At 36.8% G+C, this 108,426-nt stretch overlaps 6 protein-coding genes across 7 annotated transcripts; 4 read left to right on the forward strand and 2 right to left on the reverse strand.

The window, feature by feature from the left end:
* The first annotated feature begins 1,849 nt into the window (after window positions 1–1,849).
* On the forward strand, window positions 1,850–7,285 carry LOC117337805. Its single transcript, XM_033898923.1, has 3 exons — window positions 1,850–2,077; window positions 6,126–6,201; window positions 6,810–7,285. Exons 1-3 carry the CDS (start codon window positions 1,850–1,852, stop codon window positions 7,283–7,285), a joined length of 780 nt encoding a protein of 259 aa, XP_033754814.1.
* A 2,663-nt stretch (window positions 7,286–9,948) lies between these two features.
* Window positions 9,949–45,904, reverse strand: LOC117338340. 2 transcript variants are annotated; one of them, XM_033899650.1, is made up of 12 exons: window positions 45,766–45,904; window positions 28,172–28,278; window positions 27,253–27,346; window positions 26,375–26,463; window positions 24,900–24,953; window positions 19,903–20,240; window positions 19,259–19,369; window positions 18,784–18,936; window positions 16,866–16,906; window positions 15,064–16,085; window positions 14,011–14,219; window positions 9,949–11,469 (listed from the first exon to the last, which is right to left on the reverse strand). In XM_033899650.1, exons 1-10 carry the CDS (start codon window positions 45,868–45,870, stop codon window positions 15,609–15,611), a joined length of 1,569 nt encoding a protein of 522 aa, XP_033755541.1. In that variant the 5' UTR covers window positions 45,871–45,904; the 3' UTR covers window positions 9,949–11,469; window positions 14,011–14,219; window positions 15,064–15,608. The 2 variants fall into 2 exon arrangements, with proteins under 2 accessions (XP_033755541.1, XP_033755540.1); XM_033899649.1 differs by lacking the exon at window positions 45,766–45,904 and adding an exon at window positions 29,580–29,744.
* Window positions 29,914–41,034, forward strand: LOC117338341 (partitioning defective protein 6-like). The gene is made up of 3 exons (XM_033899651.1): window positions 29,914–30,079; window positions 32,712–32,934; window positions 33,723–41,034. The coding sequence occupies exons 1-3, from the start codon at window positions 30,017–30,019 to the stop codon at window positions 34,460–34,462; spliced, it is 1,026 nt and encodes a 341-aa protein (XP_033755542.1). The 5' UTR covers window positions 29,914–30,016; the 3' UTR covers window positions 34,463–41,034.
* A 79-nt stretch (window positions 45,905–45,983) lies between the features above and the next one.
* LOC117338339 lies at window positions 45,984–59,779 on the forward strand. The gene is made up of 12 exons (XM_033899648.1): window positions 45,984–46,325; window positions 47,177–47,394; window positions 48,803–48,932; window positions 49,488–49,630; window positions 51,279–51,383; window positions 52,402–52,537; window positions 53,498–54,159; window positions 55,135–55,278; window positions 56,099–56,273; window positions 56,841–56,952; window positions 57,604–57,752; window positions 59,344–59,779. Exons 1-12 carry the CDS (start codon window positions 46,091–46,093, stop codon window positions 59,475–59,477), a joined length of 2,343 nt encoding a protein of 780 aa, XP_033755539.1. The 5' UTR covers window positions 45,984–46,090; the 3' UTR covers window positions 59,478–59,779.
* Window positions 59,780–68,709: 8,930 nt separating this feature from the next.
* Window positions 68,710–80,377, forward strand: LOC117337956 (testis, prostate and placenta-expressed protein-like). The gene is made up of 8 exons (XM_033899112.1): window positions 68,710–68,840; window positions 69,011–69,237; window positions 76,032–76,093; window positions 77,114–77,172; window positions 77,671–77,756; window positions 78,358–78,419; window positions 79,009–79,073; window positions 79,591–80,377. The coding sequence occupies exons 2-8, from the start codon at window positions 69,015–69,017 to the stop codon at window positions 79,652–79,654; spliced, it is 621 nt and encodes a 206-aa protein (XP_033755003.1). The 5' UTR covers window positions 68,710–68,840; window positions 69,011–69,014; the 3' UTR covers window positions 79,655–80,377.
* An 864-nt stretch (window positions 80,378–81,241) lies between these two features.
* Window positions 81,242–91,074, reverse strand: LOC117337957 (protein disulfide isomerase-like 2-1). The gene is made up of 11 exons (XM_033899113.1): window positions 90,831–91,074; window positions 89,742–89,787; window positions 89,178–89,346; window positions 87,766–87,935; window positions 87,545–87,603; window positions 87,115–87,164; window positions 86,549–86,708; window positions 85,979–86,050; window positions 85,474–85,526; window positions 83,700–83,809; window positions 81,242–81,950 (listed from the first exon to the last, which is right to left on the reverse strand). Exons 1-11 carry the CDS (start codon window positions 90,930–90,932, stop codon window positions 81,697–81,699), a joined length of 1,245 nt encoding a protein of 414 aa, XP_033755004.1. The 5' UTR covers window positions 90,933–91,074; the 3' UTR covers window positions 81,242–81,696.
* Window positions 91,075–108,426: the final 17,352 nt, after the last annotated feature.

The following is a 108,426-nucleotide window of genomic DNA, read 5'->3' on the forward strand; positions in this document are numbered from 1 at the left end:
GTCAGTACCTGGCAACTGCCCCACGTAGGTTTCGAACTCGCAACCCAAAGGTGGAGGGCTAGTGATAAAGTGTCGGGACACCTTAACCACTCGGTCACCGCGGCCCCCTGTTTTTTTCCATAGATGAAAGGATTCAATATTGCTTATAAAGATAAACAGCGAAAATATCTTTTCTAATATTACTATATTTGGAACAATGTAAAAGATAATGTTCAACCGTTTCATTTAACAGCCTGCAACTTCACAATAGAGATAAGTTTTCTTCTCTGGGTAAATGGGCATTTAAGGAGCTATATTCCATATGTAATTGTCCTATCCTGTCTCTAGAAGAAGAATTGGTTGGCACTGAATTAGAGTGAACCTTTAAATGCTGTTTCAGTGAAGAAAAATACATTTTAACAGCAATTGGAAGGTTGTTCTAAAGATGAATAAGTAGGAAAGACGGTAAGTAATGGTTTAACAGAATAATGGAAGGAAGATGTTAGCTGCTCTAGTATTATGGCCATGTATATTAGAATCTCACAGCTGCACGAGAGGATAGTTTGTAAAGAAGGCGGTATTTTAACTTTTTTATGAAATTGGATAATTTCATGATGGTTTCTTCTAGTTCTAAGTGGTTCCTATCCTGTCTCTTTATTAAGTTGTAGAAAACTATTAACCTTAGTAGCACCAGTCACAACACGTGCTACTTGTATTTGAATATTTTCAATGATCATGCCCCGGGATCATGAAACAAACTCAAGTCTAAGACTAAACTTCGACTTAAGACTGTTACATGATCTCGGGGCCTGCACTCTAGCACTTGTCATATTGTCTTAAATGATGTCTTCGTATTCCACGATTGGATCATCTTCGCTAGCCAAGGCTTCTGATTACGTTACACTCCACGAACCCTTGGCGGATATAGTCGTCAGTTCTGGCCCTCTAGCGGAGATTCGAAATTACCACCCTTTATTCATGAAATTTTCGACCAATCAAAATGAGCGTTACCAATGTACTTCATCGGTGATGTTTACAGACACACATGAAGGCTTGTGTCAATTTCGATGAGATGTGTGATCAATGACTTATATAAATTGATCAAACACTGTGAATGTTTCCCCAATGATTGTACGTCTCTGTATTTAGGTAAAATGCCATGACATAGTCGACAATGTAGTTCTGTACTGGGTGCCGCAGTTTTTGTTTAATGCGAAACCAAGCCTGAATGTAAAACGCGATTTGATTGGTTTCCCTGGGATTCCAGGGCGCGACGGTTTGATCACGACTATATCCGCCAAGGGTTCGTGGAGTGTAACGTAATCAGAAGCCTTGGCTAGCGAAGATGCGATTGGATGGATGAAGGACAATATATTATTTAGAAAGATAAGCGATTAAATTTGAATTTAGATGTACGTAATAAATCTTCTTTTATTTTTGGAATACTTACTGATAAGATTTTCTATGTGGACAGCCCAGTCAATACACGGAAGTGCTTATGAATGGCCACTCGATCCAAAACTGTGCTGTCCATAGCCAAGGGCAGGTGTGGGGGTAATTGTTTCTATTCCATCGGAGATAAAATTAACCAACCAATTGCTTGACCATTTAGGCCATTTGCTCAAGATCATTATTTAGGACGCCAGTCACATATACAGGGAGATCGAATTTGAGTGGAAAGCATCCATAAATGATATTTGTAATATCATTTAATTAGAATATTCAGAATTCAATTAGACATTAGCATTTCTGCAAACTATGTGCCAGTTCACCCTATTAAACCATGAACACATGTTTACTCTTCGTATATAGATAGCAGACTTTATATAGCTATTGAACACAGATAAGAACTCATGCGGATGTGAACATCATGGCGGGACAACTTGTCATCATGGGATTTTTTTGTCTTTATGTCACAATTCTGGCCTCCGAAAAACGTATTTTGATGACTGACCCGGCGTTTGTGTCGCAGGAACTTACTCATATGCAGTCGGAATTTCAGGAGCTCCGGGAAAAGGTTGGAAACCAAGAACAGACCATATCCGCTCTCCAACAAACTGTGTCACTCCTCCAACAAAAGGTCACCATCCAGCAATCTGTTATTACGAAAATGACACAGGGAAGTAAGTGATAGCTCTTGTTTTTTTGCTATTGCGATAACCCAGGTAAAAAGGTTTCAGTTTCAGTATATTTTGTTTATAAATAAATGCTGTAATAATGATTAATCAATTATTTCGATATCTAATTATCGACCTTCTTTTTATTTTGCTTGCACATTGCAGCAATCTTCAGGAACCAAACATGTATTCCATATAAACACATATGAATACATTTTGTATATCTTAAAGAAATCGTTTAAAAATAGTTTAATAATGTAAAGTCAGACCTATTTATAACGGAAATCCAATTGACAAAAATAAATAAATAAATAAAAAAATGAAAAAATAAAATAAAAATAAAAACAAAATGAATAAATAAAAAATTCTTGTTTTGATATTTGACATATTTTTTCAATAGGTTAGGTTTTACGAGACAGCATTAGTTGGCTGTAGCAGTTTCAAAATAATTTCTCACACTAACAAACTATAGCAGGACAAAAAAAAAATTAAACAAATTACTACAGAATAATACTAAACAGATGTAGATTTTCAAAGAACGCGAAATACACGTGTATATATTCTAACAAATCATAACCGTAGTGATCAAGGTCAAGGTCAATGTGTCAAATCAAACCTTCAATGATTCTTCCAAAATAACCATTAAACGAGGAGAAGCCAACATTATTCGTCAGCTATGTACGAGCCTTTAGTAAACCAATTCACAGGGACTTGAGAATTAGTTACAGTTTACATGTATTTGGACCTCCCCTAGTGTGTATCACAGGGACTTGAGAATTAGTTACAGTCTACATGTATTTGGACCTCCCTATAGTGTGTATCACAGGGACTTGAGAATTAGTTACAGTCTACATGTATTTGGATCTCCCCTAGTGTGTATCACAGGGACTTCAGAATTAGTTACAGTCTACATGTATTTGGACCTCCCCTAGTGTGTATCACAGGGACCTGATAATTGGTTACAGTCTACATGTATTTGGACCTCCCCTAGTGTATCACAGGGACCTGATAATTAGTTACAGTCTACATGTATTTGGACCTCCCTATAGTGTGTATCACAGGGACTTGAGAATTAGTTACAGTCTACATGTATTTGGATCTCCCCTAGTGTGTATCACGGGGACCTGAGAAATGGTTATAGTCTACATGTATTTAGACCTCCCCTAGTGTGTATCACAGGGACCTGAGAATTGGTTACAGTCTACATGTATTTGGACCTCGCCTAGTGTGTATCACAGGGACTTGAGAATTAGTTACAGTTTACATGTATTTGGACCTCCCCTAGTGTGTATCACAGGGACCTGAGAATTGGTTACAGTCTACATGTATTTGGACCTCCCGTAGTGTGTATCACAGGGACCCGAGAATTAGTTACAGTCTACATGTATTTGGACCTCCCCTAGTGTGTATCACAGGGACTTGAGAATTAGTTACAGTCTACATGTATTTGGATCTCCCCTAGTGTGTATCACGGGGACCTGATAATTGGTTACAGTCTACATGTATTTGGACCTCCCCTAGTGTGTATCACAGGGACCTGATAATTGGTTACAGTCTACATGTATTTGGACCTCCCCTAGTGTGTATCACAGGGACCTGATAATTGGTTACAGTCTACATGTATTTGGACCTCCCCTAGTGTGTATCACAGGGACCTGATAATTGGTTACAGTCTACATGTATTTGGACCTCCCCTAGTGTGTATCACAGGGACCTGATAATTGGTTATAGTCTACATGTATTTAGACCTCCCCTAGTGTATCACAGGGACCTGATAATTGGTTACAGTCTACATGTATTTGGACCTCCCGTAGTGTGTATCACAGGGACCCGAGAATTAGTTACAGTCTACATGTATTTGGATCTCCCCTAGTGTGTATCACAGTTACCTGAGAATTGGTTACAGTCTACATGTATTTGGACCTCGCCTAGTGTGTATCACAGGGACCTGAGAATTGGTTACAGTCTACATGTATTTGGACCTCGCCTAGTGTGTATCACAGGGACCTGAGAATTGGTTATAGTCTACATGTATTTAGACCTCCCCTAGTGTATCACAGGGACCTGAGAATTAGTTACAGTCTACATGTATTTGGACCTCCCCTAGTGTGTATCACAGGGACCTGAGAATTAGTTACAGTCTACATGTATTTGGACCTCCCCTAATGTGTATGCTAGCATTTTGAGACGTTTTAGGGGGCCAGATTAAAATCTGGTAAAAATGATATCCTTGGCGGTCGTATTTAGACTGTAACTAATTCTCAAGTCCTTATATTTACCATTGTATGGCACTGCCACTATATAACCCTACCAATTCAGTTGCGAGTTCACCAGCTTATGAACTGCCAACTGAAATTTGAATTTGAAAATTTCAAAAAAAAAAATCGCACGACAAATAAAAAATCGCAGATGGTAAATATAAGCATTGAACGGCTTTCAGTTGGCATTCATAGTCAATATGAATGCCAACTGAATGCCGTTCAATGCTTAAGTGAACCAATTGACAGTACAAAACTACAAGGTTGCAGTCGAAGACACTGCTGGTGGATTTGCGCCCCGACGTTTGCTGTAACCTGCATGCCACGTGTATATCTGATTTGAATAGCGACACGGTCTAGCTAAACACGTACGTCCTGTTCTTTAATTATGCGGGAATGTTGGTAACCCCCCCTTCCAGATTTTGATATGTCCTTCCCTACTCGCCTTCTATGTATCACAACTTTAGGCCTTTAACATCACTGACGGGTCATAGAGGGACGAAACAGCTGTATGATGTCCCTAACATCACTGACGAGCCCTAGAGGGACGAAACAGCTGTATGACGTCCCTAGCATCACTGACGAGACCTAGATGGTCGAAATAGCTGTATGACGTCCCTAGCATCACTGACGAGACATAGAGGGACGAAACAGCTGTATGACGTCCCTAGCATCACTGACGAGACCTAGAGTAACGAAACAGCTGTATGATGTCTCTAGCATCACTGACGAGTCCTAGAGGGACGAAACAGCTGTATGATGTCTCTAGCATCACTGACGAGTCCTAGAGGGACGAAACAGCTGTGTGATGTCCCTAGCATCACTGACGAGACCTAGATAGACGAAACAGCTGTATGACGTCCCTAACATCACTGACGAGTCCTAGAGGGACGAAACAGCTGTATGACGTCCCTAGCATCACTGACGAGACCTAGAGGGACGAAACAGCTGTATGACGTCCCTAACATCACTGACGAGTCCTAGAGGGACGAAACAGCTGTATGACGTCCCTAGCATCACTGACGAGACCTAGAGTAACGAAACAGCTGTATGATGTCTCTAGCATCACTGACGAGTCCTAGAGGGACGAAACGGCTGTGTGATGTCCCTAGCATCACTGACGAGACCTAGATAGACGAAACAGCTGTATGACGTCCCTAGCATCACTGACGAGTCCTAGAGTAACGAAACAGCTGTATGACGTCCCTAACATCACTGACGAGTCCTAGAAGGTCTAAAAAGCTTCATGATGTAGTTAACCAATTTCTTACTCTACTGTATCGAAGTTTTCTAATATCTTTGGACCATCCTCCGCACCACAACGTTTTAAAAGCTCTTTGTGAATAAAATATATATTGAACAGCGAGTTAGATGTATATTAACGTTAACGCCTTCACTAGTTTCCATAACTCATCCTCGAAATTCAAGGGGTTGCTTTCACGCGCGATCGCCAGTCTGAAGGGGAGATAACCAAGAATTGAATAATGAAGATACCTTTATATTACGGCATTACTATATATATGGCAACAGCAAACAATCTGTATTCCTTCGTGTTGGATATGTGGCTCATTATCAGACTGAATATTTGTCAGAAATAGCAATTATATATTTTTCTGCTTACTTTTCTACTTAATTCGATTTTCCATACTTATTTTTCCCCATTGTATCCCTCTTAATTCATTAGCATGCATATATATATGTGATATATGCGTATCATATGTATATTGGTAGGAGCATAAGTGTGTATCATTTATGGTTTCTTTACATACAGGTGGAAAAGGCGTGGTGTACACGAGATGGGGAAGAAAGGAGTCCCACGGGGAACGATACACAGCTCGTCTACTCAGGTAAAGCATCTTTTTTTATGTTTCAAACCGATAAGAATACCTAAATGGTGTGAGTGACATTTCATTCCGGATTTAAACATATGTCTAGTTTTATGTTATATTTATGTTTTATTTATGTATACACTGAACAGTTTGTCCGCATCTAAATTTGTCTTCTTTCCAGATGAGCTTGTGCATCATCTGCTGATGAATTCGTGTCTTATTTTAGATGACTCGTGCCTTCACTTCCAGATCATACAAGGCATGTCTTTGTTTGAGACGAGTGCATGCCTCGTTTCCTGGCGAGCACGTGCATTGGTTCCAGATTAGTCAGTGCCTAATCATGGCTCAGATGAGTAAGCACCTTTTTGCTCAGCCTCAGGTTTGGTTGTACCAACTGTTATCATTAGTCTGTTCCCTGACCCTTATTTCCATTTCAGTTGGACTACAGTATAGAAATATTGTCGTCCGACGGAAACGGAAATAAAGAGTCAGGAAACCAGACTAGTGTATCGTACGAAACGGTAAAATGTTAAATATAAAAAATATGCCTCTGATGAATTATCTATAATGTCATGATGTAATCAGTATACTAGTAATGCTGCCATGTGCTTAATAATTGTTTAAAGGGTTTGCTGGCGGTTCTCACTATACATCTCCTGGTGGTGCAGCTAACACTCTGTGTATGCCCCCTGAACCTGTGTGGGGAACTCGTAAAGACCAGACTGCGCGCCTAGCAGGACATGTCTACGGTGCGGAGTACGAGGATGTGGGTGTGTTTGGAATGCCAGATCTTAAGCAGGACGTGCCATGTGCCGTGTGTAAGAATACGGCCCATTCCATCGTTACCATGGTACCAGGGAGGGCTACATGTTATCCGGGATGGACGACAGCCTTCCACGGTCTCCTGACTTCGGGATATCCAACAGAAAAAGCCGCATCTGAGTTCCTGTGTGTCGACGATCATCCACAGGCAGTACTAGGAGGCGGGAACACAGATGACAATGGCAGAGTGTTCTTCGCAGTGTACTCCAAATGTGGGTCTTTGCCTTGTCCCCCGTACGAGGACGGAAAGATATTATCATGTTCTGTGTGTATGATGTAGGCGTCTAAATAAAGTTATTCTTAATATAAGTTAAAAGTGGGTTATACTCTTCCATATTCGATATTGACTGGGAAGCAACATACAGTAGTTGTTTTTATATCGATTGGCACCATTTTGATAGGGAAACGCAACTGACTTCCCATAGATCTATAGTAATTGCTTATAAATTGCCTGCCCTTTTAGATAGCCTGTACAAGCAAATGTTATTGTTTTATGACATAAATCTGCAGATAACATGCTCTGTACATTGTCTTGGAGTTATCGTTAACATAATGAATTTCGAAAACAAGTACATTTCTGGGTCTATGGGGGAGTTGTTTGTATTTTGTGTGTCCACAAAAAGGTAAATGTTCCGTTCATATTTCTGATGTAAAGCAAAGTCGGAACCTGGTACTACCCCCGGTACAACACAATGTACTCCATAGGAGATGAAGAAGGCACTATGGAGTCTTCATATTTCCTTCCTTCGATGTCAGATTTTTCTTTTCGTGTTTTATTTCCTTCTCTCGGGTGCCCATGTCTCCCGACCTCAGATGACCCTGGCTGTTGTGTGGCCAATAAATACAAATACTAATATAATGAACAGTATACACAGAAGTTTTACCAATTCTAAAGTATTACTAGATGGTTTTGTCATTAATTTTGACATGTAAAATAATCATCACTAGTACGTCATTGCGACAATGTAGACGATAAAGAGTAAGCATGAACTCGAGCATAAGAAAAACTAGACTAGAAAATGCCCGAAAGACATAAATTCCCCTCTGTCACTTGACACCCCGAAACACAGTCTGGGGAAGATCGCATCAGCAGTTCCTGAGATTAGCTTTTTACACTGCATCGGGAGGGACATGGGTAACACTATATGCCCCTAACCCAGTTAAATATCAAAATATGTTTAACAATTGTACAAGCTTAGAAAATGGTTGGCAGTTACGTGAAGCTTCAGTAGCATAGAGTTGCACAGCCTGGGAACATAGCTGCAACTTCCTCTGACGTTATTGTCGGAAGAATTCAAGGACACAAAAGTCATGCTGAGGGACAGTGTAGATGATAAGATAAAAGATGCACAGTTGAACATTAGATCTGGGCACAAATGGTCAGCAGAGAAGACAGTGCAACAGGAGGGACGTCTGAGACATGGGAACAGTGTAGGCAGTGTAGCAAGCAAGGACGTGATGCAACATCTACATCAAGATGGGAGAAGACATCTGGTGCAGAAGTAACTCCGCGTGATGGAAGAGCACACGCCAATGGTCAGGGCAACCAGCATGAATAGTTGATGTAAGAGCATACATGAATGATCAGGGCAACCAGCATAAAGAGTTGATGGAAGAGCATACATGACTGACTAGAGCAACCAGCACAAAGATTTGGCTGAACTCGGAAGGACCTCGCCATAATAAACTTATATGGAATGACACCTGGTCCATATAGCCCCACAGATTTCAATTCCTGCTAAAATCTGTCTCCGATGCGTAATGAACTTGGCAACACGAGGAATGATAGATGAACCAAACTAAACTCTGTGGCAGACCAGCCAATTTAGGTCATAGTATGTCTTTATTCTCGGTGGCTTTGACGGATGGGCGGTACACGTGGCTATATGACAAAGTTTCATCTGTCTTTGAAGATACCCTGGAGAAGAAAAAGAAAGCTCCGGAGGAACAAAGCAGGCTTGAAATTCTGCCAGGACCAAGGAGCGGAGATACCAAAGGAATTTACAGTTACCAACCAAAAGCCGGACATTGTCATTTGGTCTTTGTCTTCCAAACAGGCTTTTTTGGTGGAATTAACAGTGCTCCTGGAGAGTAGATTGATAGCGTCTAACAGCGGAAGCGGACAAAGTACCAAGATCTTTTGGCGAATTGCCAGCAGTGAGGATGGAAGGTGGAGTTAGGTCATCAAGGATTCGTTGGGCAGTCAATGTGGAGAGCTCTGCGGGTCATTTATATTGGTGCTGCAAAGAGGCGGAAGGTGAAAGGATGTCTACGCAGAGAAAGCATTAATGTGTTCGTTTAGGGAGAGTCGAAGGTTTATGATTTATTTTGTTTAACGTCCTATTAACAACCAGGGTCATTTCAGGACGTGCCAGGTTTTGGAGGTGAAGGAAAGCCGGAGTACCCGGAGAAAAACCACAGCCCTACGGTCAGTACTAGGCAACTGCTCAACGTGGGTTTTGAACTTGCAACCCAGAGGTGAAGGGCTAGTGATAAAGTGTCGGGACACCTTAACCACTTGGCCACCGCGGCCCTGGAAGAGTGGAACGTTTAACTCTAGTAACATCTTAAACTCTATGGAGACAAACGAAATGTATTGCTGTTATAACGGAGTGATTCCGGGCTGGGACATGATCACCTCAGTCGGCGCACCCCCAAGAGGACGTAGTCACCATCAAGTTGTATATAGGTAACTCGATTTTCTTCAGAATATGACAAACAATTGTCTGACACTTATATAACAGAAGTCTGGAAATGTAACGGTTTTATAAAAACCTAAGAAATGCAGGAAACCAAAATGTACCAAACAAAGACATCAGCCATTTATCAGCACATTTTAGAATACCTTCATTTCTGTATTAGATATGCATTACCTTACGGCATACTTCAAAATGAAGAAAACAGCTGATAATGATACGTTAAATAACACTTTAACAAACTTCCAATCATTAACAGTAGTTTATTATATTTGAAAATAATTGTTTAACTATAGCAAACAACTGCATAACAAACATTTCAAGAAATCCATAAAAAATATTCTGGGGTTGGCACTGAATGTTTTATTAAGTTTTTTCTTTTAATTCCCTCTGGAGTCAGACAAGGTTCTCCAATTTTGGACCTTCTGTTTTTGTAAAAAAAAATTTAATTGTAATAAAATAATATACTGACAATAACCCAATATTTCCAATGGGCTCGAATTTTTGCTATTTCAAACATGCTTTGAAATTTGTTTGATGTCAGTAATTTTATAGGTAATACATGCATATATATATATATATGGCAAAACATAGTGAAATCAATCATATTCCCAAAAACTAAAAAAAAGTTGGCATTTTTAAACTAGATGTCCAAAATTGGTTAATAATACGTATACACTCCAGTGGTATTCATGTGTTTTTCTAACTTTGACATTATGGCCATGGGATATCTGAAATGTGGAACTACTCTTCATTTCCATAATAATTTATATTATTTTCAATTTCTGATGGAACCTTTGAATTTTGTCAAGGTAACTCATTTAAATAGAAAACAATACTATCACAAAAATGCTACCAACCCTTCAACTTAAAATACTGTTAACATACTTCATTTGGCGTACTCAAGTTTTAGTGTATTTCTGAATTTTAACAGTTTAGCGCATTTGTAAATTGCTGCAATAAGATCAATGTATACAGAAACAGTATAAAGAAAGTGCATTAAGGGCAATCATAATTTAGCATTATGATTCCAGTGTAAAATGCGCTGAAATAAAATAACAACTAAAATATGTCCGTTTTCAGTATATCACTAATGCCAATGAGAAGTGACCTTGTGTTCTGCATTCATTGATGGAAAACTCTCAATAAATATGCCATTTTTCTTGTTCTCATAATATATACATGTATAGCTGAAGTAAGTAATATTTTTGTATATTTCATTGTGTTTGTTAAAATGATGTAAAAGCCATAAGTCGGTGTCACATGAATATTTATGCACAAGGATACTATTTCTTCAAATTAATATTTTAGTATTATGACAGTCAGTCTATCAGTATATCATAATGTAGGTATTTCATTCATCTCACAAATTTGATATCTTTATGATTCACACATACTTCAATAAAAAAAAATAAAAAAAAAAAATAAATAAATGAATACAATCTTAACAACCAATATCTAAACATTGTCTCAATATGTTGCATTGAAATTAAATCACATCTATTTAGTGCCTGGTGTGCGGTGTGTTTAAGCTGAAGAAATTGACCTTTTAAGTTTAAGTCCAAACTTTGTCTCCAATTCTGTGACGATCTGTAGGTTATCCCTGGCCTCGACACAGGCCACCAGAGCCTGTTAATTAAAGACGAGATGTCTACTTGTGTGTGTAGAAATCGACAATCTGATTTAACAGTCTGTCACAAAATTTCAAGTCCAGCAGCTTTTGTCCCGGGTCTGTCAGTGCAGTCATGTCTGTAAGTGAACCAAGTAGCTGAAAAACAGAAAAGACATTGTATACTGTATCTAGAGTACAGGACAATTCAGGGAATTACAGTCCCCAACCAAATGTAAAATTATATGGCAAGAATGCAGAGGATGAATGTGTGGAGGAACTAATTCTAGAAACTGATATTATGACAGACCTGCCTTATTTTAGAATTAGATTATTGCATTTGGTGGTATATCTGTGAATGAATTCAGTAATGTCACACATTTTAGTATGTGGTGTCTGTCGAGGTTCAATTCAAATGAACCTGAAACTATGATAAGATGAACACATGACCCAAGTGCAAAGATCCAGTGAAGGATACAGACCTTCGAAAAACTTTTCCCTTGTTGTAGGTGATAAACTGCCATCCCCTAGTTGAACCCTTGACCCTATTATGAAGTTCTAGTGACAAGTAGTGACAGTAGGAGATAGAGAATGGATGAAGTGCAGAAGGAAGAAGGACAAAGGGAAGTGTAGAAGGATGGCCACAATGAAAACAATAGTCCCCTAGGCAAATGGTGAGGGATTATTCATGGCTCTGAAAATAACATCCATTTATCAAAATTAAAACTTGTTCTCAAAAATTTTAATACATCTTTTATTTCCTATTTTTAGCACCGCAAAATAACTGATTTTGTCTGATTTTAAAATAAGTTGTCAATTTTTTGAGTGTTCTGCGATCACTATTTTCCATTACGTTAAATAATAGAATCGTGATGGATACAGAAACTATCCTCAAAATGATGATGAGACCCATTCACCATTTGTAAATAATTTCAACTCCATTGCACTTTCACCCAAGGGATTATTGAATTTATTGAACGATCTTTTTATTTGTAATCTGAGATCTAGTGCATCTTGAAAGGAACTAAATGCATCCTCTCCACATAAGCAACATCTGTACAAAATGAATAATGAAAACGCAAAGCTTAAAGTGCAACAGACAGCACAAATTGTATTATCCTTTTATCAGCTAACTTTCCTGAAAACAACATTTCAGCTGTCTGACTAGAAATCCAATACAGTCAAACCTGTCTATAAAGGCCACTTAAGGGATACGGTCAAAGTGGCCTTTATAGATAGGTGGCCTTTATATACAGGTTTAGTTTTTCGACAGTGGATGTAAACAAAAAATACATTTGTATACTGTATGTACATGTATCATTTAAATGAACAGTACATTGTATGTGCTTTTGAAATTTCAATAAAATTAAAATGGATTTCAATTGAATTTATATTTTTTATTCAATGTTAATAAATAAATACCGTAAATATTCGGGTACAGTGCTCACTCGCGTATAGTGCGCAGGTACGTTTTTGAGGTTCGTTTTCAAAAAAAAAAAAAATTTTTTTTTTTTTTTTTTTTTCAATATTCAACTGAGCGGTAGATGAATTCTAAAGCATAAGATGATAGGAATTTGTAACTTATGAAAGCTTATTTACCACATTTAATTGGAATCACCGGTCAGATTTGACACATTGGATTGACATGTTGTTTATATTATACCGCGACAGGCCTAGTCAGCTTGCAAATTGTAGCGGTCCCATCTACGCTGTTGTTCAAACAAAATAATTAATCCTACCCTCAATTACCTTGTGATTTTCACGCAGGTATGATCTCTTGTGATATCTGTCCACTAACAAAGAAAGCTAATTAAGCTCAATTATAACACGATTGACTAGTAAGCTGACTGCTACGTAATGTAACACAGGCCGCCATTTTGTATACAGTACGGAAACAAGTCTGCTGTTGTCGTGGTGGAAACAACTTTTATATCAATGAATTAACATGTGTAAAGGATAAATCTACAGTGCAGACGATAAATAAGAGTACCCCGGTAGTTTTCACAGTCAGATCGTATTTTATATGGCCAGTTGGTCAGTGACTGCCGCACGAGATCAAGGCATTAGTGTTACCCTTGCCTAATTGCGCATGCGTGCTGTTACAGCTTCCGTAAATAAACAAGTTGACCGTTATCAGTTTCTGGCAGTACTCTAGATTTATAAGGTGATTAATTTAGAAGTATGAAATAACTAAGTACTGCTATACCATTTCAAGTTTTGTTTGATGTTAATTGAGATGTTATACATCGTTTTGGACCTGAATACGGGAACATGCTCACGTGAGATCGTATGTGTACGGAACGTGTGGCTCACGATCGACTTCAATAAATCCACGTAATTGCTGATAAATACACAATTTCAAGGAATTAAACATCAAAATAACTATTCATTTCTTTGATTATTTGTTAACTAATACTTTCTAAATGCTTTATATATGTTATATATATATAAGTATTAAATTTAATGTTCGCCGGAGTCGAAGATTTTTTTATGATCCAGTGGCCGTTATTCAGCAGTTTTTCTGGCATTTCCAGCCATTTTTAGTGACCGCTGGCCGCGTTAGACAGGTGACCGTTATATGGAGGCATGTTGTATAGTAAAATGCATTGGGAGGACCATGATATGGCCGTTATAGACAGGTGGCCGCTATATAGAGGTGGCCGTTAAACCAGGTTTGACTGTATATCAATAGTAGCTTACCTTGGCCTTGTCTGTATGGGAGGTGTCCATCAGTGGGAGAGACGAGTTCTGTGATTGGCTAGAGTGTGTCTGCAGAGACAGGTTCTGTGATTGGCTAGCAGATGGGAGAGATCTGTCTTGTGATTTGCTATTTTGTGGTTGATATGATGGTAGGGAAGACGCCAAATCACTCTGATTTTCATCCTTCCTTCTATGTGTACATGTTAAGACTGTAAATGAAACAGGTAACTAGTTCTATACATCCAGCAACATTTATGTGACATCTATAAAGGGCTTTTCAAATAAAATATCTACCCAAAGAGAGAACTCCCAGTTTTCCAGACAAGAACCTACGAAAAAGTCCCCCTCATTTATGACATTGCAGCTTCTCTCCCTTTACAAATTAAAGCCTCTCATAGGTTTAAGACAATTATTGTTCATTATGCAGCCTCTCCGAGGTTATTTGAACAAAAACATCAACAAATATGGCAGATTAGCAGAGAAAGCAGATGATGATTTCCTCTGGCTGCCTCTGACATTATAATTATTGGTGAATAAGTGATCAGAAAATTTCAATTGTTGATCATGATTGAAGTGTAATTTGCAAGTTTCATTGTTGCTGAGTCAAGCGCAAGGTAAAAGTTACTATTTTTAGAAGATCTTTTTTCAGGGCTCTAGCAGCATTATTCCTTGACGGATTTCCATAAAAATTCACACACTTACATAGGACCATAAAGTCTAGACAGGGGTAGTTGGGTCAAGGTCACAATTACAGTTTTTATAAATCATTGATCAGCACTCCAGCGGAAGTGATCAAATTATCACTGTTAAATGTTAGATTATTTTTTTCATCCTGTTATCAAATGAATTAACTGTTGTCAAGAGTAAATGTGTTGATTCTGTATTTCCATAAAATAAACAATTTATTGCCCTATATAGCTAGTTGAAGGGAGATTTTTTTAAAAGATAGAGCTAGTTTCTCTAGAATGAATATTACCTGAGGTCTACCATCTCTATCTAGAATGTCCAATAACATTCCTTGTGTGCAGTCTTTAAAATATCTAGAAACTTTACCTGAGGGGCTATTCCCAGACGATGTACTGTCTTGGCTACTGTTAATAAGGATGGCCTCGCTGACAGAGCTGTTAGCGGATGCTGCTTCAGCAGCTGAAATGTGCTGCAGGTTGACATCCGTCCCCTTAGAGATGCTGCTATTGGTGACTTGGTCCACTCCCGGTGACTCAGGGGAACTCTGAATTGTCACTAATGCCTCTTCATTTAGATTCGGCTGGCTTGAAATATCATTACCTATCAAAGTTCTGTTTTTGTTGCTGCCTGGCGACGAAAAATTACCACCTTTTTGTTTCACCACAGAGAATGCAAGACGCGGCCTCTTTTTTACTTGAGAGTCAGGTTCACTGTCTGTTTGTGATGAAGAGTACGGTGTTTCTTCTCTTGTTTTTTTTTTGCCCACAGATTTTTGTTTTAATGAACCAGTTTCATCCTCAGACGGGAATGCATAACTTTTTGTGCGGTGGGTATCTCCTTCTGAATTTGACTGTTGTTGGTCATTTACAATTCTTACTGCCGTTTCTACCTTGTACCCACAGAAACCTTTACTAGGCGTGGCCAGCTTTCTCTAATCTCCTCTCTTCTTCCATTTCTAAAGCTTCCAAAGACTTATTGGATTCTGGGCTTGACACTACATTAGCAATGTTGGTGACACCTTCTCTGCTTGTATCAGAGGTACTGTTGGGTCCTTTCTCTTCGGATAGACATGGTATAAATCCCTGTGATTCAAGGAAATCACATACCTGAAATGGTCCTGAATTATTCGAGCTGTCATTTGAACTCTGTGTTTTGGTAGGGGTATTTTCTAGTTGAGAATTTGTAACACCTGTACATAAGTTCACTGTTTTACCTAATGCAGTGTCATTTTCAGTCAAAGGTAAATTTGGTGCCTTGGAGATGTTTTGTTTCGTAGAAAATTCACGCCCTTTTTTAGGTGAGGTAGACTTTCCAGCTTGCTGAGGACTGCCAGAACCTGACCCTTCTTCTGGAGATGTCTGTGGTACACAGGAAACCTCAGATTTTTCCTACAAAAATGAGAACACAATTAACTTTTTCAAACCAAACTTCAACTCGTCATCTGATGCAAATCTATATTTTGGTGAGGACGGCTCGTAAAAAAAAATACAAATGAATTAAATTAAAATACAAATCTCATCAATTTCGTCACACAGGAAAAAACTAGTGGACAGCAATTTATCTTTTTTGGTGTCGATACTATTTGATTAAATTATGATTACCCTACCTGTGTCTTTCTGTTCATTGCAAATTTTAGGATGCCAATTCATCCAAAGTGCATAAGGGGCATTTCACAATTTGCATTGAAGTAACCCCCCTATATTGTGCTAGATTTTCTGGTTCAAATATGATTAATGTGACATTAACAGGTATGTGATATTAAGCAGAGTGACATTACCAGGAATATAATATCAAAGCAGTGTGACATTACATTAACAGAAATGTTTAATTTAGCAGTGTGACATTAACAGGATTTTGATATCAAAGCAGTGTGACATTAACCGGATTTTGTTATTAAAGCAGTGTGACATTAACAGGATTTTGATATTGAAGCAGTGTGACATTAACAGGATTTTGATATTGAAGCAGAGTGACATTAACAGGATTTTGATATTAAAGCAGAGTGACATTAACAGGATTTGATATTAAAGCAGAGTGACATTACATCACAGGTGTATGCTTCTGGTTAGTATTTATGAAAAAAAATATGAGCTCCAACACCTACTATATCAACAAGGTGTGACATGTAGTGTATTATCAAACATGACAATACTTGTAATCCACTGTACCTGATTATCTGCCCTTTCCTTTGGTTCAAATTCACTTCTTCCTGTAAAAGTCAACCATCATCTTTGTACAATCACCCCTACATATTTTTGCAAATTTCCAGCTTTTATACAGTGGAACTTCGTTAACTCGAACTCGGAAAACTCGAATACCCCGCTTAACTCGAAGTACTTTCGTCAGTCCCCGGCCGAATTCTCTCTTTATCCTAGTAAAAAAAACTCGGAAAACTCGAATTCGGAAAACTCGAAAAACTCGGATAATACGAAGTGAAAATTTGGTCCCAACAATAAAAATCCTACCTGAAATGATCGAATAACTCGAAGTATCATGTTTGTGTCCAACAACGATCGGTGGTAAACGCCGACATTTTTTCAACATCGAAATTCCGTTTGTATCGGCACTACAAACCTACCGATTATTATACACTATTATAAGTGTTTCATAAATTCATTAAAGAAATTGTCGGTGGAAACTTATAACAATAACTGTCGGTGATAAAAAGTACTGTTTTACTTACATCAGGTAATTTCCTAAGGCGGTCGCCGATAATAGTACACACGATTGTCAACAACTCATCTACCCGCTCGCTCAAGCGGAACTAATCTCTGACACACCGGTAGATCTACTCGGCTGATGTTTTTACAGGTGTAGAAATGAAACAGTCACCGGAGCCTATTACATCTTTAAACTACTGAAACAATAGCGTAATTAGTGGCGAGGTGTTCAGAGTACGACTGTAACGGTCAGCACCGTCTGCTAAATCGGATAACACGCCAAATCAGTAACAGTAACATTTTATATGCACATGCGCAGTACCAACTTCCTGTGCTAATACACATGGAAATGGCGTGGTAAAACGTAAGTTGGACTATCAAACAGTATTTTATATGTCCAATATAAAGTAATGGTTCTGTTACGTTTTACATTTAATCGTGTTAAATTTAAAAGACCATTCATCGTTATTCCTTTTGCAAACATGACATGAACATCAGATCGTTAATGAAGTGACTAAGCGAAAGAAACTTTATCGATACTGCATATCGGCAAAACTACTCCAAACTATGAGTGACAGAACGAAATATTACATATACATTTACATGTATTGACCAGTCTTTACACTTAACTGATTAGTGACAGAGCGGAGTTGTAAATGATTATATAATGTTGACAAATATTGACCAAACTTTGCACCAAAAATGACAACTCGCTTAATTCGAACACTCGGATAACTCGAAGTTTTCTCATGGTCCCGTCGAGTTCGAGTTAACGAAGTTCCACTGTAGATAATTGACAACATATCAAACCATCAAATATGATTATTTTGTTCCCTTTTCTTCCTCTATTTTAGAAAACTTTTGTGAAATTCTTGCTTCTATTTTAAAACAAGTGAAAAATGGTTTGAAAGCAATTTAACATAAAAGTACAACCGAGAAAATGAATTCAATGCGATGACTCAATCAATTTAGAGATATTCTGATTTTAGCACTTCTTGTGTTGAATATGAAGGAGGCTTGTTAGTGGGCATGGACTTATTGATAGGCATGGATTTATTTGTGGGCATGGATTTATTTGTGGCATGGACTTATCCGTGGGCATGGATTTATTTGTGGCATGGATTTATTTGTGGGCATGGACTTATCCGTGGGCATGGATTTATTTGTGGCATGGACTTATCCGTGGGCATGGAGTAATTTATGAACTTATTGATAGGCATGGATGTTTTTGTGGGCATGGACCTGTTAGTGGGCATGGACTTTTTTGTGGGCATGGACATAGTATATGATACATGGAGAGGAAAAATGTTGCTGTCATTATTCAAATTTGTAATAAATAAATTTCGTGCAGAGTTTCTGAAATTGCCACCTAACACGGCTAATGTATACAGGTTGACTTGGAGTTTTAGCTCTGTTATGCAAATACCTGTTTTTGGTGGTGAAGGCTGACCAGCTGTCTCAATGCTAGAAATATCATCGACCATTGTGTGTGGCACATAGCTTTCAACTCTTTCACCGGAACCAGCCTCCTCGGAACTGGTAGTTACACTTCTTTCCGGCATGTAGCCTTCCTTCCATTCTACAACCACATTAATAAAATGTTGTTATACTGAGCTGTCTTGGTGAAATGACAAAACAATTAATCGTCACAAATTAGTATAATGGCAAAATCAATGGAACAAGTTTTTTCTAGGATAAAATTAAGTTTCTGCAATGTTGATGTTCTGAAAAATAATGACATCGGCCAAAAAAAACTGAAAAATAACACCTTACAAGACATCTTACAAGTAATATTAAATATATTTCAGAATGATCACTCCACTACTGAGAAATAGCTATTACAATCTGAACATGTCAAAGTCTAAGAATTGTATATACAGTTAGCAAATTAAATCTCAAACCTGCAATTTCCTCTAAAATAAGTTTTTCTTCTTCCGGTATTAAAAGCTCAGAAATAACAAAGGGCCTTCTGAGATCCTGGGTATCAGAGCCTTCACAAACTGCATCTGTACCTGCAATTGCACATAATAACAGTTTTATATTTTAATGAAATCATGGCAAATTATATATATCATTCATTACTTAACATTCAACAGCTTCAAAACATAAGCTTATAAACTCTTATTTCGGTCGTCAAGAAATAAAATGTTGAGAAACACTCCTTCCTGATGTCTTCGTTATTGTAACTACAGTACTGAGTGACTCCCGGCATACCTTGCGGTATTTCAGCGAACCCACAACTATTGGATCTTATTTACCTTGAGGACCTTGGCTCTACCCCCCCCCCCCCCCCTTTCCTTTTTGAGTTATCATTCATTACTTGTTCCAAAATACTTTTGGCATTAATTCACAAAATGATTACCGGGAAATTTTAAGCAATCTTAAGGAATTTTTTCCTGTGAAAAATGAGTATGACATTCTAAAAAAAAAAAAAAAAAAAATTCAAAGAAATTTGTTCTTGATACTGAAGCTATGTTTCTAACTGTCAATAAATATATAAGGATTCCATTAAAATTTGTCCTAGTCAGTCGGATGAAAGACGTACCTCTCTGTGTTGCTTGCTTCGTAGTTTCGTCCTGTTTCCTGTGGACTGTCTTGTCCTCCTCTTTCCCCGCCAATTCTTTCTCATTGTCTTGTTTAACTGTTTTGTGTTGAGTATAATGCTGGACTGTTACATCTTCCGAATTCTGTCTGGTCATCATAATTTGTGTCCCCTGCTTGTCAGCTGCTGAATCCTGTGGCGTTGGTGCATTGTCAGCATCTTTAGCCATTTCCTGCAGTAGTTGAGTAAGGGACACACTAACAGTGGATTCATTCTGTTGTGATGGACAAGATTCTGTTGGTTTGGAATTTTTCTTTTCTTCTTCTATCTGCCATTCAATTCTGAAAGATATATGGTAAATACCACTTTTATTTGTAAAGACACAAAGTAAGAAAACAAGATAATTCAGCAATTCATCGTCCCCCACCATATGTGAAACAAGAGGCCCAGAGGGCCTGTATCGCTCACCTGGTTTCATGAGATATGAAACAAGAATGATGCTTAAGTATATTTGTCGCTGGTATTGCTATGTCAATATATATCATAAGCATTTTATATGGGTATATGTACATTGGTTTTATTTTAATACTAAAAATGCCAAAAGGTACATTAATCCTTGAAATGAAATTGACTTTTGGCGCGACCCCATAGGGATGCTACCACACAAATGTGAGTGATATCCATTGCTTAGTTTCAGAGAAGATCTTGTTTAGACCAATTGGCCCCTTTTGACCCTGCCTTCTGCCCCCTGGAAGTCAGCTCCTTCCTTTATACAATTTTGAATCCCTACCCCAATAGGATATGACTAATAGTCAAATATGAGCTGTTTCAGAGAAGTTGTTCATATCAATTTAGCCAAATTGACCACTTTTGGCCAAGCCCCTCAGCCTCCAGGGGGTCAGCCCCATCATTTGTACAATTTTGAATCCTTAACCAAAGTGAATGCTACCAGTCACATATTAAAGATATCCATTGCTTATTTTCCGAGAAAAAGTTGTTTATATCAATTTTGCCAAAATAACCCCTTTTGGCCCCGCCTCTTAGGTCCCCTGGGGTCAGCCCTGTCATTTGTACAATTTTGAATCCCTACCCTAGGGGGTTGCTACCAGGCAAATATGAGTGATATCCATTGCTTCGTTTCAGAGAAGAAGTCGTTAATATCAATATAGCTATATTGACCCATTTTTGCCCCGCCTCTCAGGCCCCTAGGGGGTCAGCACCACCATTTGTACAATTTTGAATCCCCACCCCATAGTGATTGCTTCCAGGCAAATAGGAGCAATATCCTTTGCTCGGTTTCAGAGAAGAAGTTGTTTATATCAATACAGCCAAATTTACCCCTTTTGGCGCCGCCCCTCAGGCCCCTTGGGGGTCACAGCGTTCGAATTTAACGCTCGCACACTCGCTAAATGCGAGCTGATTTTTCATTTTGCGAGTAGAAAATTGTGGTACTCGCATTTTTCTGCGAGTGCATATAAATCCTGGTAAAACAGACACACATAGTAAAACATCGACGAAAACTTTAAACAAAAACCGACACACAGACAATGCACTATTGGTGACGCTTGTACACACCACTCGTTAGTTTCAAGCGTCTCAAAGACTACGATATACATGAATATATTGTAATGGAAAAGTGACGAGAGTTTCCGAGAAACAAAGCGTGACGTCTCGCTAGCATGGCTGACATAATCATTTTTTTTAAGTCAGCCGCTGCCGGAACATCAAATGAAAAGATCGTCGAAAATAATGAGAGCAAGGACACATGTAGAGAAAGTAGCCCAACTCCTAAGAAAAAAGTGACATGCATCCCAAGGCCAACAAAACAAACTGTCGAGAAATGGGAACTGCATATTGACATGGGAAAAAACCTTGACGATGATCATGTGCACGTTATTGAAATTTATTGCAAAACTTGCAAAGAATATAGTCCCGACAAGTCATCATCAGTAAATATTTTGTTCTTACTTGAAATTCTATCAGTACTTACTGTATTGTCCATTTTCTAATTTAACAAGTCAACTTCAGATATGACAAAAACAAAATGAAATTTTTAAACGAAAAAATTCGGGTTTTTTTTCCAAATCACGAATATGTTGTAAAATCATGATGGACAGGGAATAGCATATTAATTAGATAGAATTAATACTTACTTCATTATTAGTCAAAGATTTTATGAGAAATCATACGTGATTAAATCAAATGAAATGACTGATTTTTTTTTATGTTTTGTTCTAGATCTCTTGAAAATAAATTATAACATGTTAGTAATATATAGGATCAAAATTCTTCAATATTCATTGATCTTGAAGTTGATGATATTTGAAGGGAGAATACCCTGGCTTATATGAACAGTGAGTTAAATAAAACAAAAAACAAAACAAAAAATAATTGTATTTTGGCTCAAATAAAAACTTTATTTGAAGCAACTAACTGTTCTTTTGTTTGTGGTTCTGAAAAGTAAAGATAATTTATCAAAAACCATCTGTTATATTTAATGTTAACACATAATTTCAAAATTGCGAGTAAGTTTGTAATTTTGCGAGTTAAAATTTTATCCACTCGCAACAACGTGCGAGTTATTAAAAAAAGTTAAATTCTACCCCTGGGGTCAGTCCTGTCATTTGTACAATTTTGAATCCCTACTCTTGGGGGTTGCTACCAGGCAAATATGAGTGATATCCATTGCTTAGTTTCAGAGAAGAAGTTGTTTATATCAATTTAGCCGAATTGACCCCTTTTGGTCCCGCCCCACAGCCCCCAGGGAGGTAGACCCCACCATTTGTACAATTTTGAATCCCTACCCCAAAGGGATTCTCACAGTCAAAATTGAGCAATATATATTGCTTAGTTTCAGATGAGAAGTTGTTCATATCAATTTAGCCAAATTGACCCCTCTTGGCCCCACCCCTCAGGCCCCCGGGGGTCAGCCACACCATTTGTACAATTTTGAATCCCCACCCCAAAGTTATGCTACCAGGCAAATATGAGCGATATCCATTGCTCGGTTTCAGAGAAGAAGTCGGTATCATCAATATAGCTATATTGACCCATTTTGGCCCCGCCCCTCAGGCCCCTAGGGGGTCAGTCCCATCATTTGTACAATTTTGAATCCCCACCCCAAAGTGATGCTACCAGGCAAATATGAGTGATATCCATTGCTTGGTTTCAGAGAAGAAGTCGTTAATATCAATATAGCTATATTGACCCATTTTTGCCTCGCCCCTCAGGCCCCTAGGGGGTCAGCACCACCATTTGTACAATTTTGAATCCCCACCCCATAGTGATGCTTCCAGACAAATAGTAGCAATATCCTTTGCTCGGTTTCAGAGAAGAAGTTGTTTATATCAATATAGCCAAATTGACCCCTTTTGGCCCCGCCCCTCAGGCCCCTGGGGGTCAGCACCACCATTTGTACAATTTTGAATCCCCACCCCATAGTGATACTTCCAGACAAATAGGAGCAATATCCTTTGCTCGGTTTCAGAAAAGAAGTCGTTTATATCAATATAGCCAAATTGACCCCTTTTGGCCCCGCCCCTCAGGCCCCTGGGGGGTCAGCCCCATCATTTGTACAATTTTTAGTCCCCTACCCATAGGGATGCTTCTGACCAAATTTGGTCAAATTCTGATCAGTGGTTATGAAGAAGAAGTCAATTGTTGACGGACGGACGGACGACAGACGACGGACGACAGACGACGGACGGACGGACGGACGGACGGACGGACGGACGGACGGACGGACGACGGACGACGGACGCCACGGTATGGCATAAGCTCACCTTGGTCCTTCGGACCAGGTGAGCTAACTAGAACTGTCGTCAAGAGGGCCAACTCATACCCCCTGGCTCCCGCCCCTCTGGTGAAGATTTTCCAACAAAAACCTGTTTTTTGTGAACGGGTTACAACGGCAATCTAAATTTGCGGGGGAAAAAACCTGCATGCATATGTATTTGAGTCCCTAACATTCTTGTGTATTTCAAATGAAATCGGTTGATAGCTATATAGGAGTTGTCCGAGTTGTCTTGACAAAGTTTTCCACAACAATATGGGTAATGAAACTTGGTAACCACGGAAACCAAAAATTCTGTAGAGAAATATCATGCATGCACATTTACACATGGTCCCGATCACTCCTGTGTAGTTTGACCTGAAGCAGTTCACAGGTTTATGAGGAGTTGACTGGACAAAATCCCCCCTCACCCAAAAAACGAAGTATAGTGATCATGACCTGGTTACCATGGTAACCACAAAATTACAATGCGATATAGATTAAGCACATCTACAATGTATAAGGATTATTGCCATAAAGTTTCGTTGAAATTCCCTCAGAAGTTTAGGAGGAGCAGCCGGTACATTGTTGTGTCTACACTCGCCCAAAAAATGAAGTATAGTGACCTGGTTACCATGGTAACCACAAAATTACAACATGATATAGATTACCCACACCTACAATGTATAAGTGTTATTGCCATAAAGTTTCGTTGAAATTCCCTCAGTAGTTTAGGAGGAGTAGCCGGTACATCGTTGTGTCTATAGACGGACAGACAACCTGATTCCAGTATACCCCCCCCCCCGCCCCCCCCTAACTTTGTTGCGGGGGGTATAATAATACGCCAAGAATAGACATTTTTTTTTTCTTTTATGAAGGTCAAAGGTCAAAATATGTCAGAATGATCTACTTTTGATACACTACCTGACCTAGGTGAACCCATCAAAAGTCGCAGTTAAGGTCTGCAGGTCTACAAATGTGGTACCAAAGGAAAGGTGTTGTCACAAGTAATACAAGTCAAATACTTACGCTATTGTCCTCATTAGTACTGACACGACACTGTTTTATAAATACTTTAACCGAGCTGTCTACGAATGAAGCCATTGCCAATATTGTATGCTGACAATGGGACTATGTCTCTGTAAGCTGGAAGGTCACTGCTAGCTGGACCTGTATGTCTGTCTACCGATATATTTACTGATAATCTAGTGCTACACAGGTAACTCACTGTTTTTCTTCCCATAATTCTTTCGTTTTCTTTTGTATTCTTGCATCTTCATCACTGTAAATATAAATATGAACAAGAGGCCCATGGGCCTTAACGGTCACCTGAGATTTGAAGTATTTCAGTTAATCTAATTGACCCTTTTGAGCCCATCCATCAGCCCCTAGGGGTCAGTCAGGGCCAACAGGTGTATACCATTAAGCTGTCATCCAATGCTGATAATGTTAACAAAGTTAGAATGAATTCCAATAGAAATCAAACAAATAATAGTCCAAAATGTGATTTCCCCATATAAACTATAGTAAAATTTACCCCCTCCCCAGGGGCAAACTTGTGACCCCAGGGTCATGAAATTCATAACATTAGTAAAGCACCATAACACCCTTCCACCTATGAAGAGTATTTGATCTTAATTGGGTCTTGAAAAGAAGATTTTTAAATTTCAGTCAATTTGACCCTTTTTAGCCCCGCCCATCAGCCCCTGGGGGTCAGTCAGGGCCAACATGTATATACCATCAATCTGTTTACCCATGCTGATAATGTTAACCAAGTTTGAATGAATTCCAATAGAAATCCAACAAATTATAGTCAAAAATGTGATTTCCCTATATAAACTATAGTAAAGTTTACCCCCTCCCCAGGGGCAAATGTGAAACCCTTGGGTCATGAAATTCACAATTTTGGTAAAGCACCTTAAGACCCTTCCACCTATGAAGAATGTTTGATTCCACCATATCTGAGAGTAGAGAAGAAGATCTTTGAAGTTTTAGTCAATTTGACCATTTTTAGCCCCACCCCTCAGGCCCCTTTGGGGTGGGGACCATATAATTCACAATTTTGGTTGACCTTTAGCCATAAAAGCTTCCTGCCAAATTTCATTGAATTTGGTTTAGGGGTTTTGGAGAAGAAGTCGAAAATGTAAATTGTTTACGGACGCACGACGCACGACGACGGACAAAAGGCAATTAGAATAGGTCACTTGAGACTTTGTCTCAGGTGACCTAAAAACATCAGCCTCACATTTAGACAGTTGAAATTCAAATAGAGTAAAGATGGTAAAATCCCTAGTGTAAGTATAGTATTGAAGTGCGGGGTGGGCTTATTTGTGAATTACTTTTCGTTCAAATTAAGTATTGTTATGTTCTGTTGAAAGGTAAACAATCAAAAGCAAACCAGAGCAAAGCTTTGATATACCTAATCCTGAAATATTGAGTGGTTGGGTAACACAGTGGTAACACACTTGTCTTTCACCTAGGCGTCCGGGGTTCGATTCCCCGAATGGATGTGAAAAGGTATGGGGTCACCTGCCAGACCACAGAGTTTTCTCTGGGTACTCTGGTTTCCTCCCAAGTGAGACCCCTCGCGCATTTCCATCCGGGCCAACAAGTGTGATTTATGTAAGTTAATGTTACTTAATTCACAATTGTTGTAAAAGAAATAAAGATCTGACACTAAGACATCGATATGTTTTACAGTACCTGTAGACCAGACGTCGTTTCCTGAAGAAGCCTTCCTTGAGATCCCAGAGTCTGAAGAGGTCAATATGGAGTACAAACTCACACTGGGCCTGTGAAATCAAACAAGTAACCATAGATATACTGACATCATAAATTGTTAGTGATAATGCTACAAAATACAGCTAACCAATCCATAAAACTTGACTGAAAATACCCAGTTACAAAAGATCCTGGAGGAAACTTGGTGTCCACCACTGAATATTCATTTTTGGTTCTTTGTAAGGCTGACCGTTTCTCTGACCTTCACATAAAATCTAAGAACGATCTAAAAAAAACTTTCTGAGAAATAGCAATAACAAACTTAAACTGACAACATCCAAGATGGCCACCTGTCAACCATTTTGTTTTCCTGATTAGACCCAAAATTGAATGGGCTGAAATATGGACCAAGGGGACCTACATTTATAGTTTGAGAAATATCCATCCAGTAATCTTCAAAAAATAGCAATTACAATCCTCTACTTTCAAAATATATGATGTCAGCTTTTATGTCAGCTTGTAGGCCATTTTGTTTCTTGATCATACTCAAAAATTAAATGGGTATAACTTGGAACAAGAGGGCTATATATTCCTTCTGTATTTTTGAAGAAATATCAATGACAAACTTCAATTGTCAAATTCCAAGATGGCTGACTGTCAATCATTTTGTTTTTCTAATTTGACTCAAAATTGACTGGGCACAACTAGGAACCAAATATAACCTACATGTGAGGTTTGATAAATATCTGTCCAGTTTTTCTCAAGAAATAGCAATAACAATGACTTTTTAAGGATGCACCTGGGAATATATGGCCACCCCCCCATTTTATTTAATGGCGGTCGCAGGGGCATAAACATACCAGGTTCCTGTGTGGTCTGAATTCTGCACGATACTTGATAACCAAAAGCAGGGCCTGGTTCCATTCCACTGGACAACTGTCAGAATCTTCCAGTCTGGAATACATTATATATACATGTAATCATGCACAGTTAACATCCATCATCATAAACTACAGATCACCTGATTCTGTACTTAAATTGAACACATGATACACATTAATTTATGGACCTTTGTGGTTGATCATGGACTTTTAGCAATTAAGAACTTGCATTGAGACAGTACTGTGGAATCACAATTTCCCAAGGATTAAAACAAAAGGACTTTCTCTCCAAGGCCAATCCCAAGAGATTAAATAGACTTCAAAGAGAAGTAAAAAACATTGCTTGTTACATCTAACATTGATAAAGTGTCAGGATAAAAACAATAAGTCCCTAGACTTTGTTTGGGTGACTTATATTAACTACCTGTAATACTAAACCTTAATTTTACTAACTAGCATTTCCCTTTAATAATTTGTCCGTTCAACAATGGCAAATGACATCTGCGCATGCTAAGGCATAATTTTGTAATTACTGTTCTTGCATCAATCGTTTGGCTTAGTTTGGTTATTTTGTTCAATGTCCTATTAACAGCCAGGGTCATTTAAGGTGAAGGAAAGCTGGAGTATCCTGAGAAAACCATCAGCCTACAGTCAGTACCCCGGGGGTACCACGCAACTGCCCCACATTGGTTTTGAACTCACTACTCAGAGGTGGAGGGTTAGTGTTAATGTTGGGACACCTTAACCAATCGTTGCCCCTTTTAAATCAATTGACATCTTTGAACTATTATATAGTGTATACATGTATGACCTATAGTAGAAGCTTAGTTTTGTACTGTATAAATGTCCTATAACAACATTTCCCAGAAATAAAGAATAGTTCATAAAGTGGACTCACTCTGCTCTAAAATTCTGCACGGCCTCTGTTGAGAATACTGCCCGTATGATGACCTGTCCATCTGTCACCTCCCGAACCAAACTGCCATCAGCCCGAGTCTCTACATGCTGCAGGAATTCAATCGTAATCATATCAGTTCCAATATGTCCATCTTAAGTCAATATTTACCATTTTTAGATTACAATCCCATACTAATCACATTATGGTGATTGATCATGACATTTGATGCAATTCCCAACACTTAATTAATATTTATACTATTTTGAATATCTTTTATTTTGCACTGATTTAATGTCTATATTTTTTTTACAGATCAGACAGACCAGCTAGACATATAGATGTTTGTTGTTTAATTTGTTGGTCAATTCTGTCAAACAATGTTATACATGTAATTACATACTTTTGACAGCTGTCAAAAATCGGATATTCATAAAGTCCAATGATTTCGACCGAAACCCCAAATTGTTGATGAATCCAAGATCTGACATAAACAGCAGGTGGCCAATGCTATATCAATACTAGTAATAGGAGAGGCAGGGGTTTTGTTTTTGTTTAACATCCTATTAACAGCCAGGGTCATTTAAGAACGTGCCAGGTTTTGGAGGTGGAGGAAAGCCGGAGTACCCGAAGAAAAACACCGGCCTACGGTCAGTACCTGGCAACTGCCCCAAGTAGGTTTCGAACTCACAACCCAGAGGTGGAGGGCTAGTGATAAAGTGTTGGGGCACCTAATTATATAACCACTCGGCCACCACGGCCTCAGGAGAGGAAGGGGACTTAACCTCAGTATATCAACATGCCCAGTCCATTTACTACTACATTCCTCAACAATATCTAAGACCTGAAGACACACATCATTCTGCTACATCAATAATACAATATGTGGATTAATAATATATAAAGGGGTCATTATAATTATGTTCGACGTGACACAGGAACCAGAGACCTATATATATATAGGTCTCTGCAGGAACAGAGAGAAAATTCCTCACTCACAGGCCATAATGCCATATACAGGATCCATGCTTATTATCACGATAAACATACATTACTGTGACGTAATTAAAATGGTGCAGAATATTGAAAGGTCGCCATTTATTTATATGTGACCATGACCAGAACCTTTTATTTTTATGTGAATGAATACTAGCCATGGCGTAGAACATCAATCACTGAAATAGACGCCAAGAAATAAAATGCTCGCAAAATTTGCGCCATTTTAAGTCAATATGTTCGTCACAATAATAGGCAGGGGCCGTGTATATATTAATGTAATATTTGTGGACTGTTGGTTATAAATTTGTTCCTTGGATGTCCCTGTGATTCATGGCAGTATAGCTATATAGCCTATACATATTGATGCTGTACTGTGTACACCAACTCGGGATGAACATCACACTTGACTTACTCTAATTACATCAACGGTTTGACCTTTGTGTTGTCGTGTTGGGCTACAAATACAATTAACGATCCACGGATGTTGCTTCAGAGAGCGGTTGCGTGGGCCGAAATTGGACAGAGACATCTTGCAGTCATGATCATAGTTTGTTTTGGAACTTTCGCGCCATCTTGGTATTTTGTGTATATAGTCTCAAACCAAAGTATCAACTAGAATGCATATTATCAAAATGAGTGTTTTGTTGACTTAATATTTAAAATCATTAAAATAAAGGCTTCATATGAATGTTCATTAATCAGCGTCAGGTAATTTCCTTAAAACGTAACCTTTAAGGATATTTCACAAATTTGCGCTGTGACGTCACCGGAAAGCGCTTACTCAAACATAAAAGTATTGTTGTTGGAATTTGTTATAGGAAATCGCCCGTTTGGGGCCTTAACTTCACTATGTCGAGGTCTGCACGGATGCCACACCGGCAGCAGAACGGTATGGTGGAAGTAAAAAGCAAGGTATGGTCGAACAAAGAATATGAACTTAATTGAAAATACAGGTAACGCGATGATACCTATAAGGTGTGTCACTGAAGTCGGTCTCGCTTCCTGAGATCTATTTTTAGCGTGCACCCATTTGTTTACATTGACTAATATAAATCTTAAATATACAATTTAAGTCATTTAAAGGTTCTAAATATTTGTAGAGAGAGGGTACTACGATATTAATTAGAGAGTATTACTCTGCAATGCGTATATGTGATACCTACGTGACCCTCCCCACCTCCACTTGTAAATAAATCTGCTGTAAAATAGACTGCAATATATAATATAAGCCATTGGTCGGTTAAGATCTCTCAGGTGTTTTTGGTATCAAAATGTCTAATAATCCATCTTTAGAATGGAATAAATTACTTTCGTCATATCAATAAATCTGCATTTTTAAAGGTTTCATGGTAGGGCAATTGTTTCAGTTCTGTTTCGCATGAGTGCACTCAAACTGCAATGTACTATATGGATCACACCTGTTACATTCTCTGTCAGTCACAACAAAAGACTGGCAGGTTGACCAGTTGAGTTGTCACACACACCATTAAATGTCAATAACATGAGTCATACATTAGCAGAATTCTATTTATTATTAAATTTTTGATTTTCCTTGCTGGTTCTGATCTATGTAGACTTGCTAATAACCTGAGTTTTAATTTAATCCCTTGGACTCAAATACCATTTTTGATTTTGATTCTTCTAAATTGCCCTATATATATACATGTAAGTATTTTTACAAGTAAGATGTACGATAAAGGTCCAATATATAATTGCTTTCTAATTACTGGAAACATGCAATGCTTTTTACAATGATTGCAGTCAACACATATGGTCTGTCATTCTAAATGAAAATTCATGCTAGAAACTCTGATAGCTCAGTTGATAGAGTTTTGGAGTGCATCCAGTTGACTATTTAGAAATAAAAGAAGTCATCACCATTTCCCTAAAATATGATGTGTGTCAAAACTAGAGCTGTGTGACTGTATCGCATGGTGGGCACGATATATGTGTAACAGAGCGCAGGAATTAGATAAATTTAAACCACTGCCTCCGCTAGGGACCGAACCCGGGACCTCTGGCTTACTAGTCTTGCGCTCAACCGATCGAGCTAAAGAGAAGATCTCTCTAGCCGAGCGGTATATTGCGGCTAGTATTTACCAGGGTTACATACTCCCCCTCCAGGAAAGAACTCGTCCTCGAGTTTCCAGGGGTTACAGCGATGCTTTCGCAAGCAGCGATGAGTATCATTCCCGAGTCCCTACGTGGGCGCCAATGTAACACTTCGGAAATACCACAAATAAACTGAGAAGCTGATGACCTATCAGATTCCTAGTATTCCATCGTACAGTAGTCAATGATTTGTTTGTGGTATTTCCGAAGTGTAAGAGTCTTTGTATACATTTTTTTACAAAAAGCATATGTTTTTTCCATTTCCCACAAAGTGTTCTTGAATTTAGATATTTTTAATTTGAAAGAACTCCAACAGGCAGCTTTATAGGCCACTGGAATGGCCTTGTCAGCTGTGTTTACTATAAAACGGAAGCTAACTTTGGGTCAAGGGAGATAACTACAAATGTTCAAGTATCACGATACAAATCAAAGATAGACGATGCATCAATGCACCATTCTGCGATCCGATGCAGCAGTGAATCGTAACACCACTAGTCATAACATATATAATTATATATACATTATCGTCAATCTCGACTCGAGATTGACGATAATGTATATATAATTATGTATGTCGAGAGTCAAATCTCATTTTGAGGAGTCTAGATCTGCAAAATAGACTCTGGTCTCAAGAGTCTACGTATATATACTGCTGGAAGCACTGAGAGTATCAAACTGTAAATGGACCTCATGAGGTAAAGATCTGATTGATGTGCCGCTGCATGTGATTTATCTAGACCATCATTTAATTTGCTGTTGCGGCACATGTTGTGTCCTTGGGCAATTTTGCTTCAAAATGACCAAAAATCTAAAGTGTTCTGTTGATAACAGTATCCTGATAGTGCTTGTTATTAGTGTTATTAATTATAGCTTTCAGAATTTATTGATGCTGAGAAAAAAGTATTTCTTTAAATATTTTCACTAATAATCAGAGCTAAAATATAAATATTTTATATTATTTAAATAAATTATGTGTGAGTAAAAATAGCTCTTTCACTAATTCTAGTATTCAGATACATTTCAAGATTTTGAACCATGAGATCTTACAAAATCTTTTGATATATTATTAGCCCTGACTGAGGTTAACCAAATCTTCAGCTTGTCAATTTTCATGATTTTGATATGGATAGAGAGGAAAACCGGAACTATAGGTTTTCTCTCCGTCTTTCTTGTACAAAAATTGCCATAGATTGTCAGCAATCTAGCGGCTTCATTCCTTGAGAGATTTTGATCAAACTTAACACAATGATAAAGGAATCTGGATCATATATCTTGAAACAAGTTTGAATTTCAGGGTTTTTTGGGTCAATGGCATAGTTTCTGTTTTTTTAGTGGGGCCAGTATATTTGTAGTGTACATGTATCAATTGCTTTAGTAATATCTGATATGCTTGTTTCTAATTAATACCATGCTGTTACTTTGATCTCTCCAGTTTGATGCAGAGTTCCGAAGATTTGCTATTGACAACAGTAAAAGGTGTGAGTTTACCCAGTTTGAGGCAACTCTTGGGAAAATCCACAGTCTTGAGGACATTCCTTTTATCGTAACATACACAGACAGCAATGGAGATCTACTGCCAATCAACAATGATGACAACTTTTACAGAGCTGTCACCATGGCCAAACCTCTATTGCGGGTCATGATTCAGCGCAAAGGTAAAATGCTATTCTGCTTTGTTCCTTCACCATATAAAGAAACTTTTAGTGTTTGGTTCAGCATACGGTAAAAATTGTATATGTATTGTAATTAAAAATATTAGCTGTTATTTGCCAGTTGCAACAACTTATGTTGATCATGCTTAATAATGGCCCGTAAGCAGTCTGTGAAGGTCTTACTCAGGGACCAATCTGGGCGTTTTTCACTACCATTTATAGGTAGTTTCCCCTCAGGATTTTGTTCAATTTAAATTTTCCCCCTAATACTTGTGTTAGATTCACTGAACAATTATATTTTCCCTCATTTGTATATATGTCTTAATTCCCCAATGTAAAATTCCTATTATCAAGATAGATATAATGCAATTGCACCATTTTGCAAACAGGTTTCTTATATAATTATCTGATATGAGAATTAAGGACCTTTGATTTCGTCCATACGGTTTTATACCAACCTATAGGTGAATCGATAATATTGGTCTCCGGGAAATGATCGTGGTATATTATTCATCTGAATGATGTTAAACAAAGAGATCAATGCTCCTATTAATTTTCCATTACTCCTTTTTGATGCTGAGCAATGAGTTTATGTACTTTGTAGGATTGTACAAAGGTAAAACATATATGATACTTTCTTAATGAAACAGAAGGAGAACTATTTCAATCCAGCTATCAGAGATTGACATTAATTTTTATGCATAGATGATCCAGAAAATCAATCTTTATAAAATTATCTTATGTTAATTCTACATTTTGACAATTTTTCTCAATGTAATTTGATGTTCCAGGAGAGAGTTACGGTGAAGCCAATGGTTATGGTACACTGGGCGTGAAGCGGCGTAACCCAATTAGCAAGCTAATGAATGCCGAGGCCCCTCCTAAGCCTCGAATCAACATAAGCATGCCGGAAGACTTCCGAAGGGTGTCAGCCATCATTGATGTTGATGTTGTTCCCGAAACTCACCGGCGCGTGAAGCTCATGAAGAACGGCTCTGACAAGCCTTTAGGATTTTATATCCGTGATGGCACCAGTGTGCGTGTCACACCCCATGGACTAGAGAAAGTGCCTGGCATTTTTATTTCAAGACTTGTGCCTGGTGGCCTGGCCGAGAGCACAGGTCTTTTGGCTGTGAATGATGAGGTATTGGAAGTAAATGGTATTGAGGTCGCAGGTAAGACCCTCGACCAAGTCACAGACATGATGGTAGCTAACAGCTCCAATCTCATCATAACGGTTAAGCCAGTCAACCAGCGAATGACCCTTGCACCGATGCGTGGTTCATCAGCACGCACCTCACAAATGTCCACTGGTTCGCAAAAGTCACAGGGCTCGTACCATTCCTCCAAGTCATTCGACAGTGACATTCCCTTGATTCACGAGCAGGAGGACGAAGATGATGAAGTTGAGGATCACCTGACCAAACAAAGTGATGACCATTTCGGACGAGGAAGTGACCACGATCTTAGTCAACACAGCGACACCAGTATCGACACAGAAAGCAAAGACAGTGCTGTTGTAACCTTATAGGACTTCGCCTGCTAACGCATGTCATAATTGATCATAAACATAACATGTTTTATATGTAAAGTTAAATACTAGCTCCATACCCGGCAATGTAACTGTTAAGCTGCAGTGGCTGGGCTAAAATATGATGTAGCTGTTTTTTTTAGTGCCCTCAGACTCTTTTTAAAGTGAAATCATGTGATATTTGGCACTGTTAGACCTACAGAGGTATTTTTAGTCCCATCTCTAGTGAAAGGAACTTTTCTTTTTTAAGATAACGATCAGTTTTACCTTAATGTGATGGAGGACGTGTAGTGAATGCGACACATTTTCTGGCTGCAATCATGTTGTTGTAGATCTATTGTTATGTTTTATACCTGGAATTGGTCTCACAATCTGCTTCCCTGGCAATTTCGTAAACCACACTGTTATTGATTTTGTTTTGCTTTGGGATTTTTGCACAAAGGTAAAGGTACTCTCTCTTGCAACTTATCTTGCATGCTGGATAATTTTTAGAAAAATTTGAATATTTTTTTAATTTTCTTGAAAAGGTGAATGTGATGCTTGTTAAAATTTAGAATACTTATTTTTTTTTTAGAGTACTTTATTGAAACATTGTGATGTCTTAATGTTGGCAGACAAAGACAGACAAAAAAATATTTACACCAAATGCTGTTTAATTTTATGATATATATAAGGAATTGAAAATTCAATTTGAAACATGAAAAATGTAATCATTACACTTCTGTTATGATGACAGTACTTGAAGTGTTTGTCATAATTATATAATTTCTGCCTTATTCAGGAGTTGGTAATTTTTTTTCTCCATTTTCTGGAGTAGGGCACATTATACATTTCACAGCAGTGACACATGCATTTGATAATTTTTTATGATGCATACTGTGTACATATATATATACATCATACATGTACATATATGTAAATTTATGCTAATCATGTTGAAAATAATTAATATTATTGGTGATCAAGTTGAGCAAAGTAAGTCTACGGTGATGAGGAAGATTGTACTGATAATCATTTTAATTTTAAAACTCAGCTTCAGTAAACATCAGGACTGGGCTAATTTATTCTAGATTTGCCGTCTGTATCTTAAAATTTAAAATCATCTTGAATTTTGCATGGCATGTATATGTCTGTTAATTTGTATACAGCTTTAAAAACATATCATTAATTGATACTTAATTAACATTTATTTCTAGTTAATGTAAGCGGACTACTTTGTCTATAAACGAGGAACAAAATATTTCATTTTTTGAAAAGTCAGTTTAATTAAAAAAATATTATGGAATTAACGAAGAACAAGTATTTTATTTTCTTGATAATCTGTTGTATAATTTTTTTTTTTCATGGAATCCAAAAAATGAATACAAATGTTATTTTCCCTAACTCTTAATACACTCATGCATGATCAAAGTAGAATAGGGGTATAGTGAGTCAATAAAAGGACAATGCCATAGCATTTGTTAACATTTTTACTGATTAAATGCAATACACATGACTAGGGTTAATACCAGGCATAGACTCATTGTCGGATAAGAAACTGCTGATTTAATACATAAAATGAAAAGAGTCTGTGGAAACAGTTATATATAGTTCCTGGCTACTTCAATCTTGTGGGGGGGCCGCAGTGGCCGAGTGGTTAAGGTGTCCCGACACTTTAACACTAGCCCTCCACCTCTGGGTTGCGAGTTCGAAACCTACGTGGGGCATTTGCCAGGTACTGACCGTAGCCGGTGGTTTTTCTCTGAGTACTCAGGCTTTCCTCCACCTCCAAAACCTGGCACATCCTTAAATGACCCTGGCTGTTAATAGGACGTTAAACAAAATACACCAAATCAATCTTGTGGTACCAAATCTGTGGTAATCATTACATCCTGGTTGTGCAATTTACTATTCTGACATATATGTGCAACAATCTTCAACAAGTTAAACCTGAAGAGTTAATGAAGTGCTTAATTGGAAAGAAGCAGAATTAGTTTCTCACTTAATTTGAATACGATAATTTAAAATAATACAATATTTTTAATGATTTTACAATGTTTGGTAATGTTTATGTATGTAAAATTACAGGCTTTTTATGACATGTTAATGTAATTATTGACTTTTAAGATAATTTTTATTATTATTTCGATAATTATCTGCGTGTATATACATGCTTTCTGTCGTTAATGAAATATGAATAAGAAACAAGGTTTAAATTGAAAAATATGCTGAGAGATAGTAAAAACTTAATATTTGAATAGAGAGCAACATTTAGTATATAAATGCCATGGATTGTATACATATTTCAGGGGTTTTCAAGTGCTAGTTAACCTAAACTATTTGTGGAATTTGTCAAACAACAAAACATTTGAGCAGATCTAGAGAGGCATTCACTTTCATTCTAAGTTCTTTGGTCATTGTTGGATTAGAAGGAAGGTGCACCTATAGGCTTGATGGCTGTTGTATATTTCCTAGCAAATATCCTGTACATAACGAAAGTCTTTTATAAACACTATCATTACATATCTTTTTCACAAAAGCAAGAAGTTAGTGATTCATTATGGCCTTCTCTTGTTTTTCGTGCAGTCAGAGTTATCTCCCTTGCACTGTATGATGTCTTTATTTCTAACTGATCATGTATTTTGTTACAGTTAAAAAAAAGAGGAAAAAGAAACAATTGGTTGAAAAATTATATATATTTCTGTCCTCTGATCACTGTGACAAAATGATACAATTTTTATAACAAAACATATCTTTTTGATGAACAAAAAAATGTAAATGTTAGTAATATATCGGCGTTGGGAGTATTGATTGTCCTCTTCATTTTGGCAGTTAGAAAGTGCAAAAAGAAAGATAAAAACAGTCCTCAGACCACTCTGTTCATATGACAAATCATCTTTGTGATGATGCCCATAAATCACTCTGTTAAAACTGTCTTATATTTTTACATACATGTATTATACACATTGTACACAACCATGTACTCATAGTTATGACGTACAGCAAGTACCTAGCACAGGCACTAGGCACATTTACACACTTAATTCTCCCATGTGTTGGCTTATATATAGCAGCCAACCTCGAAAAGTAATTGTGACTGGTACCTGTGTTGTCTAGCTAAAATTATTATATTCCGTTCTATACATTCCTATGGTATACACGACCATTTTTTTTTCGTTTCATTTTTCAGTTTTAAGAAATTTATTGCAATCTTATATATTTATATGTTCTTTTGTTGACTTGAGCAAGCTAAGAAATGAGCTGATAGTGTTGGATGAACTTGGCTCTGGTAAAACAGGAAATTTACTAGTCAAAGTAAATGCTGCATGGTGGACAAATATTTGTTTTGAGGGACAGTTAATGTTGAAGCTGCACCAAAATAGCGATCCATAAATTAGAATAGAAAGTAAAATGAAGTGTAATAAGTCTGAATGATCCCAAGCAATTTATTGTATCATATTAATCATCTGAAATCTAAAGTATATTGGGTGAAGTGGATAGATATACATGTACATGTAGTCAGAATCATTCAGATCTACTAATCAGAAAAGTGATGTTTTTATCTAGTATTACAATATTTTGATGTTTCGTTTTGAAATTTTTGACCCCAAATTTTTTTTTCCAGATTTTCTGGAAATTTAGACATTTTTTGGCCATTACCTGAAGTTTTGGTTCTTGCAGGCAAGCACAGACCAATTAATATGTAAACAATGTGCTGGAATCAAGTTCGGGGAGGTTATAAAGTACTTGTAAACAACTTCAAACTTGGACTATTCACAGTTTTATATAGGTTTAAAATGTCAGCATTTTATTGTGTTATAATTTTCTTCGTTAATGTGTTTAAACTTTATATCTCGATTTGAAATGTGAAATTTAGTTATTTTTTTCACAATTTATATCTTTAATCAAGGATATATTTTGCATGACTCCAAAAAAAGAAGAATTTTTTTTATTTGTTCTTAAACATTAAAAAGTAATCACTGGCTTCTATGGGGTTTAGGAATAGTAATCTTTTTTTACTGAAGGTTTTTCGCAACTCTGAATCATATACATGTATACAGTCATCTATTCTTCATTTTGGTGAAAAAAGTTATCAAGTTCGTAATATTCAGATTAAAATATCCATGCGGAAATGGATGATTACAGTTTGCTATGTACAATGTACATGTATATGATGTATCCCTCAATAAGCCCAGAGGGTATTCATAAACATTGGCTAAAAGTAGTAGGACAGGTTTATCACAGAATGACACAATAGATCTTGTTTGCGTTTGTACTGAAGTTGAATATACATAAGTGGATTTATTTCTAGAGATGGCCATGGGCCTATTGTGGAATAAATAATTATATAATTCAACATAAAATCGGAAAGTGACCGTGTCATAAAGTTTACATTGGTACAGTAGATAATTGCAGTCTTGTAGATATAGACATATCGTATATATACATGTAAGAGAGAGAGTTTATATATTAATTAAGGTAGTATCAAATTAATGCCTGATGTAAATATTGTAGTTTAAATTGTGTACCTCTATGATTAGTATACATGCATGTCTGAAATAGGGAGCATATAATTAAGTTTTATTTTAAAATGATGTCCAATTTAATTGAAGCTGAATAATTTCTTGGTAAAATTTCATAGTACATTGTATTTACCCTTCAATAAGCCCAAAGGGCCAACATGAAACCTCTAATAGTAAGAGAATGGGCTTATTACAGGGCAATGAAATTATATCTTTTGAGTTCTCTGAACAGCAATAATTAGATATATGTTGGCTTATTACCAGGGATGGGCTTAATGCCAGGCGCGGAGTAATTTGCAATCCGTTATATACACTTTTTATAGCAACATGATTTCGAAAAAGATTTCTAGGCTTCCCCAAATAATTTTTTGTCCTTTTTAGCAAAAGTTAGGGGAGGTCAATGGGAAATAATTGAAATCTGGATTTCGAACTTTAAATAACCACAAAATTATTATGTTTGCAGGAAGGGTCTACTTTTGAAGTTTCGATTTTCGATTGTTCTTATTGTCGTCCAGTTTGACACAAAACGTGAGATAAGCTGGACTTTTCTTACGCTTGTTCACAACGAGCTTTCCTGAACTTTCTTAATATTCTTGTTCTTTCTAAGAAGTTCATATTTTTATACAAAAGTTTTTTTAATGAGAAAAGAACACATGCAGTAATATATACATGTTCATTTGTGACTTTTAAAACATTTATCAATTGTTATTTTGAGATAATAGGGCATCAGCCTGTTTTTATGTGACTAATTTGTGGTTGTGATTTTATATCTGGGACTTACGAGCTTTCGTTACAATTATGAAATTGTACATTTGTACATATTTCCTCTTTGATGAATTGTATTCACGCTTAAAAAAGATATACCAAGTGGTTTTTTTCTTGTGGTAAATTTTGAATCTGTTGACAGTTTCTCAACCAAGTCTGACATTTATAAGAACTGTTTAGCAGGTAGTATGCCTGTGGGTTTAGATGTGTCTGGACTACCTTGTGCAGCGTCTGTAAATAAAGTTATAATACAGATATTCCACTGTAAATACCATTAAAAATACAGACAGGCAACTACGTATACAGTATGAGTTGCTTTAAATTCAGACGAACATACATACAGATAGCAAAAGTACATCTTTTATATATTATTTTTGTTTCTGACATGAAAAAAATAACATGAGGGGCAGCGGTGGCCGAGTGATTAAGGTGTCCCGACACTTTAACACTAGCCCTCCACCTCTGGGTTGCGAGTTCGAAACCTACGTGGGGCAGTTGCCAGGTACTGACCGTAGGCTGGTGGTTTTTTCTCCGGGTACTCCAGCTTTCCTCCACCTCCAAAACCTGGCACATCCTTAAATTACCCTGGCTGTTTATAGGACGTTAAACAAAACCAAACCAAACCAAAGTTTCGGACATGTAGACAGACAAATATGCACATTTAGTGTTCTCCATGCAGTCAGCATACTTGGACATACAGACAGACAACCACGAGTCTCTTTTAAGCCATATGTGCCTTTAATCTTGTCCTGCCACAAACAAAATGTTGACACAATATTCCTTTTTATGGAGAAATATGTTAACAGGGTTTATTTTTGTACACATGCATTTTATCATGCTAACATGTCATCACAATCAGAAATCATCATTATACATAAGTTATGAACTCGTGTTTCTTCCAAATCTAGTGTATAATGATGATCTGTATTTTAATTAGATTGAATGGTATCACATCTTTGCTTTACATTTTGCAGCTGTCATCTTTGTTGCTGTCAGTCTTGCCATATTGAAAATGGTGTTGTAATTCTGAAAACATACTTTTGCAGTAAAACTGTATTTTTTCTCACTTAAACAAACTTCTATCTTATAATATTGGGCCATCAGACTACTAGCTCGTTACTTTGTATCAAGAGTGAAAGAGTTTTAATGCCTGTATCAGATAATTTAAGACCTCGTTTTGAGGACAAGGTGTTGTTCATTGAGGACAATTCCAATTTTATGATTAATCCTACATCACTAACGTTATACACAGTTTTTACCATGATATATTATTATATATGCAATAAAACTAATATTCTAAAATAGTATTTGTTTTGTTGTTAGTTTGTGTATGTCTAATAATAAATATATCAAATTTCAAGTGTTGATAAATACCTTGTTAGCTCACATGGTGGGAAATGCCAGTGAGTTACAGTGGGCATCTGTCATCCATCTTCCTTCCCTCAACTTTTAACCCTCGAAAAAACTTTAAGCAACTGAAAACTGATATTTTGCCAGCGGGTACCTAGGATAGAGTGTTATAAAATTTCCTCATACCAGTAACCTTGACCTATTTTCAAGGTCGTAGGGGATAAATATGTTAAAACTTCAAGAATCTTATCCTCAAGATCCTCAGAATACCCACATGCCTGATATGTTGCCAGCATAGACCTAGGACAGAGTGGTATATAGGTTTTTTTAGCTCACCTGGACCGAAGGTCCGGTGAGCTTATGCCATGGTGCAGCGTCCGTCGTCCGGTGTCCGTCGTCCGTCGTCCGTCCGTCAACATTTGCTTCAAATCGCTACTAGTCAAAAAGTTCTTATTGGATTTTGACCAAATTTGGTCAGAAACATCCTTGGCAGAAGGGAATCAGATTTTGCATAAATGGTGACTCTGACCCCCAAGGGGCCTGAGGGGCGGGGCCCAATAGAGAAAATTGAGGCAATTCCTTTGAATCGCTACTTGTCATAAAGTTATGAATGGATTTGAACCCAATTTGGTCAGAAACATCCTTTGTGGAAGGGGAACAGATTTTGCATAAATGGTGACTCTGACCCCCAAGGGGCCAAAGGGGCGGGGCCTAATGGGGAAATAGAGGTAATTCCTTTAAATCGCTACTAGTCATAAAGTTATGAATGGATTTGAACCCAATTTGGTCAGAAACATCCTTCGGGGAAGGGGATCAGATTTTGCATAAATGGTGACTCTGACCCCCAAGGGGCCTGAGGGGCAGGGCCCAATAGGGGAAATTAAGGCAATTCCTTTAAATCGCTACTAGTCATAAAGGTATGATTGGATTTGAACCCAATTTGGTCAGAAACATCCTTTGGGGAAGGGGAACAGATTTTGCATAAATGGTGGCTCTGACCCCCAAGGGGCCAAAGGGGCGGGGCCTAATGGGGAAATAGAGGTAATTCCTTCAAATCGCTACTAGTCATAAAGTTATGAATGGATTTGAACCCAATTTGGTCAGAAACATCCTTCAGGGAAGGGGAACAGATTTTGCATAAATGGTTACTCTGACCCCCAAAGGGCCAAAGGGGCGGGGCCTAATGGGGAATAAGGGAATTCCTTCAAATCGCTACTAGTCATAAAGTTATGAATGGATTTGAACCCAATTTGGTAAGAAACATTCTTGCGGGAAGGGGAACAGATTTTGCATAAATGGTGACTCTGACCCCCGAGGGGCAAAAGGGTCCCATATGGGAAATAGAGGTAATTCCTTTAAATCACTACTAGTCATAAAGTTATAAATGCATGTTGTAAACTCAGAGAGTCTGGACTTCATTATTTCTTTAAAGCAGTTGGGATCCCCACGCTATAACCATAAATAGCATTGTTTGAGGTTAACAAACAAAAGGAATTGAACATGAACATTATTTTGACATTTGGTCAAATCCAACCAGGTGAGCGATACAGGCCCCATGGGCCTCTTGTTCATATAAATGACCTCAACCTTTCTTCAAGGTCACAGGGGCCTAATAGTGAAAGGTTTCTTAGTGAACCTTCTGCTTATGTTCTTAAAGACCCAAATGTACTCTTCTTTGGTCTTAAAAGTACAGCTATGGAGTGCAATGAAATTTCCTCATACCAATGACCTTGACCTATTTTCAAAGTCACGTGTCAAATACGTTTCAAATATGAATCTTACCAGGTATTCGCAAGTTCCAGAAGACCCAGAAGCCTTATGTTGCCAGCATGTACCTAGGACAGAGTGGTATAAAGTTTTCTGATATAAATGACCTTGACCTATTTTCAAAGTCACAGGGGTCATATATGTTACAAATTCAAGAATCTTACCGGTTCCAGGCGACCAAAAAGCCTTATGTTGCCAGCATGTACTTAGGACAGAGTGGTATAAAGATTTCTCATATATATATCTTTAAGGTTGCAGGGGCCTAAAAGTGAGCTCTTAAAGATCCAGGGTACCCTTCTTTGGCCTTTAAATACTGCTTTGATGTGCAAAAAGGTTTCACATTCAAATGACCTTGACCCTTTTTCAAGGTCACAAGGGTCAAATATGTTAAAAAGAATCTTATTCTCAAATTCCAAAAGACTCGGAGAGCTTTATCCAGCCAATACCTATAACAAAGTGGTATACAGTTTCATCATATTAATGATCTTGACCTATTTTCAAGGTCACATAGGACAATAAGTTAAAAATGTCTTAGAAATATTTCTAAAAGATCTCACTTTGGACAAGTTAGACAAGTCAGGTATGGGCTGATATCATATCAATGAACTTGGTCTGTTTTTAAAGTCACGGGGGTTAGAGTTCAGGTTCTAGGAGACCCATGGCACATTGTCGCTCTTCGCGTGGCGCACTTGTTTTTTGTATGGCGCATTGTCGCTCTTCACTTGGCGCACTGTCGCTTTTTGTATGGCGCACTGTCGCTCTCCGCATGATAGGGGCGACAGTGCGACATGACCGAAATCAGCCATCATTTTAAAACCCTGGAGGTGGTAAGGCAGGACCCAAAAGGGGAAAAGAGAACTTTCTTTGAATCCTTTCTGCCGCTGTATGGATAGAGGTATTTTGATTATGAACTGGATATACGCCTACTGGGCCCTTAAGGCAGCGCCTATTAAAAGGAAATAAAATGGTTATTAATATTGTGTGTTTTCAAATTTATTTCCTTTGAATCTTCTTTGGAATCAGAAAGCTGACTGTTAGTTAAAGGAAAGTATTCATTTCAATTCATGGTACTGGGAGTCAGATATCATAATGGGGTAAGTATCTGTATCATAATTTAGAGTGATTCGCCATAATCACTAAACTATCTAGATGAGGGACGCAGGCCATATGGGCCTCTTGTTGAATGATTATCTTAACGCGTCTTGTATCTTAAAGGGACATTCCGCTGTTGAAATAAGTTTATGCTATAAAAACCAAAGTAAACGGGAATCTTGTATTTTTCTCAACTAGTAAAAGTTATCAACTTTACCGTTATACAACATTCAAAGCCCGAAGATAACCCACAGTTCTTAAAAAAATAAAAGTTTTTGAAAATGTCACTTCCTATAGCAGCTTAAAGGGGCATTCCTTCGTTTGGATTTATTCCAAGTAATAAAAGTTATAATCTTACATTAATAAGGCAGTTTAAATATTAAGTCCTAAAAATTCTTAATTCGACCCGAAGTATCACTAATTACCGCAAAGACATTAGGTACTTGTATACGATACACCTTGTACATTTCGGCGTTAATTTCATTTCTTGAAGGTACATGCTCTCATATAATCATCGTTCGGACATAGATTTCATCAATAGAAATTGTACATGTTTCTGATGTCCGAACGAAGGAATGCCCCTAAATATTGGCGTCGACTAATATATGAACTAATTTTTTTTTTTTTTTTAGATTTCTTTCTTACCTGTATATAAACTCACAATGTATGTTAATTTGTCCTATTTAGAAACCTTGGTCATGGAAACTTGCCAAGCCCCTGTGGTCAAAATGGCTATAAATACCTGTAACCGGAAGTACTGTGCAGTGTGCGTACCCCCGACAACACCAAAGGGACTTGACACACATTCCTAATTAAATGCTCATAATTATGTACATATGCATAGTACCATTAAGTTTTGCCAAATCTTAGACCACAGGGAGTTGGCACGAATACACACTCCACGTATACTGTATAATGGACTGTGGATTGGAAATTCGTTCGAAGTGATAGTCATTCTAATCTATACCTCTATCACAGCCTTAATCTTAAACAAGTCATCTTCGTCTACCAAGATACTGTCTTCAAACAAACCTTTGACACCATACTCACGGTCCGAGATTGATACTATTAAACGTTCATACAAATACAACAACATCCTGCCTCTTATAAAATTCATGTGTTTCTATACTGAATCGGTTGCATATATTAAATTTGTAAAAGTTGTTTTCCGAATCCAAATTATCTTGAAAAATGCTTTTATTTTTATATTGTACTTCACTTATGGATGAAACAAACTTTATATAGCATGCATGTCAAATTATATACAATTTTATAATAAACAATTAAACAGATCAAGCGGTCAATAAACGCATAGCATTGAGGTTGCACAATGTCGTGTGACGTCATTGCTGAAATTCCGAATCTGGTCGGACGTGGAATTCGTCAAGAGGGACGACTAGCCGTGGCGTCAAAGGGATAATTTTTCAAATGATGTATCTTTTTCCCCATTGAATCTTAAGTTTGGGGCATGAAAACAATGAAGTAATATTATAAATTTCCCTGTGTCGGAGAAAACCATCACCCGTCAACGCTTTTGTAATTAAGGTATTGGATTTATAAGTATAATGTTTATAGTACAGATGTACTCAAATTTGTCTCTATTACGCGCGGGTATCAATTAAAGTTCAAGTTTTTAAAATTGAATTTAAATATATTTCATTGCCTTTTTTAATAACAAGGGGATTAGACACAAATTTGACAAATTATTCAAAACATTTCCCTTAAACTGACATCGACAATTGAAGTAATTTGAGATTATGAGAACAACATGGTTATACCGGAAAAAGAAAACATGATCACATTTCAAATACCTTGTTTGCTGCTTACCATGCATGGATTTACATTCTTTGGTGCGACAATAATAGTTTGTGTGACGTTATGTTCCTGGTTGGCTCTCGTTTCTTTTTGTACACGTAGGGCGTATCCATGCATGGATTTACATGTTTTCCGTGTCGTTATGACAATGATATTTTGATCTGTGTATTCCACATGCAAGCCGAAAGTAGGCTAACGTTTGTATTATTCAGGTTAACAGATTGTTGATAAACATTGATAAAGGGGTGGATGTATTTCAAAACTTTACTGCAGCAAGATCCTACACTTATAAAGACCGAACAACGAGTGTCAGACATCAAACGGCTTCAATCAAGTGATGGGCAAAATCGGCGACATAACGGTTCAGACTGATGGCGGGAAGGAGGTCTATCGAGCCGGGGAGGAGGTGAAGGGCGTATGGCGCGTGAATATTAATGAGCGCGTGACGGTAGATGATATCTACATCAGCTTTCACGGAGAGTCCTACGTCAAATGGACCGAAAGCAGCTCAAGAGCGCCCGACCTTAAATTCATCTCCCGGGAAGAGTACAACAGAGAGTTGAAATATGTCGGTAAGTCAGATGTTGTCAAAATCATGTACCTTCTTTTTTTCGTTAGGTTGATGAAGCTAACAAAGTGCACAGATACGAGTTTTTACTTGTTAGTTTGACTAGTAAAAACTGCATTTCCTGTTTTAATCAACTACCTAAAACTACGGAGTAGTAAAAAAAAAAGACTATTTACAATTGCTTTGTTCATGGGAGAAAATGAAATGGGAATTTTATAGAGAGTGCTGACATCAAAATCGATAAAACTGCTTCCGGATAGTATTTATAGGAAAAAAGAGATAAATAAATAAAATACAATAAATAAATAAACCCCTTTTCCTACTAAATCTCATCCCCGAAAGATTGCAAAATATGCTATAATTATTTCATTTTCCGAAATTTTGGCCCCAGACCCCTCCCCGAAAAAATTCGGCTCCTGCCTATGGCGCTCGCTTTACCACTAAATTACTGGACCCCACCCCCCCTTTTTCAAATTGCTGCATCCGCACCTGAAGACCATTGGAATTGAAAAAGGACCAGGTGTTTCGGACAAGTAAGCGTCTTCTTCTAAACTTTAAAAAATGATTTACCAAATAACCTGCCATGCCCGGAAATTAGAAGGTTTATAGCAATTTCTTTTATGAAATTTATTGATTCTGCTTTTGTTACATATATACTTAATTGTTGCTGTTACAAGCTTGTGAATGAGATTACAAGACAACATCTGTTAAAGACAATATTATATTCAGAACTTTAGTTATTTCAAAAATGTTCAAAAATAAATCAAATATGATATATATTGTCTCTCTAAATTTTCGGGTTTATAAATTAAGTTTCCATCAGTAACAGAAATTAAAGTATTGTTTCTCTCTCAGTATACAAGAAAACAACCTTGGAGGCAGGAGTTCACGAGTACCCTTTCAGCTTTCGATTACCAAATGACAAAATGCCATCATCATTTGAGGGAAAGCGGGGATGTTCACGGTATTGGCTGTACCTGAAGATTTCCCGACCGTTGCCATGGCGAGATGTAGTCAGCGACAAATGTATTACCTATATAGATGATGTGAATATAAATTTACAATATTACAATGTAAGTATTCTTTTTGAGAATCTAGTTTTCACTTTTTAGGCATCAATTATAGTCTCATTTAAAAACGGTCATCTATATATCATACTTATCCTGCATCAAACCCAGGAAGACATCATCTAATCTCAGTCATCAGGTGTCCCGACACTTAATCACTAGCCCTCCACCTCTGGGTTGCGAGTTCGAAACCTACGTGGGGCAGTTGCCAGGTACTGACCGTAGGCCGGTGGTTTTTCTCCGGGTACTCCGTCTTTCCTCCACCTCCAAAACCTGGCACGTCCTTAAATGACCCTGGCTGTTAATAGGACGTTAAATAAAACAAACCAAACTAAGTCATCAGGGTTTACACTGGGTCCTTTTCAGATTAAATGGGGTATCTGTTAAGTTTGATATGGACTTTGGTTTTATTTCCCATGTGTCAAGTTCAAAAGGCTATGGGGACAGTTTCAACTAATCCCAAGGTCGCTGTTTTGCCAATCTTTTAAAAATCTGATATGGGCCTATGTCAGATTTTTAAAAGACAAATAGAACATTAGAAACTTTCCAGGTCAAATTTTTAAATGGCTGATAAAACATCTGAAACCTTCCATGTCAGACCTTCAAATGACTGATAAAAAATCCGAAACCTTCCATGTCAGAGTTTTAATGGCTGATAAAACATTAGAAACCTTCCAATTACTTCAATATGTGTTCTGGTCGTATTAAGGTGTGGACTTAATGAAAAGACAATATTGAGTGTTTATTGGTATTTCTACTATACAAAAATAGTTATGGATGGAGTTATTGTTAGGCATGTAGGCTTATTGCTGGGTAAATATGGCTGGCCATGCAGATCCCCTCTTTAAAACAAATACAAATGTATATATTATCAAGCGGTACTTGTTCGGCTACAGCCAATGATACTCAAGTATTTAGTCTCTGTACTGCATACAATCGGACACGGATAAGTCGGACCATCGGATAAGTCGGACCATCGGATAAGTCAAATATTTTGCTTGGTCCCGTTGACTTCGACTTATCCAGGTTTTACTGTATGTATTATTTAAAAAAAATTTTTTATACTATTGTATAAGGGATGAGCTAATGAAACATGACATTGTGATGTCACAATAAATACATAATTTATGATGTCATGTATCCAAGTCAGTCAAAAATTCCTTTAGCAGCATCCAACAGTGTGTAGATCAGCCAGTAGTTCAAACTCAATTCAACATTCAGCCTGGTGCACACTGTCATATTAAAATTAACTAAGAGCAGTTTATGGACACTATAAGCTGCACTGACTTTGTCAATGTCATCATGAAGCTATGACGTCACAATCAGCATGACCAGTCAAAACTTAATTAGGTGTTATTATGACATAGTATAAAACGTGTAATATCAACATCCAGTTATGTGAATTGTTCTTCAGAAACCAGTCAGAAAGAAGAAATCAACACGTTTGTCGAAGATGCTCGGGCTTGGTGATGCAGGGGAAGTAACTCTCACTGCCAAGGTCAACAGGACAGGTTTTTGTGCTGGCGAATCCGTACCAGTGACAGGTTGTTGTTTTGGAAATCATCCCAGAGTTGAAAGTTATGAACTGTTTCTGGAAACAAGAATGAACTGTTGAATGAAAAACAATTTATGATTAAAACAGGGATATTGTGAAAACTGTACAGCCAAAAATTCACTAATTACAACTGATCATGTATATAATGCTAAAACCCTAATACCAATACTATGAATTTTGGTGTATACTGTAGTTATAGAATAATTAAATAATGAAAACATACATTATTTAGTTGTAACCTTATTTTAGCATTTGTCACACTGGAAGCATTCCACTGAATTATGATTGCGTTAATTGAAGTTTATCTACATTGGTTTCTATGGCAATCATTGCAAGTGCACTAATTAGTCATTCTGCTAATATTTTCAATTTGGTTTTGAGCTAGAATTTGAGTGTTTAAGTATGTTTACAGTAAATTCATGATAACTTTTTTTTATACATATATCTAGAAATGTCATAGATTGTTTAATTTCTTCTAATTTTACATTGTTAAAAATTTTGAAATTAATCTTTATTAATAAAGAATTTTTATTTTTGTTTGAAGTTGATGCCATCAATGCTTCAACAAAAGATTTGGGTAAACTGAAAGTCTCCCTGGTACAGAAAGTAGTATATAAGGCAAACGGAGAGGAGAAGGTAGAAAGAACGGTCATCTACACCAAGACTGGATCAGATCCTATCAAACAGGTATACTGGCCCGAGGAAATTAGCGCAAAGAAAAAAGAAATACACATTTGAATCAATTACATTTATCAAGAGAACCCCTCAACAAATTTGGTTCATATATTACAGATATACATAATAGCTCTTCACCTGATCGCATTCTGGTGGTCATTTGTTAAAGGTGAAAGGAGTTAAAGGGTCAAAGGTCACAGAACTGACGATTGATGACTTTATGTTAAATACTTATTCTTAAATAAGCCCCCTCCCTTAGTAGTGTAAAAGTTTAATACTCCCTTAGTAGTGTAAAAGTTTAATACTGTATTCATCCTCAAATAAGCCCCTCCCCCAGTGTAAAAGTTTAATACTGTATTTATCCTCAAATAAGCCCCTCCTCCAGTGTAAAAGTTTAATACTGTGTTTATCCTCAAATAAGCCCCTCCCCCAGTGTAAAAGTTTAATACTGTATTTATCCTCAAATAAGCCCCTCCTCATTTAGTGTTAAAGTTCAGTGCTATAACTATCCTCAAATAAGCCCCTCCCCAGTGTAAAAGTTTAATACTGTATTTATCCTCAAATAAGCCCCTCCTCCAGTGTAAAAGTTTAATACTGTATTTATCCTCAAATAAGCCCCTCCTCCAGTGTAAAAGTTTAATACTGTATTTATCCTCAAATAAGCCCCTCCTCCAGTGTAAAAGTTTAATACTGTATTTATCATCAAATAAGCCACCCCCCTCCTCTACTGTTTAAGTGTATTACCCTATGTATCCTCAAAAAGCCCCGGCCCCTTCCAGTGTAAAAGTTAACTATATTTATTCTCAAATAACCCTCCTCATTTAGTGTCAAAGTTTAGTGCTATATCTATCCTCAAATAAGGCCCCTCCTCTAGTGTAAAAGTTAACTCTATTTATCTTCAAATAGACCCCCTCCTCCAGGGTAAAAGTTAGTACTGTAGTTATCCTTAAATAAACCCCCTCCCTCAGGGTAAAAGTTAGTACCATATTTATCCTTAAATAAACCCCCTTTACTAGTGTAAAAGCTAGTAATGTATTTATCTTTAAATAAACCCTAGTGTAAAAGTTTAGTATTTAAAGTTTTGGGATTGCTCATTAATGAACTGTTTTTTAACTTACTATTTTAAAGTTTATGATTATGCAAAAAAGAAGAAGTCTGGACAAGGGTTTATTTGTGAATAAATATGGTAACATAGAATCTATTTTAGTGTTACCTCTTAATTGTTATTGAACATTTTAAGGGGTAACTTACTTTAGTGCTTTGCTAGACTGGTCTCTGTCTCTAAAATTTCAAATTTATAGATGAAATTGAGATTTATAATTTTGGTGTTAAGGATACCTACAAGTATTTCTGATTATTTAGTTTTTAAAGTTTCAATCAAGGGAGATAATCTAGTTTCATACAATTCTTTACACAAAGTTAGACATGAAGGCCAATCTGGTGCTTTGCACACTCAAAGTTAGCTCTAAATATAAATCATGTTTATTCTAATTTTACTTTTTCTGTATTGTTTTATGATACATATTTTGAGCTCACCAATTAATCAATACCCTACCACATAATCGGTCAGCGTTCAAAAGAAATATTTTCTAAAATTGGAATGTCCCAACCTGAAATGGTTTGAGATTAAAATTTTATTTTAAATCTATATAATATTCAGGGACAGACAAGGAGCTGGAAAGATGAGTTGATATATATCGATGCTATCCCCCCTTCTACCCGAATGAGGACTTCCTTCTGTCTGGTAGTCTCATACTTCATTAAGGTAAGTATAAGTCATTTTTGTCAAGGTCATAACACTTAATTCAAAGTTGATAGATATTTGATGTCAAGATCATTACTAATTACATAAGGTCATGTATGTAAATACATTGCGATCCAGGTATTCATATCATCTTATAGACGACTTCCACGATGATCATGTCAGGGTATCGGGCCGACCATCACTGCGCCATTGAAACATTCTTTTTCAAGAACGCCTATGTGGCATAGTGGTATAAGCTGCAGGTATTGCTGGCTAGGCGATTGGGTGCCGTAGATCGTGAGTTTGAGGCCCGGTCAGGGCACGAGTCAAAAAGTTGTCTTCCTTCGTCATTTGTGTTGCTAAGTAATATATACATGTATATATGGCAAGTCTCAGTGTCAAGATCAGATTATTTAAGGTTGATAGATATCTGGTGTCAAGGTCATTTTTAACTTGGGCAAAGCTGCCTTATTCAAGGTCAATACATTATCTGATGTCAAGGTTGATACTGAAATTGTCAAGGTCACTTTATTCAATGTAAATATTTGAAATCAAGGTCATCTTATTGATGGTTTTATGTGTTTTTGATGTCAAGGTTATAACAATCGTCACTTTATTTAAGGTCAACATTTATATTTAAAATCAGTGTAATAATTAATGTTATGGTCATCTTTTGTCAATATCATAGTCATTTTATATCAATGTTTCCAATTTAGCTTTTTGTTTTGAGGGATTTACTCAGAATAAAAAATGCAGGAGTCTAAATATTTTTTTTTCATTTTGATACATTGCCAAGTTCAAATGTAAAACAGCACTAGAAAAAAGGTTAAGGTCAAGGTCAAGTCCCTTTTTCATAAATCAATACTAGGAAATTTGGGATATCCTAAATTTAAAGTAAGAAGCCTTATGTAAATCAGGCACCCTCCTAGTTTGCTGTTTAGTGGTCTAATTGGGATAAATTCCTGGTTTTAGTTACATTATCTGTTTGTAAAGTTTTCTGTATTAAAGAAGCTCAGATGAAAGATATTGATTTTTTCAGGTGTATATTGACATTTCATTCCTGAGTGGTGGTGATCTTGAGCTCTGGTTACCAATCACTATAGGGACAGTGCCCCAGGGCTACAAGAAAACAATACCAGTAAAGGGAGCTACCAGTGCATCACCAAACATCCCTGGTAAGTAGTATATTATACCAGTAGTTGACCCCTCAGGTGAACTTGTGTATGACAGTTGTTGACATTTCATGCAACCTTGCTACTTACAGTGGTTGACCTTTCCTTAGTTGACCTTTCCTTAGATAACCTTTCAATTGACTTTTAATTTATTGTAGTTGTTGACCTTTAAATTGACCTTTAATATATTGTAGTTGTTGACCTTTTTTTAGTTGACCTTTCATTTGACCTTTGATCTGTTGTAGTTGTTTGCCTTTTCTTTAGTTGGCCTTTCAGTTGGCCTTTAATATATTGTAGTAGTTGACCTTTACTTAAGTTGAGCTTTCAATTGACCTTAAAATATTGTAGTAGTTGACCTTTACTTAAGTTGACCTTTCATTTGACCTTTAATATATTGTAGTAGTTGACCTTTACTTAAGTTGACCTTTCATTTGACCTTTAATATATTGTAGTAGTTGACCTTTACTTTAGTTGACCTTTCAATCGACATTTGGTTGTAGAAGCTGACCTTTCCTTTCACCTTGTCTATTGAAGTGGTTAAAGTTGACCTTTCTTTTAGTCTTTTTAGCTCACCTGGTTTGTTATCCGTTAATCATGACAATTCATTTCTTCTTTTTATTGGAATGAAAAAAATGATGCAAATTTGATCTGAAGCATCTATGGGAGGAAAGGAAGCCAATAGGGAAATATTGCAAATTCTTTGAAATCCCAAAATTGATATAAAAGTGTTTTTCTGAATGACCTGAAACAAATATGTTCTTGAGGATTTGTGGAGGTGAATGCACACACAATGCTGTAGTGGTGGCGAGGTTGGGCCCAAAAGAGGAATTTCTTAAAATTTCTTGTTCTTCCATATGGATGAAAATATTTTGATCAGATTTGGTCTGCAGAATCAACATGAACTGAAGTGTTAAAGGAAAGTGTTGACCTTTTGTTTGACCTTGTCTGTTGTTTGTATTGCAGTGGTTGACCTTTCCAATGCGTTGACCCATACCAGGTGTAACAGAGGTTGGGAGAGGTTCAGTAGGTCAACTGACAATGCTATACCGGAATATGTTTGTTACACTCCTATGTGTGTCTATGTCCCAAACTACACATACAAACCCAAGCCTTTGGTAGCTAACCCGCCCAAACAAGGACCTATGAAGACGACACAAGTATCAACAGCAGCATCAAAGTCGGCTACACCGTCAGTTTCTACCTCCAGTCCAAAATCAGTGGCCGGTTCCAAACCAGCCTCAAAGAGTCCGGTCAGAATCCAAACAACAGTTCCTGCTTCCAGTCCAAAAACATCAGCGGCCACTCCCATGCCAGCATCAGAGAGTCCAACTCGCCTCCAAACTTCAGTTCCTGCCTCTGGTAAAACCACATTGGCGGCTACTGCCCTGCAGGCATCAAAGAATGCCACTCATATCCAAACATCAGTTCCTGCCTCTGGTCCAATGATGCCAGCAGCCACTGTCACACCGACATCCAACAGCAGACTTGAAGGTCAAGGTCAGCCAGAGCCATCAGCTCCGCCATTAATCTGTGATGAAGATGAAGCATATAACATGCATGATGAGAGGGTATCACTTCCATCCTATGAGGACCTGTTTGGTCAGGGGGCAGCAGAGGGAAAAATTGTGAGTATCATTTCATGGATAGACTGGCGCCGGCGCACTTGTCTATAGAATATTAAAATCTTAAATAAAATTGAACTTTTTATAATTTTGGTCTCTAGGATATGGCTGATTCTAGATTTCTTACTGATTTGGTGATAGTATAAAACCATCTATATTCAAATTGATACTCTTTCGGAATTATTTGTGAAGTATTTGTGAATATTTGTGAAGTATTTGTTTGTCTCTATATCTGCCAGGCTATCCACTCAGATATCAGATTTTTGCACTTTTTACAGCCATGCATCAAAGTATGTTGGTGAAAATTAAATACTTACATGTAACTTCAGTATGAGTAAAGCTACAGATCAAATTCGAGTTTCAGGGTTTTTGGGTCAAGGTCAAGGTCACTGTTACTGTTTTTAGCAGGGGCCAGTAGGGGACATTGCTGTATTGCTAAGTATCAATACCCAGCATGCTTGTATTTTATAGAGAGGGGACAAGAGCATATAAAACTGATATAACGTTAAGATCATATATCCCCGAGGGATCTTGGCACCCACCATTGAATTATCGTTATTGGTTCTATGTCAGACTGATCCTTTTTTTTTTGCTTTTCTGTTCAAAAATCCAAATCCAAATTGCACAACTAGGGAGCAAGGGGAACATACACATGAAGTTTGAGGAACATATCTCAAGTTCTTTTCAAGAAATAGTGATAACAAACTTCTGTTTTCAAAATTTAAGATGGCCGCCTGTTAGCAATTTTGTTTTATTGATCAAAAATCCAAATCCATATGGCACAACTAGGGACCAAGGGGAAAATACACATGAAGTTTGAGGAAAATTCCTCCAGTGCTTTTCACAAATTGTTTACGGATGGACGGGGGACAGATTGATAACAGACAGACGACGGATGATGGACGCAGTGCGATTCGAATAGCCCACCGTTTGATGATGATGGGCTAAAACCCATTAAACAATTTTTGTGTGTTTCAGGAGGTAGAAGAGACTTCCACAGGAAAGGTGTTTATGCTTATTCGATTCAGAACTAGTAAGCGTGAGGAATTTGTCAATACCTTGAAAAATTACAGTACTGGACTAGAGAAGTTTCAGGGCTATCTATCGGCACTGCAACACAAGGCAAGTTGTACACTAGATTTTCATTTTTTAACATCCTTAAAATTATTATTATTATGGTCAGTAAGAAATATCCTTAAAAAAGATAAATGGCATAGTTTTAATGCTGGTGGTTATAATGTAAAACTGCTGGTGAAATAAATGAACAAACTAATGCATTTCAGCAATGATAACATAATTAGATCAGTTTAGAATCATTTTTGGTGATAATAAGACTGCATTTGAATCAGGAATATAATTTTATTAATGTGTCATTTGAAAAGATACATCCACTTGTTCAGCTTGCATTCAATCTTAACTTTGTTTCATATTTAACTGCATATCTGCATTTTGCATTTTCCGCTTCATTGACCAATCATATATTTACTTCATCTTGACCAGTAACGCCAACTGTCGTGTAATATCCAGGGCCAAAAGAATATCATATGGCTCTGCCCAAAACGATATGCGTGTAAAAACACCTTCACACAAGCTATCTAACTCGATCACTGATATTATAGTTATATATTTAAGATATATTATTTATGTATTTTTTTTTACACAATTTCCATATAAATACAGTTGATAGGAGTTATGATTCACTAATTGATCTTTACCCTATTAAGCGTTACCTGATCAAGTGGAAAGTACTGTACATGTATGTGTAGACAACATTTAGAATGGCATTCATATGTATAATAAATACATTGGTACCAGTTATAAAAATATAACTCAGGTCATTGTACAGGTTTCCTAGTTGGCACTGTTTATGAATATAACTATGCAGCTTAGAGCATGATATTAAGATTTTTTGTTATTTTCTCATTCCTGTGTTCTGTTTTAGGTCCCCTCAGTGCGATCGGGTAAGTGGGAAAAGGCCAGCGTCTTGGCTATCCTGACGTTTGAAAATGAAGATATGGCACAGGATTGGCTCAAGTCTACACCTGAAGTTTGTATGGAGAAGTGGCTGGGAGGGTGTGACATCTTGTTAATGGAGTCATCAGAGCCTTTTCAGCAAGGTAAAAATTACAATCAGAAGATAGATTGTATCAAATGCATTTCAAACTGTTATAGGGTTCTGAGTTTTCTGGTCCGTCTCTTGGCTGGCAATTCCAATACAATATTTGATGGCCAAAAATATCCATTTGTGACAAAACAAGTTCTTTAAAAATGTTTTGGATAAATATTGTTAATCTTTATTTTATTGTCCTTGTATACAGTTGCCTATGTTCTTTGTTGAGTGGATATGTGTTTGTCTCTCTGTGCTTATTACAGGATAAATATCTCTCTCTCTCTCTCTCTCTCTCTCTCTCTCTCTCTCTCTCAAAATATCATCAGGCCAATATCTTTTTTTAACATCATAAATAAATGGCTGATGTCATCCATTTGTCACAGTAGTGCATAGTGTCATATCCGATACAAGACTTGCATATCATTTAGAATATTTAAATGCAAGGTTTCATTTTTGACATTTCAGTGAAAATTGAAAAACAAAAACAAAAAAGGAAAAATATGTGGGGTTTCGATTACATTTATTTTGTTACAGTGATTTTGTTACATCTGTTAAATTATTTTCTTTTTTCTAGATCACCAAGTTCTCTCAATATCCAATACAGTGATAAATGGCGAGGATGTAGAAACAAACAAAGACTTGGCACGATATCGATATATACTTGACCAGTACCTAAAACCAGCAAGGTAAAAAACATTTTGTGTGATATCATTTAAAATGTAAAGGTGTTGAAAAACCAACAGTTCATTAACAATGAATGTTCATCATCAAAAGAGAAAAAAACAGTGGCACTCACCATGGCAATTAGAAAACAAAGGGAGCTCACACATTTGTAAGGTGAAGTGTGTAACTTTTGATATTGTATATAAATTAGTGTTGGGAATCACTATAAATGTCATGATCAATTATCACCATTTGTTAAACGATCGATGATAGATTATTGATTGATCATGAACTGAAGGAAAATATCTGCAAAAACATTAACCCAAATAAATAAAAGCGGGGAAATCCCCAAAGAACCAACGTCCATTCAGTGTAGTTTAGGAAAAAGTTTGTCTTCTAGGTCCCAGTAGGATATCAAATGGTATGTAGGGCGCTCTTAAAACGTAGATAAATCAAGGTATGAAAGAAGGGCAGCAACTCCCAAGGATCATTTTCAAACCTGGACTCTGGAGTTGCTGCTCTTCTTTCATTCCTTGATTAACCCAAATACTGGAAAAATGTTTTGTTTGTATTTTGTGATGATGATAGATTTATCAATTTTCAGTTAGATTTACAGTTTCGTTTTTATGTCAGTGTTATCTGTTTTTTTTACATTCACAAAGTTTGTGTTACAGGGTGAGGATAGGAGGTGTATCTGTTGCGCGTTCTCAGACGTCTAAATGTCTGCGTGGTCAATGGGACATAGATCTCAAAAGCACTGTCAATATTCTGTCTTGGCCCACTGTAGCTGTCCTTAGACAATATAAGGAAAGTGTAGATCCAGGTAAGTTTTCATCCTGTCTGTCAAAATAGCATATTACGACAAATTTAGGTTAATTAACCCTGAAACTTTTTGTAAGATATATCATACCTGTGAACGATACTCAAAATGTTCTGTTTCAAGAGACTCTAGATAAATTAGACTCCTTCGTTAAAATTCTTATTCTCTCCCAACTTTGCTAGCCAAGGGTGTTCAATTTGATACTATAAATCACTATCCAATGGTGTTCTTCAATGCAATACTCTGCTTCACTAGCCATGGGTGATCCTTGGTAAGTGAAGACGAGTATATCGTATTGAACACCCTTGGCATGTGAAGAAGAGTATCGTATTGAACACCCGTGGCATGTGAAGAAGAGTATCGTACTGAACAACCTTGGTTAGTAAAGAAGAGTATCGTATTGAACACTTGGTTAGTGAAGAAGAGTATCGTATTGAACACTTGGTTAGTGAAGAAGAGTATCGTATTGAACACTTGGTTAGTGAAGAAGAGTATCGTATTGAACACCCATGGTTAGTGAAGAAGAGTATCGTATTGAACACTTGGTTAATGAAGAAGAGTATCATATTGAAGTCTTGGCTAGTAAAAAGGGTATTGTATCGAGTACTCTTTGCTATTGAGAAAATATCATATTGAATATCCTTGGTAAGGAAGAAGAGTAATGTACTGAACACCCTTGGCTAGTGAAGAAGAGTATTGTATTGAATACCATTGGCTAACGAGAAGAGTATTGTATGAATTCTATTGGTTAACGAGAAGAGTATTGTATGAATACCATTGGCTAACGAGAAGAGTATTGTATGAATACCATTGGCCAACGAGAAGAGTATTGTATGAATACCATTGGCCAACGAGAAGAGTATTGTATGAATTCCATTGGCTAACGAGAAGAGTATTGTATGAATACCATTGGCTAACGAGAAGAGTATTGTATGAATACCATTGGCTAACGAGAAGAGTATTGTATGGATACCATTGGCTAACGAGAAGAGTATTTATGAATACCATTGGCCAACGAGAAGAGTATTGTATGAATACCATTGGCTAACGAGAAGAGTATTGTATGAATACCATTGGCTAACGAGAAGAGTATTTATGAATACCATTGGCCAACGAGAAGAGTATTGTATGAATACCATTGGCTAACGAGAAGAGTATTGTATGAATACCATTGGCTAACGAGAAGAGTATTGTATGAATACCATTGGCTAACGAGAAGAGTATTGTATGAATACCATTGGCCAACGAGAAGAGTATTGTATGAATACCATTGGCTAACGAGAAGAGTATTGTATGAATACCATTGGCTAACGAGAAGAGTATTGCATTGAATACCATTGGCCAACGAGAAAAGTATTGTATGAATACTATTGGCTAACGAGAAGAGTATTGCATTGAATACCATTGGCTATTGTGATATTAATAATGTCTTGCTTTTGGGAAAAAAAAAAAAAAAAAATCAATTGAAAAATAAAATCCACAGTATTCTATTATATATCCTGTTCATTACGCAGGACATTTTTCATGCATGGTAAAAAAATTGTATTACTAATGAAATAAGCACTAATTGAGCCAATTATAATCAATATTTCAGAGATCTACCAGGAAAGTCTGGATCTTAGAGGGAAGGTGTTTGATATTGTGTTGTCTGTGGTTATACAACTCGGTCAGCTACCCAGTTTCACCAACGCCAAAGAAGATGAAGCTGGAGAGGCTGGGCCGTCATAGAGCTGGGATAATGATCATCAACGCTAGCCCCTTAATCATATGATATATGTAGTAAAAGATTTTCCAGACAATCTAATTAATATCAAGATGGTCATTCTCACTACGTTATATGAACATCTAACGACATCCCATATGGGGTCACGTTCTGATGACCTTTGAGATATGTATGTCACTTTCAGGGCGAATTGTCTTTTTGTCGATGAAATTAAAGCAAACCATTTCGTCATAGCATACATCTGAAGCAAACAATTTCGGCACAGCATGTATATAGCAATATGTTTTGTAGGACGAAATGACATGAAGCAAATTGACAGATTATGCAACCTATACACTCTGGTCATGCTAATTCGGACATATAAAATTCACTTCCAAGATTCTGGAAGTAGTCATTTGATTGGCTAATCCAAAAGGTCACCCTGACGTGACCCCTTATGGGATGTTGTTAGATGTTCATGTAACGTAGTGACCATCTAGATTTTTAGCCCACCATCATCAGATGGTGGGCTATTCAAATCGCTCTGCGTCCGTGGTCCGTGGTCCGTCCGTCCGTCCGTCCGTCCATCCGTCCGTCCCTCCGTCCGTAAACAATTCTTGTTATCGCTATTTCTGAGAAAGTACTGAAGGGATCTTTCTCAAATTTCATATGAAGGTTCCTCTTGGTGCCTAGTTATGCATATTGCGTTTTGAGACCAATCGGATAACAACATGGCCGACAGGCAGCCATTTTGGATTTTGACAATTGAAGTTTGTTATCGCTATTTCTGAGAAAGTACTAAAGGGATCTTTCTCAAATTTCATATGCAGGTTCCCCTTGGTGCCTAGTTATGCATATTGCGATTTGAGACCAATCGGAAAACAACATGGCCGACAGGCAGCCATCTTGGATTTTGACAATTGAAGTTTGTTATTACTATTTCTGAGAAAGTACTGAATGGATCTTTCTGAAATTTTATATGTAGGTTTCCCTTGGTGCCTAGTTATGCATATTGCGATTTGAGACCAATCTGAAAACAACATGGCCGACAGGCAGCCATCTTGGATTTTGACAAATGAAGTTTGTTATCACTATTTCTGAGAAAGTACTGAATTGATCTTTCTCAAATTTCATATTTAAGTTTCCCTTGGTGTCTAGTTATGCATATTGCGTTTTGAGACCAATCTGAAAACAACATGGCCGACAGGCAGCCATCTTGGATTTTGACAATTGAAGTTTGTTATCACTATTTCTGAGAAAGTATTTAAGGGATCTTTCTCAAATTTCATATGTAAGTTCCCCTTGGTGCCTAGTTATGCATATTGCATTTTGAGACCAATCTGAAAATAACATGGCCGACAGGCAGCCGTCTTGGATTTTGACAATTGAAGTTTGTTATCGCTATTTCTGAGAAAGTACTGAAGGGATCTTTCTCAAATTTCATATGGAGGTTCCCCTTGGTGCCTCTTTATGCTTATTGCATTTTGAGGTCAATTGGAAAACAATATGGCCGACAGGCAGCCATCTTGGATTTTGACAATTGAAGTTTGTTATCGCTATTTCTGAGAAAGTACTGAAGGGATCTTTCTCAAATTTCATATGGAGGTTCCCCTTGGTGCCTCTTTATGCTTATTGCATTTTGAGATCAATTGGAAAACAATATGGCCGACAGACCGCCATCTTGGATTTTGACAATTGAAGTTTGTTATCTCTATTTCTCAAAGTACTGAATGGATCTTGCTCAAATTTCATAAGTAGGTTCCCCCTGGTCCATTGTATTGCATTTTTGGACCAGTCTGTCCTCAAAACAACCTGGCAAACAAACAGCCATTATCGTTAAATCTCAAATTTCTTATGTAGCTAGGATTCCCTTGTTTGAAAAGTACTGGAGGGATGTCTCAATTTGCACAGATTAGTAAAATGAAGGGAAAAGTAGAGAAAAGATCAATCTGACATGGAACTTATGAAGATCATTCAATGGTGGGCGCCAAGATCCCTCTGGGATCTCTTGTAATTAGATTGTTATCCAGCTGGAATCTTTTAATACTGGATTGCCTCCCTTTAGTCTGAAATTATGATGTTTAATTATACAAGATGGAGGTTGTTGTTTCAGGTTATGGTGATTTGAACGAAATCCTTTTCACTTTAGTTTATAATGAACATAACTATGCTTCCAGGCATATTTTTATTCAATATTTTGTTTTAGAATTACAAACGACTGAATTCAATTGTGTCATTTTTCATCTGAAACAGAGAATTATTGTTATTTTGATATTTTACCTATTTTGTTAAATCAGTACATATCGTTATTAATTCATCAAAATGAGATTTGTTTCTTGTTATGAAATGTGCTTTCATGTTTCAAATTCTTATAAAATACCATGTGGAATATACATAAATTTGTATCTCCCTCAGGTATATTGACACAAATGTATATATTTACATTACATTATTATTGTCAGGGGTTGTAAAATAAAGTATTTTTCTTATTTTTTATATTTTATGTATTACATTTATTACATATACCGGTATTTACATGTATTGCAATTGGTAACAAGATTTTAATGTTGACCTGGTAGGTATCTCATTGTAAATAGAATGGAATGTCAATCAGGATTGTAGACGGTTTGGCTCCTAAAATGCCATCAAAAGCTTGTATTGAAAATGAAAGGATTTCTCTTGGAAATAAGTGAATTGCATTTAATTGATTGCAGCCAAACTTTTGACATTTCATTTTGTCTTCATGCAATGAAATGATTGAAATATTAATAGTAGAAATATTCCATGTACATCAGTAGTGTAATGTACGTTAAAGAAATAAAAATTAAATCCAATCACAAGATTTATTATTTACCAAAGCTGATATCCTATACAAGGGCAAGACGCAAACAAATACTTTCCTTGTGACGTCATAATTGCAATTTTTATACACTGATAGGCGGTAGTTTGACGTCTAAATTAAATCAAATAGGCTGACTTTGAAAACTTTGTTAGCCCCATTAGCACATGTGATCCAAATCCCGACAAATCATCATCGACTCTGTATCAAAAACACGAACCTTCTGTGTTTTTCTTGATAATTAAATGTTCCTCTGACGAAGCTGCACAGGTCTACAGAGGTCCCGATATAGTTAACAATGTTTTTCAAACAATTCATTCAAGAAGAGGTTGCTATTTGCAAAATTTAAAGAACGTGAAACCGATGCGTCTTACACATGATGAAGAAGCTTCCTTTCAAAATTCTTTGTTTAAATTATCATTATTGAATCGAAAAATGTCCAGTCGCGTCCTCCAGTGCATTTTAAATTTGGAAATCGCAAACTTAATATATTGCATGCCAAACTAAGACACCAATGTAATTCCCTTAATTATGATCTTTTTAGAGTAAACCATGCAGAAAGCGCAGCTTGTATTTGTGGTCATCCTTGTGAGAATGCCTTTTTATGGAAGTCACCGTTTTACGTATTTAGTAAACCGTATATTATATAATTTTTGCATTCATCCACGTTAATGTAACTATGCCTTGTAATACACTGTATATATGTTGGGAGAAGGCGTTGATAAGTTGTTGTAACTTGTGCCTAATCCGGTTTCTATGCTTTAACAATAAATATGTTTATTAAACTAAACTACCTCCAATGAAGATCATCTCAAACTTCTACTTCGAAAGGGGGGTATACCCGTACGATTACGTGACATTACTAGACAAGTTTTATAAAAAAAATTACCAGGAAAATATAAGTTTTATACTAGTAGAAGCGGATCTGTCCGATACAGATTATAGATATGCGAAATCAATCTGGGCTACCTTTGGCATGACATGCTTTGGGGAGTACCATTAACTCAACATAAAGACAGATGTGTTGCTATTAGCTGGGGTGTTCGAGAACATTCGCTCCATCAGTCTAGACTATTATCATTTAGACCCAGCACATCACTACACGGCGCCTGGATTTTCGGAGGCAATGTTGAAAATGACAGGAGTAGAACTTCAACTTCTTGACGATATTGACATGGTATTCGCGGTGGTGTGTCCATCATTCCAAAGACATTTGCTCAAGCCAATAGCCTAAAAGCCCCAGATTACGATCCGACAAAACCAAATACTTTACTTACATACTTGACATGAACAATTTGTACGGTACTAGTATGTTTGAATCCCTACCAGAAAAAGACTTTGCGTGGTTGACAACCGAGCAAATCTCAATGTTTGATGTTTCTAAAATTGAAGACGATGCGGAAACATTTTAGAAGTTGACCTCGAATATCCGGATCATTTGCATGACATACATAATGACTATCCCCTAGCCCCTCAGAACATCGAAATTTGAAGATCAAAGCCAAACTTTCAACCTTTTCAAATATCCAACAAAGATCTTGACGCGGTCAACGAAGAAAACGAACGTTGTCTTTAAGGTTTTCATGTATGAGTTCCATTACGACTTTATCAAACAGAAGTATGGATCTAAAGCTGAATTACTCTTCAATGACACCGACTCTCTTGCGTACTGTATAGAAACACCAGAATGGAACAGAGCCATTAACGCCGACATGTTTGGCACAAACAATTACCCAAAAGACAGTCCTTAAATTGTAAAGTGCTGGATGTCTTCGACAGTATGCTTCAGTGAGGAGGCACCATAAATCGGCAAAAGTTCCGGACTATCACAAGGAGACTTAACACAAACATACCGCAGCCTCCTAAAACACACATACGCACTCACCACACGCATGCATATCGCATGCATGTCGCATGCACGGGAGGCCGTCCTTAAATGACCTTAGCTATCGATAGGACGTTAAACAAATAAAACCAAACCAAACTGTAAAGTCCTCGAAAAATGAAAGGCGAATGTAAAGATCAAATCATGGATCAGCTCGTCGGATTAAAACCAAAAGTGTACAGTCTGATGTGTGGGAGTTTAGAGAAACATACGGCCCTCCACCACTGGGTTGCGAGTTCGAAACCTACGTGGGGCAGTTGCCAGCTACTGACCGTAGGCCGGTGGTTTTTCTCCGGGTACTTCGGCTTTCCTCCACCTCCAAAACCTGGCACGTCCTTAAATGACCCTGGCTGTTAATAGGACGTTAAACAAAAACAAACAAACCAAAGTACGGCCAAGGGGGTAAAGAAAAGCGTTATTGAGAAACACTTGCGACATCAAGCTTACTTACTCTGTCTTTCTGAACAAAGCAGTTACAAACATAAAATGAATCTGATACGAAGTTTTGATCACCAACTCTACAGCATAACCGTCAACAAGACCAGTTTGTCTCCGTACGACGACAAACGATAGTTCACTGGCATAGAAAGTTTGGCTTACGGTCGTTATAATTGTTTACAGTGATGAACCATTTCATGCATTTGATATGAATTCTGACCTAATATGGTTTATCGCTTGTACAACTACATATATAGGTCATTTATTTCTGCAAAGATGTATTTTACTGCTAATTTTGATTGTTCTTAATTTCTCAATGAATTCAGCTATTAATCGGACGTTAGGCAATATAATGATTTCTTTTTATATATGATGCTAAGTAGCATGGAAGTATGAAATGTTCATCTACTCCAATAAAATTCTAAAACATCAGTCAATAGTTTGTTTGCTATGCTATTACCTTATAAAAACAGAAAGAAAAAACAATGACAACATTGATGGTTTTCACAAGTTTTATTTACAGCAAAAAAGATACAGCATTCATGATTATACACATAACATTTAAGTTATGAAAGAAAACTTTCAAGATGAAAAATATTTTATTCCTCAGATTCATCATCAACATCGGTTTCGCCCTCGTCTTCCGTTTTATAAATGTCCTCATTATCCGAACTTTCATAATCCGTATTATCACTCTCCTAGTCATCGTTGTCGGATGGAATCTAAATATTCCTCAAATTCGTATTAATATTGTCTTAATCTCTTTCTGATTGCCTTGTTTCCATTCGTACCACTATCAATGTATATTTTATATTGTGTCCATAATTTTCTCCTGTAAATGAAGGTATCGTAGTTGCATATATCATAAGAGTTTTTCATATGTATACATCCATGAATTTTTGTGTGTCGGCGTCTTTAAGCTTCATGTCTCTTCTTTTTTCTGCTTCCGGTTCAGACATCTTTCCTTGATCTACTTGTCCCGATTTTTCTGCAATTCCTCTTCGTTCTGTTCTTTTGCTATTTCAGCGAATTTCATATAGACGTAAGAATCTTAATCTTTTGTAGTCAAATCATCGTCACTGTCCTTTGATAGCATTCTTTAATAATAATCTTTTTACGAGGCACATTCTCATGGACTTCGTCAATCTTTGATGGGAACTGATCAGGACACCAAAACTTGATATGATCTTGTAGATCACGACTGTTTTCAAACACAAGTCCGCATTCATATCCGATATTTTGATATCCGATCGAGATTTCTTACAGAGGAGACTCCTCGGAATACGATTGTTTGACCAACTTCTTGTCTTGAACCCATTTTATATTGGCTGAACACATTACCACGCAAACGTAATGATTCAGGAGTGGTTGGCTTCAAATCAATCATTTGATAGTCAGGTCCTGTATATCCGATAGGGTTACTCAAATTAAAGTAAATATAAGTGATCTTTCCAACTCATGTTTGCTTAATGGAAGGATATTTAACTATTCACAGCTATATACATACCGAACCATAACTAGTTGGCTAATTATAGACCCGACGTAATGTATATAAAGCCATGATGATGTTGCTGGTTTAAAGTCTCGATTTAGGTTACAACCTCTACTCGCGACTCTAGGTTAGAACATTAGTCCGGGGTGACTGTTAGGTGTTGTCAGTTGGTGATCCCCTCCTCCTTTCTCCACGCGGGCTACGGCGGAGTTTATAGAGCCATTCTTCATCCCTCACGTTAAAAAGGGGAAGGATTTTCACGGTCAAGGTCACATAAACTGGTCTGTGGGGGACAATAGGTAGGTCCCTCATCCCTCATTGGTCCCTCATCGATCCATTCCGCCATGGAGGGATTTACTATACATATAGAAGGAGGGACAGCTTTATGCGGATCTGTCATTTCCTATTCATCAGACGGTTAAAGTCCATTGGTGTTTGAGTACCTTCATTTGGCAATTTCTGTCTCCGACCCAGAGTGCAAAATGATATACATGTACATAGATCTTCGCACATCAACCAGATCTATCAAATGTCGACATACAGAAGCCATTATTCCTGTCAATCAGTAGTACTGACTGTGAGTGGTTACCCGTTCCGCTATAAGCACATCACCAGCTTCATCAGAGGAAACATCGTATGGGTAAAACTTTGATGACTGAACAAACTTCCGTTTGATTTTACTGTACCGATTTCTTTGCAGTGAAACTTTGGATTTAAGTGTTGAAGTGAGGTTGTTTATCAATCGTAACATCTCGGGGAAATTTCCGGCAACACTCGGAAATCCAATCGCCTTGAATCCTTTAATCATATAATTTCAACTGAAAATCAGTATTTACACAAACCATAATTTCTGTGAGTGATAAAGATCTATGATAAGTGAGTGTTCGTACTACTCAATATTCAGACTGTCAATTGTATTAACGGTAGTTTGTGACGAATTTGTGTTTCCCAGTAAGTTTAAATCATGGAAAATCCCCCTTTCGTCTCTGCATTCTTTATAATAATTTCTCTGGAGAACATGCAACGGGCACGACGTATGTTTTTCAGTGATGTAGCCACTACCTACTACAATGAGACATCCTCAAAACGACCCAGATTGTGTTCACGAGGCTATAGTTAGATGCTGGTTTATCGCCTATACGACTCCGCCTATTACTAAGTTTACAATAGTCTAACTGATAACTTTCAGTGTTCTGTCGGCATTCGTTACTGGTTTACCGCCTACATGACTCGGCCTATTTCTAAGTTTTGTCTGACTGACTATATTCTGTGGGCTGTAGTAAGTTCCTGGTTTATCGCCTACATGACTCGGCCTATGTCTAGGTTTTGTCTGACTGACTATATTCTGTGGGCTGTAGTAAGTTACTGGTTTACCGCCTACATGACTCCGCCTATTGCTAGGTTTCTGTCTGACTATAATCAGTGTTCTGTCGGCGATAGTTATTCACTGGTTTATCGCCTACATGACTCCGAGTTTCACTAAAGGTCGTAGGTCTACACGTAAACGCAAACAGGTGTAAATGTATTTGAACCTAGGGGCCGCGGTGGCCGAGTGGTTAAGGTGTACCGACACTTTATCTCTAGCCCTTGGGTTGCGAGTTCGAAATCTACGTGGAGCAGTTGCCAGGTACTGACCGTAGGCCGGTGGTTTTTCTTCGGGTACTCCGGCTTTCCTCCACCTCCAAACCTGGCACGTCCTTAAATGACCCTGGCTGTTAATATGACGTTAAACAAAATAAACCAACATTTTAACCTAACCTAGTGTGTACATTTTTGGTGTGCCACGTGGGTTTCAAATGACCCTTTTATTTTGATACCTTTAATCGACCACGGACTTTTACAAACGACATATCAGATATATCAGATCTAGCACCATGCTAAACAAATTGAGAGTTTAATTCAGTAAAACGAAAACGAATTAGACTGTACATATATCTAAGTCCGTAAATCTGCCGGAAGTTGATCTAGCCTTTAAAACACATAAAATTCCCTAAAACCTCAGTCGGCCCACAGGGGTTTGTTACGAATGTTTATGATAAAAATCCAAAATAGAGCCGTGATATACATAAACTGATCACGGATTTATATATTTTTTAAAAAATATTTTTTATCATAAACATTAATTACAAACCCCTGTGGTCGGCCCGAATTTCATGCCCCAAATTTCACTTACGCTGAAACGGGTCCACAGAGGCCTATAGTTTTAATCAAAATGCTGTGTTCCCTATTTAGAGAGGAGCCGTGTTCTAGCAGTGGTAATTTATTGTCATTTTTTTAAATAAAGGTAACTTGACATTTGTAAGGTGTCATTGATAACAAGTATACAATGAGAGGTATGAATAACCGTCCTTCTTTATGACTAGAAGTCTTTTGTAACTACACGCCGCCCCACTGCCCTCGCCAATACACCCGGTCGATTATCTAATTGAAATACCTATACCGTACTTGGACGTATATCTATACCTGAGAATAAGTCTATCTTCAATTATCGCTCTATTCAATTTTACGTGTCACTAAACCCTTAGAAAACCTACAGTTTGATTAAACAAAATCTGTAGGAAGAACTCCGTGCAAGATTATCGTTACTCCTCGGGGTTTATCGTTTAACTGTGACGTAACGATCCCATTGTTGTCGGTTGCTAGGGGCGACGTTGTCGGTGTCTAGGACGTACAGTTGGCGGCAAACATTGGCAGCGGTGTACTTTATCAAACCGTTAACTCACAGAACAATCAAGGTAAGAAACAACAGTCGAGTGTCATACACAACAGACGGAATATTTATTGCTACCACAGAAATCGGATATTGCATAGCTATTTATTCGTTAAGTACCACCGGGAAAGAAACGAAAAATATTAATTTTTAATTTGATTTGAGGACTTTTAAAGCTCGTGGTTTTCCATTTAGTGAGATGACGACTGTAGGCGTGGATTCGGGGTATAACAATCAGGCACAGCCCATGAAGATACCTAGCTATTCCTACCAATATCCTTCCCATAGGAAAGTACAGTTAGCCGCTGTCAAGGATGGTCTGTTCCACCCCAAACTTCCCAGTTTCCGGAGAATGGATATGGATACGGCGGGACACAAGCTTCCATATGAGCACTGCAGAACCACCACCACATGTGGCCCAGGTAAAAGTCACCACATTTAGCGTATCTTTTTTAAAAATGCTATCATAGTTTTAGAAATTCTGTCTAAAAATCTCTCGTAATGTTTGCCGTTTTAAAGCTATACAAACTTGCGTTAACGATTTAGTGTATGGTATTGTGTGTTATACGTGTATACGTACTGGGCAAGCGGTTAGCCGTTAATCCGATATAATCTCATATAGGTACAAAGTATACAATACAACCCGATACACGTGTGTATCTTAACATACAACCCGATACACGTGTGTATCTTAACAGAGACAACACTCCTTAAAGCGTCACTATCCCGATTTTTTTTAAATTAAATTTTGTCCCGTATCGATAATTCTATTTCATCGCACTTTGTCCTGAGTACGAAAAGAACCCATATGAGTTAATAAAGTTCATCCCCATTCTTAATATGATTCAGTTTTTTTTATTAATTCAAACCGTTTGGTTCGTCAATATAGCGGGTGTATGTGCAGGTACAGTCACAGGGGGGTTGACACGTTTCTATGGCCCAGAATGAAAGATCACTTATTGACACGTTCCTATGATCAAAAGAATGGAAAAATAACTTTTGGTCCGAACCCTAGATAACTTATTATTGACAATAAGGGATCAATCTAGGGATCGGGCCATATAGGGTTAATTGTTTTTTTTTTATTCTGGGTCATAGAAACGTGCCAAGCCCCTGTGGGAACAGTGTAAACCGGCAGATATGTTTCGGGTTTCAGTGTAAATAACGTGCATTTTATACAATTGTTTGGGACGCAGAAACAAACAATTTACAAATGCCTCCACATAGCTTCAGCATACAGCAGAATTCACCACACATATATATGGTTCTATAGAACCAGCCCCTAACCCAATTGTTCAATTATTTAGTACAAAGACTAAGCGTCTGATCGGCTCATCGATTGGTACAGCGGCTGACAGTAAAACACACCGTGTCGAAGTCAATATTATATACTACACGCTAATCTTGTACAATTTATCTTTCATTAGAGACAATGGACTTGCTTTTCTTTTATATTTGTGGATATTGGGTAGGGTTTAAAAGTGGCGGACAATTGAAAATTTATTCTGTATTTCAATGCATAATTAGTGAGCTGTTACATTGGTAACACATGGCTCAGTGGTTACGCTGTATGGTTCTGATAGATGGTCTCGCCCCATTTTAACTCTGCATACAGTCTGGAAGTTCAATTAATGTACGCTGCCTGGACACTGTGCTTAGAAAGCTTGTCTCATAATACCTTATACGTCAAATTAACATATCAGTTTCCTTTTTATTTTTCCTTGTTTACTCAACCAACGGGTTCAATAAAGTCACTAACGGGAGAAAAAAAAACGAGCTTTATAAAATAAAGTACCATTTCAAGTGTAATGGACATTTTTCGCATGTATATGTATTTTAAATTGATATCCTGAAAGCTAAATGTCAATACCGACCCCTGAATATATTTCATCGCATTTTACAGTTAAAGTAATTTTAAGTGAGAATATTCACTACCTAAATACATGTTAATATCGAAATCGAAATCAAACTATGTACACTTGTTTCTAGTGAAGGTCAGGCACATCAAACTACAATAGTTACAAATTACAATGTAAGTATGTGTCAATATTGACTTTTCACATTTATTGGGCAGTCTGAATCACACATACATCTACATATACATATACCAAGTCAACAGTGTACACATGTACAATATATACGAAAGTAGGCCGTTGGGTACTGTATATTCTATCAATAGAATCAAATACCGCATTATATATATACATATATATAAATGCTATGTACATAACATTTAATACACTTTAAACCAGAGGTACAAACTGCATTGATATCTCAACCCAGTATCGACTACAGCACTCCTAGTTGACCCATGCCAATATACTACCACAATGTGGCTTGATCGACATTTGAATAAACGGTTTAGAAAACCTTCATCGAAGTATTTTAATCCAACTTATTCTTCACTCTTCATGATAGTTTTCGTCAATACACAAAATATCCAACTCCTTGAAGTCATGTATATAAAATTTCAAATAAGTTCTTATATAATAATCCCATGTTGAATGACGTTTTTCTGAAAGTTTGTTATGTAGAAATGATTTTATTTTTTTTTACAACCGAATTGTGGATCGTCACAAGTTGCAATGTGGTTCCTTGCGCCAGTTTGAGATAGTGGTTTTTTTATATTTTTTTTTTTTACATTCTATGTTTTTAAGGGGAATACAACGTTCGATAAAATACACCTCTATATCATAAACAACAAAATAGTGTCATTTCTACCGAAAGTTTATTATATATCCCCCTAAATGTCTAAACCATACACTATGCACACTTGGGTAGGTCCAAATACACCTATAGACTTTATGAATTCTCGTGTCCCTGTGATTTGAGAGCATTGCGTTTATCTCGGTTAATATTTAGCAACAATGGTTATTCATTTCTCTAGTTGACCTCATTGCTTCGACTTTCAGGTAATGGACTGGTAGATATACATTCGAGATAAATCTTTCAGTCAGACTTAATGGGAACTCCACAGCCTTTGTCAAAGTTAAATGCATTGACAGCTACAAGCTAGAATAAATCATTTGCTTGGCGAAATTAGGACGAAATACAAACATTATTTCTTGACACGATCTTGTTAAAATCGGGGCGTCTTGAAGGCGTTAATGATTAGCTATTCAGGTGTTTGTTTAATACTTGAGCCGTGCAGATTATTTTTTATTTAATACTGCTTAAATTGTTTTCACGTGTAGTTTGGTAACGGTGACATGGCGATCGGCGTTCTGTCCACAACGCGTATCCATGAATACTCACTTTGGAGATTTATTCTCGTTCAGTGATGGAAATGGCAAGTTGATGTCAATAAAGAATTTTGTATACACACGCACGTATCATATCGAGCTGTCGATTTTTCAGACTTGTTGAATAAATTTTATGAATACTTTTAGAATAAGATTTTCATTAATGTTAAATCCAATATTGCATAATTCTTGCTTTCATTTGAAGATAATAAATAAATCTAAATGACGATGACAATATTTATTCTCATAAACATATAAAGTGTAGAGAATTATATACATACAAAATTTGTACTATACACACACACATGTACATCGATACATTTGTTAAGCAAGAGATTATCTTAAATATTGTTGAGTCGTATACTTATTTCTTTAATTAATTTCACAGGTGATTTTAATTCATCGTCTACTACAAAATTAAAAAGTGTATTAAATTTGAATGTACTTGGTCTTTCAAAGAAAACCCTTTAGAACATTGATGTTGAATCTCATTCAAATAAATGTCACATTATGCGAAACATTTTCGGCTATGACCAGTTTCGACTCAAGGTCGACTAAAACGGGAAACGAGGTTTGCTAAATTGTGATTTATCTTTGAATAAATTATTAAAGAATTCCGTGTTTGCCATATCAAACTGTATTTACGTTCAAACGTGCCCTTTCTGTGTTAAGTGTTAACCCGGGATTGTATAAAACGAGCGTTAGCGGAGGCCTTCAATAAATAATGACGGAATTTAATTGTGAGGTCGTAAAATAAGGTTTAGTGAGACTAAGTTGTGTGTAATAAACTTATAGATTGTTGTAAGCCTATTATTAATAAACCCTTTACGGAAAACCAGCCAAGCGTAACCGGGTATGTTATGAATTCAAAACCAGAACGAACTCATGAATAACGGTTAATGGCGTTTTAAGGGCACACGGAACAATTTATGAGACTACAATATTTCTGTCTTGAGCAGTTTACTGACATTAAATAAGTCCAATGTTTAATAGTATATTGTTTAATGAGGTTATATTTTAATATGTCCAATGTTTAATAGTATATAGTTTAGCGTAGGTTATGTTTTAATAAGTCCAATGTTTAATAGTATATAGTTTAGCGTAGGTTATGGTTTAATATGTCCAATGTTTAATTGTATATAGTTAATGAGGTTATGTTTTTATATTTCCAATGTTTAATAGTATATAGTTAATGAGGTTATGTTTTTATATTTCCAATGTTTAATAGTATATAGTTTAATAAGGTTATGTTTTAATATGTCCAATGTTTAATAGTATATAGTTTAGCGTAGGTTATGGTTTAATATGTCCAATGTTTAATTGTATATAGTTAATGAGGTTATGTTTTTATATTTCCAATGTTTAATAGTATATAGTTAATGAGGTTATGTTTTTATATTTCCAATGTTTAATAGTATATAGTTTAATAAGGTTATGTTTTAATATGTCCAATGTTTAATAGTATATAGTTAATGAGGTTATGTTTTTATATTTCCAATGTTTAATAGTATATAGTTTAATAAGGTTATGTTTTAATATGTCCAATGTTTAATAGTATATAGTTAATGAGGTTATGTTTTTATATTTCCAATATTTAATAGTATATAGTTAATGAGGTTATGTTTTAATACATTGTGTGTGTATGTCCAATGTTTAATAGTATATAGTTTAGCGTAGGTTATGTTTTAAATGTCCAAATACTTTATAAGTCCTTGAGGAAATCTACTAACTTTGGACTAGTGTAAGTTTCAGGCAATATTAATTTCAATGGCAAAATAGTGATACACAATACATGTAGTGGCTTACAAGTCCACATTGAGTGTAAATATCTTCACGGTTTTAATCAGAATTACTTTTCATGTGATAATTTTAGGAATATATGTATTGGTATGTGGCAATTTAATAAAAATAAATCCCGATTTCCAATGTGTTGTCTCCGGGAAATGCTACCGTAAAAAACACCATCCGTTACCAAAAATGATATATATTTTTTTTATATTTGCTGCCGTTTCTTCTTTTCATATAATATTTTATGCTTCCAGTCGACAATATGGTGCAATAAAACTGATGATAAATTATCTTATGATAAATATGAACATCAAAACGGGACAGCTCATATCTTGGACAACAACTCTTACCATAAGCGTTCGCATAGAGAAAAAGTCCAGACTCTATTACCGAAAATGTCCTTTACTCTTAAAAGTATGAAGACACCAACCCGTACATAGAGGATATTTCATATTATGAAGTGATTCTAGATTCCTAGGATTTTTATACACTTTGATCTAGCCCAAGTTTAGGTCTTGAAAATAAAAACAATGCATAAAAAAAAAAGAAAAAAAATGAAAAAAAATAAAAGAAGATAAATAAAACAAACGTAACGATTATTTATAGTATTTGTGTCAAATTGGAACGAATGTAAGATTCTGTTTATCATATAACTAGGTAATATCATCTGGCTTAAGTTTTTCACTCCTTGCCTCCTACGTGACGTCACAATGCATATCGCGCTATCGAGCTATGACGTAACAATATAAACAACGGGAAACCTACAACCAATCACAGATCTGATAGGGCCTAGATGTTTATACTCCTGTATTCATAATAATTTGATGAACATATTCCACCAATAAAACATCCACCGTGTTTGCATACCGTGCGTTGTGTTCAAAGCTTAAACTCGAAACATGTATTGTGCGTTTGCAAAATCATGTGGTACTGGGGATTCGTCTTTGTGTATTTTGCCCTTTACTGATGTGCACGAGCAATTTCAGACGTTTATAAAGGTAGTAAAAAGTCCATATATCTAGTTCTGTGGGAATGTGATCGGTCCACATACACACAACTGACAAATTCTCAAGTCCCTGTGCATAGGACCGATCACACACAGACTAACAGATTCTCAAGTCCCTGTGCATAGGATCTGTCACACACAGGTTAACTAATTCTTAAGTCCCTGTGCATAGGACCCGTCACACACAACTGCCAATTTCTCAAGTCCCTGTGCATAGGATCAGTTACACACAGACTAACGGATCATCAAGTCCCTGTGCATAGGATTGGTCACACACAACTGACAAATACTCAAGTCCCTGTGCATAGGATCGGTTACACAAGGACTAACTAATTCTCAAGTCCCTGTGCATAGGATCGACCATACACGGACTAACTAATTCTCAAGTCCCTGTGCATAGGATCGACCATACACGGACTAACTAATTCTCATGCCCCTGTGCATATGATCGGTCATACGCGGACTAACTAATTCTCATGCCCCTGTGCATATGATCGGCCATACACGGACTAACTAATTCCCATGTTCCTGTGCGTAGGATCGTTCACACACAGCCGAAATAGATCCCTTTGTCGGTATAATATTATAACTACTCTTTTCACAGCTTATCTGTGTCGAGATAAACACAACTATCGATTTTTTAAAAACCCAATATTTGCTCCTGAGCTGCCTATTAATGACTGCAGACTTACACCAACTAGTGATATCTCCTATGGTATTGAGGTGTATATATATACACACACATTGGATTTTATAAAACTGTATGCCTAGTCAGACAGAATGCAGATAGATTTATCAATAATGAAGTTAAAATTCTGATACTTGAATGCTTTACTACTTTCAAAACATGAACACTGACAAATGACGATTCTAAAATGGTCCCACACAGAGCGGGATTCAATTTCAACAGAACGTAACGATATTCAAATTACGAATGAAATTGAATAGCACGTGAATTAATTAACTTGTAATAGAACGCACCGTCATGGCCCTTGACCTTAATTTGAAATCAGTCTTGTCGTTAAAAATGAGCTCGCGAAGCTCTTGATTGAGGAAACTATCATCAAATTAAAATCAAACCAGAGTTGGATGTCTTGCACAACCTTGGTCACGTGTAACGAAAGACAGAAAATTATATAAGTAGGCAAAGATTTAAAAATGTTTCGTTTTGTCTTTTTAGAGGATTTCAAGAGGTCCACGTCAACGCTGTTTGATCCACCAACGAAACAAATGTCTAGTCTGGTATGTCAATACGTATTTCTGTATTTTTGTCTTATTTTGTTTATCCACAACTTTAATCATTTAGCTCGTCTGGCGGGTTACATCTTCCATACATTTGTCTTGTATGGCGAGTAACACCCTCCATACTCTGTCTTGTATGGCGAATAAAACCCTCCATAATCGGTCTTTTATGGCGACTAACACCCTCCATACAGTTGTCTTGTATGGCGAGTAACACCCTCCATACATTTGTCTTCTATGGCGAGTAACACTCTCCATACATTTGTCTTGTATGACGAGTAACACCCTCCATACATTTGTCTTGTATGACGAGTAACACCCTCCATACATTTGTCTTGTATGGCGAGTAACACCCTCCATAATTTATCTTGTATGACGAGTAACACCCTCCATATTTTATCTTGTATGGCGAGTAACACCCTCCATACATTTGTCTTGTATGACGAGTAACACCCTCCATACATTTGTCTTGTATGGCGAGTAACACCCTCCATACATTTGTCTTGTATGACGAGTAACACCCTCCATACATTTGTCTTGTATGGCGAGTAACACCCTCCATAATTTATCTTGTATGGCGACTAACACCCTCCATACATTTGTCTTGTATGGCGAGTAACACCATCCATATTTTATCTTGTATGGCGAGTAACACCATCCATATTTTATCTTGTATAGCGAGTAACTCCCTCCAAACATGTGTTTTATATGAAAAATAATACCCTCCATTCATTAGTTTTGTCTTGCGAGTAACATCCTCCATATATTTTCTTATATTGGATATTTTTTCCTGATCTCGGAAATTCAGTTCTACAGTATACGAAAGTATATATATTTTGATGTATGAAATCAAGCTCTGTATGCTCTATACTGCCATAGTCTAAGCAGTAGATCTTGGCACACACTTGTTTTACTCGCCAGGTTTGGAGGATTGTGTGACGAGCTATGATGTTGTTGTGTTGTGGTTGTTGAATATGTTTCCCTCTCAATATTGTTAACTGGCTTTGGTTTGTTGTACAGGAAATCACACAAACAGGGAAACAGCTACACAGACACTACACAACACCCGACGAACTCAAGTAAGTAGCACGTGCAGACGTGACGTTACCATTGTTACATGATCTTTAGCGGTGTACCCCGAGTGGTTAAGGTGTCCCGACACTTAATCACTAGCCCTCCACCTCTGGGTTGCAAGTTCGAAACCTACGTGGGGCAGTTGCCAGGTACAGACCGGTGGTTTTTCTCCTGGTACATTGTACTCCGGCTTTCCTCCACCTCCAAAACCTGGCACGTCCTTAAATGACTCTAACTGTTGATAGGACGTTAAAAAAAGAAAGTTTATTGGAAGTATAGAAAAATCACATCCGATGTCTTAAGATGAAAAAAGACGTTTTGAATTTGAAAAAAAATATCTTTGATAGACTGATACGACATATATAATGGTCCAAATAGCGAATGAGATCACAAAGTCGGTGCCGTGACCAGGATTTGTTTAATATTTATCTTAAAAAAAGTATAATATAGAACTATCTTTATGCTATGCTGAACATAAAATGTGTTTCTCTGTTATATTATAGGAAAGCGAAAGAAGAATGGTCGGATTTCCTTAACAGATCTCCTGAACGTTTTAACATCAAACTGCCGGAACTTCCAGACAGCAAAGGTATGTAGAAGTAGTCATCATTAATAACACAACAGTGTTCTCTAATTATAAAGATGTAAAAGGTAATGAATGTATTTGATAAGTACATATAAGAATGTAACTTTGTTTGGTTGATTACTTGATAAACACTCGTTTAAGAGATTTTGATAAAGGAAAGGTTTTTCATGGTGCAGAGAAATAATGAAAATCAAATCAACTTCGATCATTTACATGTCGGTTCAGAGTATTCTCTTTATACAAAATAATTCAATATGAATAAATATAAATCATTTTTCTGACATTTTAAATGTTGTTGGTGCGCCTTTGGATTGGTCTTTTGATCTGGCGCTAGTTATCTCCCTTGACAGCATGTTTATTTTGGTACTATGGAACTACCACGAGCTTGATTGGCGGTGAAAGAGTTCTTTTTGTGTATGACTTCGTATTTTTTGTGTTTTTTGTTCATTTTGGTCCTTTTGGTTTGATTCCAAATGATGGAATATTATTTTACAGATTTTTAAAGGACACGTGATGAGGCGACGTTTATTTTACTATGATACTAAGCCTGTTTCCTTCTAAACAGCTAAAAAGTAAACTATAACAAACTTTTTCTTTGTTACAGATCAAAGATTTTTAGGTTACTCTGTACGTTACCTGAGACCAGAAATTACGAAATCTTGGAGGGTGAGTATTAAGTAACTTGAGTGCAGACAAGTTCAATATCCAAAGCCTTTCCGTGATTGGTCAGTTTGATATGTAAGCTCGTTTGTAATAGGTCAAATTAGGATGCTAACATTTTATGATTGGTCCAATGAAATTATCTTTAATGAATTAAACTTTTTTTTTTTGATGTATTTACTATCTAAATTATCAGTAACGGTTACCTTCAAACAAACTTTAACGGATACTGTAAAATCATATTTTTGTTTGAATTGAATTTCTTAGGTTACAGATCTATTATACTGTGGGCACTTTAATTCATGGACTAATATTACCGAAAAATGTCTAATCAACTTATAATATAACAATTAGTGTTCAATTACAGTAGTAATTCATGGATTTATAATCCATGAATCCATGGGCGTGTTAAATTTGACGATAAAAGATTACCAAAGCAATCATGGAAAATTAAACCCCACAAAAATTAAAGATTTTAATCAGGACGGTTACATTGCAAGAAACTTCAGATATAAATAAGAAACTATATAATTTTTGGGATTTGGTTGACATTTCTTGACGTCTGATGCATGACGCACTTGCCTTCTTTTTACAGTACACCCTAAAACAGGAACCCACGCTCGACCAGTACGGCCAGCGACCAATGCCCGCTAACGTTTTGTAAGTACTCTCGTGCGATGACGTCATTGACTCTTTGTTTAGCATCTGAACTTGCCGTGGTAATTTTGTGGACTGTACCTCAGGTCCTTACCGTACTGGGCTTAGTAAACAGACACGGTCATTAACTCCCTACCGGTGAAACCGGGTACGACTATGTCTCTTCTCCGTCCGTCTTGTACGTAACGCCAAAGTTTGTCAGTGTTCTAGCGCCTACGATCCTTTGAGGGATTTCGATCAAATTATACACACTGATAAATGACCTTATTAATATCGGACAAGTTCGAGTTTCAGGGTCAAGGTCACGGCTACTAGTTTTAGTGAGGGCTGGTAACGGACATGTATTACTTGAACTTGTTTTTCTAAATCATCAGTCGGCATACGTGAAGATAAATGAAGTTTGAATGATTTTATATATTATATATAATATTCCAAATTATCAACATTGGCCTCCATAAATTATGTATATTTTACGATTCTTATGTCATATTTAACAATTCTTTCTTTGTTTTCCATTCAGTGCCCGATACAGGGACACCTACCCACAGTACAGCAGGAATATCTCGTCAGAGGCGTGGAGATAGTCACCAAACCAATAGTATTCAGTGTTTCAAAATGAGATAACCAATCTGGAGAAGTGTAACAAAAGGACCAACAATCAGCTTTGTTACAAAAAAGTTTTAACCAATTGGAACTGTCAGCATGTTGTGTACTCATTGCTCAAATGTTGTTATTGTACAGTATTGTTAAACCGGATCCAGAAACAGGAGTATAATAGCCAAAACCTTCACGGTCAGGCGTGGATCCGGATTTACCCTCAAAGTATTATCTTATAAACCCATCTCAGTATTTGTTGTTACATTTTTTTCCCATTTTATCATAGTTTATATATAGATAAAGACTATTTCTATAATTGTTTACAAAATTTGTGATTTCCTATGTGATATTTATACCGTATATATACTGCTTTATACACGTTGTCTTAATATATGAAACTAAGCATGACACACTTTATGTCTATATAATGATAGCAAAAAAAAGGTTATTGATTTTTTAAACGGAGCTTCTTTTTTCAAAAATATCAATTTTTAGTGGTAAAATTTTCAATATGTGTTGGATTTTGTTAATATAATTTTTTTCTCAATAATTTTTTTTCAAAACGACCTTGAAAATTCCATATTTACAGTGCAGCCTCTTATGTTCATAGCCATCAGTATTATTGTTGTTGGTGTAACTTTTCGAAGAATTATTTTATCATGTTCATGCAGTGCTGTGTTATACGTCTCTGTAAAAAATAAATATTTTACCAAAAATACACTGTTTATCAATTTTTAATATACAGTAGTAGGGTGTTTACTTATATATTTATATCGTATTGTCGTTGCCTTCATAAAAATGCATCAACAAAAACAAACAAGCAAAAGCATTGTTAGCCATAACAATGTGACAAAAGTTCTTGTATCAGAATGCTTAAAATATGGAATCTTACTAACAAAATATTGTTAGAGGAAGTATTATGTCATGGTAATAAATTCCTCTAAGTTACATAGGGATCACTTTAAAACTAAGGGAGACAACCTCCGGACAAGATTAAGAAACAAATAAACAAAGGGCAATAACTCTTCAAATATTGTTCAATCAAATTAAAACAATATGTATGCGTTAAAAGCACAAGAGATATTATGTTGCTCTGAATTACAAAAAAAAAACATGGAAAATAATGCAAACCTTAATATATTTATGATCTGGGATGGAAACTTTCTTACACTCTTAATTATTACAAGATGTTAACAGCGAGAGAGACCCTTCTTTGAACCATTGGCTACCCACCTACAGATCTAGAAGGGACATACATGTACTTATATGGTAGTCTATACGTTAATTACCCAAAAATATTAAAATACTGCTTTTAAGCAAGACTCGGGCCAGAGCCCCACTCGATTTGCACTCTTCTCCTTCTAGAATATATCTTCCGGTCACTCGATTTGAAGCTCTTCTGCTTCTGGAAGATCGTCTACCTCTTCCGTCTCGAAGCTGGAAGATTTCTCTTCCAAGATGGCGGCAACCATGATTTAAGTGTGCGAGTGATGAGTTTCACTAGAGAAGGATATACGACACATACATGCATGTGTTTGTATCATAGTGTTTGGGAAAACTTAAAAACTTGTTTATTTTGGGTTATATTCTCCCGGTTTACTCGATTTACATCTAACGGAATGCGATCTTCTTAGAAGGCTTCTCTTCTGAGAAGAGTGCAAATCGAGTGGGGCTCGGGGTTGGGTTAACTGCCACACAGCCAACTCATTTTCTCTCATCCTAGTAACGAACGGTCACCAACACTTGTATCATGTTTTCATTCCTGCTTTACACGATTCTCTATCGTCCAAAACTGTTTGTTTCCATGACGTCACCTCAATGTTCTTGTCTATCGTGTTATGACGTCACTTTATTGTTTTGGCAGTGAGATACACCAGCGTCAGCGAGGCCATGACCTTTCCATTTCAGCAATATACATCACAGCTTCTCACACTTTTTAACACACTACATTCTAAATGAATTATTCACTGATTAATGATAAAATATTTCAACAATCCACATCACAATGACGTCATAGTTCATCGTGACGTCACAACTCTTCGTGACGATGAATCTTTGGTTTCTCGATAACTTTCTCTTCCTCTTCGTCATCCTCGTCCCCGACACCGATAACAGGTGCCATTTTCCTCACGTATTCCCTCTTAGGTTTGATGTCCTGGACGTTGACAAATTCTGACTGATATTTGTTTTTTTTAAATAAGGCCCTACCAAGCTCATCAACTAGTTGAGTCAGAATGTTCTTTCTCTTGGTCAGATACTCGACCGTCCTTGGCCAGGTCGTCTCTGGAAGAAATTAGTCCATTATATAATAAATCCTTATGTACTGACAGTCAGATTATTGTTTGAAGTGTAGCCCTACGCCTAAAAAGGTACGTTATCCTATTCTTGAACTGGGTGCTCGACTGACGATTAGGGGTTTCTTTCACCTGAACGCGAATTAAATACTTATTGAAGATGTTTTCATTGGATACTTGTACACAAGCACCTTTTCGAGAAACATTGTTACATGCCCCTGTGATACGTATAATATACTACACAAGTCCCCTCCCCCAGAAACATTTTTACATGCCCCTGTGATACTAATAATATACTACACCAGCCCACCTACCCCGAAATATTTTTACATGCCCCTGTGATACTAATAATATACTACACAAGTCCCTTCACCAGAAACATTTTTACATGCCCCTGTGATACTAATAATATACTACACAAGTCCCTTCACCAGAAACATTTTCACATGCCCCTGTGATACTAATAATATACAACACAAGTCCCCTCCCCCAGAAACATTTTACATGCCCCTGTGATACTAATAATATACTACACCAGCCCACCTACCCCGAAATATTTTTACATGCCCCTGTGATACTAATAATATACTACACAAGTCCCTTCACCAGAAACATTTTTACATGCCCCTGTGATACTAATAATATACTACACAAGTCCCTTCACCAGAAACATTTTCACATGCCCCTGTGATACTAATAATATACTACACAAGTCCCCTCCCCCAGAAACATTTTTACATGCCCCTGTGATACTAATAATATACTACACCAGCCCACCTACCACGAAACATTTTCACATGCCCCTGTGATACTAATAATATACTACACAAGTCCCTTCACCAGAAACATTTTCACATGCCCCTGTGATACTAATAATATACTACACCAGCCCACCTACCACGAAACATTTTTACATGCCCCTGTGATACTAATAATATACTACACAAGTCCCCTCCCCCAGAAACATTTTTACATGCCCCTGTGATACTAATAATATACTACACAAGTCCCCTCCCCCAGAAACATTTTTACATGCCCCTGTGATACTAATAATATACTACACAAGTCCCCTCCCCCAGAAACATTTTTACATGCCCCTGTGATCCGAGGGTGTAATAGACTACCTGTCAAACTGACCGATATTGTGTAGGTCGTTATCAGATAATTATACAATGTTTCCAATATAAAAAGAAATGTAATCAATGTTTATTACAATTAACACAATTAATGTACCTCTGTATTTTGATTATGTAATTATTTCGACTCCTGTCATCAGAAAAAAAGCCCGATTGTCAAATTAGACTAAAACAAGAAATATCTTTAAAAAAGATAAACGGCATAGTTTTAATGTTTGTTGTTATAATGTTAAACTAATGGTGAGATAAATTAACGAACTAAATCGTTTTAGCACGGATAACAAAATTGTATCAGTTTCAATCTTAACTTTGTTTCGTTTTTAACAGTAAATCTGCATTTTGCATTTACCGCTACATTGACCAATCACATACTTCATCTTGACCAGTAACGCCACCTGTCGCGTCATATCCGGGGCCAAAAGAAAATTATACGGCTATGCCGAAAAATCTGACAAGCTGGACAGCTCCCGTGTTCCAGTAGTGATATATTTTCCATCTACATCTAGTCCATATAATCCCTGCCAGAGTTGTCGTTCCTTACATCCACCGAGTTTAAGGGGCGACAACTCTAGGTAGAATGAGAAGATGTTTTTGAGACATACCGTCAGTATTAGCGAGCGCCTTTAGAACGGTCATGCGTTCCTCCTGTATTGCTTCCACCTTTCCGTGATGATCTATCAACTCCAGCAGGTAAATATAATAATCAGCGAGTCTACAACAAATAAATATTGATTAATTATGGACCTTTAATGAAGTATACATGGTGTTAGATCAACCTGCATATTAACATACAAATGTATATATAAAGCATTTTATAATATGACTGGTGGCAATTCCCAGTCCTAACTGGGGGAGCGACGTCACGAGAAGAGTATTTTAATCCGTTACAGAGCTCGTTCTATGACATCATAATCATTGTGACGTCACAATGTCCAATGCCATTAATTAATTTCAACATAAAGTAACCAAATATAAAGATTTGTACAAATTCCGCCTCAAAATTCTGAACTATAAATGTCGATTGTGCAAATGAAATCGATTTGAAATAAATATTGAATTCGAAATTTCATATGCAAGTTCTTTGTAGTTAAGTCTGTTATTTGTAGATAAAGAATTGTAGCAATTAAAAAATGGACCTTGTGATTAGTCTCGTTGAGCAGAGACCCATCAAGCAAGTGAAAACCAGGTGAGCCATGCGGGCCCATTGGGCCTCTTGTTTTATATTACATTTCTATATATTTCTCAGTAATTTGAGGATTGCATTGTTTGGAAAAAAGTATTTGTAGTTCTTAATGTTGACCATCAGATAAATACATAATAAAAAAACATATCTGTTTATTTTCTAAACATAGAAAAACAAATTAAAAACTCTTTAACAAATAAAATGCCTTAGTAAATCAATACGCATCGAAACCGTGCAGTATATTCCGGGGTTCATATGGTCCGACTTCTAAATTTGGAAACATGAATTCATATATTCATGAATATTAAAGAGACATTCCTTTGTTTGAATAAAGTTTAGGCCGTCAAAATTAAACTTATTGGAAAATATTCATTTTTTCCAAGTAGTAAAAGTTATAATCTTTACATTAATAAGGCAGTTTTACTCTCAAGATAAACCAAAGCCAAACCGTGGCAGGGGATATAAAGAACATTGATAAGCCGAAAGTTACGAGTAGTGGATTGTGTACTTGTGCCATCTGGGTCGAGAAAAATCATTCACGCTTATGTTCAATTACTAGTGGAAATGTCTAAAATATTTCATAAAAGAATTAAAATGAAGGAGATTGTCACATTCTTTTCACATACTTGCACCTTCTTACATCCCATCCTTACCCTTCCCTTATCCACACTTCCACACTAAATAATCATTTTATTGTTAATGTCATCTTGTATATTTTGTATGTGTTATATAATATTGTATGGGAAGGGCTTGATATAAGTTGGAAAACTTGTGCCCAATCCTATTGTATATATTTGATACAATAAAATATGTTTAAACTAAACCAAAGCTCTTCGAGTATTAAGTCCTGAAAAGTCTTAATTCGACCCGAAGCATCACTAATTACCGCAAAGACATACGATATTTGTATACGATACGCTTTTTTCCTTTTCCTGTTCATTTCGGCGTTAATTGCATTACATGTAGGCACAGACACTCATATAATCATCGTTCGGACAAAGATTTCATCAATAGAAATTGTTCTGATGTCCGAACGAAGGAATGTCCATTTAACCAAAAGTATTTGTTGAATTAAACGGTAGATATTGTTATTTAGAGAACAAACAGGACATATTGTAATAAATTAACAATAAACAGATATTATAATTAGTTATTGTAATAATCATGGCAATTATTGATAGGACAATACTTACTCGTTTTTCTTATGGTTCTTGGCGATATCCTTGGCTTCTACCAGCAGTTCACTCTTAAAGGGAGATAATTCATAGTAAAATAGATATTTATGTGTTCGTTGTAGACATTTCTAATATCGCAGACTTTTTTGTACCGGCACCTACATTTAGTATATAGAATACACATAGACATACCAGTATTTAATTAAAAGGAATACAATCGGTATTCCATTAAGTATTTAAGTTTTAAGATTATCATTTTATAACGTTTCTAATCAGAATATCAGAAGAAAATCTTAAATTAGTTTCCCTTTTATAAAAATGCCTTAACCATGAAATTATGACGTCACAACAGCAAATGCCCATATCAATTTCCTAACATATTAACACAGATACACATATTGAAATGAATATCATATTGAAGAAACATTTCCCCTGTAAGATTTTTTCCGGTTAGCATTTTCATCTAATGACTAATGTTTTATGTTCCAGCCTGACACACTCCCTGACATACAAAGTTACTTACCATTCGTTTGGCGTTCCGGATAGTTTCTATGTGATCCGCAAAGAGACTGTCGAAGTCCACAATCCGCCCAGCCTGTTAGAAAAGCCAACTTTTTATAACTTATATACTATGATTTAAAAAAAAAACAAAAAAAACAAACTTATCTAGGTGTTTTGTTTTCAATGATATATTAAGGTGTCTGACCCCTACCAAATTCAACAATATGCTAAAAGGGATTTGTGTTCGGTGAAATATGAAGATTTCTTACCCCGACCAAAGACAACAATATTTTTCGGGAAAAGGCTTTATATAAGTTGTATAACCTGTGCTCAATCGCTTTGTATATGTAATTTAGTAAAAAAAATATGTTAAGATAAATAAAACTAACGGGATTGGTATTTTATGTAATATTAAGGTTTCTTATCCCAAACAATATTTTAAAGATATTCATACCAAATATAGAAACAATAGACCATGTATGTCATCTGTCGGACATCTGAACTTCTCACAATGTTAAAACGTTTCATTGGAGATGTTTTCGCAGAATGGCGACAGTTATAAACGATGTTTAAAGAAAACCGGAAGTGTTACCTTGGGCGGAAGTGTACCATCCTTAGCCCGGGACACACCCGCGTAGTCCTCAATGAAGCCCATGAACTCCAGTTTCTCTATTGTGCCTCCGTAACGCTTTTTCGTAGGATTAACTCCGTTCTCTACCCAGTACAACGTCGGAAACACCACGACCACGAATCTATAAGTATACGATCATTGTATTCTGCAAGACGGAAATGACGTCATGCGATTGTCATTTTACAAAAGACAACATCAGACGTATGTTATTTCAATGTTCTATTGTTTTGCATGGTCGAATTGAACACTGTTCTTTCCACAGGGACTTGACCTTCTCTAAAAAATTTAATGAATGTTTGTATATTTTATTTTGTTTGGGTAGTGAGCCTTAATTAAACGTAAAAGCTAAAAAAAAAAAATGCAAACGAGGGTTCACATAGAGAAAATTAGCCAAGTATTTTGATAAAAAAAAAATACAGATCTAGTTTGGTAGATGTCATTGCCAAGGTCACTGTAATTATGTAAAGAAAGTTATCCGTGAAATGGTACTGGAAATATATGAATCACTGTTAATATAAAGGACGTACTCTTTACGGAGTTCTGGCTCTGCTCGCACGTCAAGGTGAAGAAACGCCACCTGGTGGTAAGAAAAGGAACTATAGCAAATGAAACACAATCTGGTGGTTAGAAAAATAAATATAGTTCATGAATCAACCGATGGTAAGAAAATGGATGTTTTGTTAATGAAGCGTCACCTGGTAGAGAGAACGTAAACTATAGCCACACCTGGTGATGAGAAAGAGAACCATTGTTATACTGTACTTGGTATTAGGAGAGGGAAGATGTCTAAAAGGCGCATCCGAAAAAAGGTTTGAACATATTTTTAAAAGTTCACTTTTGAGCCCTCTTCACTTTTGCTATTTTGCTATCTACTTAGAACTACAGGCTGGAGTGTGTTGTATTGTTTACATCTACTAATCAGCTAATGACACCGTAGATATTTTCTCTTCTCCTCACCTCTTCGTCATTCTTGAAGATACGCGCTAGTTCCTGGAATTTGTTGTAGTAATCATCACCTGAAAAAAAAAAGAAAAAAAAGTCAAAGGCTAGAAATGCTGAGTTGTACTTATCATAAAGACAATATAAGAAGTTGTTTCTATCTTATTTTTATTTTTCATTCGTTTAATTATTCATTTAAAATACGGCTTAATCACGTGACTAAACAGTTTCCCACTTACTATTATCGTAAAGTAGAACCATAGCCTTCAATCCCTGAGAGGATATAATTCCGTGAAAGTTGTACGAGTCCAGGCGGGTCGAGTACTGCTTCATGACGTAGGCAAAATCTGTGCCCAATTTATTTGCGATGAGATCGACGATTGTGTCAACAGTGATATCCCCATCAAACCTGCCCACAGAAAAAAAGGAATACTTGAGGAGTGCTTGATTTTAATCGATTCAATTCTTGTCATAACGATTGTAGTTTGTTTTATAGTAATGACGTCTTACAGTTGATGACGTCATGCAGCTAACTACAGTAATATTCCAAGTTACAATATGTATCTATTAAAAAAATACTGTCAAATATCACATAACCTGTTGGTCACTTTGCACGTGTTTTACCGGGTGAGCGTACAGACGATGCAGATCATAACACACTCATGTGTTATACCACAGGGGCCAGCAACTATTTACATATATGAATTGAAAAAAAAATAAGGAAAAAAAGCTTTAACAAAACACGATACGTTTTATGTTCTTCCATAATTTGTCTTGTTTTTATCATCATTTTTTTCATATCTATATCGTGTTTAAACGGCCAATTAGCGAATGTTTTTGTTGGTGTTCCTTATCTATTCTTCTTCTTTCTTTCTATCTTTATCCCCGTCTTCTTTAAAATATAAAATTAGTTTAAATAATCTGTTGCGTGACAAATTTTGTATATACACGTACACCAAAGGACGTAAGCCATTTGCTTTTAATACGATAGTGACGAGCCCCTGTGGTATACTGCACTTTTCAAGCGCTTCATTGACAGCGCGTAACCGCGATATGTACGTGCGTAACCGCGATATGTACGTACGTGGACACAGGTACTAGGAACTGTTTTGGGTCCATGTATTATTTGACACTCATCATTTGTGTGGAAATTTTATTTTGAGAGGAATTTGGAGGATAGATGAGAGGAACGGACCATCTTCACTGCTCTATTACGACCTCAGGTAAGTGCGTTGTAATACAGTGATCGATAAGGTCACGCAGTGTAGAATACGTATTGCAGGTATGTTTGTGTGGACGGCCAATGTGCAAGCAAAGTGATTATTATTAATTATCATTAACGGTTTTAACTTCTGCTATTTTACGGCCTTTCAGTGGACTAGCGCAAATGTGACATTGTCACGTGCTTTTATACGGGTCGGCCCTGAGTATGCACCCTCAAGTAGAACACAAACTAAAATTTCGACACTTCCTTAGATACGATGACGGGAGCATATTTAAGACACAGGGGATATCTCAGAAACGATTTCTGAATACTGAAACTTCGTAAATAAATTTTTAATCTCAATTGGAAGCTTTTAATTTTAACTCGCACTGTCAGCTTTAATATTTGTGATATATGAGATAATTACATTATTTAAACTAAACTTACTTTGTGAACACCTGTTTTCCCGCCTCAAAATATCCGAGGGTGGGGAATACATCAACTTTGTATTTTAAGGCTAGAGCCTTACTGCGCATGCGCCCAAATATCACATCCTGGTTGTACGACTGGGAGGCAGCCCAAAACTTAGGAAAAATTCGGTTACAGGGCGTGCACTCTGAAAAATGGAGTGTTTACAGGGTGGTTATTTTGTCTTCATTTTTTTTCCAATTGTTAAAAAAATGTTATACAGTGTTATTTCACTATGTGCACGTTCTCGTGTGTCAACCAATCAAATTGCATGTTATAGTTATATCATATGCAAAATTAAACTATGGTTAAAAGTTACATTGCATGATTACAATACAGGTATAGACATACTGTCCCTGGCTTGATTTGAATTTCTGAGTAATTCCTTCATCAATCTTTATATATCTCTTAACAATGCCAAAATTTAGAGATATGCTTGACAGCGTTACGAGGATGTTTGTGAATATATTTTTGAAAAAAAAAAAAAAAACGAGCATCGTAATTCTGTAAAAATGACTATAGTTTCATTTTTTTTGCACTTACTTGATTTTGTCACTAACACCAATAAAAACTTCTTTTTGTCCAACAACTGAAAATGTAAGATAGAACAATAATTCAAACAACTTCGCATCAGATGTCATTACAGAAATAATCGAAGAATTATTCTTGACAATTTTAGACGAATTTTATTAATCGAAACATATCGACCGATTCCGTCATAGCCCGATTTCCGATCATTGACGGAAACTGCCGAGAATATGAATGCCACCTGTGATTGTCTTGGTTTACATATGTGGGATACACAATTTTGTTTATAAAATCATTTTAATGTTTGATCAATAAGTCCGTGTTGGCTTTTTGTTAGAGACATTGACACAATCAGACAGGGAACAGCAGCTGGGACGAACGTCACATGGGCGCGTTCGATCCTAAACATATGTCACCATTTCAATGTCTTACTACATATCTTGTACTCGTCACAAAGTCTCAAAATATAGGTCGAGGTTCATTTTTGAGTAACCATTTAAGTTCTGTAATTTCCTCCTTTGCGTTTACGAGTATTGAAACCTGTCCCAACGGAACACCTCCGCGGACAACGTCTTTGAAGAGGCAGGTTTTCATATTAAAAAGTGAAATTTTCTTGATACGGTTAGATGTAGGTTGTGTGAAATGCCGAAAAAATGAAAGACATTTTTTTCACTGTGTGCTAGTCCTAAGTGAAAGAAATCCGAAACTTGCCTGCGCAAAACGACCGATCAAGCTTCCAATTACTAATGACCATTATTCATTAGTTAAAATTTGTTAAACTACGTCATTCCATTCTTCCCTCTGCTTTTCTGTCTATCTTTATGATAGAACCGACAATATTTGATGAAACTTATCTTGAACATCCCGTTCACTTTTATATGTAGGTACGTAACACACATACGTGTACATATGTATAAGGTTTAAAATATAAGTATACGCAAGAGGGGTCTTTTTATATGAAATTACATGTTATCAAAGAAAACCATAGTAAATGTTAATTATACAGCATGTTTAAATTATGAGTAAATTTGTAAAATTAAATAATCGTGAAAGAGTGAATTCTGGATGAAAATCAATCCTTGACGCGCCTGTAAATCTACTTACCGAGTGAATATTTTTCTCCGTGATATTGAGTACGTGTCCAGAGGCGAGTGTAAGGAAACACAGGAGAATCCCACTTATAAGTGTAATCTTGACCGGCTTCATCTTGTTCTGACAATAACTGACTTGATTAAATATTTATATCACAAAAATAAAATTGATGTAGAAACAATAGGCATAAGAAGTCTTTTGTTTTCACGGAATTTTTTCTTCTGTTTTTCCCTCAAATCTTACCCTTCACAGGTAAATGAATCCAGTTTTAATATATATCTCTCTCTACTAATATCCTTCCTGGTTTACCTGTGATTGCAGTGTCAATTGATTAGAAGCGGACACGTGTATACTGGTCTCAGCTTGCACGTGTACACAGCGTCCAGATGTTACCAGCAACTAACACGAGTTCCCTCCCCTGTCACACTAATGAACATGCATATCAAATATAAGTTTTTTGATCAATGGCGTACGTTTCACAACGAGTCATGTTTAAAAAAGAAATTCATTTTTATTCAAATCCTTTCAAGATTGTCCCGATCGATATACAGAGGTTGGCGACGAGTTTATGAGTCGGATGACCATCGGGGTGGTCGAGTGGCATAGTTGTAACATACTTTATAAGTGATCAGGGTTCGATTCTCACGTTCGGACGTGAATAGGGATTGGGTCTGCCGCCCGACCACGCCGGTTTCCCCATCTTCGAAGAAGGGATTTCCCGGATACTCCGATTTCCTACCATAGTACTTCGTGCGCTTCCATCCGGGCTTACAAGAATGGTTGATACAACTTTTATCGTAATTGTTGTAGAATAGAGGTTTGAAAACTGGTATCTTTGTAGCTTATAACGAAATCTAGAGAAAACAAAGTAGAATGAGAAATAGTTATAAAGATATATTGAGATTTGCAGTCTGATAAAAATACAGGTCATCTTCTCCTTTAACTTATCAAAAAGGACAAAACAAACACATGGGTGTATTTCACAGCGACAGAGGTACCGTATGATTTAATCAAATGAAATAGCATTCTTCAAACATATAAACAATATAATCAATACTATCTGTTCCATAAAGCCATCACTAAAGCCACTAAATTCCTACAAATTTAAAATACTCTCATTGATGAGTTTAACGCTAGAACGATCGACAGCAAATTTAAATTTCATTATCAAAATAAAAATATACGTTTGTACCACGCTACCTCTGTCACCTGAATGACGAACCCAGGTACTAAACCACGTGCAGGCCCGTATTTGCACCACTCGCACGTGCAAATACGCCCACAGCGCCACCTATTGGCGTAACATAACAAGGAGAAATTAATTTCATCCTAATGGACTAAGACCACAATTAAGTACTTCCGGGTTCAGGCCCCACGAATGAAGTCCCCTCAAAAATGTATGTATCTCAGGAAAACCAATCAAATGCCTCTTTGAACTTGATTTCTGTTGATGAATTTAATGTGGATTTATAGCAGAGATGTCAATCTATGTTTTGTGATGTAAAATAATAATATTGATCATTTATTATGTGCTCCAGGACCCTGTGTGATGAGTCCTGATTTGACCTCTACCCCTGACCCGGATGTATATAATCCACGTTGGTGACACATTTTGACAGCTATCTCCAGAAAATGCCCAACATGCTGGGTTGAAACTTTTATATTTTGCTTCTCAGATGTTGGTCTTGGCCAGGTGAGATGGAAAGTTGCATATGAGATGTTGGGAATTTATTATGAATTTTAATGTTACAATGAAACATATAGCGAAGCTAATTGTGGTCTTAGTCCTAATATGATAGGCCCTGAAATACATGTTTTTATTTGACAAATCCACATTTTTTGGCCGATTCTCTTAAAATTTGACATGCTTGTTGACAGTTATATTTGTGATTAGTTAGGAAAGCTATTTTTCAAATTTAACATGAATTTAACTTCAAATTAAATTTTAAAATGATTTTTTATGTTATTTTTTTAGAATTTTTTAATTATTTTTGTATTGTTTTTTATTTAAATATTTGACATGGTCATGTATTCTATAGGGACTGATTGTTAGATTTGAAAATTTAAAACATATTTATTTTAATTTTTTTAATTGATTTGAGGGTATTAGCTATTGTATCCAGAGACACAACATTCCCGACCACCGCCACGGGGAGGCTCCCTCTTTAGGTAGTCATATATATTTGTATATGTAACTTTTTTGTTGTTGTTACACATTTGTTTTTGAATTTTGAATTCAATGTCTTATTTTCAGGTTTCCCACTGTATCTTAAACAGTTTGTTTTGGCTTCTCAACATAGATGATCCTGAAGCTGATTGTCTCCCCTGCATTTGCTGGATCTAGCTGTCCTCTCCTGTAGTTAGACTTCCGAGCAGACTTGGACCTCTCGCATGATCTTTGTGCTGTTCTACTGGTAGCGATAGAGTTCTCTTTTTCATTTTAGGTTTATACTTTGCTGTATAGTTCTCTGAGCTCAGTTGAACCAGCTTATGCTTCACTTCCCTCCACCCCTCTTCTCTGCCTATGGGTGGACAGCATAACAGTAATTGTAAACAAGTGCTGGCTAGTGTGTCTATTGGTGGTAACTCACTGTGGTTGGTCACTGCAAGTCTTTATTGTTGCATTTAGATTATTTCATGTCCTTATGAGACCTGATTAATGCTTTGAAACAGTTATGATATCAGTCTGATAACAAAATTAAAATATTTTGAAGCAAAATTTTAAATTCTTTAAAAATTAAAGTTAAAATTTGAAATTGGGAGCAAACTATATATAGTTATATGCAGTGAATATCAAAGTTTCTAAACCAGTTTACAGAATTGAAATATCTCAATTATTGAAAAAACTGTTTCATTTTATCTATCACATGATATCAGAAATATACATAGTAGCTGTGTGTAGAATTGTGTCTTGATTTTCAGTGTCAATAGGGTGTTTTTAGATCTCTGTAATTCCTGTTTTATGTGTCATAGAGTAATTCTGTTTTCACAGCATGATTTCAAATAGCTCAAAGTTTATGAAAATAATTATTTTAAGTTTTTGACAAAAATAGTGTCCTATAATAGGACTAAGACCACAATTAAGTACTTCCGGGTTCAGGCCCCACGAATGAAGTCCCCTCAAAAATGTATGTATCTCAGGAAAACCAATCAAATGCCTCTTTGAACTTGATTTCTGTTGATGAATTTAATGTGGATTTATAGCAGAGATGTCAATCTATGTTTTGTGATGTAAAATAATAATATTGATCATTTATTATGTGCTCCAGGACCCTGTGTGATGAGTCCTGATTTGACCTCTACCCCTGACCCGGATGTATATAATCCACGTTGGTGACACATTTTGACAGCTATCTCCAGAAAATGCCCAACATGCTGGGTTGAAACTTTTATATTTTGCTTCTCAGATGTTGGTCTTGGCCAGGTGAGATGGAAAGTTGCATATGAGATGTTGGGAATTTATTATGAATTTTAATGTTACAATGAAACATATAGCGAAGCTAATTGTGGTCTTAGTCCTAATTTCGTAAAATGATGATCTGTATGAAATCAATAAGAGTTATGTCCCTTGTGCTACCCTGAAAAATTAAGGATTGCACAAAAAAATCTTCTTAGAAATGCTTTAGGGGACTCTTCTCTATGAAAAAAACGCCGCTCCTTTACCCAATCAAAATAGCATAGATGTATTAGATTTACTTTAAAGCAGATTCAAATATATATTCATACATTTAGATATATTTTTGCAGGCTTCATTTTTTATTTTGAAGTTACTTTAGTGCATGACACTCAGTATCACTAGCTGAAAAAACAACAAAGGAACAAAATATAAAAAATAAATAAATAAATAAATAAAAATGTTGAGCTTATGAGAACTTAATCGAATTCATGATATAAATTTCGTATATTCAGGTAATAGTGTAGACCAAAATTATCTACTAAATGCTGGTATAATAATCCTTTCAAGGAATTCTGTATATTAGATAAGAATTTTGTGTATGCATATAGCATATTTTTGTTTGTTCCACAACTCAAGCAAAAATTAATTTCATAGCTGTTATTACACAAATATCCAAGTCCTAACTTATCTAATTCTGATAATGTATTGATAATCCAATCATCATCGTCTCATATTCTCTTTTCGTCTCATGCTTTCAATATACTATGATCTGTTATATATATATATATATATTATTTTAAATGAACATTTCAATATTTGCCAACTGATGATTTCACAATAGACTCTATTGTCATTATGATACGATGTCGTGTTTTATCATATCTGCTGTTATGTAACGTCAATCTATATATATAGATGTCAGATTTATATAAGTGTCTTGACACTTGTTTCTGTTTACTTTTTGTATAATTTATATAGTGTATATATATCGTGAAATGGAAATTGACAAATAAAACACAAAAAAATTGTGTTTCCTTGTGTTACTTCCTATAACTATCTTCCTTTTTCTGCTACATGTTGTTGAGTTTTATTAATTTTTTCCATTAAAATTAAAAAGCATACCGAAATAAGTTAATTTATTTACTGCATCTAATTCTCTTTTATCATAAAACCATCTTCATCTTGTCTCGGGGCCGCGGTGGCCGAGTGGTTAAGGTGTCCCGACACTTTATCACTAGCCCTCCACCTCCGGGTTGCGAGTTCGAAACCTACGTGGGGCAGTTGCCAGGTACTGACCGTAGGCCGATGGTTTTTCTAGCTCCGGGTACTCCGGCTTTCCTCTACCTCCAAAACCTGGCACGTCCTTAAATGATCCTGGCTGTTAATAGGACGTTAAACAAAAACAAACCAAACAAACCAATCATATTGTCTCACAATAACGCCATTCCTGAACATTACAAAATGTCCTTCCGATGTGCCTGCGAGTTGATATCACAGCGATACAATGGCAGTGTAAAGCGATGCTCAAGTTGATCACACGCTCGCTGAAACCGTCCTCAGATGACCTCATTGTGTTAATAAGACTTTAAACAACAACAACAACAACAACATCATCATCATCATCATCATCAACAACAAGAATCTGAACGCACGGTGACCTATCAGTTGCTTCAGTTTTTTGAAATAAAACATAGTTTGTATGAATGTCGTCTCTTGACAATCTTATGACGTCATTTTCTTATGAAAATGTAATTAAATGTTTGTATCTATTTAACAATTAAACGCTTGGTTGCATTGATATTGACAATAAATACAATCTAACAAATGTTTAATTGTTATATTTACATTAAGATACGTTAAACTTCACTTTCTCTTTGCTAAATTCAGCTATTCCTCTGTTCAATTAAAAGAATGGCACATGTGAAATCGATTTCATTGTAGTGCTTGGTTTGCATTCAAATTGATGTATAATACAAAGCCTCGGCGTGACTATGATCAACAAAGCACCAAAATGACGTCATAATAACGCGATTGTTCTAAGTCGAAATCTTTGCTAGGTTTGATTCACCTGCAACGCATTGCCAAACATTTTTTTGACACTGACGGAAGTGACGTCATGTGATCTGGGCTGCATTTATTAACACAGGAGTAATGGGAGACTGTCACACAGAATGTAAATATATACTTATCTACAGTTATACCTATCTCTTTGTCCATCCCCTGACTATTATAAATTGTATATATATTCCTATCACCAGTTACGCCTGTTGTTTCGTCCATCTCCTAACTTACATATTGTATATTTGTTGTTGAAATAGATGTTTCTTTATACATACTTATGAGCCGCAAGGCTTCAAGTTGAATAAACAATTGAACTATTGAACATTTCTATTGTATATTATCTACATTATTTTAGGCCATAGCGTATCACAGGCAGATGACCTTGCTTTGTCTATTAAAATTATTGATTCGATTTTTGTTGCCTGATATTATACAGATTTACATAGATTTGGTTTCATATATTGTTTAAGGATTATTTCAATTTTCAGATTTTTTATATTATTGATATATTTTTTATATAAAATGTCGGTAAAGGGAGGTTACTGTGTAAAATAGTAGAAAAACTTCAACATCCTGAACTCATCGGGTATTGTTGCTGAAATTCACTGTAATGTAGATTCCCCGAGGTGTTCCGGATGAAACTGCATATGCAATATGTTGAAACATTTTTATTCGTCAATGTTGATACTTAATGGTTGAATAGTTGATGTTTATCATTTTTTATCTTCCCAGGATATACACGAAATCTAACCGTCATTGACGGTGTGTCTCTCTCATTGTACCCATAATCGCTAGAGTGCGATCCTCGACCCTGCCAGCCGTAGGTGCCACACAAAATCGGCCGTGGGCGATGACATATCTTTAACAGGTACATATGGAGTAAGGTTTGGTCAGGTAGAGGGCTTTTAAGCATCTTTTTCCAATTTGTACATTTGTCCCCCCCTCCTCCTCTCAAGAACGGCCGGAGTCAGTCTGTCTGAAGCTTACCGCTTGTTGTTTTTCCGTCAGCACCCCGACACACGCTGAGCCAAACGGAGGAGAGTTCATTGAACGGGGGACAACTTGTCCATGGAATAAGCGGGTTAAGGGAGCACGTCACTTATATACAAAAAATCAACGTGTATTTATTTAGTAAGCTAGTTATGACGTAAACACAGATCAGCATTATCTGTACAGCACGTGTTATATTGTAGATGTTTCGCATGACGGTAACGTCAATAATGACACACGTGTAGCTGTGACGTCAGTGATGACACACGTGTAACGGTAACGTCAGAGACGACACAAGTGTAGCGGTAATGTCAGTAATGACACGTGTAGCGGTAAGGGCAGTTATGACGCACGTGCAACGGTAACGTCATTGACGGCACACGTGTAGCTGCAACGTCATTGACGAGACACTAGCAGCGGTTACGTCAGTAATGACACACGTGTAGCGGTAACGTCAGTAATGCCACACGTGTGACGGTAACGTCAGAGACGACACAAGTGTAGCGGTAACATTAGTAATGACACGCGTGTAACCGTAACGTCAGTGATGACACACGTGTAGCGGTAACGTCAGTAATGACACGCGTGTAACGGTACCATCAGTGATGACACACGTATAGCGGTAACGTCAGTAATGCCACACGTGTAACGATAACGTCAGAGACGACACACGTGTAGCGGTAACGTCAGTAATGCCACACGTGTAACGGTAACGTCAGTGCTGACACACGTGTAGCGGTAACGTCAGTAATGCCACACGTGTAACGGTAACGTCAGTGATGACACACGTGTAGCGGTAACGTCAGTAATGACACGCGTGTGACGGTAACATCAGTAATGACACTCTTGTAGCTGTGACGTCAGTGATGACACGCGTGTAACGGTAACGTCAGAGACGACACAAGTGAAGCGATAATGTCAGTAATGACACGTGTAGCGGTTAGGTCATTAATGACACACGTGTAGCTGTAACGTCAGTGATGACACACGTATAGCGGTAACGTTATTAATGACACACGTGTAGTGTAATGTCAGTGATGACACGCGTGTAACGGTAACATCAGTGAAGACACACGTGTAGCGGTAGCGTCAATGCTGACACACGTGTAGCGATAACGTCAGTAATGACACGCGTGTAACGGTAACATCAGTAATGACACTTGTGTAGCTGTGACGTCAGTGATGACACGCGTGTAACGGTAACATCAGTGAAGACACACGTGTAGCGGTAGCGTCAATGCTGACACACGTGTAGCGATAACATCAGTGATGACACACGTGTAGCAGTAACGTCAGTGATGACACACGTGTATCAGTAACGCCTGTAACGACACACGTGTAACGGTGACATCATTGATGACACACGTGTAGCTGTAACGTCAGTGATGGCACACATGTAGTGTTAACGTCAGTGATGACACACGTGTAACGGTAACGTCATTAATGACACACGTGTAGCGGTGACATCATTGATGACACACGTGTAGCTGTAACGTCAGTGATGACACACGTGTAGCGGTAACGTCAGTGATGACACACGTGTAGCGGTAACGTCAGTGATGACACACGTATAGCGGTAACGTCAGTGATGACACACATGTAGCGGTAACGTCAGTGATGACACTAGTAGCGGTAACGTCAGTGATGACAAACTTGAAGCTGTGACGTCAGTGATGACACACGTGTAGTGGTAACGTCAGTGAATGACACACGTGTAGCTGTGACGTCAGTTATGACACACGTGTAGCGGTAACGTCAGTGATGACACACGTGTAACGGTAACGTTGGTAATGACACTCTTGTAGTGGTAGCGCCATTGATGACACACGTGTAGCGGTAACATCAGTGCTCGCACATGAGTAAACGGTTACGGGATAACACACGTGTAGCGATGACGTCACGTTTTTTTGACACCTGCCAGGTGCCCGTGTGAAAGGTACAACCTGACAGCTTGTGACGACAGACCTGACTGTGTGGCCAACACTGCGACTCAGTTTACACGTTCCACACACAGGAGAGTGCTACGTGACACTCCATATGTACGATTTGACTGCAGAAAGAGATAGCAATGTACCCATGACAACGCCCACTCAACAACAAGGGCCTAATTCTTGTACACAAACACTAACTGTGCTGCATTTTGGGTGGCATTTCAACACGCCAAAATTATAATTTCACAGATTATAATAACCGTAATGAACAATATATGTTTGATCTCGTGCAGTTGCTGTGGTAGTCACGTGATCAAATGTGTTCATGAACATGCACGTAGCCATAAAATGATTTACATAAGATGGTATCTTGTGATTTATATTTACATTTGACCCGATTTAATTGAATTTAGCCTCTTTTATAAAATGTGAAATACTCTAAAGTTCGTTTCGTTACTGTGTCTTTGACGTCATGACTTAATTTACATGCGTGACGTCGTGTTGGTAATCCTGTACTCTTATGCAAAGATGAGTAACAAGCTTTTAGACAATCGTAATGACATTGAAATGGATAGTGCGAAAATAGACTGTGACAAAGTTAGATGTTTGTCATGATAACACTAGGAACCAAGGTTAGATAATCGGTTTGGCAAGGTTTAAAGGTCGCATGGATAGGTTTGCCACGGCTAAATGGTCGTATGACGGGTTTGCCAAAGTTTCAAGGTCAGATGGTTGACTCCATTAGGTCACAAGGTCAAAAGATAGGTCTGCCAACGTTTCAAGGTCAGATGTTATATTCAACTAGGCCACAAAGTAAGATGACGGGTTTGCCAAGGTTTTTTAAGATCCAGTGATTGGATCAACAAGGTCACAAGGTCAGATAATGGGTTGACCAGGTCACATGGTCAGGTGATGGGTTTGTCACGGTTTTAAGATCCAATGATTGGTTCAACAAGGTCACATGGTCAGATGTTGGGTTTGTCAAAGTTTCAAGGTCAGATAATTGGCTTTCCAGGGCAATAAGGTCAGATGGCAAGCTCACCATTTCCGTTGATAGGCAAACCAATGTTTGGGAAGGTCATTCGAGTTATAATTAAAGGTCATAATGTCAGGGTGATGAGCAAACCAATCGTTGTGAAGTTTAGACAGAATTACTATATCAAGCTCTTGTTACAAGGTCTTACAACATTTACGACAATCATTATCATGATCGTAATTTCCAACTTCGCAAGCTCAGTTGATGAGTTTGGTGAAAAGTCATGGTGAAAAGTCAAACCACGGGTGAAAAAACCAAGGTCAAACTACAAGACTGTACATAGTCTTACATATGTACCAAGATTCAAGGTCATTCAAGGTGACAAAGATGGATGATGTCCGGGCCTAGAAATTTTGTTCTGAATAATTGATGTGAGTTCCCGAATATAATTCCCCTCGAATCATTACCTCCATTCTCAGATTGGTTGTCTCCTTGTCCATAGATATAGAGCAGAGCTGTTTTCTCTGCAGATAAGGCATTATATTTTAGGACCGTATTCCTGTTTCTACCCCCCCCCCCTCTCCCCCTCCCTCTCTCCCCTATCCCTCCCTAGAGGTGATGACAGATGGGTTCCACACGTGGTGTCAGGTTAGTGTCGGTAATTGCTTTTGGCTGAATCCTATATTATAGCTCAACTTTTGACTTTTAATAATTAAATCCATTTTTTCTCTAAGTGAATTATATCCGTGAAGATTAATCACATGTCGTTATATTCCGTACACAACTTTCATGGTAGGTATTTATATTTACGACGAAACAAAGCCGATTTCTATGTGAAGAAATCCTGTTTATTTTCTGTGGTAAACTGAATCTCATAGCAAACACTTATGTCCGGTATTTTACGAAATTCGCTAGTAATCTTTGATGTTTTTGTTAATATATTCCGATAATGTGAAGGTTTTCATTTTCAAGGGTTTTTCGTTTTTTTTATTGTTTTGTTTTTGTTTTGAGATGACCAAAATCGGGAAATATATATACCTTCAACACCAAATAATTTGAAACTGTTAAAGAAAGTTATAGTCCGTTTCATAATTGTCGCAAAAATGTATCAATGCTTAACATCAAACTTTTGATTTATCAAAGTAATATGTATTAAAGTATGAAAATACTGATTTCTGAAGAGTGTCACGAAATTAGCGATTTTTCGTCTTGATCATTTCGAAATCATTCAGCGACTTTTTGTGTCTCATTAAAAGTCTGTTTATATTCAGGAATAAGTTTTTAACAACTCATAAAAGGCCGCTCCACAAATATAAACAAATTACAACGATTTTGATAGCGACACAGTATACTTATAATGATTATAAAGAAGGAAAAGCAAAGAAGAATGGCAGGAAGAAAGACAGATACAGAAATCTGGATATACCACAAATTAGGGTTCATAAATACACTTAATTAACACTAATTAAAAACTAATGCATGACACATTCTAGCTGCACATCTAAAACACGTGTTCGAATAGGTAACAATTTCTCTCCTGTAGGATTTCCAAATCATAAGGTTTCAAGGTTTTATTGATAGTACTGGGACACACTAACGTGTGTTACAAGAGATCACACACACACACACACACACACGCACGCACGCACGCACGCACGCACGCACATATAATAACAATGATACATGGCGTACAGTTATACAACAATACAATGATTTATGCAATACATACTTATGATAATTACTAAGAATATTAAACAATGGAGGAGCACTGCTTGATACAAAAAAAAAAAAATCATTTAAAATCAATTTACTTCATTGCTCTAAATATTACAGTATCTACAATTTTTTGGGTATAAATTTAACATTCAATATACAGAACACCCTTGCCTCGGATAAGTTATGTAGTATTTTTGAATATTTTTTTTTCTCCAACAATTATATATTTTGTATACATGTGTGTATCACATATGCCGAACATGTGTATTTCATCACGGATGTTTATTCATCATCATTATTTTTTTTTTATTAAAATACGGTAATTAAAATGGTCAAGTAATATTTCAAAGAATTATGAGACATTTATTTTAAAACAAAGGAGGGAAAGTCGCTGTTGCTCAGTTAAAGACCTTTATTTTCGTGTTGAACAACGAATTCTTCATAATTACTAATGAGCGTCAGACTTTTACTACTAATTATAAAACAATGAAGGAACCTTGTACATTTATCAGAATAATTGATTACAATATCTGTCCTCCTTGATACAAATGTACATTTATTATGAAACAGTAACGTGTTCTTACTAATACAGACACTATACTTCCTATATATCATATCTATACATTGTATTATGAATTGTATTGTGAATTGTATTGTGAATTGTATTGTGAATTGAATTGTGAATTGTATTGTGAATTGAATTGTGAATTGTATTGTGAATTGAATTGTGAATTGTATTGTGAATTGAATTGTGAATTGTATTGTGAATTGTATTGTATTGTGAATTGAATTGTGAATTGTATTGTATTGTGAATTGTATTGTGAATTGTATTGTGAATTGTATTATGAATTGTATTGTGAATTGTATTGTGAATTGTATTGTATTGTCTTGTGCCTTGTCTTGTGCATTGTCTTGTGCCTATGTCTTGGTGCCTTGTATTGTGCCTTCTCTTTTCTTGTGCCTTGTCTTGTACTTGTGCCTTGCCTTGTGTCCTTGTCTTGTCATTGTGCTTGTCTTGTGCCTTGTTTGTGCTTGTCTTGTGCATTGTCTTGTCTGTGCCTTGCCATTGGTGCCTTGTCTTAGTGCCTTGTCTTGCTTGTGCCTTGCCTTAGGTGCTTGTCCTTGTCTGGTGCACTTCTTGTCTTGTGCCTTTTCCTTGTTTTTGTGCCATTGTTTTCTTGTGCCTTGTTTGTGCACTCGTCTATGTGCCTTGTTTGTGCCTCTGTTTGTCCCTGTGACCTTGTATTGTGCCGTGCTTGTGCCTTGCCTTGTCCCTTGCCTTGTCCTTGGTTCCTTTCCTTGCCTTGTTGCCTTGGCTTGTCTTGTGACCTTGTATTGTATTGTGAATTGAATTGTATTGTGATGGAAAATTCAGTTGAATTGAACTGAACTGAATTGGTGCCGACTTTACGACACTACCGCTGTCACTGACGTGTGTTGCCAAAAACACCCAACAGGACACTCCACCCCGTCATATCATACCGACAAGGGGCAAACCAGTCCTCCCACTCCCAAACAGCTGCACGTTACTCTGGTATGTATCGGCCAGGGGGCAGAACCCAAAACTTTCCTCACAGGGGCGAACGCTCTACATAAAGCCAAAAGTAAGGTATTGTCTAAGGAGACATTAGGAAGAAGAAAGTTGCTAAGAAAGAAAAGAATATAAGATCCAAAATTTATTCGCCTCTTACGATAATATCATGGGGTAGTAAGTGCAATTCTTACCTGCAGTGCATTGAAAAGCCAATTAATGATTTTTTTTCCCTCAGGAGTAATTAACCCTCAAGTTCGACATTATTTTAGGCATATAAATATATACAGTATATATATATAAAACAACAAAAAAACAACAACAAAACCCGCATATTGTAAGCTATCAACGTCTTACCTCAACGTAAATTTTATATTTTCAAAATGATGAAGCGTATATTGACGCCATTTAAATTAATTTTGTGAAATATCTAACCATTGTTATATTTTCTGTGTTTTATCATATCAAAGATATTCAAGTCTATTGTAAAATGTCAAAATTAATCCACAATTGCATGTTGATCCTGAATATTAGATACAAACAATAGGATTTTAATGTTTTATGATTTTATGAGCTCTTTGCAGAACACATTTTAATAACTCTGGGTTGCGAGTTCGAAACCTACGTGGGGCAATTGCCAGGTACTGACCGTAGGCCGGTGGTTTTTCTCCGCATACTCCGGCTTTCCTCCACCTCCAAAACCTGGCACGTCCTTAAATGACCCTGGCTGTTAATAGGACGTTAAACAAAAACAAACCAAAATGATAGATATCAGAAGTTTTTATTCAATATATTCTGCAGCTTTGGAAGGGAATTGTGAGGGCGGTCCCATCCCACCGGGCGGCGGGGTATTCTCATGAACGATATTCTGGATCTACCTCTCACAGTCGTGGATCCAAATCCTGAAACGGCATGAACCAGGATGTAGGTGGCGATACACTTGTCACGTGACAGCTAGGAGTGATGGCCGCCATTGATGAAGGCATGATTAAAGCATGAAAAAAATATAAAACCAAACTTTGTGTCAAACAAATGTTGAGAAAGTTGAAATAAAATGTCCATTTCTTTCTTTCTTTCATAGATTAGAAAAGGTGGCGATACACATGTCTGAAATGTGGGTTATCGGCCCTGCCATACTAGTTTGTTTGACGCTAGAGGTCGTCACCTGACATTCATGTGACATGATACGTGTCATTTGTGACCTTGATGTCTTTATTTCGCACGCTTGGTTCTATGAATGAATGTTGAAGGATGGAAATTGTAGAAACCATTGCAATTTATCATTTTTTTCACGAACCACTGTAAGACATATACTGAAATATGAACACGTTGGATTCCGACGGGTATGCTTTTGAAACTGCACAGCAACATGAAAATGCGTGTTGTTGATATTTCATATACGGTTTTTTTAACCAATGATAATTTATGTTTATTTAGCCTTTCACCGCTAGGCTTTTTTAGATGATCCAGATAGTGTTGGGAAATTTGTCTTTTGCCTAATTCCCTGCTAGACCCTATATCTTAAATTACCTTCTATAGCTCTGTGTTTCGTTTGGTTATTTGCGCGATATTGAAGTGACAGCTTCAAGAAAGATGACATCACTATCGTCGCTTCAGAACTTGCTCGCTGTCAAAACTGTCAAGTTTCGCTGACTGATCGAACTTCTTACGGGCGGGAAACATTAAGTGGAACAGCCTCACGTTCACACATGTCATAACCGCCGCTCCCTCCCACCAAATCTCGCGTTATCTCGGGCAGGGATCCAGATACACTAGTGTCAGAAAGTAGGACATCGAGTTTGATATTTACTTAATATATTTGAATAACATATTCAAATTATTTAAGAAATATCATGTATCGGGTTTATTTTATCTAAAATTTGTTTGACAATTTTAATCGACATTAAAACCAGGATTCTTTTAAGATTGTTCTCTCTCATTAATTTAGCGAAAACAATTATCGTGGTTATCTATATTTCATAGAATGTAACTGGACGACACTGTCTAATACAAGCTTCATTAACACTAAAACGGATTAACTTAATTGTGACCTCCACATCTCAAAGGAAATCCTTGATAACACGTCATTGTGACGTCATCATTCAGCATTTAACTTGAACTTTATGATGAGATTTTGTGAAAGATTTTTATTCAAATAGTATCATTATCGCATTTTAGAAATACCATATCAATACAATACATATTACTTTCGTGCTAAAACTGACATTGCCATAATGACCTTAAATTTCCGAAATCGCCATTCTCGAAATGGTACTCTTACATCCTTATATTAATTTTCAATATTTTGAAACTTATAGCTATATGATTTTGACCCCCCGCCCCCCCCCCCCCCCCCCCCCCCCCCTCCCCGCAGTTAATAAAACTCGGCTTGACCAGTGGCTACCCTCTTCATCACATATATTAGCGTAAGTGGATTAAAGTGTCTGTGGAGAAAGCTACTTCCGGCACGTGTCGCCTACGACATTGTCGGACAATCGCGGCCAAAATCTCGCTTCAGACGAGATATACCTGTGGTTTTCACCACAGCAAGAACGTGTCGAATAACTCGATACCTTAGCGTCCAAATCTCGCGTCAGACGAGATGTGCTTGACGTTAATCCTCGGTTTGTTTGGTTTTACCAGGGGATGTTGACATGTAACATGGCGGGGTGTAAAACGGGCCTGCAGGGAACCGTACATATCGATAGAGTTGGAGAATCTTTATATATGCTTTGATTAACTATTTCTATTGTTTTATTAGCCAATGTTATAAATTAGACAATATAAACTTACATCTATATGATGTTTTTTTTATGTAAAAATGATTAATATAAGCTCTAAGCTTGTTTTCTTCAGTGAAAATGTTCGTAATTATGTCTACTGTGAAATTTTTTAAATAAAATATACTGTTTGGATTAAATATCACATTCTTCGCTTTACAAAGCGACATGTGTGTGGATATATAAAAGTGGAGAGTATAAGGTCACATTACTAGCTCAGACCTACTACTTTAGCCTACTGGTTGGGTGTTTTGCCTTGAGAGCGAAAGGTCGCCAAATCGCGCCCCAGCTCGGACAGAGTATACTTCATTACTCCTTCCTATTACATTGTGTAATTAGTTGAACACGGAGTTCCTAAATCCTAACATTACAGTCCTTGTTATGAACGAAAATATTTTCCGCGAAATCTATTTATTATGTTAAAATAGGAATTTAATTGATAATTTACAATTTAGCTAGACATCAAGCATCGATATCAACGCGTTACAAGGCTGTGTCCGCGAACCACGCCCACATGCATTTAATTGGGACGAATATGTAGCTAAATGGCTCCCTTGTATTAGTGATATATTGGTAAAAGTGTTTGTTTGAGGTTTACATATCGTAGTATGTACTTATGTAAAATTTCACGTTGTGTGTTATACGGAAGTTGTGGTAATAGGATAAATAGAGGAACCAAATCCGAGCGCATATCGCCGGAACGATAAAAGGCCAAGCGCACCGAATGTTTACAGAGAGGCAGGCGTATCAGTGAACAGCGGTGTAAACAATTAGCTATCAAAATATATGGAGGCCGTATTAATGCGAGATCTTAATTCAATCTTTGTGTTCTTCTATCAGTGTGTATGGTTTAAATTATCTCTCAAAAATCTGGGAAGACTGCAGTCGCTTTCATCGTGCAGTTTGGTAACTCTTCGGTGTAAGGAGATTGGAAAAGTGTGTCGGAATACCCAGAAATATATCTGCGAGTCCGATATCTATACTTGAAATGAATTATTCAATTAATGCAATGTCAATTTCTTGATGTCAGTGCAATTTCAGATGTAAACAAAGGGCTCCACAAACAGACTCTCAGCCGAACGGGTGCGGCTGTTTGCCCGTGGCGGCGAGAATAACCGCCCATTCCTCCCGCCGGACCTGCTTAATGCCACCAGGGGACGTGGGTGGTCTTATCCGCCGTGGTAAACATATATGTATTTTTTTTATTTTATTGTTATAGTGATTTTTAGGTTGATTATACTCGTATTAAAATACCACTCTGTTACGGCTGTCAATCAAGGATTTATAAGACGATTAAATGTTATATGGGAGCTTAGAAGGAACTCTAGTATCCTGTATCAGTCGTTTGTCACGAGAGTTAAGACACGCATGCTCTGAGGCTGATATAACAGACTCGGTCTTTGCCTTTTGTAATATATCCTGTTGTGGGCGGGGTCGCTTAATGCCAGTTGGCCGATTTCATTTACATTAAAAAAAATGAAAAAAAAAGATAACGAACGTGATTTAAAATGTTTTCAATATTAAAAAAACCCAACTTTCTACCATATTTTATATTTCAAGTTTTACAATGTATATGATATTAATTAAGATATAGGGCATATTGTACAGGTCCCTGGAAACATGGTAACTTTACAGTTATTCTCTCTACGAGAAATTCCAAGACAGACAGAAAAAAATGCTGCTTATAAGCGTATTTATGTTTCGAATTGTAATTGTCAAATCGCGTCAGAGATAGGAACATCATCTCCAGGCTTGGAATATCAAATAAACCGAAGCCATGTTTGCAATAAATTGTTTAAAAAGTGTTCCAATGTATTTTTTTGAGTCCGTATTTTTCGCTAACAGGAAGTAGACAGGAGTAACAAAAATTGGAAATTGGAAGACCAATCATTTGAGATGAAATTACGATATGTGCTATGGAGCCCGTGACATAATTCTAAACAAATATCAGGTCATTTCAGTTGTGGTGAAATAAGTAATTTCAAAGTAATTTGAAATTTTTTTTTTTTTTTTCATTTTTCGTTCTATTTATTTTTTCTTGTTAAAGAGATTAGTAACACAAGCAACGTCACAGTTATAAACTAAGCTAAAATTCAACTTTAAATGCTGACAGAATTCTATTATCTGATTATTATTATTATTAAGTGTGAACAATATATATTCTTGATGATAATGTCGATGTAGCTTAATTGTGACCAGTCCTTTTGATTTTTTGCAATAAAAAT

Source organism: Pecten maximus, chromosome 11 (assembly GCF_902652985.1).
Source record: "Pecten maximus chromosome 11, xPecMax1.1, whole genome shotgun sequence".
Lineage (NCBI taxonomy): Eukaryota > Metazoa > Mollusca > Bivalvia > Pectinida > Pectinidae > Pecten > Pecten maximus.

Bases quoted from the DNA above. Each gene is read 5' to 3' on its own strand.
- LOC117337957 (XM_033899113.1), bottom strand. From the start codon at position 90,932: ATGAAGCCGGTCAAGATTACACTTATAAGTGGGATTCTCCTGTGTTTC. The intron at 87,936-89,177 runs GTAAGTTTAGTT...TTCTGTGGGCAG, and splicing joins GGAAAACAGGTGTTCACAAA to GTTTGATGGGGATATCACTG. The intron at 81,951-83,699 runs GTATGTCTCAAA...AATTTCTTCCAG, and splicing joins GGCGCTCGCTAATACTGACG to AGACGACCTGGCCAAGGACG.
- LOC117338340 (XM_033899649.1), bottom strand. From the start codon at position 29,696: ATGTCTCTGTCCAATTTCGGCCCACGCAACCGCTCTCTGAAGCAACAT. The intron at 19,370-19,902 runs GTACGTCTTTCA...GTGCAATTGCAG, and splicing joins GAAGCAAGCAACACAGAGAG to GTACAGATGCAGTTTGTGAA. The intron at 16,086-16,865 runs GTACAGTGGATT...TCATTTTTGTAG, and splicing joins AGGAAAGGGCAGATAATCAG to GAAAAATCTGAGGTTTCCTG.
- LOC117338339 (XM_033899648.1), top strand. From the start codon at position 46,091: ATGGGCAAAATCGGCGACATAACGGTTCAGACTGATGGCGGGAAGGAG. The intron at 46,326-47,176 runs GTAAGTCAGATG...TTTCTCTCTCAG, and splicing joins CAGAGAGTTGAAATATGTCG to TATACAAGAAAACAACCTTG. The intron at 54,160-55,134 runs GTGAGTATCATT...TGTGTGTTTCAG, and splicing joins GGGCAGCAGAGGGAAAAATT to GAGGTAGAAGAGACTTCCAC.
- LOC117337805 (XM_033898923.1), top strand. From the start codon at position 1,850: ATGGCGGGACAACTTGTCATCATGGGATTTTTTTGTCTTTATGTCACA. The intron at 2,078-6,125 runs GTTATTACGAAA...CTTTACATACAG, and splicing joins AGGTCACCATCCAGCAATCT to GTGGAAAAGGCGTGGTGTAC. The intron at 6,202-6,809 runs GTAAAGCATCTT...AATTGTTTAAAG, and splicing joins TACACAGCTCGTCTACTCAG to GGTTTGCTGGCGGTTCTCAC.
- LOC117338341 (XM_033899651.1), top strand. From the start codon at position 30,017: ATGTCGAGGTCTGCACGGATGCCACACCGGCAGCAGAACGGTATGGTG. The intron at 30,080-32,711 runs GTATGGTCGAAC...TGATCTCTCCAG, and splicing joins TGGTGGAAGTAAAAAGCAAG to TTTGATGCAGAGTTCCGAAG. The intron at 32,935-33,722 runs GTAAAATGCTAT...TTGATGTTCCAG, and splicing joins GGTCATGATTCAGCGCAAAG to GAGAGAGTTACGGTGAAGCC.
- LOC117337956 (XM_033899112.1), top strand. From the start codon at position 69,015: ATGACGACTGTAGGCGTGGATTCGGGGTATAACAATCAGGCACAGCCC. The intron at 78,420-79,008 runs GTGAGTATTAAG...TTCTTTTTACAG, and splicing joins AAATTACGAAATCTTGGAGG to TACACCCTAAAACAGGAACC. The intron at 79,074-79,590 runs GTAAGTACTCTC...TTTTCCATTCAG, and splicing joins CCAATGCCCGCTAACGTTTT to TGCCCGATACAGGGACACCT.